Source organism: Capricornis sumatraensis, chromosome 1 (assembly GCF_032405125.1).
Source record: "Capricornis sumatraensis isolate serow.1 chromosome 1, serow.2, whole genome shotgun sequence".
Lineage (NCBI taxonomy): Eukaryota > Metazoa > Chordata > Mammalia > Artiodactyla > Bovidae > Capricornis > Capricornis sumatraensis.
In genome coordinates this window covers 2,470,164-2,591,628 of record NC_091069.1, presented here as the reverse complement: position 1 = coordinate 2,591,628, position 121,465 = coordinate 2,470,164, and the positions used below count along the sequence as shown (strand labels likewise).

The 121,465-nt window shown below is 61.5% G+C and overlaps 4 protein-coding genes across 4 annotated transcripts; 2 read left to right on the top strand and 2 right to left on the bottom strand.

The window, feature by feature from the left end:
- Window positions 1-650: 650 nt before the first annotated feature.
- On the bottom strand, window positions 651-13,891 carry MYMK (myomaker, myoblast fusion factor). The gene is made up of 9 exons (XM_068966123.1): window positions 13,779-13,891; window positions 11,095-11,337; window positions 10,790-10,874; window positions 10,250-10,657; window positions 9,245-9,727; window positions 5,596-5,710; window positions 5,246-5,394; window positions 2,683-2,799; window positions 651-2,089 (listed from the first exon to the last, which is right to left on the bottom strand). The coding sequence occupies exons 5-9, from the start codon at window positions 9,533-9,535 to the stop codon at window positions 1,940-1,942; spliced, it is 822 nt and encodes a 273-aa protein (XP_068822224.1). The 5' UTR covers window positions 9,536-9,727; window positions 10,250-10,657; window positions 10,790-10,874; window positions 11,095-11,337; window positions 13,779-13,891; the 3' UTR covers window positions 651-1,939.
- Window positions 13,892-17,790: 3,899 nt separating this feature from the next.
- ADAMTSL2 (ADAMTS like 2) lies at window positions 17,791-52,211 on the top strand. The gene is made up of 19 exons (XM_068961655.1): window positions 17,791-17,978; window positions 19,968-20,058; window positions 20,622-20,764; window positions 21,658-21,733; window positions 22,838-22,940; window positions 23,445-23,590; window positions 23,725-23,848; window positions 27,732-27,812; window positions 30,043-30,218; window positions 34,815-35,163; window positions 36,398-36,770; window positions 41,501-41,598; window positions 45,867-45,993; window positions 47,079-47,292; window positions 47,546-47,701; window positions 48,075-48,245; window positions 48,942-49,118; window positions 50,821-50,965; window positions 51,651-52,211. Exons 2-19 carry the CDS (start codon window positions 19,969-19,971, stop codon window positions 51,767-51,769), a joined length of 2,868 nt encoding a protein of 955 aa, XP_068817756.1. The 5' UTR covers window positions 17,791-17,978; window position 19,968; the 3' UTR covers window positions 51,770-52,211.
- A 3,285-nt stretch (window positions 52,212-55,496) lies between these two features.
- Window positions 55,497-56,823, bottom strand: FAM163B (family with sequence similarity 163 member B). The gene is made up of 2 exons (XM_068988714.1): window positions 56,718-56,823; window positions 55,497-55,892 (listed from the first exon to the last, which is right to left on the bottom strand). Exons 1-2 carry the CDS (start codon window positions 56,808-56,810, stop codon window positions 55,497-55,499), a joined length of 489 nt encoding a protein of 162 aa, XP_068844815.1. The 5' UTR covers window positions 56,811-56,823.
- Window positions 56,824-101,989: 45,166 nt separating this feature from the next.
- On the top strand, window positions 101,990-119,468 carry DBH (dopamine beta-hydroxylase). The gene is made up of 12 exons (XM_068978751.1): window positions 101,990-102,307; window positions 104,444-104,590; window positions 106,382-106,639; window positions 107,465-107,641; window positions 108,123-108,225; window positions 111,662-111,828; window positions 114,727-114,870; window positions 115,106-115,144; window positions 115,686-115,745; window positions 116,527-116,654; window positions 117,101-117,260; window positions 119,337-119,468. Exons 1-12 carry the CDS (start codon window positions 101,990-101,992, stop codon window positions 119,466-119,468), a joined length of 1,833 nt encoding a protein of 610 aa, XP_068834852.1.
- The last annotated feature ends 1,997 nt before the right edge of the window (window positions 119,469-121,465 follow it).

The following is a 121,465-nucleotide window of genomic DNA, read 5'->3' as shown; positions in this document are numbered from 1 at the left end:
AGGCCTGGAGCGCGCCTCCTAATTGTCCATAACTTACAGACTTGGCCAGGCTCCCAGACGGCCTCATAAATCAGGGCAGCCGCAGTGAGCAGCCTGTGGGTGCAGCCTCTATGCGCCTGGCAGGCCCCTGCCTCCTCCCTGCTCGGGAGCAGGCTGCGGCCTCCAACTTTCCAGGCGCTGTGCTGCCGCGGGGCTGGGAGCCGGGGCGTGCTCGCTGGGGGGGCCCGGGGGGGCTGGGCGGGAGGTGATGGGTTGGGGGGATGGTCGGGGGATGGCAGGAGGCAGTGGGCAGAGGCCAGCCACCTTGCAGATTTATGGAGTGATGCTGCCTGGCTCCCCCGACCCGCGCGGCCCCCAGAGCCTGTCCTTACCACCTGGTGCTGAGCCGTGAATCTCCCCCTGTAGAACTGGGAGATGGGACCAGAGGGGCAGACCTGAAGTCTCTTCAGGTGTGTGTGCATGTCTGTGTGTGCACACGTGTGCTCACACCCCCACAGCAAGCCCGAAGCCGATCAAGGCGTCACCTGCCCGCCCCTGGGCCCACCTGTGGGGCCGCGTCTGGCTGATGGCCCTGGAGCTGTGACGAGCCAGCTCTCGCCCCACGAGGCTTGGCGAGGACCCTGAGTGCAGGCGGGCCACTTTGTCGCTAGCGAAAGGGGTGGGGCGAGGGCTGGGTTGCGGGTGTCCAGGCCCCCCAGGATGCGGGACCCCTGGGCAGTCAAGGGGGCCCACGGACACACGGAGGCTGGGCTGTGGGGTCTGCCTGGTCCCCCGCCCTCGGGGCCAGCTCTCTCCTGGCCCCTGAAGCGTGGCCGGGGTGACTTGAGGACACGCCAGGGGCTGCCCCCCATGGTGGGCACAGACGTGGGTAGCTGCATGTCTGGAAACACAAACAGGCCCCAGACAGGTGTAGGTAACTTCCTGCCTGATGGATGTGCCCAGATCATTCGGGAAGCTGGGAGCCTCGGCTTTGTGAGGTGATGTCTGGGCGGCCAGCTCCCGCCCCCACCGCTGGGCGGTGCCAGCGGGCCCTGAATGGGAGCGGGCTGACCTCTGCACATGGCGGCAAGCCCTGCCCTGTGGGGCCAAACTGGGGGCCTGGCAGTCTCGCTAGGGGTTCTGAACCCAGGCCCACCCTGGGTGGGATCTCAAAAGCCCTGAGGGCACTCCAGAGTGAGGTGCCCGAAGTGGTGCCAGGCCCGGTGACTGCGGGCTGAGGTCAGTGCTGCTGTCTCGAGCTCTGGGCCAGAAGAATCCCATGGACAGAGGAGCCGGGCAGGCTACAGTCCATGGGGTCTCGGAGTTGGACGTGACTGAGCGACTTTCATACTATAATCTCAACCCTACATCACTTTCCAACCTTCTCTCCCCATCAAAGCAGGGCACCTCTGTGCCTTGAACTTGCCATCTACTCAGACTTGCTTTGATGACTGGATGAAATGATGAGGGTGGACAGGACATGGAGATGGCTTGATTCAGGGCCCTGGCGGGAAGGGCAGCAAGTGCCAGAGTGGCCTGGCTGACCCTGGCAAGCTGAGCCTAAGGGCACAGCTCAGGAGTGGGGAGACCGGTTGCCAAGAGAAAGCAGGTGGCAGGTGACGTGGGGAGCACACGGCCGGGGGTGGCGGGCAGGCCCCTTGTCGCTGGGACTGGGCGGGTTGCGGGGGGACAGACGCTGGCTCCGGGGCTCTGCAGACACTCCCATCTGCCAGGACCTTGGCCTAGGAGAAGGGAGAAAGTTCTTTTCTTTCCAGAGTGGTGCTTAGCACCCAGTACAAACCAAATGAGTGGATTCTCAAGAAGCGCCCGGCCTGTGCTTCCCGAAGCCCTGGAGAGGCCTCAGGCTCCGAGGAGGGATGTTCCTCCAGGTCGGGCAGGACGGGGCGCTCTTGGCAGGCCGGGGACAGGGCAGGGCGGGGCTCAGAGCCAGAATGCACGGTCAGATGCAGGCACAGCAGAGGGTGGAGCAGTCCAGCTTGGCGGGGGCCCCTGCACTTCCGGCCTTCTTGTTGACCTTGGGCAGCAGCAGGGTGAAGGACATGGCCAGGGCGCAGTGGTAGAAGCTGTGGACGTAGGTGTAGTCCCAGTCCTGCGGGGGCGAAGCGGGACCCGTCTGCGGCCTCAGCCCCCGCCCCGAGGCCCGTCTTCCTCCACCCATCACACCGCCGCCCCCAACCCCCGCCCTGGGCTTCAGGCCTGGTGAGACCTGGCATTTGCTGGGGTCAGCGGGCCCCTCCCCAACCACCCAGCTCATCCCTGGGAGTCTGGCCAAGTATCCCCCCGAAGGGGCTTCCTGTCACTGTCCAGCGCATGGTGGTCTTGCCCTCCACGCCTAGACCACCGAAGGTCTGTGCTGACTCACCAGGGCTTTGCCGGTGGGGTGGGGCTCCTCCCCCCGGCACATCTTCCCCCCACTTCCCCCTCTTCCCCCCTCCTCCAGGTGTGGCTCCTTCAGGGCTGTGCACCAACCAGGTGCAAGCTGTCTGTACCCCCCGCCCCGGAGATGCTGGTGGTGCCGGGGAAGGACCAGGCTGTGACTGAACGGGGGTGCTGGTGTCAGCAGGAGTGGGGTGCTGCTGGAGCCTCCTGGAGGGGTGCGGCCTCACCCAGCCTCAGGCCAAGCAGGCTGGGGCTGGCCAGGGCCTTTGTGGGGGGCTCCTTCCCCACCCCCTCCCAGAATACCTCAAAGAAGAAGCGCAACATGAGGGCCAGGGCCCCGAAGCAGAGGCCGGGGCCTATCTGCTGGGTGTACACGCTCTTGTCCGGAAACAGGCGCCGCGTCTCCTTCATCTGCTGCAGCTGCGGGGACGGGGGCCAAAGGGAGAGCCTCAGGCCCCAGCCGCGGGCACTCGCACCCCGGGCACCCTCGGGGGGGCGGGGAGCAGGGCTCGGGGAGGGGCCCAGGCGCATCGGGCTCCATGGCTGCAGGACCCACGGGAGACCCTGCCTGGGTGGGGAGACTGCGGCTGCCCTCAGCCCCTTGACCCCAGAAAGACCCCCTGCCCCATCTGCCTCTTGGAGAAACCCTTCAAATTTCCAGCCCAAGGAGACCAGTTGCGTGGTGTTCTCCAGCCAAACGGTGATGGCGGTGTGGGACCCTCCCTCCAGCACGACCGCAGGAGAGAGTGGGGTGCGTGTGGCCGACCCCGCGAGACCTCTGGCCACTTTCAAAGTGGACCGACTCATCATAGCATTTCTTAGACAAACCTGCCCGGCACGTGAGACGGCTGTGCCTCAGCTGGGCTGCCTAGAGTAAGACTCAAGTAGAAATTAGAGTCGTGGGTTCACATTCGCTAAACAGACGAGGAAGAAGCAGGTCCGCGTCCCGAGAACCCGAACCGCGAGTGCTACAGCCGGCAGGGCGTTTCGGATTCCAGCAAGGGAACCTGCTGTCACACACGCTCTGGGTGGCAGACACCCCACCTCCAGCGGCTCACAGAGACTGTGAGTAGCTTCCTGCTGGGTCAGGGCCAGTTTTGCTGCGAAATAAATCCCGCACCGATATCTGGGGTTCAGTTTTCTGGAATTTTCCACCACTGGTGAGGACTCAGGACCTGCAAAGTCGCAGGTGGTGTGTGGGCACGGCTAGACAGTGTGACTCTGAGCGCAGGTGCCCGGGGACCCAGGAGGCCTCCTTCAGCCCACTCAGCACCTTGGGACTCGAGGCCCCTGCCCCAGGGGGCGCCCGGCCTGGCCCCTCCCCCAGCTCTGGTCACCCATCTCTCTGCCTTCCTCTCCCTGACCGTTGCTCAAGAAGGGACGAGGCTCCGGGAGAAAAATGCACCCTCATTCCAGGAAACAACCGCCCTGGAAAAGCCAAAATTAGCTGCACATTCAATGGGCTAGAAAACACAATCTGAGCCCCAGATGGAGGGAGGCAGGCAGCCTGGGTCCCCGTGGGGCTTCACGGTGGCACAGGCAAGGGACTGCTCTCCCGGCTAATTAGAATCCAGCCCAGAGCCAGACTGGTCAAGATTCTGGAGGAGGGACAGCCCTTCGGGGCAGAACAAGGAGCCTTTATCCCACTTCCTGCCAGGGAGGGAGTGAATTATCAGTGAGGGGAGCTCTCTGTGTTTATGCATTCCAGAATGTTAATTAACGTGGCCCTTCCTCAGGCCCAGACAAGTCAGACCCCAGCGCGCTGCCTGCCCTCGCCTCTCCGAGGGCCTCCCGGGTCAGCGTGGGGCCAGCTTGGCTTGCCCGAGATGTGAGGAGTCACAGCCTGGCCTTGCTTGTCCTGCCATGACTTCTTGTCAAGTCGCTGACCTCCCAGCCTTGCTTTCTTCACTAACCAGACGGCAAACTAAATGCTCCACTCTCTGGGCACAGGGAGGAGGGCGGCGTTTGGAAAGCTCACCCCCAGGACTTCATTTTCCCTCCCCAGACTGCACAGTGGGTCAGTGGGCACCTTCTCATCCTCTGCCCAGCCCCACCTCTTTCCCAGGTCTATGTCTGGTCCCCTCAAGGCGCAGTTCCTTAACCCTGCCCTGGGGGCCCAGGAAGTACCCTGGGTCTACTCTGCCAAACACCTTCTTTCACTTGGACTAGTTTGCGTGGGTTTCAGTCCTTGCAGCCAGGAGGGCCCTCGGATGGGCGAGGCCTGGGGACCGTATGTAAAAGGCCTTGTGAGTGTTAGATTCCTGTGTGCCCAGCGAAGGGCCATCGGTGTTGGAAACTCCGGCTCAGGCTGCTTGCGTGCTCACGAGTGATCCCGTCTTCCTGTCGACCTCACACTACATCCTCCCTTTTCATTGGAACCAGGCTCAAGGCTCACCTCCTCCAGGAAGTCTTCCCAGATTAACCCAGGCCACTGCCAATTGACGCTGCATCTCTAAACCAGCCATTCTCTTCAATAATAATAACGCTAGCGATGACTATAATAGCAGCTCCTATTTGCTGAGCATATTAGAAGCCAGGTTCCATGCCAGTCCTTGGAGTGCTTTATATCAGTTAATCTTTGAACCGACCCCTGTGAAGCAGGTACTGAACTGTAACACCCATTTCACAGATACGGAAAATGTGGCAGAGAGATTAAGTAACTTGGGTTAGATCCACGCTGGTGAGTCCAGACATAATACAAACTGGGTCTGCAAGGCGGGGGCAGCCGACAGTCACTTCCTGTGCGTTAGCTGAGGCCGTGTGTCCAGCCTGCTGACCCATGAGATGGGAGGTGGGTTGAGACCCCGAGAGGGAAGAGTCTCCGCCAGGGGAGGCGGCCCGAGTGTTGAGGCTCGCACATACGCACCCACTTGGCCGCGATGATGAGGATGGCCGAGCCGATGGGGCCAGAGTACACCCCGTAGCCCCAGCGGTCGTGGTAGATCCGCACGGCGATGGTCAGGACGCCAAACATCACGAAAGTCGACCGCTTGGGCTCATCGAAGTCGGCCAGCGCTGTGGGGGAGAGAGCGGGGTGAGGTGAGGGGCCTTTTCTAGACGCATGGTTTCAAATGGTTATGAAAAATGGGAGGCGAGGCACTTTCTCACAGGGGAGCGGAGGGGTGGGCTGTCAGCAGGCCGGCCTGGGTGGACGGCGGGCGGTGGGGCATCCTGACCCCCTTGTGCAGGGCTGGGCTGTGGGCGGCGGCCACTCACCCATCAGTGAGACCCACATGCTGAGGGCCGTCCCGTAGATGCTGAAGTACTCCAGGATGTCGTGGCGCAGGAGGCAGAGCAGCGAGAGGCCAGGCCCGGCACAGGCGTGGTGGAGCTGCGGGGGCCACGACGGGGGGTCAGCAGGGAGGCGAGAGCGCCGGGGCCCCAGGCCCTGCGAGCCGGCACCTCGGGCGGGCCGCTGAACGGTCCCAGGCCTCTGTCTCCCCATCTGAAAAATGGGGGCGCTCTGAACCGCTCTCCCATAGGGTCCTCCAAAGCCCCACTGAGGTGGGGGCCCTCCCACACGCTCTACACGTTCCCTCAGCATCTGCTCAGCTGAGGCCAGAGCCTTTTCCCTTGGGTTCCAGTCTGCTCTCCCCTGGTCAGAGTGGGGACACCTCCTCTCCGACAAGTGACCCTTCTGACCGCTGAGCCTCTGGAGCCCTGGGAGGGGGGCTGGTGAAGACGCAGGCGCAGACCTGGCCTGCGAGTTGCCCTGTCCGCAGGTCAGGGTGGAGGTTGGAGGCTTGCTTTCTTAAGAAGCTCCCAGGCTGGTCTCAGGGTGCTGCCAGAAGGAAACCCATTTTGAGAACGACCATCTGGCGACTCTCAGGTTCTGTCTGAGTGAGGGCAGATGGCAGAGACGCACCCCCTCACCAATCCCACACACACCCGTGTGCAGGCGCTGAACTCGGCGCCTCGTCTCAGCCCCTGGTCTGACTCCTACGGTCGTCTCTCCACATAGACTTTGAAAGCAAAGGGCCAGTATTCTCAAAGCCGTCCACTTATTTCTGGATAACTCTCTCCTTTGGCGCACGCGTTTCGTCATTTTCAGCAATATTTAATTATGTGATGTAATTATTTTGACAAGCTCAAGGGCATAAACAGTCTTGGGGACCAGCACAATGGACTCTTGGTTAACCGGGCTCAGCAGGATGGAGAGGCGTGCAGGAGGGCAGTCCACGTCTGGAGATGCCAGGGGCACTGCGGTGGGGGATGGGGTGGGGTCGGAGGGAGCCTTGGGTCGCCTGGTGCCTCGAGCCAAGGTGAGGGCAGCTGAGAGCTTCCGCTGGCTGCAGCTGTATGCGACCTAAAGCTGCGGGCACCGAGGCGGCATGAACAGAGACATAGTGTCCAGAGCAGGGGAGGAGAGAGTGCCGCTCCTGTCGGCCTGGTCAGCCCTAACGGGACCATGCTGAGCTTTGGGAGCCACGCCCTTTGAAGAGACACAGGGAAAGAAAAGGTGAAGGGGGGACCCAGGTGGTGGATATGACTGGCGCAGGAAAGAGCAGAAGCTTCAGGTGGGGCCTGGTTAGGGCGCTCACCCCCCCAGGGTAGAGGAAAGAGAACGCTTGCCCCCCCGCACGGCTCTGGCCGGCAGGGCCAGACTCTGAGAGTGACGCGGGTCCCCTTCTCCCCCAGCCCCAGCCCAGGCCCATCGTCCGCTGCCTCTCATGTATTCAAAGCCCCCGTAATACACGGGTCGCTGTGTGGGACGGAAGGCCTCATCGCTCTGAAATCCTGGATGCGGTCTGTGCCCTCGATCCCGACGGCCTTGTCCCAGCCATGACCCCAGCTCGCAGCAGAGCTGGCTTGCCCTCGGCCAAAGGCTTGCCTGTGAACTCGGATTCAAGGAGGCGGGGTTTGGAGCGGTTTGGAGGAGAGCTGGCCCAGGAAGGGACCTGCCCCCGGGCCCATGGTTCACGGCTGCGGGACAGGTGGGGCAGCTCAGCTTCAAGGAGCGACCACGTGCCCAGGAGCAGGGAGGCGCGGCAGCAGGCACTCGGCCTCTGCGTCTGCCAGGACGTGGCTCCGTGTGGCACTGGCAGGGTGGGGGTGGGGCGTGGGGCTGGGGGCCTGGCAGGGAATGCATGGCCTCAGGTCCTGGCCTCGAGCTCGGAGGGGCAGCTGACGGCCCCTGGGGCCAGGGGGGGCTTCTGTCACGTGGTGACCAGAGCCCCTGGCCCATGGGGTGGCGTGGGCCAGGGAGTTCCACGCGACTGAGCACACAGCGGGGCGTCCAGCCGGGTCACACCTTCTGGTCGGGACACAGAAGATGCCACGTGGGAGGCAGAAGCAGGGATGGTATCGGCTGTATACCAACACAAAATTCAAAGGGAAGCGATGGTGCCTCCGGGGGCTCCGGAGAAAGGGGCTGAGTGAGTCTTTGTGGCCAGAGGACATTTGTCACGGAGGCAGCTGGCCCTGTCCCTCTGGCGGGGCAGGGCGGGGCTGGTGGGGTGGGTAGAGCGGGCCTCTGAAGCCAGCCTCGGAGGCAGCTGCGGGGCCAGCTCACCCCGGCAGGGAGGGGGAGCCCAGCAGTGACCGTGGTTTCCTGGGCCGGGTCTATCTTGGGCTCTTGGAGGAGGAGACCTCGGCTCCTCTGCCCGGCCGCAGGCCCTCGTCCCTGCGAAAAAGCCCCCTGGCTGCCTGGCCCCAGTCTCCCACCTGCTGGGCAGACCTCCCGGCCCTCACCCAAGCCGGGGTCCTGAAGGGGGGAGGGAAGATGCCGCGAATGAGCAGGGAGGGGCGGGTGCTGGGGAAGCGAGCTGCCCAGGGCAGGGGGCAGGCCACCTCCCACACAGAGCTCAGGGTCACTGACCTCCCCCTGAGCATGCCGCCCCGGGGAGGCGGGCTTCAGTCAAGGCTGGGACTGATGGAGTGCGCTGGGGAGTCAGCGGGGCCACTCAGGGGGGTCCACTGGGGAGGTGGTGGAAGGAGCTTCAGAGGGACAGGGGTAAGGGGGCAGGACGGCACTAAGGCATAGAGAGATGACGGGTGGGTGGGAGGATGGCTGGACAGGCAGGTAGAGAGGCGACTGGTAGCATACATGTATGGATGACTGATCACAGAGAGAGTGCGTATGTAGGGAGGTGGACAGACAGCTAGACAGAAGCCAGCGGGATGGATCCATAGAGCCAGGGAGACGCATGGAGGCTGAGGGGGACGAGGCCAGGGAGGGAGGGGCCCGGAGACGCAGAAAGAGAGTCCGTTCCATGGGCGTGCATGTCCAGAAATCGAGAGGGAGCCAGACACAGACGGAGAAACAAAGAGAAGCAGGCCGAGAGGGAGTCAGTAAGAGAATCAGAGGGAGACCCAAGGGGAGGTGGGGGCGGGGGCAGGGAGCAGGGGCCAGGAGCCAGCAGCCAGAAGCATTAATAGAGCGAGAGGGGCCCAGAGAGAAGCGCAGGCCCCACGAAGGGGAGACACGCGCACGTGAGCAGGCCGTCCGGAGCCGAGGCCTGCTGCCGCGTCCCGGAGGCAGATTCCTTGACTCCTCATGCTCTCCGGGCCCTGCTAGCCCCCCCTGTGGGGCCCAGGGTACCAGGGGGCAGGGCGGGGAGCCGGAGCCAGGAGCCACCTGGGGGGGATCGGCCAGTGACAGGAGAAGGGGAACCTTGGAGGGGCCGGGCCTGGACCGACTATCCCTGGCCCCTGTGGGCTTGGTCTCACTCACACCAACCCTGGAGGAAAACTGGGGTCCAGGGAGGTGAAGGGGTCCCCAGCCCTCCCTCCTGGGCTTTTTCTTTCACCCCCCATCACTTTTCTTCACAACCCAACACAGGGGAGTGGTGAGAAGGCAGCCCCTGGCCCCTGTCCCTGGGAAGGTGCGCTGGGTGGCCGGGGGGGTCCTCTCCCCGAGACTTACCGCCAGAAAGAACGTGGTGAAGAGGTACACCATGGCCTCCATGTGGAACCGCCTTTTGGCAGCGATGCTGGCCGTGGGGAGGAAGGCCAGGCTGCTGATCGTGGGCAGGAGCAGTTTGGCCATGAGCGTCCCCATGGGCTGGGGAGGAGGGGCGGGGTGCCGGCCGCCGGGGTCCCCAGGGCAGGGAGAGAGGGAGACGGACTGCTCCTTCCAGTGGGGGCCCCGGTGGCAGCTGCGGCTTAAATGCCTTGAAGGAGGCAGGGATGGGAGCGCACATGTCGAGAACCTCATGGGGAGGGTCCAACAGCTGACGGGCCATGTGACCAGCACTTGTCTCTGTTTTTTTTGGGGATAGGTCAGAGTTGTTGATTCAGGGAGACCATACCTCTCTCCTCTGAGGCAGCAGCAGCTCTGGAGAAAACTCCCCCGTGAGCACAGTCCCCAACGTCCAGCCACGTGCCACCCTGGCCCCTCCTCAGGGCGCTGGGGAGCCCAGAACGAGGAAGAACAGACGCTGTTACTTGAGTCACACAGGGGGGCAAGAGGTGGGAGAACCCAGGGGTTAGCCAGTTCCCCTGGAGAAGGAAACGGCCGCACACTCCAGTACTCTTGCCTGGGAAATCCCACGGATAGAGGAACCTGGCGGGCTACGGTCCACGGGGTTGTAAGAACTGGACACAGCGCAGTGGCCAGACCACACCACCAATCACTACAAGGGCCCTGCAGCTAAGTCTCATGTTTAACCAGCCGCTGTCCACGTCTTGCTCGCCTGCTCTCGCCCCAGACAGGTTTCCTTGGTAACTAAGTGAATGAAGCGAACCTTCCTTTCTGTTTGGTTACATTGACTCAAGCCTGAAGGCACGGACCAGGAACTTCTCTATCAGGGTCCCTGAGGCAAGGCCGCCGCCAGCCCTCTCGATGTTCCTTCGGGAGATACTCTTCCCTTTTTGAAGAGGCCTGGGGGGAGCTGCCTGGCAGAGGGCCCCCTTCCTCTGGCCAAGTTACCTCTGGGTGACTCTGTGTGAGTTCCCCAGGCTGACTCTTTCCCTGGAAGGACTGCTGGGTTGATTTATTTGTTGTCAGCAAAAGGACCGCTTTCGTTACACGTTCTGAGTTTCACCATGGTGTAAGGATGTCACTTGCAGCAGGACGCACAGACTCGTAATGTGCAGCCTGGTGGGATTTGCCAAGGACATGTGACGGCTCCGCGCCCCGTTCACTGCGGCGCCGTCCTGGAGTCCCCAGCAGAGGCAGCCTCTGCTCTGGCTCCTGGAGACGCCTGTCTCGGCCTGTATAAACGGACGCACGCCGGGCGCATTCTTTCACAGCCCCGGAACGGCCCTGAGAGTCGCCCACGCGTGTCACATGGCGTGTTCCTGTGGTCACTGGGTGGCTGCTCTGGAGTTTGTTCTCCTGGGAATTGGAATTTGGAGAATGGGAAAAGGGGGGGGAGGGGCAAGGCTGAGGGGTGCCCACGCTCTCCAGTTGGTGCCTCAAGCAGAGGCTGCCGGCTTGTTCCTGGCCTTCGGGGTGCACTTGACCCACCTTTCCTTCCACCTGGGAGCTCCCTCACACCTTTCCAGAAAACTCTCTGTTTCGTTGTACGCTGGCTGGAGCCTCTTTCTGCTGCCTGCAATGAAAAGTCCTACTTGGGACATGTGGTCGCATCTTTTTCTGCTCACGTGCCTTCTTCCTAGGCACCCACACCCTCAGTGTGAAGTCCAGGGTCTCCAGGAGAACTCAGGCCATCCCTGCCCAGCTATCTCCCCTCAGCACCCCCAGCCACCCTTGTGCGCCCAGAACCTCCTCCTGGCCTCCCTGCCTTCCTGGAAAGAGCACCCTTCCTCCACCTCTGCGTCTGGGGGGAAGGCTCGCCACCCGGCACAGGTAAGCCGACGTGCTCTGCACTGGGCCCCAACACGCTGCTCTCTCCCATCCGAGCATCTGCGCCTCTGTACGGAGCTGCTTGGGTTGTGTGTGGGGAGCTGCCTGGGTTGTGTGCCCGGGGCTCGGTTGGCCAGTTCCCCCCCCAAGCCCCGGGCAGAGGCTGGCACGTGGTGGGTGGTCAGCAGACACTGGCTGGATGAATGATTCTGTGAAAAGAATGAATCAAAGTCGGGAGAGGTGGGCGGCAGCGTGCTTCAGCCTGGCACTTAGTAGCCCCGTGCCACTCCAAATGGGAAAACCAGGCCCTGCCATGCATGCGTGTGTGCGGCTCTGGGTAAGAGGCAGGTGGCTCCCGGTGAGCTGGTCACCACCTCTGCCCCCCAGCCCCGGCTTCCAGGAGGAGCAGAAATCGTGCGGTGAGGACATGGATTGTACGTCAGGTGCTAGGACAGAGCTCTCTGGGGCCACAACCCCCCACTCGGAAGTGGGAAAACATCCCACAGTTGGTTTTGTGCATGAGTGTGTGTGTGTGTGTGTGTGTGTGTGTGTGTTTGCAGCTGTGAACTCCAGGGCCAGGGCTGAGAGCTTGGGGAAGGGAAAAAGAGAAGGGGGAGGGGCCGGGGGTGCAGGGGAGCTGCACGTGTGTTGTAGCGATTAAAGAGGAAGGGGGCTGAGGAGGGGCCCGCCCTGAAGAAGGGAGACAGGTGGCCAGGCTGGGGCGAGGGGCTGCGGCAGAGGACCACCCCCTCACTGCCTCTAAGGAGGGGGGTGGAGCACAGAACGGAGGTCAGGGTGCAGCCTGCGTGTGCTCCCGGCCGAGACCTGGTGGCCTGGAGACAGACCAGCTGGCCTGGGGGAACGCTCTGAACAGGACTGGAGTGACCCTCCGTTCTCACTGGTGCCAGGGCAGCGATCCGCCTGGGGAGCTGGGAGGGGGCGCAGAGCAGAAGAAGCAGGCTGGTTGCTTGGGGGTGGCACTGCCCCTGAAGGCGCAGGGCAAGGAGCCGGGCTGGGAGCCCAGCTCAGCCTGGGCAGGCTTGGAGCCAGCAGAGACGTGAGCTGGCATCCCGTCCGCCCCGCTGCCTGGGGCTCTGCCTGCCAGTTGGCCTCTGATACGCCCCCCACCACCCCACCGTCAGCTGCTCTTGCTGGGGTCACCGTAGACCCCACAGGAAACACGCCTGGATCCTCCTGCCAGGGTGTCTGCCCCCGGGGGTTGCCTCTGAATTCACAGTGTAGCTCTCTGTCCTGCCTGACCCCTGGAGATGGGGCGGGGAGCGCTCACATTTTCAGCCCTGCTGCCCCGTGTATCTTGAAAACCATTTACACACACAGACATTCATTCAGTGCTGGCGCTTGCCAAGCTCTCTTCCTATTTTGTCCCTCTGGGCTGTGTCAGTGGCTGGATGTCTCTTTCTCTCCCCACTTTACAGAGGAGAAGACTGAGGCTCAGAGAGGCAGGGAGGCTGGCATTGCTCCTGGCCGAGGCACCCAACCCTTACCGCAGGCAGCATGCCCCCTGTCCCCAGCAGATGGTGCCGGTGCCAGTGAGACCCAGCAGGGTCTGGGTGGGGTGGGCCGCCTGACCGGGCAGCCCAGCCTGGGGAGCAGGGAGGGGAAGCCGACCCGCCCTCCCCTCCCCTCAGGTTTTATAGAGGTGCTGAAATGCCCGGAATGCCACACGGCTCCCGCCTCCCGGACAGCTGCCTGTCTGCCCGGCTGGGCCTGCAGAGCAGGGCCAGCTGCTGCACTCGCATTCTCCATGTTTTGAAGCCCCAGCCTGGAGCTCCGGTCACCCCCAAGCACCGCAGGCCTTGGCTCTGGGTGCAGGGATCCCCTGAGGGGCCTCCGGCCCCATTCCTGGGCACTGATGCTCCTGAGCCCTTTGTTGGGGCCCCCAGGCTGGTGTGCCAGCCCAGATCTCCACAACCGGCGCTGTGTCCGGCTAATGGCCGGACGCGAGCAGCTCACGCTGCCCCCAGCTCCTGCACAGCTGCCAGGTGAGCCAGGTGAGGGCTCTGCCCTCTTCGCTCCGCAGCCTTGCTGTGCCCTCTGCTCCCAGAGCCTCGGTCTCCTCACAGATGCAAGGGACACCCGCCGCTGTCCCACAGGGTCTCTGTGATCCCGGGCAGGTGCACTGGCTCTGGGAGCAGCTGGCCCAGGAAGCGCTGTGTGTCTGTTCCTGAGAAGCAGCGAAGAGCCGATGTGGGTCATTACAGGGGATCCTCTTCTGAAAGGTGGGCCTTAGCATCCATGCACGGGGACAGCTGTCCAAGGGACCTGGGGGCCGGGAGCAGGGCCGGGACGGGGACACAAGCTTGTCGTCCCCTGCGCCCCACCCCCCACTGTGGCAGCACACTGGGCCTGCCTCTCTGTGCAGAGGGGAGAGTGAGGCTGAGACGGGACGGAGCTCCTGGGCACCTGGCCTTCCTGGGGGACTTCTACATATCAGGGCGGGCTGTGTAATTCAGGAGCCCAAGGACGCAGGTCCCGCCCACCCCCCTGGCCTGGCGGTGGGCTGTCCCTGCAGCTGCAGTGGCGAGCTCACGTCCCAGTTGTGCCAGGGCCCCCCAGGGCCCCATCCTTCCTCCAGATCTGGGGACAAGGGCTCCTCTTTCTTGTGTATTTTAAGAGCGAGGAGGCCTACACGTAGAGGTCCCCGCTTGAATGTCAGGACGTGGCCTAATGGAAAACGGCAGTGCTGGGAAGGAGGGAGGAGGAGAGCTCTGGTCCAGCCTGCTGGTCCCCGGGGCTCCCTGGTGGCTCAGATGGCAAAGAATCCGCCTGCAAGGTGGGAGACCCGGGTTCGATCCCTGGGTGGGGGCAGACCCTCTGGAGGAGGGCACGGCAACCCACTCCAGTATCCTTGCCTGGAGAACCCTACAGACAGAGGAGCCTGTAGGGATAGAGTCCGTGGGGTCGCGAAGAGTCAGGCGTGACGGAGTGATGGACGCGTGCACTGCTGGCCGCAGTGGTCTGTGGAGGAGGGGCCTCCCGGAGGGGGGAGAGCAGAGAAAGCTGCGCCTGCCTTGGGCTGGGCGGGGAGCTCTGGGGGTGGGGTTGGCCACTGGGGCCTCTGCTGGGGCCTGGGCCTCTTTCGGTCCTGGCCCACCCCTTCCAAACTGGCCGCAGCGGCCCTCGGTGGCTCAGCCCCCATTGGGAAGAAGGGCTCCGCTGTCAGAAGTGGCCCAGGGTGCTCCAGGCTCTGGGTGGGCAGCAGGACGTGGCCGGGGAGGGTGGGGGTCCCGGCTCTCCCGGCCGTGTTGGCGGGCCTCTGGGTACCAGAGTTGAGGACCCCCTCGCAGGATCTCTGGCCCTGGTCCCCCACCTTCCGAGCTCTGTTTTAGATACTCGGCTGTACAGGACAGGGCCCAGCTCCCAGCGTGACTGTCCAGCCACCAGGACTGCCAAGCCGGTCACCCCTGGCCCACTGTGCCCCTCTCCCTCCCTGACCTGTCCCCTCCCTGAGCAGGCTCCTCTCCTTCCGCCTTGCCCCACGCTTCACCTCACCTTCCCGCAGAAATGTGCGCATTCTCCTGTTTCCAAGCTCTTCAGAAATCCAGGTCTGGCAAAATATCTCTGAAAAAAAACAGGTGTTCACAGCATCTCCAGGCCGGGCTGCACAGAAAGTGGTAGGGACACCTCCCCCTCACCCCAAACGACAGGGTCTGCTAGACAAATCCCCCTTCCACGCGCTGAGCACTTTCTATATGCTGGGCCCTGGTAGGTGCCAGGGATGCAGTGTGAGTCCCAGCCATGGGTCGGGAAGCCAGATCAAAGTGCTGGGCTGCTGCCTGGTGGGCTTCCTGGAGGGGGTGTGCTCAGGAGATCATCTGGAGGGCCAGGAACATCCAGATGGGTGTGAACAAGGGCTTCAGGGAGGGGCTGGCAGGAACCAAGATGGGGGCTCCGAGCCACTTCTTTCTGTGACACCCCAGGGAGCCTGGGCATTGTCAGGGCTGGGAAACAGCAATTCGGAGGGCCCCCAGGTGAGCTGAGAGTGAGCAGAGGGTGATCTGGGGCTCAGTGCAAAACGGGCAGCCCCTCATTCACCAACAGGTCAAAGCTTCCTCTTTCTTCCAGGGCTGCTCCCTCTTAACGTTGCGCTCCGCTGGGCCCGGGGAGGTCGTGGTGTGAGCGCTTGGGATTCCACCAGAGACTCCGCCTGATCCTGGCTCCCCAGGGGGCACGAGGCAGACCTGAGAGGTACAGGGGGTGGTCTGTCCCACAGCAGAGGCTCCATCGCCCCATGCGATGTCACCCCCACAACACAAACTCTAAGATGATGCGATTAAACCTTCGGCAACGGTGATGGCAGAGCGTGGACCCCAGGCGTGGCCTCTTCTGAGCCGGGCTGCTGTTCTGGTCGCTGACACTTAGGTCCTCTGGATCTGCCGTCCAGGTCTGGCTGCAGCCCCACAAAGTGGGCCCAGAGGGCACGTGAGGACCAGGAAGCCCGGCCTGACCGGTTCTGCGGAACTGACGGCAGCTCTGCACTGGGCACACGACAAGGCCTTTGGTTGTGCTTCCTGGCTGTGCTTGATTCTTTATCACCAACCACCCCCCGCAATTCTTAGGGTCTTCAGGGCCCCGGGCCTTCCCCCAGACCACCAGTGGACAAAGCCGTGGTCAGAGCTCCCTGTGGGTCTGGAGTTTGGGGGAAGGCTGGTGTCCCTTCGGGAAGGGGAGCCCCAGCCAGCTCCTGGAGGTAGAGGGTGGTGTGGGGGTGGATGGGGGGCTGGCCCAGGTCACACGCCTGCTGGAGGTCCCAGAGCCAGGGTGGCAGCCTGCCTCCCGGCGCTGTCCCACTGGGCTAAGAGAAGGCGCTGGGGCGTTTGCGCCGGCTGGCTGTAGGGTCCCTCCCACGGGAAACCATTAGTCACTCTGGCTCTGGCTGGACGTGGATCCAGCTATGTCCGGAGAGCTAGGACTCTGACTGGGGACACAGAGCCCTGGTGCTCGGCTGGAGGGGCGGGGTGGGGCGGGCAGAGGCCCCAGCATTCGAGAGTGATCAGCAGGGTGTCTGTGAGGGGGTCGGTGAGTGTGTGCTCCTGTATGTGTGTGTGCACGCATGGGTGTACACACATGTGCACGCACGTGTATGTGTGCACACGTGTACATGTGTGTACATGTGTGTGCACGTGTGTGCGTGTGCATGCTCACCAGTGCTGTGTGACAGGTCCCATCGTGTCCGTGACCCAGTGTGCCAACAGGGGGCAGCGTGGGCCTGGGTTCCACCGAACATCACAGGGGCCCCAGGGGAAGAAAAGCAGAGATGGATGAGACGTGCCTCCCCAGAGTCTGGAGAGGATGAACGCGATCCAAGAGCCTGCTGTGGCGGGGATGTGCTCACCAGGGGGCTGGGCTGTGCTGCGTACCAGACGTGCGAGCCTGGGCGTCCCTGGGCAGTCTTGGAGCCTCAGTTTCTCCGTCTGTAAAATGGGGATCTCCTAGCTCTCTGCAGGCAGGAAGGACTCACGCAGGAGGGACAACGGTGGCAGGGCGGCGGGTGAGGTTGCTGGCTCTCCTCCCTCGCCGCTCCCGCTGGTGGCAGAGCTTCCCAGGGTGGAATGGTTCTCGGCCTGGAGGAGCTCCGCAGTTCCTTCCGGCAGGCAGGATGCAGGAGGGGGAGGGCTCTCCAGGCGCCGCTGTGAGCCGTCTGCAGCGCAGAGGCCGGGGATGGCTGCAGTGGCCCGGGGTCGCCCCCTTCCACGCCCACCGTGTGTGGAGGTGCCCCTGTGTGCCGGGCTCCAGAGGGTCTGGTGTGTGGGGTGGGGGCCTGGCCTGCTTCCGGGGCTACTTGCAGTGTCTGGGGTGCCCCCTGGGTGCCGGGGAGGGAGGGGGGGTGCGGCTGGAGTGCATGCTGCTGGCTCCGTGCTCTGCTCCACGCTCTGACTCAGCAGGAATGCAGGCTGGAGCCCCACGCCGGCCTGCCAGGGGCTGCCCAGCTGGCGCGCGCCCAGCCAGGCCGTGTGCCCTGCCAAGCTGGTGTGAACATCTGCGAAGCTCCGCGCTCCTCCCCGCCGCTGGCTCCGGCTGTGCGAGCTGTCTGGTCCGCGGGCCGCGGGCCCTCCTGTCCCGTCCCCGGACCCTTGGCTGGGGCCTGCGCTGGGTCTCGGTCAGTCCCTCCGCTGCTCAGGAGAGAGGTCTCCAAGCCTGGCTGGGTGACCTCAGAGCCCAGTGTCCCCCCCCCCCCCGACCCCAGCCTCACCATCTGTAAGCACCAGCCATCAGATGGCCGCCTCACACACCTAGGATCCATTCTGGGGAGGGGCAGAGACGGCACCCCCACACACACCCCGCCCCCCGAGGGAGGCAGGCATCCAACGGCCTGGGGCTCAGTTCTGCTCCCCCACCCTCCCCACCGAGCTCCCCTGTGACCCCGGGCCAGCGGCCACTCTGTCTGGTTACCCAGACACGCGGTCCCGCGTGGTGGCCCCGGGCCGGCGGCCTCTCCACTCACGGCGGCGGCAGGCAGCTGGGCCGGCCTGGCCGTGCTCCAGAGGCGCGGAGCGGGTTAAAGTGTGCGCCGGGCCGGCCGGCGGGGCGGCGGGCGGGGGAGCAGCCTGGTGGGAAGTGTGAGTTCCTCCCCGTCTGCCTGACAGCTATAAAGGCCGCCGCGCCCGCCCGCCCGGCCGCCGCTGGGCTGCGCCTCCCTGGGAACCCCCTCTCGTGGGTGCGCTTTGAAGTGGAGGAGGGAGGCGGCCAGGGGGCGGGGGAGCAGACAGAGAGAGGCACAGCCCGCGGCCCTCGGCGTCCCAGCCTCCCCCTGCACCGCGCACCTGGCTAGCCTGCCCGCGACCGCGGCCCCTTCCCCCGCGAGGACACCCTGCCGAGCCCCGGCCAGGTAGGCCACCTCCCCCCGCCGTCTCGCTTCCCTTCCCACGGCTGCCCTCCCAGGACGAAGGTGCGGCCCCCAGTGCCTGCAGGTCAGCCCCGGCCCCTTGGGGAGCCGTTATATAACAGGACCAGGGACTCCTGGGGAGGGTCCAGACCCTCTGAGCCCGGTCCGGGCAGTGGGAGTGGGGGTCCCTCAGTTCCTAGCCTCCCCGAGCCCAAAGCCCTCACTTGCAGGGCAAGCCTCTCCCGCTGGCCGGTGGTGGCTGTTTTTGGACCCCAGGGAGGGCTGGATCCCGCGTGAGCCGGGCCTGGCCTGCAGCCACGGCTGTCTGGGAGCCTTAATGAAAACCAAGTGTGCGGCCGGCTCAGCACCTGTCTTCAGCCTGCAGGCAGGAGCCGGGGCCACAGACGAGCCAATGGGACTGCCGACGGGGGGTCCGTGCTTGCAGAGGGGGCCGGTGGGGGTGCAAGTGGGGGCCTGCGGGGGAGGGGCAGCCCCCGGGTGGTGGGCGGGCAGGCAGCGGTTGGGGAGTTGCGGATCTTAAGGTCTCAGCTCCAGATTTCAGGGTGGACTGCTGCCGCGTCTGGGGCAGGGAGACATTCTTGGGGTGCGAGGCTGGCATTGGCGTAGCTCCTGGAAATTTGCAGGTGCTTGAGCCCACGAGGAGGTGAGGGTTTCGTGGAGGAGGAGGGGGGCAGATGAGGAGCAGTTTTCAGGCCTGGCAGGTATTGGGCGGCGGGTGCTTTTTACCTTCTTTCACTGGAGTTTATCTCTGTTTGCCCTGGGGTCTGGGGGCTAGTTGGCCACATAGATGGCTGTGTGGCTTTGGGCAAACTGGCTCCCCTCTCTGGTTCTGGGCTAGAGGAGGATGGGCTTGGGGGTTTCTGAAACTCCTCCAACCCACTGGCAAGTGACACTCAGGACCTGAGACAGACCCTGGCCAGAGGTCACTGCAGGCCCCCAGCTGGTACTCCTATCTCAGGGGCAGATAAGGGAGGCTGAGGGCCCAGGAGGCTGGAGGCAGCCCTTGATTTGAACCCTGGCAGGGAGGACAAGTATGGGCTTACCTGGTGGTTCAGTGGTAAAGGATCCTTCTGCCAGTGCAGGAGACGCGGGTTCGATCCTGGGTCCGGGAAGATCCCCTGGGGAAGGAAATGACAACCCACGCCAGGATTCTTGCCTGGGAAATCCCATGGACAGAGGAGCCTGGCGGGCTACAGTCGATGGGGTTGCAAGGAGTCGGACACGACTGAGTGACTAAACGGTAGCAGGGAGGTCAAGTCGTGTTTTGGGCTGGGGGTGCTGGACTTCTTGGGAAGGAAACAGCCCCAGGGTGGCCCTGGGTCACCCTCAGGCCAAGGCCCCGGAGGTGCAAGCTGAGTGTCTTTTTTTGGGAGGGAGGGGACAGAGGTGCCTGGGCTCTGCAGAGTCTGGGGTCCCTCCAAGGCAGGGAGCTGCTGTGGCCAGGGAGGGCCTGGCAGAGTCTGCACGTCCACACCCTCTCCAGCAGCTCCACATGGCTGGTGGGAAGGATCACTCTCCCATGTAGGTCAGCAAATGCTGAGCAGACAAAAATCCCAGGGTGCTCTTGCTTGGGCCAGGTCCAGCGGCCGAGGTAATAGACTGATCCTTAGCTCCTTCATCCAGGGGGAGAAGCCTGGGCCTATTTGTGCCCCTGGGTTTCTCCCCAGACATCCTCCAAGGAGCTCAGGTATTCCGAGGCAAAGCTTGGCCCGTGTCCCCAAACGCCCTCAGATCCGGTGGACCGGGCTTAGCATGCACACCACCATCCTAGGGTCTCAAGCCCACGGCAGACATCTCCAATCACTCACGGAGCCCACCCAACAGGGCTGGCAGGCAGCCACTACCAACAGATCCCAGATAATCTCAGGCCTCACTGGGTGGGCCCCAGGGGGTTTTTCACCAAAGCAGACTCTGGCCGCCTGCAAGGGGAGCTGGGCCTGGCCTGGCAGTGACTGTGGCCTTGCTTCCTAGGATGGAGGGCAGATGGCAGCCTTCACGATGGGCCCGGGCCCTGCTGGCTGTGGCCCTAGTGACTGGGAGTGCGTCGTCCACGGGGACCACGGTGAGTGGGGAGCACAGGCCCTCACCCAGATGGGCTGATGCTGAGAGCCACGTGGCAAGATGCAGGGCAGGGGCCCAGGGCACCCTCCACTCCCAGGAGCACGCCTTACACGCCGGTCAGGCCAGCCCCTGGGTGGGTGGGGGGGGGGGGCTCAGGCCACTCCAGCGTCCTTGCCGGTTTGGCAGGCCGGGGGCTGCGGGGACTGGGTGCTCCCCTTCAGTGCAAAGACCTGGGGTGTAGCGTGTGGACAGGTGGGTTTGGGTCCTGCAGAACCCAGGCTGGCCAGCACCTTCCCGCAGGCCACTTGGGAGCGAAGGAGGATGGTTAGGTTTGGCGTTACGATCCCACCAAGCCCCCAGAAGGTTCCAGATCTCAAGATCAGGCAGCACCTGAGGTGCTCAGCTCTCTGGGAGGTCCCTCGGAGACCCCCCTGGAGGTCTGAGCCGGGGCTTCGAGCAACCCACCCAGGGGGCTGTGTCCTCCCGTCCAGGGCACGGGGTCGGCGGGCCCATCTGGCCAGGTGCTCCAGCCTCCTTTTAACCGTCGTGGGGCCTCTCACCCAGGACAACAGCCCAACGTCCAACAGCCTGGAGGTGGGCCCTGATGCCACCGCCTACTGGTGGGGAGAGTGGACCAAATGGACGGCGTGTTCCCGCAGCTGCGGGGTCGGGGTGACGTCCCAGGAGCGGCACTGCCTACAGCAGAGGTGCTGGTGTGAGAGCGGGGCCCGTGGGGCTGGCCGCCCGGACTGCAGAGGGGGGTGGGGAGGTGGGCAGCAGCTGCTGGGTGGGGGGCTCGGGCTGAACGCAGCCTTCAGGTTGAGGCTGCACAGGCCAGCTGAGCCAGTCAGTCTTTTCACTGGCCTCCCTTGGGGACGCGGCTTCTGTCGGGTCCCAGGCAAGGGTGTCCTGCGGTTCATCCCTCTCTGGGGCACTGGGAAAAGAAGACCCTGCCTAGGGCTCTTTCAAGGAGTGGTCAGGTCCGCCTTGGCCTTCTCTCTCCTGAAGACCCAAGTTGAATAAACATGGGGTAAGCCTACAGTGCAGCGGTTACTGCTGGCCAGACCTGCGTTCACATCTTGCCTCTGCAGCTTCCTAGCTGTGTGACCTTGGGGAAGTCACTTAACCTCTCTGAGTATCAGTTTCCTCTTTGTGGATCGGAGATTATGCTCGAGCCCACCTGATGTTTCTGAGGATGCGAGACTGTATGTGCGTGTGTGTGCGTGCATGCGTGTGCGTGTGCGTGCATGTGTGTGTGTGTGTGTGTGCAGAGGGCTGGGCCCGTGGTGAATGCTGTTCTGCCATCACTAATTCTGTGGCCTAAGACTTTGCACTGTGTGCTGAGGACTCAGACATGAACGGGACCTCACCCCTCCCCCGGGAAGAGGCTGAGAAGAACCCTGAAACTATGGGGGTGCCTGTGACAGGAGCAGGCTCTGCTGGAGCAGCGGAGATGGAGTGGGGCAGAAGGAGGCCTTGGTCAGAGGAGCCCGAGGAGGCTTGGGGCTGGGGCACGCTGTCCAGAGGAGGGCTGGGAGCAGGGTCAGGATGGCAGCCGGCCACTCCTGACCTGAGCTCACAGCCCGGGTCCTCCCTCTAGGAAGACGTCTGTCACGGGCGCCGGGAACCGGACCTGCACGGGCACGTCCAAGAGGTACCAGCTGTGCAGAGTGCAGGTGAGGCCCGCCCGGCTGGACCACCACCACCCTCCAACCCCTCCCAGGCGGGACTCCAGGAGGCTTCCCTGTGGCCCCAGCCCTGTGGACACTCTGTCCTGGGCCTGGCCCCTGCATCCCAGTGAACAGAAGTGGGGGTGGGGGCCCCAGGCTCAGAACCCCTCTCCCTGCCTCAAGGCAAGCCCCTGGTGCCCACCACGGGCTGCGGGCACCTGAGTGGCAAGGGCCCGCTTCTGCTGGCAGGGCTCTCACATGACCTCAGGGCTGGAGGCCTCTGGCCCCCTGAGCCCCCTGCACCCAGGGTGAACCATGTTCCCGGGGAGGCTTAACGTCACAGGTGGCCCCGTTCCAGCTGCAGCTCCCGCGTACCCGCTCCGTGCCCACGCACTCAGCCCCTGAGCCTTCTCTGTAGCAAGGTGGCCGGGCCGGGCTGGCTGGAGGCAGCCACTCTGGCTTGGCCTCCAGACATTTCACAATGATGGGGCCCGAGCCAGTCTGAACCCCACCCCCAGGGCGGGGTGGGGGGCAGAGAGATGACCGTGTGTGTCTTTGTGTCTGTGTGCACAAGGGGGGGTTCAGGGGTCAGCGGAAGTGAGCAGCCTGGCTTCTGGGTCGGCCTCGTGGGTCAGCTGCCCTCCAGATTCGAGTTCAGGAGGGACACTCGGCCAGTTGGGCTTCTGGCCCCCTTGGGCTCCTCTTCCACGAAGTCAAGCCCATTTAGTCAATGCCCATGTCCCAGGCCCCGTGGCTGTGGCTGCAGACACGCAGATGGGCCCCTTTCCCCAGAAGGCAGAGTGAGCACAGGCCAGGCTGGTGTCCCCCCAGCTCCATGGGCAGCGGGGGAGATGGCCAGGGTGGCGGGGGGTGATGGGGTCCAGCCTGCAGCAGCGGGAGGGCCCGCACACAGGGGCCTGGAGGCCTGGTGCCCCCGCCCTCCTTCCAGAGAGCCTGACAGATTGAGAGCGGGGAGGAGAGGCCACCCCGCGGGCCTCGGCCCTGGCACGGCTGTGCCGGCTGCAGCCACTTCCTGCTCAGCCTGGACAAAAATGCCTTTGTCGGGCCGAGTTCCTCCCAGAGCCTCCCTCCCTGTCTCTTGCTTCCCAGGAGTGTCCGCCGGACGGGAGGAGCTTCCGCGAGGAGCAGTGTGTCTCCTTCAACTCCCGCGTGTACAACGGGCGCACGCACCAGTGGAAGCCTCTCTATCCGGGTACCGCGGCCCTGGGCCGGGCAGCAGGGCCCGCTCCACAAGGCTCTGTCCCTTGTGGCTGCCCCCTGGGGACCACGGGAGGGAGCACCCTTGTCCAGCGGGTGGGCAGGTGGGGAAATAGGCCTGGGGGGGGTCTTGTCGAAGGTCCCCAGTAGTTCAGGCAACAGTGTACAGGACTTGGGTTCTCCTGCTCACGGAGGAGGTGCAGGGTCCCCAGGACTGGCAGCCTGGGGCCACCAAGTCGGCTCAGACTTCCTGCAGAGGGGACGCTGCCCACTACTCACAGCGCAGCAGAGGCTGGTCTCTGAGAGCCTATCTGGGCCAGATTGTGTGCACCTCAGTCCCCATTCCTACCGCTGAGGCCCTGGGCAACGTCCCTTCCACTGTCCAGGTGTCATTGTCTCCACCTGTGCCATGGACAGAGGGCTGTCTCCGTCGGGCGGGGGGCGAGAGGTGTCCCCGACTCCGGCTCTGCAGCGCCCTGAGACCCCCGTCTCCCCACAGACGACTACGTGCACATCTCCAGCAAGCCGTGTGACCTGCACTGCACCACTGTGGACGGCCAGCGGCAGCTCATGGTGCCCGCCCGCGACGGCACGTCCTGCAAGCTCGCCGACCTGCGAGGGGTCTGCGTGTCTGGAAAATGTGAGGTTGTTCAACACTGTAGCACAAGCACCCACTGGTCCCCTCGCGCCCGCCGCCCACCCCGTCCCCCCAGGCGGTGGCGGCCCCGGGGTCTCGCCTCGGCGCCCTCCCAGCAGCCTCTCCGCCTCCCTTTCTGCAGCCCATCGGCTGTGACGGGGTGCTCTTCTCCACCCACACGCTGGACAAGTGCGGCGTCTGCCAGGGCGACGGGAGCAGCTGCACCCACGTGACGGGCAACTACCGCAAAGGGAACACCCACCTGGGTAAGAGCCTCGGGCGTCCGGGGTCCAGGGCCTGGGGCAGCCTGCCTCCGGCCGCCGAGTGACTGCGCAGGGTCCTTCCCCTCCTGGCCTCCTCGATCCTCTGCCCAGGCCCAGTGGGGCTGGCCCAGCAGCTCTGGAAGGACCCATTGGGGACAGGACTGAGAGCAGCTCTGTGTTCGCACCCCTAGATCCCAGGTGCCCTGGTGTGCATGGGTCTGGGGTACCACCTGCAACTCAGCACAGCCGACAGGGAAGTATTAGCCCTGCTTGTAGCAGGGGGAAACTGAGGCACATGGTCGGTCCTCGCTGCTGACCTGAGGGTGGGGCCTGGACACGTGCACGTGGAGCTCTCAGACCCAGGTCCCCAGGGCTGAAGGGACGCGCTGGGTCCCACCGGCCCCGGCCGACCCAGCGCAGAGCCGGCCCCTCTCTTTCCCGGGCCGTGGCTTGTCAGTGGCCTCACAGGAGCATCCACCTCTGGGGGCTGGGCCGACAGGGCATCTGTGCATGTGCTGGGACTTGACGATTTTGGAGAGATGTTACTTATAATACTCGGGGTTAAATGGGAGGCATTCTTGGGTCTCGATTAATGCAGTGGGATTGAACTGGGTTATCACAGCCGCTGGACTGGGAGAAGCAGGGCAGCTCGAAACCCATTTAGCAGATGAGGAAACTGAGGCGCAGGGTGGGAATTGCCTACTTGAAGTCCCCCATGGAGGCCAGGCATGTCTGGATGGAACCAACCCTGGAGAGCACCCGAGGACTTGGCTGTTGGAACCGCACTGCTCCTGGAGGTGGAGCAGAGGGATAATTTTGGAGTTAGTGTTAGAGCCTGGACGTGGGACCCAGGGATGAACACGCCGACTGAGGAGGGTCAGGGTAAGAAAAGGAGGAGTGTCTTAGCGGAGGCCCAGCTGGACAGGGCTCTGAATAACGCTTGACAGGCACAGTGGGCAGAGGCAACTTCATTTGCAGGGCTCACTTCGGAAGGAGTGTGGGCAAAGACACTGTGTGCTTCCTGCCTTCCTTGCACACACCTGCCTTCAGGACCTTCTGCCAGGTCCCGGGGTGTGGACACAGCGGAGGGAGCGTTCAGGCAGTGCGTCTCTTTCTGAGCACCGCCTGTGTGCCAGGAGCTACAGGGTACGGGGGCCCATGCCTGCACGGAGCTCTCAGCTTAGGGGCCTGGGGGCTGACACGGAACCAGTCCCACCCAGTTTTACCGAGTGCCTTCTGTGCACAGAGCCACACGCAGCAAGCTTAGCCTGCTCCCGCCTCACGGCGTCTCCTCTGGACAGGGCCTATTGCTGCCATCGTGTTACAGACGTGGAAACAGAGAGGTTAAGAAACTAGGTTAAGGTCACACAGCCAAAAGAGGCAGAGCTGGGTCTGAACCCAGAGAGCCTGATCCCGGGTCTGAGGTCCTAACCACTGACCCACGTGGTCCCCTGGTTGACCTGTGCATGGTAACCATGGTAACCATGGTGAAGAAGCTTGTGAGCTGGTTGCTAATTAAAAAATGAGTATACGTAAACTAAGATCATGGCGTCCAGTCCCTTCATGGCAAATAGCTGGGGAGGCAGTGGAAACAGTGTCAGACTTTATTTTTCTGGGCTCCAAAGTCACTGCAGATGGTGACTGCAGCCATGAAATTAAAAGACACTCCTTGGAAGAAAAGTTATGACCAACCTAGATAGTATATTCAAAAGCAGAGACATTACTTTGCCAACAAAGGTCCATCTAGTCAAGGGTATGGTTTTTCCAGTGGTCATGTATGGATGTGAGAGCTAGACTATAGAGAAGGCTGAGTGCCGAAGAATTGATGCTTTTGAACTGTGGTGTTGGAGAAGACTCTTGAGAGTCCCTTGGACTGCAAGGAGATCCAACCCGTCCATCCTAAAGGAGATCAGTCCTGAATAATAATTGGAAGGACTGATGATGAAGCTGAAACTCCAATACTTTGGCCACCTCATGCAAAGAGCTGACTCATTGGAAAAGACTGATGCTGGGAAAGACTGAAGGCAGGAGGGGAAGGGGACGACAGAGGATGAGATGGTTGGATGGCCTCACTGACTCAATGGACATGAGTCTGAGTAAACTCTGGGAGCTGGTGATGGACAGGGAGGCCTGGCCTGCTGCAGTCCATGTGGTCACAAAGAGTCAGACATGACTGAGTGACTGAACTGACTGAACTGATATGTGAACCTTCAATGGGCCACCCACTCCAGTACTCTTGCCTGGAGAATCCCATGGACAGAGGAGCCTGGTGGGGTACAGTCCACGGGGTCGCAAAGAGTCAGACACAACTAAGCAACTGTGCACAAACCTTCATTTAAATAAGTGATATCTAAGCAAAGTCAACCAGTTAATCCTAAAGAAAATCATCCCTAAGTATTCACTGAAGGACGGGTGCTGTAGCTGAAGCTCTAATACGCTGGCCTCCTGATGCAAAAAGCCAACTCATTGGAAAAGGACCCTGATGCTGGGAAAGACTGAGGGTCGGGGAAAAGGCAACAGCAGAGGATGAGATGGTTGGATGGTGTCACTGACTCAGTGGGCGTGAATTTAAGCAAACTCCAGGAGATGGTGAAGGACAGGGAAGCCTGGTGCGCTGCGGTCCATGGGGTTGCAAAGAGTCAGACACAGCCGAGCTACTGAACAGCAACAAGCACGGTCCTCACTTCCCAATCATCTAACCTCTAGAATTATTGTTGCGTCTGTCAGCTGGAAATACTAGGGCAGAAGATAGACGACTGTGTCCCTTTTCCCAACCCTGTACCCAGCGACACCGGTTGGCAGTTTGAAATGGGCCACTGTGACAGGAAGTGTTTGCAGCCTGGAAATAAGCCAGTACTGCAGGTCACGGCACCCGCCCTCCCACCAAGGGAGCTGGTGGGTAAGCATTTAGGGGCACCCTGCTGGCTGGAAGGACAAGCTCAGGGTCTTCAGATGCCTGCAAAGGGGAGCAGCCTGTAGAAGTGTCTCATCTGCCAGGTGGGCCCACATGTTCCTCAGGTGACCTGAGGGTCGGCTCCAGCAAACCTGATTCTAGAACCTTCTCACCATCTTCTCCTGGAAGGCTTTTCATTTTTAAGACTTTAAAAATCTCCCCTCCTTCTCCCCAGCGAACCCTCTACCACCTTCCAGCAGCACCGTCCCTTCCTCAGACCCTGCCCCCAAGACCCTTGGTCCCTTTGCAGGGGGCTCTGCGAGAATCTCCGTGGCTGCCTCCTCACCTGCTGGGGCCTTTGATGACAGGCCCCGACCTGGGGCCGTGTACTTCCTCACCTACGTTTGTGATGTAGCAAGCCTGTAAAATAAATGCGATGTTATAACAGTGTGGGTTTTTAAAATAATAATAATGAGAGCATCCTCAGGGCCAGACTCTGAGCTACCCAGAATCTCCTCCATCACCAAGCGTGGGGGCCGTCATCCCTGTGTGTGGATGAGAACACGGAGGCCCGAGGCTCCAGCAGCTTGCCAAGGGCCACCTTGGTGACAGTGGCAGAGCAGGACCAAGGACGTTTGACTCTGGCCGATCTATGACCCTCGTGGCCTGTGGCGTCCCTCGGGAGGAGCAGGGCAGGTACTCGGGAGCGGCACCCACGGCCTCAACAGGAAAGTGTCTTGGAATCTGGCACCGCACAGGGCATGCCGGGGCAGCCAGTCAGCTTTCCAGACTCACGGGTAGTTCCTGCAGCGCCGTGCGCTCGCCCCTTGGGGGCCTGGGTGCAGCTATCGGGTGGGGACAGGGCTGCCCTGAGACACTGCCTCTCGCCTTCCAGGAGCACAAGAGGGTAGTGACCGCCATCCAGAGCTGCCTTTCCTCTCGAGAGGCGCCGGTCACAGCCGACCCGCCGCTCACCACTGTCCCCTCCCCCAGGTTACTCTCTGGTGACCCACATCCCGGCTGGCGCCCGAGACATCCAGATCGTGGAGCGGAAGAAGTCTGCGGACGTGCTGGGTGTGTATGTGGGGCCCGGGTGGCTCGCGGGGCTGCGGATTTACACGGGGTGAGATGTACGGGCTGTGGGTGAATGGGGAGCGCCTGGCCTTGCAGGTCGGGTGGTCCTGGAAGCCACAGCTCTGCCTGGGTGTGAGTGCCTGTGCATGGGGTGGGGGTGAGGGGGCCATCGGGAGGCTGACCTCATCCCAGGTGTGGAAAGACCTCACACTCGGGGCATCTTGACACAAGAGGGGGCTGTGACTCAGGTAGTGAGCACCCCATCCCTGGGGGGCCAGGCACGGAGAAGACTGGAGGTGCTGGAGGCGGCATCCCTGACCCCCCGTCCTGCCCCAGCGTCTGAGGACTGACTGTCGGGGGTGAGAAGGTTGAGGCAGAGCAAGATGGAAGTGGGTAGCCAGTCGGAAACCAAGGGTGACGAGCAGCAGGGGTGGGGTGCAAGCTCCCATCTGGGGCCCAGAGGTGATGTTCTGGCCACTGGCCATTCTGGTGGGAAGCCGGGTTCAGCTGGAGTCTCTGACCTGAGGACTCTGGAGTGCATTGCGTGGTGGCTGAGGCAGTGAGGCCCACCTGGGGGACGGTGTCAGGAAGGCCTCCCTGTGCGGCTGGAGGTTGGTGGGGCCATACACCTTGTCTGTACCCCTGGGGAGCCCCTTCTGGCCGAGGAGGACAGGTATTGACAACTGGGAGCTGACCTCTGCCAGGCAGGCCCGCTGTCCCTGAAGCCTGAGGCACCTCCCTGCCTCTCAAGGCATCTTCTTGGGGGCCAGGGCTGGCGGGGTGCAGCCACCCTTCCTGGGGGGTGCTGGTGTGGGGGTGGGGTGTTTGCTAAAGGTCCCCGGCTTGAACCCTGCACAGGCTGTCAGCCCCAGCGTCTGGGCCCCTGAGCACCAGCTGCTGACCCGGCAGGTCTGCAGGCTCCAGTCCCCAGCCCCGGACCCGAGCGGGAGCCTGGCCTCTGCCAGGCCGGTTGCTCTGTGGCCTGCGGGGGAGGGCGGTGAGGCCAGGAAACACCGTGTTCCCAGAGCTGGCTGCAAAGACATCGTTCTTGAAACAGACGCGTGGAAATACCGAGGGCGGCCCAGAGCGCCGGGGAAGCCGCAGGAAGGAAGGTCATCACTGTCAGGAAGCGGGTTTTGGACGCAGGCCGGGGATCTAGCCCCATGCGCGAGCCCGGCCCCTCGGGTCCCCTCGCCCGGCCCATGCTCTTGTCCCCGTTATTTTCGACGGTGCTGCACGGAGGGTGCTCTTCCAGCGGGCGGAGGCTGCTCGCTGTGTCTGTCTGATAATAAATTAACTGCCGGGCTCCGCCGTGCGAGTTGCATCAGGACCTTTGGAAGCTAAGCTCTTCCCTGCCTTCAGGCCAGTTCCTGGAATGGGCTCTAAGGACACCCTTTGGAAGGGATGCTGTCCCCGAGGTGGAGCCCCCCACCCCTGCCAGCCCTGAGGCCCCTGGGGAGGGCCAGCCGCCGGCTCTGGGCAGATGTTCCAGCCTGTTGCCAGGGGTGTTTGGGGGGGGGGGTTCCAGTTCCGGGAGCAGACGTCCTTCCAAGGTCCTCGGTTCCAAGTGTCCACCACACCCTGCCTCAGAGAGAGGCTGACTGGGAGCCCTGCCCGGGAGAAGGGGCAGCCAGGTCTCCCAGCCTGGCAGAGTGTCATGCTCCCAGCAAGAGCACCAGGCCGGTCAGCTTGGGGTGGTCTGGTAGGGCCTGCGGGGGACGCTGGGACAGGGCTGCAGTGTCTCTCAGCTTGGACCCCATCGGGGCGGGAAGCTGAGAGTGGCGAGTCCCCTGAACTCACGGGGAATCTCTAGCAGAGCCGGGTGGCCTGGTCCCAACCTGGGTGACTCCTGTGGGCTAGCGCGTGTCTAGGCCTGGCCGCTCGGTCCTGACGCTCCTCATCGCCCTGCAGCCTGGGCCCTTCCGAGGCCACTAGAATGGCAGGGCCAAGCGGGCCGCGGGCCACCCTTGGGCCATCTAGACAAGCCCTTGTTTATTTTAGGCTGGTTAGGAATGAGGACTCACGTCTGCCCGGCCAGGGCCACATGCTCTGGCAGACGGAGCCTGCCACTCCCACACCACATGAAGGTTCCCGGCTTTGAGGGTTTGGGGAGGGTCACAGGGCCAGGCTAACCAGAGAGCCTGAGCGTGGGGTCCCACTCCTCCCGGCCCTTCAGCCCCCTCCCCTCCCCGACCCCGGCACACGTGACTGGGCAGCTGTGGCCTTTCAGCTCTTGCAGATGAAGCCGGCTACTTCTTCTTCAACGGCAACTTCAAGGTGGACAGCCCCAAGAACTTCAACATCGCCGGCACCGTGGTCAAGTACCGGCGGCCCATGGACGTGTACGAGACGGGCATCGAGTACATCGTGGCCCAGGGGCCCACCAACCAGGGCCTGAATGTCATGGTGCGTGGGCCGCCGCAGGCGGGCACTCCTAGGCCTCCGCCCCCACGCACCTGGCGTGGTTCCTTCACTCCCCGGTCACTTGCTGATCCACGCCCTCATCCCAGCCCTCACTCAGATTTGAGTTCCTTCTCTGGCCTCCCAGTGACTCATGAGTTCGTTGGCTGTTCGCTCGCTCACCCTCTCACCTGTGTGGTCCTCCCTCCCCTCCCCGCCTCCTCCTTCCCTGGTTCTAGGTTAGCTCCCCTGGAGGGTGCACACAGCAGGAGCCCCCAGGACCTGCTTGGGGGGCTGAGGGCAGAAGGCTGATGGGGTGCAGGGGTGCAGGACCCCACTCCACTCCACAGTTGGGGATTGGAGCCCCCCATGGAGTTCCCTACTCCCGACTGCATGGACCCTCAGTGCCGAGAACGTGGCAGAGCTTGTCACGGCCATCCCCGGATGCCGGCCCCAGGATGCTCACGGCTCCTGGGGGTGGGGTGGGGGCCCGAGCAGAGGGCAGGAGGGTGCAGCCTTTAGGCCCAGCTTGCCAGGACTCTCCCCAGGGCTCCCGTCAGGAAATGCAGGTCACTGCCGCCTCGTGCCCAGCTCTGGAAGCGTAGCAGAACTGTCAGTGAGATCAGGGGCTGCTCAGAGGCAGTTCTGAGGCTCTCGGAGGCCTGCCAGCCTTCGCGGACACCGAGGGAGATGCTGGGAATGGAGCCCGCCCGCCTGGCTGATGCCAGAGGCTGGCCCGTGTCAGCCGGCAAACCCCTTCTGTCTCTTGCCTGGTTGCTTTCGGCCCTCCCGGGGCGGGGGCTGCACGGAGGAGACTAACAGATGAACCAGAGACCCTCTTCCCTGAACCCACCCGCGCGCCTTCTCTAGACCACCTCCTCCCCGATCTTAAAATCTTTTCCATCCAGGCGCCTGACCAACCAGCCAGGCCAATTGCACTGTCCATGAGTCAGCATTTATTCTTACCCAGGGCCACCCTGCCTTCCTTACAAACCGGGTGACAGCCTTACATGTACTGCCTGAAGCTTGCTGGGAGGGTTTTCTTTCACAGCAACTTTTCAGGGTCACTCCGGAGCAGAGCTCATTTTCAGCTTGCACCCCCAGACCAAGCTGACCTGATTTTGCGTCAAGTTTGGCCATTGCCCTCCTCTCTGACTTCATCAGAAGGGCACCCTACGCGGCCACAGCCGTGAGCTAAGAGAGGGTGCTGGCGCAAGAGTCGTGGATGATGGCAGCTGGGTCGCCTGCTGACCAGCTTTCTGTCCCTCTAGCCCTGGACTGCTGCTGGGCCCTCCCAAGCCCGGAACTTAACAGAGCTGAGGGGCCTCGTGTTACGTTGTCCAGCTCTGGTCACTTGATGGCCTATGGTCAAAGGGCCTCGGAGCCTGCCAGGAGCTTTTCCCAAAGCACATCTGTTTCTTTTAGGTGGTATGGCCTTTCTCTAGAACGCTAGGGTCTGCATTACCATTTTCTCAGCTGAGCTCGGCAGGAACTCCGCAGTCCGTCTTTCTCCACTAGACTCCTCCGTTACTGTAAGGGGCTGCTGGGTACCATGGCCCAGGTGGCAGGATGTATGTGCCACCACCTGGACCTCCTGCAGAGCCTGTTCCCCTCAGGACCCCACTCAAAGCAGATCCTCAGTGTATGGATTGGACCGGTACTCCCACACGTGGAATACGTTGTGTCCAAAATTCTTCATGATAGGGGAGCGTGAGAAAGTGATCATTTTCCTTTTATGTTCAAGGAGAGGTCCTTTCCTGCCCTTGATGACTGGACCCGGAGATTTTCACTCCCTGGGGCCGGTCTTCCCAGGGGTTAATCTCCGAGCAGCTGGAGTACCTGTGTCTTACCAAGGCCTCCAGCGCCCCTTCCCGCTCGTCTGATAAGCAGGATGTCGTTAGTCTAGAGGACGGAGGCCACGTAGAGTGGGAGGGTTCAGGCCCCTTTGTCCTGTGTCGTGACAGGGAGTAGGTGAGTCAGGGTGGCCCTGGGGCAGAGCCACCAACACCTGGGACAGCTCTCTTCTGCTCCTCCTTCCCGAAGGGGCAGGCGAGAATGTGCCAGACGGACGGGCCACACGGTCAGCTAGAGGGCACATTAATCTGCTCTAGAAGAGGTGCCATGTCGGCCCCAGAGCGGCAGCTGAGGCTATTGCTGGGCTGTCCTCCGTCACCCTCCTGGCTCTGTCTTGCTTCTGTTGGGGTCAAACTGTTGAATTAAATGGGGGCTATGATGGGGTCAGCACCCACGCATCCTTGAGGTCTTTGAGCAGCACCGATCTCTCTGTTTTCCCCAAGGATGCAATGTGGTTTCTGATTTACCGTCTTGGAGGAGGTTGGGACTCAGGTTCACAGGCTTCCCAACTATGGTATAGCTACTCCCTCCCAGGTCAGGGAGCCAACATGAGAGTTCTGCCAGCTCCCAATTATGCATCTGGGGGCTGAGTGAGCCTTGGATACAGCGGACGGACTCTGGATCAGACCAGGGTCATCTTGGGGCCATTACCTGTCGCCCACGTGTTCTCACAGTAACGGGAGGTAATAATGATGCTTTGGGTCCCTGGTCAATGAGGACCATGTGGACCCAGGTCCCACGGTGTCTACCTGTTTCTCCACTGAGCAGTTCACCACGTGAATAGCTGTGAGTTTTTGTGGGGAAGAACTGGGGGAGCCTTCTTCCTGGGGACTTGGCTGTTCCATCCTTCAGTGGATTCTGGGTCTAAAAAGTGGTCCAGGAAATAGGGCAGGGACGGGTGCTTGCGTGCGGCAGCTGCCTCTGCCTCAAGCGCATCCACCCTCGGTTTCTTCTGGTTGGATGGATGGAGAAGCGCCTTTCTGGGCCCATGCATGTGTCCCCAGGGCGTTCTTTGTTCTGTCATCTGTATCCACATGTGTCCCTGGCTACGGCGTCAACCTTCCGGCTCATCATGGTACTTGAGCCCCCTTGTTGTGACTGTCCTGGAGAGCGGACGTAACAGCACCTCTCGCCACCAGCCCTGGCCCACGAGGACCCCCAACACCAGCCCTCCGGGTGTCCCTCTGAGTGGCGCTGGTGGCTCCTCGCCGTCACACTTCCTTTCACCGCGGCGGACGGCGTGTCCTCCAGGCGACCCTACAGAAAATGGTTGCCCGGCGCCCACTCTTCTGCCGTCTGCTGCGATGGTCCCAGTGTGGATCGCTCCGTCAGTGTTGGCCTCGCCTCCTCCTGGGGTTTTCTTGCCTATGTGGCTCCTCCCTCATCCTGAACGAGGGCTCCCCTGGGAGACTCCTCCTAAGGCCTCACGCAGCCTCAGCTTCTGCTGCCCCCCGCGGCTGGTCCCAAAGGCCTGTCACGGATTGCCCCTTCTCCCCTGAGCAGCCCCATGGCTGCCCTGAGCAGGTGAAAAGGGGTCTGAGCACGAGCCCCCAGCTGGGTGGTCCAGGGAGGAGGCGGGCATGGCCCTGGGGGAGGCTGGCGGGGTTTTGAAGGCAGAGACCTCTGTGCCATCTTCTGACGAGGGCCAGGGGCTGGCTGTCACGGGGGTGGAATGACCACTTTCCAGGCCCCAAGATTCAGGGGAATCTGAGATTTCAAAATTTTCAAGCAGATTCACTCAGATCCCCAGGCTCCAAGTCTTCCCCGGGTCGGGCTCTTGGTGAGGTGGAGAAGCCAGCCTGGTTCTCTGGCCTCTGGGACACTTTCTAGTCCTGCCGGGGGAAGTGCGCGTCTCCGTGCGACACCGCGGAGGCCCTCTGGCTCGGCCTTAGGTTGCAGGTTAGGTGGTGATGTCACCCTAGCCTTCCACTGTCTTTCTCCATAGGCCCTCATCTTTTCTCCAGCCAGCTCCCAACACTTGAGACATGGCACCCAAAGCCCGCTATCTGGGGGGTATCCTCCCCAGCCTGCCATGTGGGGGGTATCTCAGGGGTCTGTGCACCGCCAGGGAATCACCCCTGCTGACAGGGAACCCCACACTAAACTCCTATTTGAGAGCCCACTTCCTGGGGCTTCTGACACCAGCTGACTTAGACCAGGAGAGCCCTTGGGGGGGTGGGGACGGGAGCTGGATAGGCCGGGGAGACGCTGGCGATGATGTGGTCTCAACGGGAGCCTCAGCACATCCCCCACCGGCTGTGATGCTGGGGGGCCCTCAGGGGCCTGGGCCTTGGCCCTTCACGCACGGCCAGGGTGGAGGTGGTGGGGACGGTCCAGTCTTACTGCTTAGGACTGCCGGCACGTGGTGATGGTAAAACGCAGGCTGGGTTTTCACTGGCTTTATTGCCTCTCAAGCACTCTCTGCTGCCCGAGCGCCCTTGACTTCTCGTGTCTGGGCTTCGTCTGCTGGTCCCGGGCTGTGTTCACGGGTCTTTGGACACGGGCTGCCCGTGGCGCTAAGTATAGCCTTGGGCGGGTGAGGCAGCTTCCTCCAGGCAAGGAGGAGTCCCCGGGAAGGACTCAGCTGTGGGCCTGTGTGTGGCAGGGAACCCTCCCGTGGCTCTGGGACCAGAGTCTCCTGTCCTCAAGGGGCTCATGCTTGGCGGCCTGAGCAGCCGCTCCAGGCTGATGGGGAAGGGGCAGGGGTGGGGAGGGGCCAGGGTCCCACTTCTTCTCCTGCCCCCCTAGGTGTGGAATCAGAATGGCAAGAGCCCCTCCATCACCTTCGAGTACACGCTGCTGCAGCCGCCGCACGCCCACCGCCTCCAGCCCATCTACTACAGCTTCTCGGATCCCGCCTCCGACAGCGCCGAGAGCCAGGAGCTGGACGGGGCGGGGCTGGCGGGCTTCCTGCAGCACAACGCCTCCCTCTTCGGCCAGGCCTCCTCGGAGCGGCTGGGCCTGGACAACCGCCTGTTTGGCCACCGGGGCCCGGGGATCGAGCTGGGTCTGAGCAGAGGCCAGGAGACCAACGAGGTGTGCGCGCAGGCCAGCGGCAGGGCCTGCGAGGGGCCCCCCAGGGGCAAGGGCTTCCGAGGTAACCAGGAGGAGGGGCGGGGCGGGGGGTGCTCCTAGGGAGAGGGCCCTCGGGCGGAGGGTCTTCAGAGCCTGCGGCCCGCAGAAGAGGGTGGCGGTGGCGCCAGTCACGTGTGGGCTGCGGGGCAGCTGTGTCCCCTCCACACACCTTCTTCGAGGTGGGTAAGGCTATCTCCACTTGACGGAAGGGGGCACTGAGTCCTAGGGAGGGGTCTTGCCCAAGTCACGCTGTCCCCATCTGCTGGGGGCAAATCCCAGAGGATCTGACCCTATAGCCTGTGCTCTTGACCACTCGGTGGAGACAGACAGACAGACAGACAATGCAGCAAGGTGTGGCGAGAGCTCTGGAAGGGAGTGATGGGCAGCTGAGGGGTACAGGGAGGACCTCGAGCTCTTGGCAGGGGGGACCCCTGAAATGAGGGCCCAGGAGTGAATTAAGGGTGAGCCGGGGAGGGCTTGGGGCAGGCAGGGGACCTGCATGGGGCGCTCTCCAGGGGAAGTGGCAGGAGGCACAGGGGGAGACATGGGGGATGGACAGGGGTCCCTGAGCCCCAGGCTGGCAGCTGGGCTGTGCTTCTGAGGGTGCAGGGGGCTGGCCATGACCTTCACTCCTGCCGAGGGCGGAGGGTGGATCAAGCTTGAGAAGAATGCACTTGTTAACTTGGGGGCACGTTTCCGAGACCCTCGGAGTCCTCAGGTAGAAAACACTTCGGAGGCTGTTAGTCCCCTGGGGCTGCGGTGGCAGCCGACCGCAAGCTGGGGCCGTAAAGCCACAGAAGCGCACAGACTCTTCAGCCGGCTTCCCCTCTGTGTCCGTGTGTCTCCCTGTGTTCTCCTAAGGACGGGGCATTGCAGTCAGAACCCACTCTAAGCCTCTAGCAATCTGCTCTGGAGCTGTGTAGTCTGTGGAGACCTCATTTCCACAGAAGCTCACATTCTGTGGCTGCAGGGCAGGCATGCATTTGGGGAGGCCCTATTTGACGCCCCTGCTGAGCTCAGGCAGGTTCCCCAAAGAGAGCTTGTCTGGATTGGCTTGCGGGCCTTTGCAGGACGATCTGCGTCCTCTTACTGGGTGGAAACCTGCCTCTGGGTGCTTCCTGGATTGGGTCTTTGAGGCAGCCCTGCCCCCCACCCCCCCAGGTCTGTACTACCCATGCCCCCCCTCCCCCACCACCAGGGCAACCCTTGCCCCACACGAGGAGTCACGGGAGGTTGAGCACTCATCTCCCCTGCAGACGGTAACGCCACCTGGACGGCTCTGGTGGGAGACCCAGACGACCGAGAGGCCGACACCCGTTTCGCCTCCCAGGAGCTGCTCTCGGCCAATGCCATCTCCGATCAGCTGCTGGGCGCAGGCTCCGACTCCAGGGAGCTCCCCCTCAATGAGACCGTCAACAGCATCTTCTCCCAGGGCACCCCGAGGGGCTCCCCGGCCGAGAGCCTCTATCTGGACTACGAGGAAAGCGAGGGGGCCGGGGCTTACCTGCTCAACGGGTCCTACCTGGAGCTGAGCAGCGACAGGCTGGCCAACACCTCCTCCGAGGCCCCCTTCCCCAACGCCAGCGCCAGCTTCCCCGCCTTGGCCGGGAACCGGACGCAGAAGGCCAGGTAGGCGGCCTCCCCGGCCCTGTCTGGCCAGGGCTGGTTAAGGTAGGGGGGCCTGGGCAGAGGTAAGGGGGAAGGGGCCGCCCCTGCCTGGCCCCTCGGGGAGCCAGAGGCCTGGGTTTTAGCGTCTTTCCCACAAGTTAGTACCATGGGTTGAAGTTACTGCTCTGCAGTGGGGCTGGGAAGTGGGGAGGCAGACAGTTCCGTGCACATGGGGCTGAGCATCGCCCGTACAGAGGAGGGCTATCGTCCCAGCCCCCTGTCTTTAGGGACTGGTAGGGCTGAGAGGTAGGTGAGTGACGCCTTTGGGGCTCAGAGCCTGGAGGCTTGGGGTCCTGTGGTTCCTTGTCTGGACGGTCATTGCACAATGGCCATCACACACGAGGTGGAGGTTCCCTGAAGGTAGAGTGGCTCAGGACAGCCTTCCCTGCTGGCCGAGGAGCAGACCGGGGCTTGGTCCAGTGGGGCCCCCAGCCAGGGGCCAGTCCCCAGGGTCAGGCACTGGGAGCAAGGCCTTCTGCTGTGTTGGCTGGAGCTGCTTCTGGGTTTGGGATGTGGGAGGGTCCAGTGGTGAGGATACACTGCAGACACCCGAAAAGTCACAGCTGGGGACGCCTGGACGGCCACAGCTGGGGACCCCTGGACGGCCATTGCTGGGGACGCCTGGATGGTCACAGCTGGGGACGCCTGGACGGCCACAGCTGGGGACCACTGGACGGCCATTGCTGGGGACCCCTGGACGGCCACAGCTGGGGACCCCTGGACGGTCACAGCTGGGGACGCCTGGACGGCCATTGCTGGGGATGCCTGGATGGCCATTGCTGGGGATGCCTGGACGGTCACAGGACGGCCAGGAGGAGTCTGAGGCCAGGAGCCTCCGGGGTTGGGGCCAGCTGGGAGCAGGGCGGCTCCAGGCCTGCTGCCATCACTGTCCCTACAAGAGGACAGTCCTGGTGACCAGGCCCCTGTCGTCCAGAGGCTCGCAGGGCAGCGAGGCTGTTTAAACAGACGGAGGAGGCCAGCAGACCCCAGTGCGGGCGGGGCCTGGAGGCAGAACAAGACCACCGGGTTTTGTTTCGTCCTGTTTTCTGTGGATCCACCTAAACCTCTTGGCTTTAGCCACGAAGCCATGGGACCCTAGCCAGGGCTGGGGGTGCAGAGGTGGGCATCCTTAGGGAACTGAGTTTGGTGGGATATTTGGGGTTCACTCTCAAGGTGGCACAGTTGGAGGTGACTCATCCCCAGAGGACAAGAGCAGGGGCGCTGGGCCCCCGAGCCCACAGGAAGTGCCCCTCTGGCCCCATTCTCAAGGTGTTTTTTTCTGGGGCGCCGTGAGACTCCCCGGCACATCCTGGCCCTTCTGAGGGGAGACTTTGCAAATGTGGACAGAGTGGGAGGTCCGGAGGCCCTGAGGCTGTGCTTCCTCTCCCAGGGCCCGTGGAGGCCATCTGCTGGCCCGACATGGGTCCAGAAGCTCGCAGAGTGGGCCTCAGGGGTGTGGGGGACCCAGCGGCTGGAGGGGGACAGGCTCTGAGTCTGAGAGCGGGATTCAGAATCAGTTGCACTTGCCTGTGTAACCTGGGGCCAGTTAGTTATTCTGTGAGCCTGGGGGGCTCTTCTCAGCCTCAGGGGTGTCCAGAGGACTGAATTCTATCCAGGGCACCTAGCCAGAAACCAGGAAAGAGGAAGGGTCACGAATGCACTCAGCCTCCAGGGCTGGGGGACGGGCCCTCCTGGGAGCATGGGTGTGAGGATGGCCAGCTCTCCGATGGTCGGTCCCTGCCTGAATGGGTTTACAGAGGTGGCATACAGGCTGCTGTTTAATGTGGCTAGAGGCCCGGAAAGTGCAGTGGAGATCCGGGTCACCATCCTAGTTCAGCCCCCCTACACACGCGTGTGCGGTGATCCTCAGTGCCCTGTCCCTGAGTGAGGGGCTTGTCGAGGGGCTCGTCAGGGCCGTCAGCTCAGGCGTCCCAGGATCCCCAGGCCGGGTCCCCGTAGCAGCTCTCGTATCCTTAAGTCACATTTTAAAGAGTCTCTCCCCTCTGGTCCCGTGGGTTCCGCCCCCACCCCTGGGCCCTTAGGGGAATGTCTGGGATGCAGGAACCAATACAATGACCATCAGGGCTCAGAAAGCCCCGAGGGGGTGAGATGGGGCCACTGCCCGCCAGCGGCTTCAAAGGACACCGTTGATGGAGACCAAAGATGGTCTTTGGAGATAAAGGGCTGAGGTGGCTGCGGGGGAAACTGCCAGGCCAAAATAGCCCTGTCGCGGCGAGTTGTCCAAACACAGGATGTCGCGTCTGCTCAGGGAGGGCACAATCCAGGCGTGGTCCAGAGAGCAAGGTTATTTTCACCTTCTCGGAACCGCCTCGAACAACCAGGGGAGGCCTGACTCCAGACACCAGGGCTGGGACGCAGACCTGGGGTCTCTCTCGCAGCCTGGGTGGGGGCGGGGAAGCAAAGCTCTTTCCGAGTCTCTTAGGAACCATCTAGGCCATCCAGGGAAAGTTCCAGATGAAGGACTTGGCGCATCCCTGCGCGATGCCCGACCCAGCCTGGCAATCAGCGGGCGCTAGCTTCTCTCCAGACGGAGGTGGTGAAGGGCTATTGGTCCAGAGATTTCCTGGGTGCTCTTCTCCCCAGAGAGCAGAGCGTTTTAGGCGTTGCATTGCTGTGCAAAGATGCGTTTTGAGCAGGAGGGCCCCCCCCTGCGCTGCACTGGGGCGAGCTGGGGCGGGTAGCCCCACCAGAAAGACCTTTGGTGCTGAAAACCCAGAGGGTTATTTTGAACGGCTTGCTGTCTCTCCACCATGAGTCACGCTGCCTGCTGGCCCAGGAGTGTGTAATTAGATAAAGATGGCGCGGCTCCTCCACGGGTGGGGTGGCGGGGTGGGGGCTGAAGCCCTTGGTCCTTGTTTGTTCTTGGGGAGATTTGGAAGCTGTTGACAGGAGGGCGGGGGTCACTGTGCTGTGTGGGGCATCCGGCTCTCCTTCCTCGAGGAGGCACCGCGGGCCCTTTGTTCAGAGATGCCTGGTCTTGGATGGGTGGGGGGCCCATCTGAAAGGGCCCCCTCACTTTTCAGGAGAATAGGGGAGGGCCTTCTGATTTCCCCCATACGTGTGGCAAGGCCGGGGCAGGCTCGGACGGGGGGCGGGTGAGGCCACCCGGTGAGGAGTCTCGGCGGCCGTGACCCAGCGACGGAGTGCCATAGGCTTTCCGCGCCGTCGCCTTGCCTCCTTCCTGGGCTCATGGAACCACATCAGTGAATTCATGACTTCATGTCCGTCTGTGGGTAGATTATTTCCTGGTTCTCAGAGCAGGACGTGCCTTCAAGGCCACAAGTGCAATGTAAGAGCCGTTCCTGTGAAATTCCAGGAGTCGGAAGGCAAACAGTAAACTCCCAGTCGAATCCAAACTGAGGTCTCTGTCACAGAATTGACTGGAAAGCCTTCTATTCATTTGTTTGGCTTTAAAGGTTTTTATTTATTTATTTTTGCTTGTTAGTGTTGTTGCTGTTGCCGCTCTGGACCATTTTTTGAAAGTGTTTACTGAATTTGTTACAACATTGGTTCTGTTTTTAATGGATTTTTGGTATTTTGGCCATGAAGCACGTGGAATCTTAGCTCCCCGACCAGGGATCAAACCCTTAACCTCTGCATTGGAAGGCGAAGTGTAACTGCTGGACCACCGTGGAAGTCCCCGGAAAGCCTTTAAGAATGTGTGCCCTGCAAACCCTCCTTGAAGCCTGACCTCCGGGCTGACAGAAGGTCCCAAGAAAGGACCTGTGGGTGTGCCCGTGCAAGGGTCTCGGCTTCAGGTGGTGTTCCGTCAGCCCCTCTGGATGGGAAGCGAAGCAGGGCTGGGCGATAGGCCCATCGTCCCACGCCCCCTGGCTGGCTCCGGGGGCGGCTGCCTCTCAGGGCAGATGCTGGGCTCAGGGAGATGTCTCCGCCACCTCCCTCAGCTCCTGCCGGGTCCACAACGAGCGGGCACATTGGATCCCGAGGTTGGGCCTAGCACACCGACTGGTTCAAAGAAGCAAACAGTCCTAACAATAGTTGGCCGGGCCGCCTGAGTTCCGGCCAAGAATCCCAGCCCGTTCCTGGCGGGGACCCAGCCCGGCGTTCCCTTGCTCAGCAGCCCTCCCAGACCTGGGCAGAGGCGTCTGCAGGGGGCGCGGCCCTCCCCCGTCTGCCCCCAGGGCTGGTCTGTTTTGATCCCTGGAGGCCCGGTGGCCAGGGGCCCCCCATTCAGTCAGAGTCCCAGATGGGGAAGTCTGCAGGAGAGGACCCCGGTGCTGTCTGCGCACACCGGGCGCCTCTGAGGTCGCTTCCCAGGGGTGAGGGAGGAGCTGTCAGTGCTCCTGTGGGGTCGGGGGGACGGTGAGAGGCCTGTGGGTATGGAAGGGGCAACTATGACGGCAGGGAGCCCCAAGTTCTTCACCCACCCTGCCCAGAGCCCCCGAAAGGGCCCCGACAGCTGCAGGGCCGTGTGCTCAGCCAGCTGTTGAGATGGAAAATGCCAGCTCCCCCTCCCTCCTAGCCCTGCCTCCCCAGGGGCGCTCCTTCTAGACAGTGGGCACTGGGGCCCCCGGAAGGGCAGCAAGACTCTGCCCTTCTGCCCGGAGGAGGGGCTCAGGACAGGTACACACAACTGCGTCCCCCGCCCCAGTGATGAGAACATGTGCTTCCACGGAACTCAGCCCCTTCTCTGCTTCACCTGCTTTCAGGACCAGGCCCAAGTCCCGCAAGCAAGGCGTGAGCCCCGCGGACATGTACCGGTGGAAGCTCTCGTCGCATGAGCCCTGCAGCTCCACCTGCACCACAGGTACCCGAGACGGCCTGGAGGGCGCCCGCCGAGCCCACCGCCACGGCGGGCGCGAGTCTGGGCCTCGGGGCCCGTCCGCGTGCTTGTAGCCTTGAACTGCCCTGTGAGCTCGTCTAGCGGTTTCCTGGCCCACGGGATGCGGTGGGACGCGGTGGCAGTCTGGGTGTCCTCATGCTGGATCACATAAGGGTCCAGCCGGGTGGAGGTCCGTCAGCAGCCCCCAGGCTCCCTCGTCCATCTTTCTGCATTTAGTACATTGTTAGGAAAAGCCTCCTCTTGGTTAAAACGTAGGAAAGCTCAGGCGGTGAGGAGAAGGGGAAGGTAGACCAGTGTGGACGGGGACAGAGGAGACTCCAGATTCCAGGGCCTCGTCTGGGGAGGAAACAGCGGGGCTGTCGGAGGCCCTGGGGTTGCCTGGACAGACACACGGGGTCAGTAGGTGTCAGGCCAGGGCTTGAGCCGATGTCTGTCTGCTCGCCTGGCCGGCCACTGCTGCCCCAAGACGCTGGCTTGCAGCCCAGAGGCTGGGACGCCCCCTGCCGCCAGCCATGGTCCCCTCCCTGTGAGTCTGGACGTCAGGCCCAGGTGCCGGCCTGCGGCAAACGCAGGGAGACCCCGGGTGCTGGCTTGTCTGTACCTGGGACTTGGTGTTTGGGCAAGACTGGGCTTGCTGCTGCCCAAAACGTGCGAGGCCCCTGCCCCTGCCCTCCCACCGCAGCTGGCCAGAGCTCTGGGAGCCCCTGCACGCTCTGGCCAGTGGCAGAAGAAGCAAGCAGCTGGCCGGGTCCTGGGCAGCTGGGGGTCTGGGGGTGCAGCATCTCAGGAGATGTGGCTGGGGAAGAAGCTGGGGAGGTGGCTCTGTGGGGCTCTGGGGGGCCACCGGCTCTCTGTCTTGGGTGGGAAGTCGGGCCTGTTCCCGGTATGCCGTCCTTCCTCCCCTGAGCAGGGCAGGTGACAGGCTGAGATTGCCCCCTGATATTCTGGAGGGTTCGAGGAGGGCTTCGTGGGGGTGTGGTGAGCTCTTGGGATGAACTATCTGGTCGTCCACATCCCATGCTCTTAATTTCTGAGTCTCTCCTCTCTACCTGTAAGTGGGATGTCCACCTATCCAAACGTGGTTATAGGGGTAGACAGGAAAGGGGAAAGAAGCAATCGGGGTCAAAGCTTGACAGCGGGGCGCCATCAGCAGGACTGCTGCTGCTGCTGCGTGCCACCAACGGGGCCTGGAGCGGCCACAGCGCTGGTCTGGGGAGTGAAGTCGGGGCTGAGTGTCGGGGCGGGGGTGTTGGAGGAGCCCGCTTTGAGAGCCTGCTCCCGAAGGGCAGGGTCCCATCTGAATCAGGAGCCCCGACGTTATCTGTCGGACTCCACGTGTGCCGAGGAGGCCGCAGCACACGTGGTGGGGAGCGTCTGCTGTTCCCCTTGGACACGTCCCTGCCCGGGAAGTGACAAGGCTTGAGATCCCTCCTGGACGAAGCCGCCTCGGTGGCGAGCGGCTGAGCCTGGCTGGCCCTGGGCAGAAGGCGGTCCCCAGGGAAGTAACCGCACCGTGTCTCGACGCCCACAGAGTGCTGGGCAGGGGATGGGCTGGCCCGCCCTGGGCAGCCTGAGGTGCAAAGTAGGATGCAAGGAGAAAGGAAGTGAGGAAGACAGGTTCTGGCTCTGCTGAAAGGACGCGCTCTCCTTCAGACGAGCCCGTCTGGGACTGGAGTGAGCGGCCCCGACTCAGAGTGGGTTCCCCGTCGCTGCGGAGGCACCAAATGGGGTCTAGGCAGCACTCCACAGAAGTGGTGAGCCGGGGTCCCTGCAGGATGGCTCACCTTTGCACATGCTGTGGTGGGCTTCTCTTGAAATCCCACTTGTTGGGGCGCTGACCCCAGGCCAGCTCTGGGAGGCAGGGGGGAGGGTGGTGGTTTAGAAACCTTCTGTGGCCTCTGGGGCCTGTGCAAACGTCACTGGTGATCAGCAAGTCTCCTGTGTCCTGAGCCCCGGCCATAGCAGCAAGCATTCTTTCTCCTCCTTAAAGATGCTCTTGAGAGTGGGAGAAAGGCAGGTGGATCGGTTTGGACCCTTCGCTTGAGTCACACGGGATGATTCCCGATGATTCTCGACAACCCCCTGGCCCAGAGCGAGGGGAGTGGAGTGGACGGGCTCTGAGACCCCCGGCCTTGCGGGCAGAAGAGGCCCACCCAGTCCGGCACTGGGGCTTCCTGCTTCTTTCCTTTAGAGGAAGGGCTCGGTAAGAAGGTTTGAGAAGCCCCGCACTCAGGACTGATGCCGCGAGGTGGGTGTCCAGAAGAGCGGAGCTGTGCCTCCCGTCCCATGTGAGGGGTTCCCGGGAGAGGGTGAGTGGCAAGCGGAGGCCTGGAGAGTCTGACCGCCCTCACATCACCCCTAGCCGGCGACGGCGCTGGGACCAGCAGCCCCGTCCCTCCTAATCAGGGCCTGCTGTTTCCCTGATGACGAGGCGAGAACAAGCAGACAGTTGCTGAGGGGCTGCTGGGACCTCGCTGGGCCCCAGAACTGGCGTCTCCGGAACATTCTGAGCAGGCCTGGCCAGGAAGCCAGCCCCCCGCTCAGCGACGGCTAAAGACGACACAGCCCGGCGCTGGCAGAGGGGAAGCCGCTATTGCAACCTGGCTCATCCCTCACGGAAAAAAGAAAAAAAACCCCGTGTGGGCCGCCTCCCAGGCTGTTTTCATTCCATCCAAGGCTGGGGCTTGGAGAGGCAGGAGCTGCCGGCTCTCAGACACGCGCCCCGGGGCAGGGAGTGCGAGTCGGCAGGCGCTCTTGGTTTATGGGGCAGGGCAACCCCCAGGGGAGGTCATCCGGCAAGGCTCCCCTCGGCACACATGCGCCGGTAATAACGACAACCCCAGCCCCTGACCCCACCCGTGCTCACACTCCCCCGAGTCGCCCTGGCTCCGCGGCAGGGAGGGAACCCCGCATTGTGGGGCGGGTTCGGCCCCTGGGTCAGCCTGGTGCCTGGCATGGGGGCACAGGGCAGGAAGAGCAGAGAAGCAGAGGGTGGAGGTGGTGGCCAAGGAATGAATAATTTTAGTTGAGGGCTGGCCCTTTACATACGGACCCCCACGGGATTTATAGAGTGAAGTGAAGTGAAAGTCGCTCAGCTGTGTCTGACTCTTTGCGACCCCCATGGACTTAGTCCATGGAATTCTCCAGGCCAGAATACTGGCATGGGTAGCCTTTCCCTTCTCCAGGGGATCCTCCCAACCCAGGAACTGAACAGGGGTCTCCCGCATTGCAGCCGGAATCTTTACCAACTGAGCTATCGGGGAGCCCGAGATTTATAGAGTAGCAGATATTTAATCACAAAAATGATAAAAGAAAGTTGAGAGGGAGCTCAATAAGGACTAGGGCATGCCATGGGAGGGCACGGAGGACCTGAAGGTCGAATGTAATATCTGAGGAAGGGCTGGAATGGTTAAATTATGCATCCACGCGTCCACCACCCATCCGTACTTCCCCATCTATCCACCAACCTACCCATCCATCCATCCACTCGTCTATCCGTCCATCCATCCATCCACTCATCAGCCTACCCGTCCATCCACCCATCCATCCGTCCATCCACCCATCCATCCGTCCACCACCAACCTGCCCATCCACTCATCCATCCCTCCATCTACCCACCCACAATAGTCACTGAGTGAATGAAGATGAGTGGCACCTGGCTGTGTTTGCCTCTGCGCCTCTGTGAGGGCCGTTCTGAGTTTACCAAAAGCCCGGTGACTGTGACTTCTTGGCTTCCCGTGTGGCTCAGATGGTAAAGAATCTGCCTGCAATACTAAAGCCCTGTGTTCAATCCTTGGATCAGGAAGATCCCCTGGAGAAGGGACTGGTTACCCACTCCCAAGTGTTCTTGCCTGGAGAATCCCATGGGCAGAGGAGCCTGGCGGGCTACCGTCCATGGGGTCGCAGAGCTGGACACACCCGAAGCAGCCAGCACATCACCTCCTCGTTTCAGCTCAGGGTTTGTGATGCAGCACTGAGTGCCCGGCCTGGGCAGGGTAGGCTGTGCAGAGAGGAGCTGAGGCGCTTGGGCCCAGGCGGGGAGGGAGCTCAGATGCATAGACCCGGCCTTGCTGGGACCCGCCCACAGTCCGGTCAGCTTAACTGTCGCTGTTCTGGACTGAAACCAGGAAGTGCCGAGAGGCCGGGTGACTCGCCCACGGCCCCGGGGCCCGCCTGCCAGCCTCCCGGAGCTCACAGTGGGCTCAGGCGCCCTTCCCTTGTCCTGAACCCAGGGGTCCTGTCCACCTACGCCATGTGTGTCCGCTATGACGGCATCGAGGTGGATGACAGCTATTGCGACGCCCTGACCCGGCCCGAGCCCGTCCAGGAGTTCTGCGCAGGCAGGGAGTGCCAGCCCAGGTACCTGCCACCCAGGCCCCGGGCAGGGTGTGTGCTGGGGGCGGGTGAGCTGGGGCTCTGCCAGGCTGTGCCCAGGGGACTGCTCCGTCCTGGGGTCTCTGCTGTGTCCGGGGATCTCTGCTCCGTCGTGGGGTCTCTGCTTTGTCCCGGGATCTCTGCTCCGTCGTGGGGTCTCTGCTCCGTCCTGGGGTCTCTGCTTTGTCCCGGGATCTCTGCTCCGTCCTGGGGTCTCTGCTTTGTCCCGGGATCTCTGCTCCGTCGTGGGGTCTCTGCTGTGTCCCGGGATCTCTGCTCCGTCGTGGGGTCTCTGCTCCGTCGTGGGGTCTCTGCTCCATCCTGGAGTCTTTGCTCCGTCCCAGAGTCTCTGCTCCATCCCGGGGTCTCTGCTCCATCCTGGGGTCTCTGCTGTGTCTCGGAGTCTCTGCTCCATCCTGGGGTCCCTGCTCCATCCTGGGGTCTCTGCTCTGTCCTGGGGTCGCTGCTTGGTTCTGGGGTCTCTGCTCCATCCTGGGGTCTCTGCTCGATCCTGGGGTCTCTGCTCCGTCCTGGGGTCTCTGCTCCATCCTGGGGTCTCTGCTCCGTCCTGGGGTCTCTGCTCCATCCTGGGGTCTTTTCTCTGTCCTGGGGTCTCTTGTCCGTCCTGGGGTCTCTGCTCCGTCCTGGGGTCTCTTCTCCATCCTGGGGCCTCTGCTCTGTCCTGGGGTCTCTGCTCCGTCCAGGCCTCTGCTCCGTCCTGGGGTCTCTTCTCTGTCCTGGGGCCTCTGCTCCGTCCTGGGGTCTCTTCTCCGTCCTGGGGCCTCTGCTCCGTCCTGGGGTCTCTGCTCCGTCTTGGGGTCTCTGTTCCATCCTGGGGTCTCTGCTCTATCCTGGGGTCTCTGCTCCGTCCTGGGGTCTCTTCTCCATATGTGTCTGCTCCTTTCTGAGAAGCTGGGTGTGCAGTCATGGGGGTCCCCTCTTCCCTTCAGTGGGGCTGGGCGCCTCAGGACACTGAGGCAGGACCCCAAGGTGGAGCTGGCAGGAGCAGAAGGCGCTCTGGCTGGAGGGAGCGGGTGGGGGTCGCTGACGGCCGCGCCCTCCCGAGGCAGGTGGGAGACCAGCAGCTGGAGCGAGTGCTCGCGCACCTGCGGCGAGGGCTTCCAGTTCCGCGTCGTGCGCTGCTGGAAGATGCTCTCGCCCGGCTTCGACAGCTCCGTCTATAGCGACCTCTGCGAGGCCGCCGAGGCCGTGCGGCCCGAGGAGCGCAAGACCTGCCGGGGCCCGGCCTGCGGGCCGCAGTGGGAGATGTCCCAGTGGTCTGAGGTGGGTGCCGAGCGGGCCAGGCGGGCGCTGTGGGCCGGTGGGAGCCGGGCCGCGGTGGGCGATGTCCAGGTGGTCCGAGGTGCACGCAGGCTGAGTGGGCCGGGTGGGCGCCCGGGCGGGTGGGGGCTCTGGGCTGGCTGGGGGCTGTGGGCTGTGGGCTGGGTGGGGGCCAAGCGAGCCGAGTGGGAGCCGGGCCGGGGTCTGCTTGCAGCTAGGGCAGCCATGAGCCCGCCCTTCCGCCGTCTCCCCACAGTGCACGGCCAAGTGTGGGGAGCGAAGCGTGGTGACCCGGGACATCCGCTGTTCGGAGGATGAGAAGCTGTGCGACCCCAGCACCAGGCCTGTGGGGGAGAAGGACTGCACGGGGCCCCCTTGCGACCGCCAGTGGACCGTCTCCGACTGGGGGCCGGTGAGGGCCCGGTGCTCAGGGGGCTGACCCGTGTGATTACGGGGGATCAGAACCTTGAACCAACACAAGCGGTCCCATTGCCGTGCCCTCGTTCTAAGCTCCCTGCCTGCCTCTCTCTTCTCCCACTTGGGTGAGACGCTCAGATGCCCACTGGGCTCCCCTCTGAGTGCTGGGTGCGCAGGGGACTCTTCTGGGGTTTTAGGTGTGTTTTTAATCGAGCTTGCCATCTTTCTGTAATTAGAACAGAATGTGGTATTTAAAACACAGTTACCGTGGCAACCCTTCCCCTCCCCCCCCCAGCTCTTCTCTCTGGGGAAGGAGGTCGGGGGCCCTGGGAGGAGCTCTGCCTCTGACCCCGGCTGTGCCCCTGTAGTGCAGCGGCAGCTGTGGGCAAGGCCGCATGATCAGACACGTGTACTGCAAGACCAGCGACGGACGGGTCGTGCCCGAGTCTCAGTGCCAGATGGAGACCAAGCCCCTGGCCATCCACCCCTGTGGGGACAAGAACTGCCCTGCCCACTGGCTGGCCCAGGACTGGGAGCGGGTGAGTGCCCCCCACCCGGCGAGCAGGGCCCCATCGTCTGGGAGAGGCTTTAACTGGCTGAGAGCCAGGTGGCCAGAATGACAGGTTGCCAAATGAGGAATTAATTGGAAATTATGATGCCGCAATCCAGTGAACATTAACTTGAAATAGAAAAAAAAACAAGGAAGGTAAGAAAACCTTAAAACTTCCCAGATCTAAGGAGCGAATGTTCGGTGAGGCGTGCGGGGCCGACCTGTTTCCCACAACTCCGTGCTCCCGAGGCGGAAGCCCAGGGTTGGGGGTTCTTGGGCCGTACTCACCCTTGGGCCGTGGGCCCTGTGCACCCGCTTGTTCTCGTGACCTCTGGTGACTCGTCAAGGTCACCAGCTTGCCGTTTCCAGCCGCATGGTTCCCAACCACATGGCTTTCAACCGCTTGGCTCAGGCAGATTGCTATCAGCTAATTCATCACCAGGCAAATGGCCACTGACCATTTTGTTTCACAACAGATGGCTTTTCTGTTAAACTGTTTCTGATCAAATCTGTTGGGGCCATGTGGTTATCGACCAGCAGGTTCCCAGCCAGTGTGTCATTGATCTTAGCTGTTACTCACTTGCTGTTGACCGAGCCATTTTCACGGGCATGGCTGGGGGCCCCGTGTTCTGGTCTTCCTGACCTCTGGCCCCTGACCCCTAACCTGTCTGCCCTTCCACCCCAGTGCAATACCACCTGTGGCAGAGGCGTGAAGAAGAGGCTGGTCCTGTGCATGGAGCTGGCCAACGGGAAGCCGCAGACGCGCAGCGGCCCCGAGTGTGGCCTGGCCAAGAAGCCCCCTGAGGAGAGCACTTGCTTCGAGAGGCCCTGCTTCAAGTGGTACACCAGCCCCTGGTCGGAGGTGAGCGCTCCACTGGCCCTCCTGAGGCCAGGCCTGATCTCTGGTCCTGCTGAAGGACCTCCTCTCCCACGCTGAGTGCCCTCACATGCCCCGGCTCAGCCTCCATCAGGGCTTTCCCTCCCTGGAGAGACTGTCAGCGCTTCCACATTGGCGAGCACGAGGGCTGCCTCCTCCAAGAAGTCCTCCAGGATCTCACCCCTGGGATCCCTGCCACACTCATCCGGGGCCCTTTTTTTTGGCCCAGGTCACTTCTGGCCTTGCCTTTGGAAGCCTTTCAGTCACGTGCTTGAAAGCCCGTGTGCCTGACACCCACCATGGGGCAGACAGATCCCAGTGGGCACCGGGAGGGTGGGGAGAGTCAGAGTTAAGGCAGGGACACAGAATCAGAGAGGCAGAGGGGACGGGAGGACGGTGCGCCCCGGGCAGAGTGGGGCCAGGAGCAGCGGCAGCCGCCGGCCTGACTCTGGCCTACGGGCTCCTTCCTCCAGCTCTGGTTGGAGGGTGCCGTGGAGCACGGCCTCTCCACTCTACAGCCCAGGGGCGCGTCTCGGTTGCGGTTTTTACTGGTTCCCACGCACCCCTCTCTCTCCTGGGCTGCATCACCGGCCCCCACCCCGAGGCCCCCCTCCACCTGGGGATGCACAGCTTCCGAGGACGGGGGGGGGCCAGATGGGGAGGCACAGACGGGTCTTCGCCCAGGAGCCTGGGCCCGGTGGGGAGGGCACCCATCACCCTGATGATGGTGGGTGGGCGAGGGGTGGCCAGACCATGGGCAGGAGGCCCTCTGTGTCCTTGTCCCTGGCTGGGGTGGGGTCTTTTCCCCCTATGGCCGCCTCTGCCTGGGTCAGGGGCTTAGTAAGAGTGCGTCTTCTGAGCTGTCCACCAAGGGTGGAGGAGTGGGCGCCAGGGAAGGCCAGATGTTGCGTCCTCTCTGGGGGGTGGGGGATGGCTGCAGGCGCCCTGGGGCATCCCCCTCAAAGGCTGACTGTTGTCTGGCTCGGTCCCCCAGGCTGGGCTGACTCCCTCAGGCTGGGTGCAGGCATCGGGGTGGAAGCCCTCCCTGTGCCTCTACAAATAGAACTGTGGGCGGCGGAGGGGGTGGTCAGGACCGGAACCCCGCACCCCAACCTCTGCAGACCAAGGGCGCAGGTCCCAGCGGAGCCTGGGTGATACAGGGTCACCCACAGCAGGGGGAGCCAGAGGGGGCCACCGCCTTCAGGATCTCAGCGGGAGGACAGCAGGGTAACTGGGGTCAGCAGATGGCCCTGGCGTTCTGGGCAGCTCGGCGGGGTTTTCCGAGGGGAACATCTGGACGGGGAGCCGCGGTGGGGGTGCTGGCTCTGGAAGATGCAGCTGACTGGCCCCCAGCTCTTAACTGGAGCGGGAAGGCAGCCTCTCCCAGGGCTGTGGCCCCCTGTGTCCTGAGCCTCCCGCAGCATAGGACGCTGGAGAGCTGGAACCAAAGGACCTGCCTGGGGGGAGAGATGGGGGGTCCATGCCCTCACTGGGAAGCTGAGTAGTACACGGCGGTGGTGGTGGTGGGGGCAGCAGCATCTCCTGGTTGCCGAGCCCCTGAGCATCCGTGTGTCCCGCGTCCACGGAGACTCAGCAACCTGGCGAGAGGAGGGGAGTCCCACGTCTCCCCTGGCTGGGCCCCCTGCACTGCCGGGGGGCCGTGGTCACGCCGTCTCTCCCCGCTCAGTGCACCAAGACGTGCGGGGTGGGCGTGCGGATGCGCGACGTGAAGTGCTACCAGGGCACCGACATCGTCCGGGGCTGCGACCCGCTGGTGAAGCCTGTTGGCAGACAGGCCTGCGATCTGCAGCCTTGCCCCACGGAGCCCCCAGGTGAGGAGGCCGACGCTGAGGCCGCGGCGGGGCCCGAAGCGCAGGCACTCGCCCGGGAGCGCCTCTTGGCTCCAGAGACCAAGGCAGGGCGGGGAGCGAAGTCTCTCTCCAGGAGGGGCCAAGTCCAGCTGGGAGCTGCGGGTGGGAAGGGCGGCAGGTGAGATCTGACTGGAGCCTGGGCCCCCCAGGAGCCAGGCCGAGACCCACCCTTTTGCAAAGAGCATCTGGCTTCAGAAGATGGGAAGGCGGCGGTGGGGCAGGGGGCCAGGGCCTGGGCAAACTCATCCAGAGCACCTTCGAGCTGGCCACGCAGGGACAGGGCGGCAAGGGCCTGAAGCAGGCTCTCTGGCTCGGGCACCTGGAAGATGGAGGCGTGTCCTAGGCTCTGGGGGGCACCAGGGCCCAGTGATGAGCTCTATTTTGGACCCACTGAGTGGAGGGAGCGGTGCGCCTCCTGGGGATGTTCAGACCTCTGGGGTGAGGTCACGGCCTCCTCCAAATCCTGTCCCTGGGTATCCACCTTCCCTGTGAGCGCTTCACATCACCGGTGGGGTCCTGACGTCACTGGCGAGGGGTACGAGGGAGAGCTCCAGGAAAGGAGGCAGACGGGGCGGGGCGGGGGTCCTGCCGCGTCGTCCCCCCCACAGCCCCACCGCCCCCTGATGCACTGTGGTCCCTTCCCCAGATGACAGCTGCCAGGACCAGCCGGGCACCAACTGCGCCCTGGCCATCAAGGTGAACCTCTGCGGCCACTGGTACTACAGCAAGGCCTGCTGCCGCTCCTGCCGGCCGCCCCACTCCTAGGCCCGGCGGCCGCCCCTCAGAGGCCGAGCACAGCGTCCCTGGGGCCACGGCAGCCCCTCCACGGATACCCTTCCCACAGGGCGCCCAGCTGTGAAGACGTGACACTGAGCCCCTGCTCTTCCTGAGCAGGAGAGCCCCCCACCCCCGGCGCGCCCGCCGGCCCCCTCGCCCCGGGACAGAGCAGCAAGGATGGCTCCCTGCCCCCCCAGAGGCCCGGGAGTGCCCTGTCTCCCTGCGGGGCTGCAGGCCCAGGGGACAGGCAGGGGCCGCAGGGGGCGCCTCAGGCCCCGACCCTCCCTGCGGGGCACTCGTAATCTCACAATTTAGCATCGCTCGCCTCCCCATCCGAAGCTCCTGGCACGGAAGGACCCACCGCACTTTACGCCGGGGAGGGGCGTCTTTCTCACGGCCCCGGGCCGTGCTGTAATCTCTGTATGTTAATAAAGTGGTTGTATTTATGGCGGCATCGTGGGCTGTCCCGGGCTCTGCAAGGAGGGGCGGGGTGTCTTCCCGGCTCACCGTCCTGGGGAGGTCTGATGCAGCCTCGGATCCAGGACCCGACTCGGGTCTGGGACCAGGGCCGGGCCTGGTTCTGAGGCCGGGACCGGGTCCGGGTCCGGGGCTGGGGCCAGGGCTGGGTCTGGGTCTGAGGCTGGGTCTGGGGCCGGGCCTGGGTCGGGGTGAGGCTGGGGTTGGGGCCGGGACCGGGTCCGGGGCCGGGCCCGGGCCCGGGTCTGGTCTGAGACTGGGTCTGGGGCCGGGACCGGGTCGGGGTCGGGCTGGGGTGGACTGCAGCGTCTCCCTGAGGAATGCCATTCGGGGAAAGCAGACAGAAGGTGACAAATGAGTGGGTGCCTGCAGGGAGGCGGCTCAGGGGGCTTTGGACTCAGGCGCTGGAGTCAGGACTGAGCGTATCTCGTGCTTCCCAACTGCTGCGGGGCCCCCAGCCTGGGGTCTGTGGGGCCCGAGGGAGAGGGAAGCTCCCCCCTCGGGGTGCGCTGGGAAGAAAACAAGGGGCGAGGCAGGCAGGGTGGGGGGCACCGTGCGGGCCCACGTGGGGGGCTCAGGAAACAGTCTTCATTACTGCTGGCGGGCCTCTTAGACGAGCCTCTTCATCTGGACGACTGGCGGGTGCTGGGACACCGGCGGGCTTCCCAGAGGAGGTGATCTTTCAGCTGGTCCAGCCTCAGGAGTGACTCTAAAGCCTCCAGGGAGAGGGGTGGGTGTTTACAATGCTCAAAGCACCTTGGTTTGGCTGCAGTGGAGGAGGGAGGGTCTGGCTCTCCACCGACTGAGGGACAGCGAGCCGGCCCTGGGCGCAGATGCCACGGGGAGGGTCTCTGTCAGGGACAGGGAGTGGGGCTGTGAGCGGCTGTCCGGCTGCTTCGCTGGGATGCAGAGCCTTCTGTTCCCAAAATGGGATCAGAGCAGGGTGGGCCGCAGTGTTTAGCACAGCTTCACAGTTGGGTGCGTGGCCGTGAGGGTGGAGGCCTGTGGGGTGGGCTCCCTCAAGGTCAGCGGGTCGGTTCCAGCGCAGATGGGATCACGGCAATCCAGGGGCGCAGGGCTCCCTGACACACCCCACCATCACGCCCAGTCACTCCCCGCCTTGCCCCTCCTCCTCTTCCGATGACTCCCCACCCCCCAGCACTTAGTGTGCACACCCCGTGGGCCAGGTTCTGTGCCCAGAGCATCACCAGCACCGCCTCTAGTCCTCCTAAGAGCCCGGTGAATCCAGGGTCATGGCCGCCCATTGTGTGGATGGTGAGACCGAGGCCCACAGAGGCCAGTCACTCGCCCCAGGGGCCACAGCACCTCACCCCCTACCCACTCTCCAGGAGCTCAGGGTTTCTAGGCCGGTGGTTTCCAATCTTGGAAGACCGATACAACCACCCCAGGAAAGTCAAAAAACCCAATGCGGCTGCAACCAGGACCAGCCCCTCTGGGCAGAGCCTTGACCCCCTGGGGCTGGATGGGAAGGGAAGGCCCACTCTGTCTGGGTTGGGCTGGACGTGGCCCCTCCCAGGAAGCTCAGGAGAGAGGTCTGGGTCGGCCTGGAGTCCCAGGCGGACCAAAGACAGCACGCGAGGTGTCGGAGAGGAGTTTTATTGGCTCTCGATTGTGTCGGGGAGCGGGCAGCTCCCCCGGTCTCCACGGCGGAGCTGAGGGAGAGCTTGGACGGGTGTGTGCGGGGTGATGCTGTCAGATGGATCTAGGAATCTATGCAGAGGCCAGAGACAAGAAAAGGAAACAGGAGACCGAACAGAACAGCCACGGGAAGTGCCACCTCCGGACCCTTCCCCCCCCCAACCCCCCCCAACACCCCCCCCGACCCCCAGCCAATACATCAGAAACCCGTGGGGTGTGACAAAGGAACGGGAAGCTTGGGCGTGAATCCATTAGCGAGTCCAAACTGAGGCAGGAGGCAAAGGGAAGAAGAGGGGAAAAAAATATCGAGAATGCCCAAAATAGTAAGTCTTCCTAACTCTGCTCACGTCCAGAATCACAGCTCTGCAGCGCTTTCGAGAGAGAGCGAGAGATGTGCCCACAACGGGGGGAAGCCGCTGGCCCCAGAGCTTGTCTTCTGGGAAGCCCGCTTGGCTGGGGAGCTTGGTCCATCTTCTTGGGCAGATGGGGGCTGCCCTACGGGGGTGCTGGGGGGCACTCCATGGCGGGGCCCGGAGGCAGAGAGAGAGAGCGTGCGAGAGCGGGCCCAGGAGAGGAGGGGGGGTTCCGGGGACCAGGCTGCAAAGGAGACAGGGCCTCTGAATGGGGGGCTGTGTCCCTCACGGCAGGTACCCCTGGGCTTGGGGCAGCTTTCTCACTGGGTGGGGGGAGGAGCTGCTAGGCCTGAGGGGGCCTGATGGGGGCTGAGCTCAGCTGTCCTCACTCGGGGGCCGGCGCAGGGAAGGGCAGCCTGAGGCCTTGGTCCCAGGCCCTCCTGAGACCCACCAGGTGGGAGGGTATGGGCCTGTCCCCCTGGGGACTTGAGGGCGTCCCAGGTCCCATGGGGCGTCAGTGGGTCTTTCTGCCTCTGCCTGGCTTTCTCTGCCCGACCACGTCAGGGCTGAGGAGTGGGCTGCGTGTTTTACTTCTGAAGCGGGAGGGTTGGCATGGGGCCTCTTCCCTACTCCATTTTCACCAAAAAGCCAGTTGGGGCTGCACCTCCCGAGAAACCCCCCTTTTCTCCGGGCATTGGTGGGGAGGTGGGCTCAAGCAGGATCTCAGATGCACTGGAAGCTGGGCTGTCTGGGGGTTGGGGGAGACAGGAGACTTGGCCCCCAAGGCTTAAGCTGCAAGACCCCAAGCCTGGCAGCCAACACCTCATCCTTAGACACATGGGTAGACCGAGACCCAGGGATGGAGGGGAGCGGCCAGGCCGAGCGGCAGAGGCGGCTGCGACGGAGGCCCTGGCCCCCAGCCCCTTGCTGATGGCAGCCCAGGCATCCACAGTCCGGTGTCCGCGCCCCAGAGCCCCGCCTCACTCTGCAGCTGGGGCACCTGGAGGCTCCATCCGCGCCCGCATCACACCTGCCTCCCTGCAGACCCAGGCCCCGGTGGCTGCTGCCCAGGGTGGCCCCACCAGCCTTCACTGGGTCTGACCCTTGCAGGGAGCCCTGGAGTGCCTGTGATGACAGGCACGCGAGGATCGCTGGGTTTGGGGCCCCGGGGCCAGGCGGGGACCTCCCACCATGGTCTCAGGCCCTGCTGGGGGCAGGGGGCATGCTCAGACGTCGGTGCTGACGCTGCGGCTGCGGGAGAAGGCCTCTCGCATGGCCGACAGGCGGTTGGGGTTGAGCGCCTGCAGCCCCCCAAAGCCCCCGGGCGGCGGCCCCACGTCCTCCTGGCTGACGCTCCTGTAGGCCACGCGCTCCCCCCCGTTGCTGACGCCCTCGTCCTCCGGCTCCTGCAGGAAGAAGGCGGGCGGCTCGGAGCGGGAGCAGCTGCGGCAGAGGGCGCGGGCTGGTGGGGACCTCTGGCTGAAGGCGGCGGCTGGGCAGAGCGCCGGCCCGTTGCTCAGCACCAGGTTCCGGTTGGAGTGTAGCGGCGGCAGGCTCGAGTGCACGGCGAAGTCCGGCTCCTCCTCGTCCTCCTCCGACTCGTCCTTCTTACAGCAGTAGTACTACGGGCAGAGGCCACCGTGACCCCCGGCTCCCCACCCACCCCGGCCCCCGCGCAGGCCCGGGAGGGCGCCCGGACGCCCCCGAGTCATACACCCACGTCCCCATCTCGACCATGGAGGGGAAGCGCCCTGGACTCCTGGCGTCCCTAAAGGAGGGGTTCTCTCATTTCAGCCCTTCTCTGGTGGCTCAGCTGCTAAAGAATCCACCTGCCACGCAGGAGACCTGGGTTGGGGCGATCCTCTGGAGAAGGAAAAGGCCACCCACTCGAGTATTCTGGCCTGGAGAACCCCAGGGACTGTCCAGAGTCGGACACAACTGAGTGACTTTCACTCACTTTCACTCACTTTGCCCCACAGCAGCTATGTGGCAGGGGCAGGGACCAAGTCCCGTCTGCAGGTGGGGACGCTGAGGCCCAGGGGCCAGGGTTCAGGCAGCCTGCAGGCGGCAGAGCCGGCCCCAGTCTAGCTCAAGAGGGCCGAGCTGCACCCTTGCCCTGCACACATGGCTTCTCCTCTCGTGAAGACACGGGGCCCAGGACAGCCGTCGAGGGCGGGCAGGTCAGGGAGGCACGGCCCGAAGGCTCACCACTGGGCCCGCCTGGTAGCTGTGTGACGTTGACTAAGGCCCTCACCCTCTCCAAACCTCTGGAGCCTCGCCTTGCAGGGGGTCTGGGAAGCTGCCGCTGAGCCCTCACCCGCGGAGGCTGGGCAGGGCTGGCTGCCTTGCACCTTCTTGGAGGCCTGGCCCTGGTGGGGGCCCCCGCCCTCTGCAGGGTCCCGCTCTGGGCTCCCCTCCCGACCTCCCCCCGCCACGCCCCCGAGTACCTGGAGCCGGCAGTAGCAGAGAACCGCAATAATGCAGAGCAGAATCACAGTCGCCAAGATGCCCCCGGTGATGACCACCGTCCCGGCTGTCATTCGCCCCCTTCTCCATCAACAGCCTGCAACACATGCCACCACCTTCAGCCAGCTCATCACAGGAGCCCGTCCCAGCTTAGGACGCTAACCAACCACTCTAAAAGGGAAAACAAACACCCCAGGGCCGGCAGGAGGAAGGGGCTGGGGCGCGGCGGGGGGGAACCCCTGCCCCTGCCAGCATTTCCCACGTCTGCAGGAGGGGAGGCCAGCAGCATACACCCTCGTTCTCGGGGTGCTGCGAAGTTTTCGTGAGCCTCTGCGTGAGCGCCTAGCCTAGCACACTTGCAGCTTGGGCGGATAGCTCATGCACGTGTGCGTGCGTGCCCAGTCGCTTCAGTCCTGTCCAGCTCTTTGTGACCCCACGGGCTCTGGCCCGCCAGGCTCCTCTGTCCATGGGGTTCTCCAGGCAAGAACACTGGAATGGGTTGCCCTGCCCTCCTCCAGGGCATCTTCCCAATCCAGGGATCGAACTGGCGTCGCTGACATCTCCTGCATTGGGAGGCAGGTTCTTTACCACTAGCGACACCTGGGAAGCCTAGGCGACCAGCTCATGCGTTTAAAAATTGACCCCAATGCAGTCGGGCTGAGCATACAGTTTTGTAACCTCCTTTATCACCTCACCAGCTCACCCTTATTTTGCTTTATTGTTAAATTTTCTTCTGCAACATAATTTTGAACCATATTCCATTTTATAACACAAACAATCCCTTTCCTTTAAAATATCAAATTACAAGTCACATAAAACTCACCATCTTCACCGTTTTTAAATGTCCAGGTCAGTGGTGCTAAGTGTATTCAAACGGTCTGCAGCTGATTTTCAAAAGCTTTTCATCTTTCAAAACTTAAAAACAACTCCCTTTTATATTTAGGCTGTTGGCATTAAAAAATTCTTAAAGGACTTCCCTGGTGTCCCAGTGGTTAAGACTCCGCACTGCCAGGGCAGGGGAATTAAGGGCTTCCCTGGCAGCTCAGTAGATAAAGACTCTGCCAGAGATTCTGGCTTCAATTCCTGGGTCGAGAAGAAGCTCTGGAGAAGGACATGGCAACCCACATCAGTATCCTTGCCTGGAGAATCCCCAAGGACGAGAAGCCTCGCGGGCTACAGTCCACGAGGTGGCAAAGAGTCGGACACGACTGAAGCAGCTTAACATGCATGTCGTGTAAATATCCCCACTGTGGCCCATTCCAGGTTACTAAGGTTTAACAAGCAGCTTTGCTGAGTACACCCTGTCTCAACCTCCCAATCCCTTCCATTCCCCTCAACCCCAGTGAATAGCATGGCAGGGCAACTGAGTTCATTAAAGGAAATCCCAGAGCATATCCGTTTATTTATAGACACTTCAGTGCAGAATCTGACAGGTGAGGACCTTTAAAAAGCCTCCGCTCATCTCCAAAATGCTTTCCCACGGTCGGCTTGCTCACATCCAGATCCAGCTGTGTTTGGCCCTTTTGACTGTGGTCCCCTTCATTCCCGCTCCCTGCAGGTTGTTTACGGAAGAAACTGGGTCATTTATCTCACAGAATTTTCCATGTAGGAGAACGGGCTCGCAGTTCCTCCAGCGGCATTTCACGTGTCCCTCTGTCACGGTTCTGCCCTCTAAATTGGCTTCCCTCCACACCACCCTCAGGGCCCCAGGACCGCCGTTCCTCTCATCGTGATGTTGGGATGAGCCCGGGCGTTCAGCTGCCGTTGGCCCAGGCCTGCCCGCCAGCGCCCCCTCACTCTTTCAGCGGTGGCTGGGAATCCCTGCCGGGATCCGCTGTCTCTTTAGGAGTTGCAGACAGAGACGGTTCGAATCCTGTCTCTTGTTCTGCGTGTATCAGCTCCGACTCTTCTCTACAGAATTTTCCCTATTACGTAGCCGGTAATATCAAAAGACTGTCTGCAGAGGAAAAGCATAGATGCTCAGCTTGTAAATCTTTCAATTTTCAGAACAAGTCGGCACCCATGAGGGCTGTGCTTGTTTCACAGTGCCATCTTATTCTCACTGATTTACACACATTTGATGGGTTTCAATCCACCGCAGTCATCATTCTTTCTGGTGTTTAGATGATCTTGCTGGGACCACGGGCTTGGCCCCCACGTTGGCTCCAGGGTCATTCTGATGGTGGTAGTTTAGCCGCCGAGTCGTGTCCGACTCTTTGCAACCCCATGGACTGTAGCCTGCCAGGCTCCTCTGTCCATGGAATTCTCTAGGCAAGAATACTAGAGTGGGTTGCCGTTTCCTTCTCCATGGGTTCTTCCCCACTCAGGAAGCAAACCTGGGTCTCCTGCATTGTAGGCGGATTCTTTACCAACTGAGGCACCAGGAAGCCCCAAAGTTAGTTTAACGGGACCCCGCTAGTCCTTCACGGCATGCTGCTTTTAGGCATAAGAGCTCCCAGTTCTTCTCGCTGCAGTCCTGGGACGCTTGGCTCTCTTGCTGGCGGAAGTGCTTCTAGAGACAACAGTCTGGAGCCTAGAGGTGCAGTTGCTCCTGGCTTTGCAATGGTTCTGGGCTTTTTCAGTGGCCAGATCTAGGACTTTTTTTTTTAAGGGAGAGAAAAATGAACATGAGTTTATACTGATATTTCCACTTAAAATTAGACATGAAAGGGGTTTTTCCATGTTAAAATGTGATGTCTATGTGACTTTTACAGTGCAAATTTTATTTCCTCATAACATACACTTCATTACTTATGTGCTTTTTCCCATTTAAAAGTATCCTCACCAATGTTTTTATTAACAAGCTTACTGAACGGAATCTGATATTTGTTTTTCTTTGTGGTTTTGTCTCCTTAGGGACGTGAAGTAAAAAGACTGTTTCGAAGTCGCCTGAAATAATTCTTAGAACGCTTTTTTTTCTCACCACCTCGATATTTAGGTTCATTTACTTCAGTTGGTTTACTGTCTTAAAAAAAATACACTGATTTAGCTTAGCTTTTTTTTTTTTTAAAAAAGTGGTTTTAGTCTTTTAAAGTCTTTACTGAATTTGTTACAATATTGCTCCTGTTGTTTTCGGTTTTTCAGCTGTGAGGCACGTGGGGTCTTAGTTCTCCGACCAGGGATGGAACTCGAACCCCCTGCTTGGAAAATGAAAATGTCAGCCACTCCATCGTCTCCGACACTTTGCCGCCCCCACGGGCTGGAGCCCGCCAGGCTCCTCTGTCCATGGGATTCTCCAGGCAAGGACACTGGAGTGGGTTGCCATTCCCTCTCCAGGGGATCTTCCCGACCCAGAGGTCAAACCCGGGTCTCCTGCACTGCAGGTGGGTTCATCGCCATCTGAGCCACCAGGGAAGCCCCCACCTGCCTTGGAAGGTGAAGTCTTAATTAAGCACTGGACCTCCAGGGAGTCGACAGTTTGCTTTTTTCACTGTAGAAAACATTTGGTTCCAAAGTCAAAAGCATAAAACCAGGTGCATTCAGAGAGGTGCTCCTTCCTCCCTGCTCTGTCCAGATCTGACAGTTTCACTGAGTTCTGGCTTGCTCTTCTGTGGCTTCTTTCCAAAAAGGTAAGCAAATATAGATTTCCGTCCCCCTCCTAAGTGAAAGTGACATTCTGTCTGCACCCTCCGCACCTTTGCTGGTTACGGAGACGTCTCTCCCCAGGTGCCCCCAGGTTCTTCTAGACGAGAGACTGTCTGCGGGGATCCCCAGAACAGGCCCCGCCGCGTGGAGGGGCCCCACTCGCTCAGCCAGGCCCTGTGGGCCAGGAGCTGCATTACTTCCCAGGTTCCTAGGAACGCGCAGTGAAGAGTTTTGTGGTGTGCACGTTTCTAAAGTTGCTGATAAGCCTTGCCAAAGACTTGCTGGAATTTGGGCTGATTTTCCTTCTTCCAGGAATGTGCGAGAACTGACAGATGGAGACTCGGGGTCTGGCGGGCGGAGGGTCAGGAGTGAGGGGACCTGAGCCCCGCGTGGCGAGGCTGGAGGCTCAGCGGTTTCCCGCGGGCTCGTCTGCAGGGTCAGGTAGCCTGGCAGGAAGCAGCTGGGCAGGGGCGCCACGGACCCCAGTCCACAGACGGAGGAGGATGTGGACGTGTCCCTGGGGTCGGGCCCAGCCAGCACTGTGTGTCAGAGGCCACACGGGCAGGGGACCCCAGACCCCAAGCAGACAGACAGAGGGACGGAAAGCTAGATCCAGACAGGCCCAGAGCTGCAAGACAACAAGACCCAGACTGAGCGACAGCTCCAAATTCAGACAGACAGGAGTGTAGACAGGCAGGTCCAGACAGCTGGGCCCACGGGGCCGGGTCAGGAAGACACAGTGCAGGCCACAGACGGGGCAGCAGCCCCAGGGACCCCTGCGTTCCTGGGCGCCCTGCCGGGCAGCTCCGACCTCCCTCGGCCCCCAGGGTGGCCGAGGCCAGCTGGCCCGCCAGCCCTGCCAAGGGTGCAGGCTGACCGAGGCCTGATCCAGGGAGCTGGGTGTGCAGAGGCGGCAGCCAGCGGGGATGGGGCCAGGGGCCAGGCCTGCTGTCCACGTGCGCTGCACGCCCTTCATGGAGGTGAGGCAAAGCAAAGCGGGCAGCTGCCGGCGAAGCGCCAGGCCCCACATGCCCACACACTGCCCTCCAGGGACTCACAGGGCACGGCTCATCTCAGCCTGACCCTGGGGTAGCCAGAGAGTGGGCAGTGGAAGGGGCCCCAGCGGCCCTCCCTGGCCTCCCGGGGGGCCGTGGGGGGCAGCACAGGCACTGGGACCCCGAATTTGCAGATGAAGAGACAGGTTCAGAGCTGGCCAAAGTCAGTCCCGCTGGCTGAGCCAAAGCCCAGCCTCCATCAGTTCACACAAGTGGAGCACGTGTGTCATTTCCAGTGAATGGGCCCATCACAGCTGAAGGCCACGGGGGACCCACTGCCTGCCGCAGGGAACGCAGTGTCTTCCAGGACCGGAGGGTCCCACAGCCTCATGCCCACTGCTGAAGCCCCTCTGGACACCACTTGCCAGGCACGGGGTAGAAAGGACTCCCCCCACCCCAGCTGGGCCAGCCCTCTTCTCTCTACCAGGAAACGGAACCGGGGCCTGGAGACTGGCCAGTCCCTACTCCCTTGGCCCTGGGTAGAGACACAGGTGCCCAGGCTGCAGCAGGGCGGCCTGAGTGTGGAGCCAGAGGAACCGGTCCACGGGAAAACAGGACGGAGAGCCGGCTGTAGGCCCAGTGTACAGGGTCCCGACCCTCCCTGGGGTCCACGGGGTGACTCGCTGTGAATACGCCGCCTTGCCTGTGTCTCTGCTACTTGCATCCCAGAAAGCTCGTCATGGTCCTGCCTCATGGACAGGGGGCCTCGCTGGGCGGGAGAGAGGTCTGGGAGGCAGGACGGGAGTGAAACCAGAGCCGTCCCGGCATGTAAGCTGCCCCCGCGTGGCCCCATCTCCTGCCAGTTGCAAGAACAGGGCTCCAAATGCCCCCTTCCTCTGGGCCTCAGTCTCCTCCTCTGCAGAATGGGAGCGCACGGAGGATTCTGCCAGACGGCAGGTGTGCTGTGCTCAGACGCACCTCCCCTCCGCATCAAAACCTTCCACCGGGTTCCCAAGGGCGTGGCCACACAGCCCCCTCCCAGGTCTGAGACACAGATGGCCCCTTGGTCTTCCTGGCTCTGGTTAGGGGGCCCCCAGCGGCGGGCAGCCTGGTGGAGTGATGGGAGGGTGCTGGCACAGGCCAGGTGACCAGGGCTGTCAGTAGCCGTGGCTCTGACACCCCCGCCCCGTCCAGCTGGAGCGCCTCAGCCTCACTCTGCAGACACGGGCAGGCCGAGGAGCAGCAATGCCCGAGCTGGGAGCTGGTCCCAGGACCAGGCCCGGCAGCAGGTGCCCACGCGCACCCCTGGCAGCTTCGCTTACGCCCCAGCCTGACATCAGCCCCTGAGAGTGATGTGGCTTCCTCACCCCCGCCCTCCAGCCGCCCCTCTGCCCTCACCCGGCCCCACCCCAAGCGTGCTTTTTCCTCTGCCTCTGCAGGCTTTGCCCTGCCATCACTGCCCAGAACACGCCTCCTCCTCCAGGAAGCCTTCCTGGACTTGTCAAAGCAACTCGCAGAACCTCGGAGTGCCAGTACTGCAACCATGTCCCACACCTCCGCTTAACGGGTGTGGTAGGAGGAGACTGAGGCCAGCGCAGGGGTAGCGACGGGGTGGGGGGGCACACTCGTGGCCTCACACAGCAAGTCAGCGGAAGAACAGCAGCCCGAGGCCCTTTCCCCCAGGCCCGGGCCTTGCTGAGCTGTCGCTCCCCCACTCTCCTTCCTGTGCCAGGGACTCTCCCAGCGGGACACCGAGCAGTCTGAGGGGCCCTTGTCCTGCCCACGAGGGCGGGCGGCCAGGTTGGGGAGCACCCTGCTATAAGCTCACTGGGAACCTGGGTCACAGGCCGCCCCCTGGGCCTCAGAGTCCTCCGTAGTCTCTGCAGTATGGGTACAGAAGGAGGCAGACAACTGACTCCGGTCAGCTCTGGACTTCAAGAATCTAGGCGTGCGTCCTTAACCAGCCCTGCCTGCGAGGGGCCCAGATAACTGGGATGCATGACCATGTTTCAGGACCATGAGTGTGAAAATCTGGAGCTGCTCATCCAAGCAATACCTCGGGATGTGAACCCCTGCAGGGCTGCGAACGCTGGGCACACTTGCCTGGGAGCTCAGAGGGAAACTGGGCTGACACAGCGTCCCCTTGACACTTGCGTCCTGAGAATGGCTGAGTGCCCCAGAGACCAGCAGACGGCTTTGGGGCTCAGGGGGTGCTATTGTGTCGGGGAACCATGGGGGGCTTCCTGGAGGAGGAGGCTTCTGAGCCATCCTGGAAGGATGGCTATCTGATGGGCCGGGCTGGGAGAGGAAGGTGAGGGACAGCGAGGGGCCACGGGTCCAGCGACAGCTTGGGAGAGCCGCCCGCCACCAGCGCGCCTCCTCCAGCCCCCGCCCCCACCCCAAGTCTCCGCACACCGCCTGCCTGCCCGCCAAGACGATTTGGCCAGGATTGTGCTGAATTGTTAATCTGCCCCTTGGGACCATAAACGGTTTTAAAGCTTTATAAACGGTTTTGCTTCCCGGTCCCATCCCCGGCTTTTACAGGGACAAGCTGAGAGAGGGGGGCCCCCTCTGGGCACCCCCAGCCCCGGAGTCTGTGGAGGGGGGCTGGGCGGGCCACGTCCCCCTCCCCACAGCCTGTCTCCGGGGAGCCGCCGCTGTGCGGGCTCTGGTTGTCTCCTGCGGGCGTGAGGACAGAGTGGAGGTGGGAGCAGGAAACGCCTGGCGGCAGAGCCAGACGCCCCCACCTGCCTCCCGCCCGCCCCAGAGCCCCTCCCCTGGCAGAAGACCCCCGCACAGCCGCCATCCAGACCACATGGCCCGCCCCGTTTCAGACCCTCCAATTCTTCTCTGTTCCCCCAGCTCCATCCCACCCCTCCCTGCCTTGAAGATCAAGGACCGAGCCTCCTCAGTCTGTCCTGTAGGCAGCCCCCCTCTCCCCGCCGCCAGGCCCTGCCTGCTTCAGGCACGCAGCAGTGCCTCCTGAAGGCTCCGTCTGCCGCTTTTAGGAGCCAAGGAGAAGCCCAGCCCTGCCCCCTCTGCACTGGCCGGGCCCCCAGCTCAACCCATCCAGCCACTTCTGGGACCAGACCCTGGGCAGCCTGCAGAGGCCCAGGCCTCAGTGGGTCTAAGTGGGGCCCTGGAATCCGCCTTTTCGCTAGCAGCACCTTAGACCAAGCAGCGATGGTGTTGCTCCTTTCAGGACCGGGAGCCAAGGCTGGGGCGGCGGGCAGAGGGCAGAGCATGGCTGGGGACCTGGGTCGGCTGCCCCCCGCCAGCCTCTCCCCGCCCTGGTGTCTGGTCCAGGGCTTTCCCTCTGCAGCATCTGTCTGGTTCCTGGGAGCCCAGGGGCCCCGTCGTCCCGCGAGCGGGAGCGGTCGGAGTTCCTGTCTAGACCTCCCCAACATTTGGTCCTAATTTCACGCTCCGCGGGCTCCCAGACTCCTGCGTTTGGTAATAAATAGACGGCGAAGCGCTCCGCATCGCTGCGGCCGGTCTTGGAGATCTTACCCAGAGCCTGGCTGGGGGTGGGGGTGGGTGGTGGGAGCAGTGTGGAGCCTGGAGAGGCTGTGCCCAACCGCACCTGGAGCAGCCCCCCGCGCCCCACCCCCACCCTCAAGCTCCATCCTCAAGCTCCATCCTCAGCCAGATCAGCCCAGCCCAGAGAGCACCCAGGCCACCTGGGCACCGGGACCTAGTGAGCCGGGCCTGTGCCCACCCTGGGTCCCAAGGCCGGAGGATGCCTGCAGCAGTGGGCCTTGGTACTGCCAGGTGGGTTGGGGCCGGGTTACCGGTGTCCAGAAAATACCGTGGATGCCTCGGGCTGGTCGGCTTTGTGGTCTGGACTCCTCCAGGGCCCCCAGAGCACAGGGGCTGTCCCATTTTGCCAGCCGTTTCTGGGGTTCACGAATGTCCAGAAGCTCTGCTCGTAGCCCTGCTGAAGAGCCCCTTGGGGTGAGCAACGCAAGAGCAGGGCCCTGCCCGTGGCCCATGGCTCTGCTGCCCAGCCCAGAGCAGGGTGCCCGGCAGGGACACAGGGGCACCGATGTGAATGAAAGACCTGCCAGGGTCCTCGAGCTTCTGAAGGAGGAACCAGAATTTCCTAGTGGGAGCCTGGCAGAGCTCCGGAGTGGGCTGGGGAGGGAGACACTTCTCCGGGCCTCAGCTCAGCATCGTCAGGGCTCAGGAGGACATCAGTGGCCACTGCACCCGCGCGTTGATCTCATCTCACCCCGCGGCTCCCCCAGGGTGGACCGCGGGACACACCCCACTTCTGGGCCATGTGGGAAGCAGGGCTCAGATGGGTCTCTCTGCACAATCACCCCACTCATGTTTCCCTGGGGTCCACTGAGGCTGGAGGACCGAGTCGACCCACCATGAAAGAGGAAAACCCAACCAGACGGACACCCCGTTTTTGTGGCTCTGCCCGCCCCGCTGGGGATACAGCTGGAGTTGAGGAGAGAAGCCGGTGGCTCTGCGGTCCGGGAGGAGAGCCTTCAGGGCAGACCCTAGGGCCTGGTGGCTGGGGATCTGTGGGGAGCAGGGGTTTGCCACACCTGAGTGGGCCGAGTGGCCTGGCTTCCCCACTGCCTGGGCACCCCCAGCTGGGTGGCCTTCCTGCCCCCTCTGGCATGGTCCCCGTGTGGGTGCTGTCCCCAGGGAGCAGCAGGAGGAGCCCCTCTTGGCCTCTGTAAAGGAGCTGCGCCAACGCTGCTCAGAGTCTCCCTGGTCCTTTGGGACAGTGGGCAGTGCCAGGGCGGGCCTGGTCGTCCTGGTGGGAGGCCTGGCCTAGAGGGTCCTCTTGGGAGGCCGGCATTCAGAATCCACTGTAAAATTAAAGCCTGAGTTGTGATCGCTGCTGTCCAGCCCAGAGCCCCTGCCTCCCCCCACTGCCTGGCTTGTCCAGAGGAGCAGAAATTTGGGGTGCATGCGCTGAGGACTGCGGTCAGAGAAGCTGGAGCCCTGGCTCCCTGGGGGCCGGCCTGAGGGTGCAAAAGGCTGTGAACACACCACCGCCTGCTCACCGTGGCGACGGGTGGCTGTGCCCCCAGAGGGGGAGCCTGGCTCAGGGTCACCCTAATGTCTGCACAGAGGGAAGGCCACAGGCCAGCGACCCTAAACTGTGTCTCTGGGCCCCCAGGTGGCGGCAGGAATCAGGCGGGGGGTTTGGGGGGAGGAGAGCGAGGCCCCCAGCTGCTGGACGTTGAGCTCAGTAGCGCCTAGACATCACCGGCCTGCCCTTCTCTGAGTCTGCATGCTATGGAGACGCTCACAGTTTAGGCCCATCTCTCTGGTGGGCCCCCAGCTGTTGATGTCAGTGACACCAACACAGCAGAGAGGCTGAGGGGGCATCCCAGGACCTGGCATTCCTGCCCATGCTGCCCCCCTGGGCCTCCTGAACCTAAGTCTGGGCAGGTCCTGGCCTCCCTCTAAAACCCTGGGGGCTCCACCGGGCCTCCCAATAGCAATAAGCACAGGGTCCTGTCCTGAACACCTCCTCTGTGCCAGGCAGGGCACTACACCCTTGACCAGCATCCTGAATCCCTAGGAGGGTCTGAGCAGGGTCGCCATGGTCCCCTTTGGCCAAGGAAACAGCCAGACACAACTCACATGATTAGAGGTGGGGAGCAGGGGCTGAGCCTGGGTGCGCCACCCCAGGTCAGCATCTTGTCTGGTCCCCCCTTCGCCCAGTCCACCCCTGCTTGCCTGCAGGTGGCAGGGCACACGTGTCTCCCGGTCCCCCACCAAATGGAAGCCCCTTGAAGGCAGGGACCTGGGGGGCCTCGGGTCTGCAGTCCATCTGCCCCCGGGGGGCCAGGGCCTCCCAAGGACACAGCAATGGCCCCATGCGGCAGGCAGACTGAATTATCAGGGTCCGTTTGGCACGGCCTGGCTGAGCAGGCCCTGAATGTGGGCAAGTGAGGGATGGGGTCTCGGCCCTGTGGCCCCCAGCTCTGGCACGGCCGCCCCCAGCATGTCCTGGGCAGGTGGAGGGGACGGTAGACATGGTGGGCGCTGCAGGCCAGGTCAGGGCGTGGAGGGCGGGGTCCTGGGCAGGGGAAAGGCAGTGGGGTGCCCCATTCAGGGGCTTTCTGGGAAGGTGGTTTGAGACCCCCGAGGGAACCCCAGCTCAGCAGCAGGCTTTTCCTCTCCCTTAAAATAACCATGTGCAGAAGCTGGGTTTGCAAAACCCCTTTCTGCTGCTAGACAACTTGGTTTCTTTCTACTTTCCTCGTCTAAGACCTGGGCACAGTCCCTGGAACCAGCTCAGGGCTGGGGGGCTGTACAGGTGGGCGCCCCGGCCAGGGCTCCTGGGACCGCCAGAGCTCTGATCACCAAGCACGTACGAAATCTAGGTGCTGGGCAAGGGCTCTGCCTGCTGTGTTTCACTTCACCCTCACAGGAGCTCTCAGCACGGGCAAGGAACAGACGCGGCGTATCCAGGTCGGCTCGGGGCACAGGCAGGACCCGATTCGGCCCTGGCCCAGGACCGCAGCTCAGCCCTGGGATCCATGAAACCCTACCAGCATTTGCTAAAACCCTCGTGACTCAGCCAGACCCCGTGGGGCAAACAGAGGCTCGGAGACTCAGCAGGGAGGCACCTGTCCCCGGTGACCCAGGACTGCCCACCCGTGGCAGGCTGGGCTCCCGACCCCGCGGCTGCATGGCTGTCCCGGGCACCGCAGGGCAGTCTTTCGGGGCCAGGGGTGACCGTGGGCCCAAGGTTGGGGGGCCTGCCTGCTGGGGGTCCTTCCCATGTCCACAGAGCTGGCCACTGCCCAGGCCTGAGGGGGCCACAGTGACATGACCCCCCACCGCCACCAGATTGCTAAGGCATCCAAGTGAACTGGCCACCCCCACCTGCACGAGTCTCCCACCCACACCACAGCCGGTCCTAGCCACTTGCCTGAGTTCCCTTTGACACATCTGCCCTCTCTGTGAGGGGCCCATGGGTGCCCAAGGGTCAGCAGAGCAGTACCACTGTGGCTTGGGGAGCACCCCCCAACCCAGGCCTAACCTCGGGGCACTGTCTGCCTGGGTGAGTCGGAGGTAGGAATGGCCCTGAGACAATACCAGGCTTCAGCGCTCCATCCTACCCCCTTCCCTCCTGCCTCCTGGACCCTGGGCCGACTGGCTCCCCAGCCAGTGCCTGCCACCTTGAGGGCTCCCCTCAAATTGGAGATTCTCACTTTAGGCCGCACCGGCCTCCCCTGGGGGTGCTGTGGGCTGCAGGGATTCCTCTGGAAGCTTGTGCTCAGAGGTCCAGGTGGGCTGAGCATGTCCAGGGGCTGCTGATGCTGCTGGACCAGGGAGCTCGCTTGGAGGACTGCTGTCCTGAAGGGTGGGCCCCAGAGCAAGGCTGGACTCACAGTGGGGCTAGGACTTCCCTAGGGCTAGTCCGGATCCCCTGCCTCTGTGCTGTGGGGGCACAGGCCTGTCCTTGCCCCAGGGTCCCTCCGCTTGGGGCGCCCCTGGGACCGCTGCCTGCTTCCCTCTAGGCGGCCGATTCCTTCTGATCCTGTGGTGGATGCCCAGGTCTCCCCGTCTGCAGGAAGCCTGCACCCTCCTCTGTGCACCCAGCTGTCCTCTGCATACCCTGTGCTTTCGTTCTGAGCCGCCGCCCTCCTGCCAGCACCCGCGAGGCCCCGGGAGCCCCCGCACTGTCAGCCTGCCCTTGATGCACAGGCTCCGGTAAACAGCAGGCGCTCTCTGTGCCCCCGTGCACGGAGTCACTGGCCACAGCAGAGCCCCTGGCAGCTAAGCCCTGGAGGAGACTTTGGAGCCGTTGATGCATTTCCGGGAAGAGGATCAAGCCGGCTGTGAAGGGCTCATGCCAGAGGGGTGAGCGGAGGAGGGAGACTGAGGCTGCTGAGCCCAGGAGACCCTGGCCACATCTGCTTCCGCTCCTGGCCTGCTCTATGGCATCAGGAAAGCCTCACTGCCCCCAGAGCCTCGGTTTACCATCTGCGGAAGCACACGGGGACAGCGCCTGCGCTGCTGGTGCTCCAGGGAGACAGCGCAGGTCACATCCTTTAAGCCTCACCATCATCCTCGGCTCCCCGGTGGCTCAGCGGGAAAGAATCTGCCTGCGGAGCAGGAGACGCAGAGGACGCAGGTTCAATCCCTGGGTCTGGAAGATCCCCTGGAGGAGGGCATGGCAACCCACGCCAGTATTCTTGCCGGGAAAATCTCGTGGACAGAGGAGTCTGGTAGGATACAGTCCATGGGGTCACAAAGAGCTGGCCACAACCCAAGCGACTGAGCGCACACACACGTTGTCCCTGGAGTCAGAGTAATTGACTCCATTTTACAGATGAGGAAACTGAGGCTCAAGGAGAGAATGGCACTCGCCCAAGGTCAGTGACAGGCAGAACTCGGGGCCAGGCTGGAGGAACAGGAGACGCCTACAGAGACGCCGGCCGCCTCTGGCATCGCACAGTGATTGAACAAACAGCCCAGCACCGATGGCCAGTCCCCGTGCCCTGACTCCAGGACTGGAGGGGCTGCCCCGTGGTCTGGGGAATGGAGGCGCGTGGGGGTGAGTGCAAGACGGTTCAGGGCAGAGGTCATGGTCAGCGCGGACTTTGGGGGAGGCGGCAGCGCTGGTCTGTCTGGGAGTCAGACAAACCTGGGGGTGAATCCAGGCTCTCGCCCTTGTCCCAGGGCGACCACGGGCATTGTGTCCTCATCTTCAGAACAAGATGTTCATGCCAGTCTCCACGAGCATCTGTGGGGTGTGGGCAGTGTGCCAGCCTGTGCTGTGCGGAGGTCACAGCAGGGAACAGGGCTGGGGTGCCAGCCTCCTCCTGGTCCTCAGGGAGCAGGACTCCCGGGCAGCCCCGAGCCTGGCCTGAGATGCGGGCGCCTTGGAGCCCTGCTGGCCGCGTCCCCTCTGTGTTTTGAGTGTTTTTTTGCTGCATCCCTGGGGCCCCTCCTCCCCACCCACCCCTCTGGGACCAACTCCTCTGCTCGCCTGCTCCGTCTCATGCCAGGCCCATGGCGGCCACGGGGCCTCTGCACGCTGCCCTCTCTGCCTGCGACGCCCTGCTCTCACAGGCTGTGTGGCTCTTCCCCTCGTTGCACGCAGGTCTCTGCTCAAATGTCTCCTCCTGAGAGACCTTCTGGGACCATCTGTCCAAAATAACCTCCCTCCCCGCCATGGCTGCCCCACACCCCGAGGGGCTCATCCTTCCAGCCCTCACCCCCTTACACATCATACATTCGTTCACTGTCCATCTCTCCTCCCAGGAATCTGAGTCGCCGAGGACAGGGGCTCTGTTCTGCTTCTTGCTGCATCCTGGTGCCTGGAAGAGTGGCTCGTGTTACCTCAGTTAAGTGATGAATGAATGAATGAATGAATGAATCCAGCGGGAAGGCTCGGGAGGGTGTTGACAAGGACAGTCACCAGGTCAGTTCTGTTTTTTAAAAACTGTGGCTGTAGGGTGGGTGGCGGGGCACAGAGGCAGGGCGGGAGGGGCCATCTGGAGGCTACCACAGGCTTCAGGTGACAAGAGAGGGTGGAGATAGAGAGAAGGGGGTGACTGGGAGGCAGGATGGGGGCGGGGGTGGGGAGGGGTCCTGGGGACCCCGAAGCTTCAGGCCTGGGTGTCTGCGTGATGGGGAACCACTGAGTCTGCGGTGCTCCTGTCTGTGAGAGGCAGCACACAGTGACCCAGGACTTGCCTCCAGGCTCGGCATCGCCCTGGGTAAGTTGCTTGACTCCTCTGCGTGTCGGTGCGCTCACTGACCAAGTAGGGGTGATGCTGGGACTCCTCTCATGATTGGGAGGACTAACCTACGTCCTGAGGAGCAGCCTTGGCTAATCAGGGTCCTGGCCAAGATGGAGGAACTGGGCTGAGATTTACCCTATGGCCTGAAGCGACTAAGCATCCAGGACAAAATCTATGAAACAATGGTTCCCAAGACACTGGCATCAGGTGATGAAGAAGCATCCTCAAGAGATGGGCAAGGAATGAGGGGCGTCCAGACTGACCAGGCTCCCCACCTGGTGAGAGTCTCCAGGTTCCCCACCTGGTGAGAATCTCCAGGCCCCCCACCTGGTGAGAGTCTCCAGGCTCCCCTCCTGGTGAGAGTCTCCAGGCTCCCCACCTGGTGAGAGTCTCCAGGCTCCCCATCTGGTGGCTGCAGGGCAGGGGAATCCAGGTGGGGCCTGGTGATCCCCCTGAGTTGGGGAGAGAGAGCTAAGTCCAAGGAAGCTGAGTGATGCTACTGCACATGGCAGGGTCCTAGGCAGGAGGAGCTACGTGGCAGTATGAATCTGTGCGGAGGGTCCCGTTTATTACTCAGCTACATACCGGCCAGCACAGCTATGTGGGTGAAACTCCCTGAGGTCAGAGAAAAAAACTTTTTTTTTTTTTTTTAAGAGAAAGAACCATTTGAAAGGATTCTAGGGAACAATACTGGAAGCTCACATAGATCCAGGAACAGTTCCTGCTCCTATCAGAGAGGAAAACTTTGTAATTCCTGGAGCATTGGTTAGAAAATTCAGAGGGTTTAGACTAAATGTACTTTGCTCCTGCCTCCCAAAGCATAACAGCTAGGGCTGAAACCAGCTGTTTTCAAGTAACAACCAACCCCCAGAACAAAGCTCACAAATATATACAGGGGTCTAACACCCGACAAAGTAAAATACACAAGGTTAGCATCCAGTAAAAAAATTACTTGGCATGCAGACAAAAACAAAACAGAATCCACACTGAAGAGAAAAATCAACCGGAACTAACCCAGAAATGGCACAGATGATAGAATCAGGAGATGAGAACATTAAAATAGTTATCGTAACTGTCGCCCACATGTTGAAACACTAGAGAAAAAATTGGACACATTAAGTAGAAACATAGAAAATGTTAAAAAGAACAAAATCAAATTTCTAGAGATAAAAAAAGATACAATGTCTAAGATGAAAAACACACTGGCCGGGGTTAACACTAATTTACATAGTGCAGAAGAAAAGATCAGTGAACTTAGAGACAGCAATAGCAACTATCCAGAATGAATACGGAGAGAGAAAAGACAAAATGTAAGGAAGTAAGCAGCCTCGGGAAACTTCAAGTGACCTCACAGATGTGTAACTGGAAATCCTAAAGGAAGGAGGAAGCCGAAAAAAATGGTTAGAAGTAGTCCTGGATGAAAAACGTCCAAAGTGGGTGAAACACTACGGACCCACAGGTCCAAACACTCGGAAAGACAGACACAAGAAGCACAGAGAGAACAGCACCAAGGAACACGTCGAACTCCTGAAAAGCAGGGATAAAGACAGACTCCTGGAGCAAAGGGCACAGGCCGCGCAGAGGTGTGACGGTAAGAAGGACGGCCAACTTTGCACTGGGAGTGATGAGAGCCAGGAGACAGTGGGTCGCACCTTCAGAGAAGGCACACCAACCTGGAATGCTCTACCCAGCGGAACACCTTCTGACGTTAGGGGGAAATAAAGGACAATCTGAGCACTGTCTCCTCCTCTTGGCTAGAAAGCCCTGCAGGCCAGGGCCCACCGCTCAGCTCCTTGCCAGGGGGTGCTCGCTGTCTGGACCTACCACTGCAGGAGCCTCATGTTCTCACTGGGTTTGGGTTCCCAGTGACCCTACCTGAGCAGGGGGTGGGGCGGCCACGTGGGAAGTTCCCTGCCTTTGGGGAGGCTAGGTGGAGTGTGGCTTGTCTTGGGGGAGGCCCAGGCGGAAGGGGCAGTGGCCCTTCAGGGGCTCACCCCACTGGGGACCCTGACTTCTGGGATCTGGGCCCTGCCAAGTGAGCAAGGAGGAGGGGGTTGGAGGCACGCTGGCATGACGACCTCGTGCTCTGTATTCCCCTCACTTATCCCCACAGGAGTGTGAAAGCGTAAAGGAAATCTGCATAATGTTTTTAAAAACAACCAACCAAAAAATATATAAATTTTAGCTGTTCACAAGGTTACAGGCAGTTTCCATGGCTACTGTTGCAAGCGGCAGGCACTGAGGTGAGGAGGTGGGGCTCCCCTTAACCCAGTAGATAAGGGCACTTGCACAATTAATTTTGGCCCAGGAACCAGGCACCAGGCTGCTGGGCTGGAGGGAGGGAGGGGGGCAGAGAGCAAGCCAGGATGTCCCTGTCCCTCCCCCATGCCCCCCGTGCCTCCCTCCCCCACCACCCCCCGCACCGGCCAGCATGGTTTCTGGTGGCTAATTAGAACAGCACCCGTGACTTCACAGCTCTCTCCGGTGTAAGTTGGCTTTTCAGGCAGGGAATCCCCGAAGCACCAGCAGCCTTGTGGGCTCGGAAGACAGCATGCCATCCTCCCCACACATGGGCACTGAGGACCGGGGACCAGGGCCACCCAGGAAACCACAGTCAGTGAGATGAAGGCCTGGGCTGCTGGCGCACTTGTGAACTCCCGCCCGGCACACCCGGGGTGGCCCTGAAGTTCCCACCCCCGCTGGAGACCACCCAGAGCAGACGGAGGGGCCAGGGCCAGCCCTTCCTGCTGAACCCAGGCAGGGCCACCTGCCCCGGAGCTGCGCGTGTGTGTGTGTGGGTGGGGCGGGCACATGTGTGTGTGTTTGCACCTGTGTGTGCACGTGTGTATCTCTGTGTATGCCATAACGTGTGTGTATGTTTCGTGTGCACATCTGTGTAGGTCTGTGTGTCTGTGTGTGTGCAGTGCTGATGGTGATTGAAGAGCAAATGAGCGGAGGCAAAGGAAAATCAAGCCACCGGCTTTTTCCAAAGACAGGCAGGACCGTCCAGCACTGGGGGCGGCGTGGCCACCACTCTCTCTGGATACACCCGTTAAGTTCAGGGGACCTGGCACCTGCCACGGAGAGCCCCCTGCACCCCGGCCCTTGTCTCTGACCAGGGCAGCTCAGCATCCGCCTTGTGGCTTCCGGGAGGGTCTGCAGTGGGTGTGGGGAAGAGGACGCGGGGGCCAGAGGGTGAAGGGTGGGTGGGCAGCCAGGGGCCTGTGGAGCGGGTGCAAAGAGGCTGTTCTGAGGTGATGGAACCAGAGACTCCTGGGACCCAAGCACCCACGTCCTGCAGTCTTAGAAAATCAGAACGCCTGAGCCACAGATGTCTAGAAACGGAATCCCCCCAGTCTCCTAGGTTCAGAAGGGCCTTTGGACATTGCCAGGGCTAATCACCTGCTCTGTGAACAGTAAGGGAACTTTTCTCCTCTTGAAATCACAATTCATCCAAGGTGGTCAGCCCGAGAGGTTAGATCTCCAGTTCTCCCTAGCGGGGCACAGGAGGGAAGTACCACCTCTGACGCTCATCAAATGCTAAGCTTTCTGCTCCTCCTTGGAGTCACCGCTGTTTCTCTCCAAGTACAAGCCAGGAGGGCCGCTGAAGAAGGTCCCCCCCCCCCCGGCCTGTGCACCCCCACCCAGGGGACAGAGGCCTCAAAGGGCAGCAGTCAGCCCCCGGTCCATCCTCACCCCGTGCCCACTCACATGCCTCTTCATTCGTCTGAGGGTTTATGAAGCTCCACTGCCCACTGGGCCTGCCGGCACCATGGCTGCAAACTTGCCGCGAGCCCTGTTCCACCCTCGGCCACCGCGGCCAATTCAGCAACCCCCTTTCCCACTTCTAGGGGCCACTCAGCTGCCCTGGGCAGTCTTCCCTGGCCCAGGCACCAGCGAAGACTCTGTTCGAAGCGATCTGTTTACATCCATTTTTCCTTAAAAAAAAAAAAAAAAAAAATTGGGCTCAGCCATTTTTAAGTGAGCGTAGGCGTGTTGTTGAAAGGGCCCGTCTTGCAGATTAAATGATTTTTTTTTTTCAAAACCAGGAGTCGCTGTCAGTGAAAAGTGGCATTAACCCCCAAGGCCTGGCCAGGAGCCGAGGCCCCATCTAGTGAGGCCACGAGTTCGGAGCCGTCAAGCAGCACCTCGTCTGATGATGACGCTTCCGCTGCTGGAGGGCGGTGGGCGCTGCTTGGAACAGACTCTGCTGATGGCCGGACCCCGGGAGCTGGCCGACCTCCCGTCTCTGGGGCGCTCTGAAGCCTTGCTTCCCCGGACAGGTTTGGGTGATGGTGCTTCTGACTCGAGATGTCGTGGGGAGGGGGTGGTCCTCAGTCCACGGAAAGTCGGCAGAGGCCAGTGCTCCCTCCTTGTTCCCAGCAGATGCGGCTGACCTTGACCTTGAGAATGACACAGAAACATCCAGCCACTCGACAAAACCTGTAAGTGCCCCGACTCGGGTGCCAGCTCTGGGCTCCCTGATGAGCCAGGCCAACAAGTGCCATCCTTGATGGGCTCCTGGGCCGTAGACAGAAGGAGGCCAGGGGGCTCAAGCCACAGAGCCGGGTGCTGACTGGCTGAGAGCGTGTCCTGGACTCGACCTCCTCGGGAGGTGGCGTGAGGTCAGGTTCGCTTCCCTGAAAGGCAGGCCTATGCCAACCGTCAGGGATCTTTCAGGCAGGGAGGCGAGGAGGCAGCAGGACCCCCTAGGGATGAGGGTCTCGAACGTTCCAGAATGGAAGTAAGTGCGGCAGGGGAGGTCCGTGATGAGGCTGCGGAGTGGGGGCTGGCAGGGTCTGTCCCCTGCAGGGCCTCTGGACTGTACCAGGTGTCTGGGAGCTGGCCTCAGCAAGGATGGCTTTCAAGGCGGCGAAGTGGTAAAGAATCTGCCTGCCAATGCCGGAGACACAGGAGACGCGATTTCAATCCCTGGGTCGGGAAGATCCCCTGGAGAAGGAAGTGGCAACCCGCTCCAGTGTTCTTGCCTGGAGAATCCTGGACAGAGGAGCCTGGGGGGCTCCAGTCCCGGAGGTCACAAACAGTCAGAGGCGAGCGAACACAAGCATGAGCGCCAACCACACGCGAGCACAGCAAGCCTGAACTCCAGCACGAGGGCCACTGCACAGCCCCGCCCACCACAGCCAGAGGCCCCAGAATCCAGCACCAGGCTGCAGCTGGCACGCTCCTGTGGCGTGCGGGGTCTTAGGTGGGTGATGACGAGCCCTCACTGTGAGAGGCAGATGACCGCCCCTGTCTGTATGGAGCAGAGAAGTTCAGGCACACACCTGAGGTCGCCAGCGGGAGGCGCGCGGGCCGGGTCCCAAGCCCCAGGCCTGTTCTGAGCTTCCTGCTGCATCTGCAGCCCTGCCGGTCCCCGTCCACCCCCACCCCACACCCTCCTCCTTGCTTCACCTTCCCTCATCCTGACGTCTAAACGCACCAGACAGCAAAACCCAGACACAGCCCAGCGGTGGTAAAGTGTTAGTCGCTCAGTCGCATCTGCTCGGTCCCCATGGACGATGTAGCCACCCAGGCCCCTCTGTCCAGGATTCTCCAGGCAAGAACACTGGAGTGGGTGGCCATTCCCTCCTCCAGGGGATCTTCCCGACCCAGGGATCGAACCTGGGTCTCCTGCCTTGCAGGCAGATTCTTTACCAGGGAAGTCAAAGCCACTGCGAAAATGATTATTCAAGACACAGTGTCATAAACCAAAATATTTTTGGGGAAGAGAAATCTGTTTAGTAATTAGGGGGAACTCTCTCGTGTGGGAAGTTCCATGAGGTACAATTAAAGTTGACTATGGTTTTCATTTTGTAAATGGGTTTGCACTGAGCCAGGAGCCTTCTGCATAATGAGTGCTTTAACCAAACAAACCCTAAACACAGGTAAATACCAGACGCTCACAACGTGGCGAAAGAGTGGCTGCCGTTGTTGAAACGGCCTCTTTTCACCGTCTTCCTTCAAACCAGGACTGAGTCATCGCATCTTGGGGTCAGCCCTCTCAAAGCCGTGGTTGGTTTTGCGGTGTTTCGAGGGGAGCCCCCGGCAGGAAAAGACACGTGGTTTCTGGATCTACACGCGGGTGCTTCTTTAAGCCAGTGGCTCTGCTGGGCTCTGGGAGCAGCGGCTGGTGCAGGGGGAGGGCCCCCTGCAGAGAAAGGATCCAGGGGTCGCCTTGGAACCAGAAAAGTAAGCATTTTAATTTTGTCTGAAGAGAGTCCCTGAATGGACAGAGTGTGCGCACATTTGCCAAAGCCAAGTGGAAGAATTTGGAAAACAGGACGTAAATATGACCTTTCCACCTGCAAGGTGAGGCCTGGGACAGCGTTCTGGATAAACTAATGATGCTTCCCGGCCACCCCGCTCCTCCACTGGGCCAAACACACCCCCAAGGTCCCCGCTGCAGCCCCAGGCTTTCCTGCCGCCTCCCACACTTGGCAAAACAACAGGCGCTAACACGAGGGGTGCGTCAGCAGCAACTGCAAACCCAGCTGCCACAGCTGGGCCGGGGGTGGGGGCTCTGCAGCGGGTCCTTCATTTACTGCAACAGAATGCCCTCAGCACAGGGGGCAGGGTGTGTGTGTGTGTGTGTGTGTGCGCGTGCGTGCGTGTGCCTTTTCAAGCCCGGCAGAGAGACCGGAGGATGAGCAAGGAGGCCGTGGGTGGGGAAACCAACTTCAATCACAGCACATTCTCAAGTGCTTCAAGCCAGGGAGACCCCCCAGGAAGGAGCCCAGGTGGTTCTCAAGGGAAGCAGAGCAGTGAGGAAACCCGGAGCATCTTCAGTGGGTCCCCCGTTACCAGCCAAAACCAACAGACGTGCCTCCACATCCCAGGGATGGCAGAAACGTGCCATCTCTCCAGCGTGCATGCTCCTGTCCACCCCATGCTCATCTCTCAGGGCTTAGCTCGAATTCCACCTCCAGGAAGCCTTCCCTGACTGCCCCAGCTCGCAGGGTGCCTTCCTCTGAACCCGGGCAGCGCACGCCCAGGTTACGATCCACCGGGAACTGCCCTTGCCCTGTCGGATATTCCATGCATGCACATCCCTCCCCCGGGGCCCTGCCTCCCTCCCGCCCCAAGCCTCTCCCTGTGGGCATTACGGAACCAGTCTGCACAAACTACACCACAGAGGCGAAACCCTGCCAACTGACAGGCGCCCAGGTAACTCGACGAGAGAACGGGGTGCTGGCGTGGGAAGGCGCTCCAGACCAGCCGATAAAAGGACAAGGAGGGCAGAAGAGCCCCCGGCGACGCCCAGTGTGGCTGCAGCAGCGCTGATGGCCAAGCTCAGGGGCTTGGGCTGCAGCGGGAACCGCGCCTTTAGTTTGTCACAAAGCTGGCTGGCTTGATTTTTTTTTTTAACAGCAGGTGTGCATTTATTCCATTTAAAAAACTCTTTAATGTAGATTACAACGAATATACGTTCATGAAAACCGTGAGGAGCATAGGGCAGACCATCACCTACAAGAGCTCTCTGCAGGCACAGCCCTTCTCTGTTCTGCTGCAGAGTATGTTTTCCACAACGGTGTGTCTCAAACCTCACTGAGCACCAGAGTTCTATAGCAGGTCTGGAGGGGGCCTGAGGAGCTGACTTCCCAACCACCAACCAGCCCCCAGGGATGCTGAAGCTGCCGGTCTGCGGAGGACCACTGCTCCGGGCTGATGCCTGGGCGGTTGCTGTTGTTGTTGCTTAGTTACTAGGTCTTCCTAGAGAAGGGATCTTCCCAAGCCAGGGATCGAACCCGGGTCTCCTGCGTCTCCTGCTTGGCAGTTGGACTCCTCACCTCTGAGCCACCCGGGAAGCCCGTGCTTGTGGATGGTATGTGCAGCTAAACACAGCGAATAGTGGTAATAACAGTCACAGAGAGAAGAGTTTCCCAGGGACCCAGGGCCCACACAGAGGCCCAGCTGCCAGACAGAGCCAGCCTGGGAGTGCCCCCAGGGCTACCTCTGCCATAACTGCTGCCTGCAGAGACGGTGCACCTGGTCGGGTAGCATCAGGACGCGGGTGACAGTCAGGGAGCCGTGTGGTCCCAGTATGGGGTCTGCCCGCTTCTCAGCCACGAGGCCAGCCTGTGGCCAAGCCCGGACGTGACCGCCAGCAGCAGCCGCCCCGGGGTAGACCCGGCTGGGAAGAGAGGTTCTTGCTAGCTTGCAGCAGTGTATGGACTCGACGTTATTATCGCCATTTCGTGAATGAAGAGCCTGGGGTCCAGAGAGGCTAAGCAACTTCACCGAGGACACACAGCTTGGACACAAACACAGTCCCAGTCAGCCCCGAAGGCTGTGCTCATGCTTACTGGGCCACACTGCCCACCTGTCCTCAGTGGCTGGGGGGCGTGGCAGGCCAGGCTGCAGCTCCGAGAGCCTGGCTTGAGCTGGGGCCACTGCCCAGGCCCCTGATCAGCCCCACTTGGGCCTCCGGGCTGGTCCAGCCCTCTCTCACCTGTGCCATCTGGGAAAGCTGAGCCTGGCACCTGCCTGCCTTTCACACTCCTGGTCCAGGCTTCTGCTGCTTTCCTTCTGGCTGAATGCCACAGTTTCCTCCCAAGCCTCCCTGCCTCCAGCCTCACCCCCTCCTGGGAATCCTGCGCACTGCAGCCTCACCCTCTCCTGGGTCCCCTCCAGCCTCACCCCCTCCTGGGAATCCTGCACACGGCAGCCTCACCCTCTCCTGGGAATCCTGCACACAGCAGCCTCACCCTCTCCTGGGTCCCCTCCAGCCTCACCCCCTCCTGGGAATCCTGCACATGGCAGCCTCACCCTCTCCTGGGAATCCTCCACACTGCAGCCTCACCCTCTCCTGGGTCCCCTCCAGCCTCACCCCTGCCTGGGAATCCTGCACACTGCAGCCTCACCCTCTCCTGGGTCCCCTCCAGCCTCACCCCTGCCTGGGAATCCTGCACACTGCAGCCTCACCCTCTCCTGGGTCCCCTCCAGCCTCACCCCTGCCTGGGAATCCTGCACACGGCAGCCTCACCCTCTCCTGGGAATCCTGCACACGGCAGCCTCACCCTCTCCTGGGTCCCCTCCAGCCTCACCCTCTCCTGGGAATCCTCCACACTGCACCCTGAGAGCCAGACCTGCCTGGGGTCCTCCCAAGACTCTTCCCACCTGTGGTTCCTGGAGGCCTCAGAGAAAGCCCACCCACAGAGCTGGGCTCACAAGCCTTGCCTGATCTGACCCCTACCTGCTCCCCACTTCCAATCCCAGGGCTCTCACCAGGACTGTTTATTTAATCCTCCAAGGCCCGCAGGGAATTAGGGGCCACAGTCCCCACTTCACAACCGGGACGCAGCAGCGCTGGGCCTAGAACCCACACCTTGGCCTGAGTCTGGGGCTCTTGTTCACCCTCTGCCCAAGGCAGGCTGGCCAGCCCACCCAGGTTTCCTCCTGCAGTCCCTCCACCCACCCACCCACCCCACCCTCGGACACCCCCAGGGAGCAGGTGGGGGAGGTTCACCACCGTGAGCCTCTGCGGGGACGGGACCTGATTCTCAAAGGAACAAACAGGTTTGCAAAGACAAACACGCGCAAGCTGGGCACCCAGGAGCCTCTCCGCTACACAGTGCAAGAAGAGAAGCTGGCAAACCGAAGATGCTGGGCTTGTCAAATCCCCTCTGGAGCAAATCTGAAGGGACTGACACACCGCAGAGAAAGCCAGCGCCGAGGAGGGCAGCAGAGCCAGGCGGAGAAGCCCCGCAGCGTGGCCTCGGCGGGACCGACCCTGGACTAGGCTCCGGGCACCGGTGACGCGTCTGGGACTCTCAGTCACCCACCGTGTGCCGGGGTGGGGGCGGAGGCAGAAGCGCCCCCTTTTTTGCACGTGAGGAGGCTGAGTGATCTGCCCAGAGCAGCCTGGAATCCACTCTCCCTGCCATGGGAACTGCCTTTCCCCTGACGCACAGATGTGGGCCTGCTGCTCCAGGGAGACAGGCAGGCTGGGGCTGCCGTGGAGGACCGGACAAGGGCCGGCTGCCACTCTGCCTTGCCTCCTCCCGGCAAGCCTCGAGTCAGAGATGATTTACTGAGATGTAATGAATCTCTCCCGCAGCCCCGTCTGCCCCGCCTCCCGCTGAAATCACTCCTCTGGGCTCCCGCTGCCATCACGCCGTAGAGCCAGCCTGCGTGGCCGGAGCCCAGAGGCTTGTCTGCGGGAATGGGTCCCAGGGCTCCGTAGCCTCCCGGCCGGACACACTGCCTGGCTTGCCCAGAATCAGCGCCGGGAGTCGGCGACTTTGAACCAGCCCCCAGACACGCAAGACTGGGGTCCTCACTTGAGAGGGAAGTGGCGTTGGTGGGATTGGCCCCAGGCCAGCCCTAAGATTTCAAAACCCCGCTGAACTCTAAGACTGTGACTCCTCCCAGCCTTACCTGCTCCATTTGGGGCTGTGATGAATAGACTCGCAATGGCCCACTGGGGATGTGACGTGATTCACCCCATCATTTCACAGATGGGAAACCGAGGTCTGGAGAGAGACCGACTTGTCCAAGGTCACCCAGAAAGGTGGACAGAACTGGGCAGAGAAGCCCGGCTCCTCCAGCCGCGGCTGCCTTTCCCCGCCCAGCACCCTCATTCACGTTGGACTGTCGTGCTGACGTGTCGTGGTGTCTGGGGGCTCAAAGCCTTGGAGGCTGGACGGGAGCTCTGGGGTGGGCGTGCTCTCCCCTCCCCATGCTGGAGAGGCGAAGGTGGAGCGGCAGCAGCCCTTCTGTGGGCAAGAGCCTGGAGCAGAGCTCCCGCTCGCTCCAGAGAGGCCGGCAGGGCTCCCCGGCACTCCCCACCCCTACTCCTGCGCATCCTGGAGCTCCAAGGCTGGGAGAGCCTGGAGGTCCTTTTCAGACCCCAAACCCTCCAGGAAACCATCTCCAAGCTTTCCCAGTGAATCCCGGGGATCCAGCCCCTTTGGAAATGCAGTCCACGGGGAGACGGGAGCTCAGCAGGGTCCAGGGCGTGGCGATGTCTCTGTCCTTCTCACCTTGTTCTCCAGGTGCCTAGCCGGCCGCTACCACATAAAAGAGCGAATGGGGAAAGCCCCACACTGCCTGAGCCCTGGCTTCAGGAGCAAGACGGATTTTTCAGAAGCCCCTAGCGCACAAGCTCTTTAGAAAGCTAGTGGTCAGCACGCAAGGGGTTAAACAAACTCTCCCAGCCCAGGAGGCACCCACACCCACCTGCTTAGATAAGAAGAGCCCTGGTCACCGAGACCCAATGCCCCCCGAGGAGGAGGAGGAGGGTGGGAAGATGGGCACTGCGTTTTCCTGGCAAGCCCGAACTTTGGGGGTTGGAAGTTCTCATTGCTGCTGGAAGCCCCCCCTCAAAAGCCTGGCCTGGCCTGGTTGGAGAGCGTCCAGGGGTCCCTCCTTGTCTCCCATGCCAGCTTCTTGGGGGCATGCGAGGGGGCACGCTGGGGCCATGGCCTCCAGAATGCCCCCTCATTTTCCAGATGGGTCCTTGAACTCGACCCTCAAGATCCTAGTCTCAGAGCTGCAGGGGGCTGCCCACTGGCAGGATTCCTCATGCCCACGTGGCCCTTGGCCTTGGGAGTATGGGATGTGGAGTGAGTTGAAATGGCAGAGCTGGGAGGGTGGACAGGATTTTTGGTGTTTGCAGAGTCTTTCCATCCGGGACTGGAAAAACCCAAACACCAGACTGGTGCTCCCCTCCCCCACTTCAGCTGAGATTTCGGACAGACAAAGGTGGGAGTGAGGCGGGCAGCAGGCTGTGTGTCTGAGGCCAGCTCTACCCCTTACTGGCCGTGTGACCTTGGGGAAGTGGCTGAACTTCCCTGGGCCTCGGTCTCCTCATCTGTCAAGGAGGGCCAATGCCCCTCTTCTCCTGGGTGTTGAGCGCCTTGAATGCGTGACACCGCAGGTCTGGCCCCAGCAGGGTGTCTCGCAGGAGGCGGATCTTGGTAAAGAAAGGGCTCAGCCCCTGGCGGCAGAGAGAACAGGGGCCAGGCTCCGCTGGGAAAGTTTCAGTCTCCAGCATCCCTCATCCCCCCGCCGGGAGGGAGACGAGGCATCCCTTGGCACGGTGGGTGCCCCCGCCTGTTCCTCAGGCCCTCGCTGCCCCCCTCCGGTTCTGTCCACAGCCTCCTCGACAGGCGCGTACTTTGAGGGCAGCTAGGGGTGGGACGGGTGTCAGTGGCCCCGCAGCTGCCCGGGACAGGAGCCTGGCGCAAGGCAGCCCGGGGCAGGCTGCGGGGGGCACTCCAGATCAAGTAGGCACTGCTCCTGGGCTTCCTCGCCTGCCTTCTCTGCCCACGCGCCCCGTGACCCGCGCGCCCGCTCGGCCCTTACCTTGAACCATGGGAACGGCGCGGCCCCGGCGGGCCGAGGACTTGGGCGCACGTGACGGGGCGGTCCGGCGTCCGTCCCAGGCCAGGCGCAGCTAGTAGCGGCCGCTCATGCCCAGGCCACGGATGCGGCCCCTGCTGGGGCCCGGCGGGCGAGGCGGGCGCGGGAGAGGCCCCGGAGGACCGCGGCAGGCGGCTGCGTGCCCAGGCGGCAGCCCCTCGCCAGCGCCGGCTGCGCCGCGGCTCCGGACGCCAGGCTGGCTCCCGGCGAGCGGCACGCGCGCTGCTCCGGCCGCGTCCCGGGAGCGGGGCGCGCGCGCAGGCGGGGAGGGCGCGCGCCCGAGCTGGGCGAGAAGCGCGCCGCCGGCCCCGCGCGCGGCGTCGTCGGGGGCTGCGGGGAGCGGCCTGGGAGCTGTCCCTGGTGCTGACGGCGGGTGCGCTCCGGGCCGGGGGCTCGCGACCTCCCGCCGGCCTGGGGGTGACCCCCACCCTCTCACCGCGCTTTGCGGGGCTCACTGGCTCTTCGCCTGCTTTCCTTGCGTTTCCACCGCGCTGAGAATCGGACCGGACCGAAGTTGCTTGTTTACCAAGAGTGCACCCTTGGGGCAAGTCCCTTACTGGGGTGCCCCTCTGGCTCTCATCTTCAGAATGGGACTAGGAGCAGTGCCTGGAAGGTCGGTCTGAGAATGAAATTCAACCTCGTCCAGGCGCCTGGCGCACAATGAATGCGTAGTAAATGGTTGCCTTTATCACGATTCCTCCGCCCCCACCCCCACCTTTTTCTTGGTGAGCAGACACAGAGCAAGTGAGAGAACGGGGCAGTGCTGGTCCTGAACGGGGCTGGCCGGTGTTGGGGGCCTGATAGCACCTCTCAGAGCATTCATAGGGGAAGGGAGTGGACTTCTTCCTCGGGACCTCAAAACACAGACTCAGGACCAACGGTCGGAAGTTAAAGTGAGGCAGCTTTGGGCTGGGTACCAGAGAAAACTCTCTGATGGAAGGTCCTTGACCTGAACGGAATATTCTGGGACCTCTGTCCCCATGGACACTCCAGAGGAGGCTGCAACCACAGAGACCCTGAACTGAGAAAGTTCTGGAATTTAAAAGGCTTTGAGTTAGAATGTGTAAGCACGGAAAACCATGTCAGGCTCACTGAAAGCACTGTTTGCTTGTCTGCTTGATTGACTTTTGCGTGTGTTCTAATCTAAGTTGCTTCGGTCGTGTCTGACTCCCTGCGACCCCATGGACTGTAGCCCACCAGGCTCCTCTGTCCATGGGATTCTACAGGCCAGAATGCTGGAGTGGGTTGCCATTCCCTTCTGCAGGGGATCTTCCCGACCCAGGGATCAAACCCACACATCTTATGTCTCCTGCATCGGCAGACAGGTTCTTTACCCCTAGCACCACCTGGGAAGCCCTTATTGACCCTCAGAGAGAGAGAGTGAAAGTCGCTCAGTCGTGTCCAACTCTTTGCAACCCCATGGACTATACAAGTCCATGGAATTCTCCAGAATACTGGAGTGGGTAGCCATGCCCTCCTCCAGGGGAACTTCTCAACCCAGGGACTGAACCTAGGTCTCCCTCATGGCAGGCAGATTCTTCACAGCTGAGCTACCAGGGAAGCCCCTTATTGACCCTACTCTTCTGTATAAGAAGCTATACCCTGGTAGGAAGAGCATGTAACTTCGGCCCGTTCTCGAGATGAGAATACCGAAAACAGAGGAGGTAAAACGACCTCCAGGGAGCCCGTTCCCACCCTACAGATAGGCTGAGGACAGAAGGGTATGCAGCTTGCTCAGAGCCACACGACAGGGCCGAGAGGTGAGTGCTTGCAAACCAAGCGTCAGACTCCACTGCAGCCTGCCCCTGCCGCTCCTCTGGCAGGGGTGCCTGTCTGATCTTCCAGAGTTATTCAAGCAATTTTGACTCTGGAGGGCTTCCCTATAACAAGCCAGGAAAGTAGCTCGTTCCTCTTGAGTAACGAGAAGAGCTGGAGCCTGCCCTGCGAGTATCTCTGTCCCTTCATAGCAGGGTAATTAAATGTCACCTGCCTCATTTCCCAGGGGGCCGGTGGCCGTGTTTAATTCATTAATTGACTGTGAGCCGTGCCTGCGTCCACCAGGCACTTATCTCATGATAAACATCATTACGTGCTCAACCTGCTCTAGACACAAGGCTGAACACTCACCCTGCAATATTGCGTTTACTCCGCTCAACAGCCCAGTGAGGTGGATACTGTTGGTGCCTAAGTCTGCAGCTGAGGATTGAGGCTTTTAAAAGCAGCAGGCTGGAGTTGGGTCGGACCAGTTGTCAAGCATAGGCTCCTAACAGTGTCCTTTCAGATTTTCCACGTTGTCCCCAAACTAGGAAAATAGGTGGAAATATGAATAGAAATTCCATATAAGGAGTTAGAAAAAGAGAGAGAAAGAGGAAACCAGGAGAGAGATGCAAAGTAGCCAGCCATTCGGCGCCCTAGCAGTCGGCATAGGAATCCTTTAACTCAACATTTCCAGTCAAAATCCTCGTTTTGACAGCTGAGCAACTTTTTCTTTTTTTTTTTTCAAGATTTCTTGGATCCTAGCAACTGTGTGCCAGGAATTTTAAAAGGAGCGTCACTGCCAAACCCTCCTTACCAACCCGTTCACAGGCCCTTCCACTTCTCCGCAGGCCTGCTTTTCATTCACTCTACGGAATTTCACAGCCGTGGGTCTGGGCAGCTGCAAATTTCGGAGGCTGATTCAGGCTCTGGAGCTCTTGACCTGCTGAAGCACTGGTTTCTTCCCAGGCTGTGCAGAGAGGTGGACTCCCGGTGCTGGTGACACTGCGGTCTAAGCCCATTTTATGAAAACCATCCTGAATATCCCCCCTGACATGTAAGGCAGGCACCTTATTCTCAGTCTATAGATGGTAGCAGAGGGTGAGGTGGGTTACCCACGGTCACACGACTGGCCAGGAGGTGGCTGCACTGAATGGATTTTATTTAGATAACCATGCCTGTGATCACCACCAAACTGGTTCTTTGTGTGACCAACGTGTGGCTTCATTTTAAGCAAAAACCTCATTTCCAAAAATAAAAATGGGGGAAAATGAGGATTCATTGGTCTGGCTTTATAGAAACAATTCATCTTCAGATTTCCTTAAATAGTAATTTCTCCCGTGCAGGGAAAAAAAAAAGGATTTGAGCTACACACAGTTCTCTCAGGTTGGCCAAAAACAGGCCCAGGGGTGGGAGGAAGGCACGGCGCCACCCCGCTGGCATTCTTTCCACTACAGTCTGCTCTTCGGTTGCACGGCAACTCCAGTCTACGGCAGCTACTATGTCCCCGACTCCAGCATCTTTCCGCGACGCAGAGCTACATGGATAGAACTCAAATCCAACAGATGGCCAAGTTGGTCAAAAAAAAATCCCAGCACGTTGGATCACGCATGGCAATTCACAAAGGTGCGTTTCCCACTAAGAGCAAATGGGGCTCTTGGAAGTTGAGGCTGACACAATAAAGCCAGGACCTTGATGGCCACATGCTTCTTGGGTGCAAGTGTGGGCAGCCTGCAGGGGAGGGACCTTGACTTCACCGTGGGGACTCAGCCTGCTACTCACAGCCATGTCGCACACACAGCCACACGCAAGTTTGGGTGGACTGAATTAAGCTCTTGGGAGCCGAGGGTATTTGCCCAGCTGCCATCTCTGGCCTGAATTTGGTCCTGCAGAGGAGCAGAGCGCTCGAGGAGTGACTAATGGCCCAAAACCTTTCCAACTCTTTGGAAATCTTCAGGAGGGGTGAGTTTGCCATCTCCAGAAGTGTCCGAGCAGCGGCTGGCCATCACTTACAGCCGGGACAGGCTGGCTGACCTGGCCCTGGGGACGCTTCCAGCCTTGGAAGCCCATGAGTTTTCAGAAGGGGGATCCCACTTCCCTCAGCCTCTGTTTCGGCTGATGGTGAATCTTGAGCACCAGGAAGGGCCCCCTGTTGACTTTTCCAAGGTTATGGGCCCTGGGCCAAATGACCGAAGTGCTTATGGACGCCGTCCATACCTTCTGGCAGGTGCCACATTAACTTCTGTTTGCGCACTGAATCGTTTGGTTCTCTCGGTCTGCGCTCCTGAAGGATTCTGCCTGATTGATGGGCTGGTGGCAGGTCCACTGACATCACTACATGTAGGCTGCAGGTCAAGCCCATTCAGAGAACAGATAATTTACATTTTTTTTTTCTGCGATGGGCAATGCTGTGACACTGGGATTATCTTGTGATGTGGGCTAGCAGAGTGCACTCACACCCTAGATCAAGGCCTTTGTATTGGATGCTGTCTGGATGTGACCAGGAGAATAACGAGGCATCAAAGTGTGAGAGAGCGAGAAGGCTAGGCGACCAGGCGTGCAGGGGGTCGGGAGTGGGCGGGGTGCTGTGTGCGTGCCAGCGTTCCCCACACGTGGTGAGTGGGGTGATCCCAGTTGCCCTGGTTGGAACAGACAGCCTCGTCTGTTTGAACAGATATGACTGGTGGTTTTTAATCACCGCAATGTTTTAAAACGTTGTGACAGCAAGCTTGATCGCTCACTCTTTAGAAGTCTTCCAGGCTGCTGAACGAGGAAGCCTGGGGACGGAGTGAAGTGCTCCGACGAGGGTCCCTCAGGTCTCCTTAACTGGGTCTCAGGACAAGTCCTCCCAAGGGTGGGGGCCGAGGCGGGGCCCCGGAGGCGTCTTGTTTCCTCCATTTCAGACATTTGTTACTTGTTGGGACGCTTTAGCAAGAGCTCTTGGGATGCAATCCTGTTTCCCAATCAAACCTTTCTGCAGCAGGAGCAAACCTGAGTGATGCATCCCTCCATCCATCGATCCATCGATCCATCGATCCACGTGCCCTGGGGAAGGTGAGGCAGAGACAGAGCCAAAGCCCCCAGTATCTCGGAACTCAGAGCTGGGTGAGGTTTCCAACAAGACCAAGCTCCTCACGCTGGATGGAGCTGGACCCAGGACTGTGCTACAAAGAGCTACCACGTATGGGGTCTTCTTATCGCTGAGCCCTCCCAACAGTCCTGGGAGGCGAGAACCCTTGCTTCACGTGACTCACTTGGCAGCAGAGGGCCTGAGACGGGACGGGGTGCCCGCCGGGCTGTGCGGGGACTGGGACCGTGCCGGCTCCCTGCACACACTAAGCAGGCCCCGCGCTTCTGAGCGGCCCCCTCTATGCTGCTTTGAAAAAAGGACAGAAGAACAGAGATGCCCCGTTAGGACGACGTGCGCCTGCCTAGAAGCAAGGACCTCGCCTGTCACCCGTCAGCTTCTATCAGTGCAGGCTCTGGTGAGGGCCGAACGCTGCTCATGCCAGCAGATGCAGCTGGCGGCCCCTCCGCGACTGACACTTACATGTCAGGACGTCTGAGCATGGTTGGAGGCCTTTCATCGTCACAGCAAGCGAGCCATTCCTCCCCTGCCAGGACAGTCTCCACGCTGCCGCTGCCGGGGGAGCTCCGCCACCCAGGCCCTTGGCAATCACCTCCGCCAGGCACAGAGACCAAAAGCAGGGACTGGCCTGCCTGCTTGTCGGGACCCATCACGGCCACCCGCTTCCCACCACCCAGTGGCAGACCTGAAAGGGGGGCACAAACCAGGGGAGGTGTCAGAGGCGAGGGGACCAGCAGGGTTCCACGTGGGGAAGCAGAGCTGAGCACGGTGTCGGGGTCTCTGAGTGCAGGGGTGAGGGGTGGGCTGTGCCAACCAAAGGCTCCCTCCTGCCCTGCACTTGCTCCCGCACTGCCCCCCCTCACCTGGGTGGCCTGGGGTAACCTGAAGAGCCTCGGCCACGGTTCTGTGCGGAAAGACACTGCTTCCGAGCCAGTGTCTGCATGGGAAAAAAAATATGTGTGGTTTTTTGAACTCCACTAAAGAAGCCTGGTGGCACATTGGTTAAGAATCGGCCTGCCGATGCCGGAGATGGGGGTTCAAACCCAGAATTGGGGAGATCCCCTGGAGAGGGAAATGGCAACCCACTCCAGTATTCTTGCCTGGGAAATCCCGTGAACAGGGGAGCCTGGCAGGTTATAGTCCAATGTTGCAAAGAGTTGAACACGACTGAGCATGCGCACGCGCACACACACACACACACACACACATGGGCGCACACACGCGTGCACACACACGCACACACGTGTGTGCACACACACACGCACACACGGGCGTGCACACACAAGCGCGCACACGCACACAGGGGCACATTCCGCCCTCAGCAGCGCCCCCTCCCCTGCCCCACCCTGGCCCTTCTCTGCCGACACCTGCTACCTTTCTGAGTGGACCTGATTCTCGGGCGCCGTCTCACCTGCGGCTCCTTCAGGCTCTGCTGCTCTGCACACGATGGAAGGTCTGTGAGGGCTGTGCTCTCTCTCTCCGTCTTGGGATCCCAGCACCAGCCGCAGCGACTGTTTGTTGAATGAAAGAAAGACCTTTGTGTGAGAATGCAGAGCCTCCCTCTGCCCTCGACGTCCCACTGAGACCGCTGCCCATGGTGAGCCTTCCTGTGGGACTGATGAGGAAACTGAGGCGGCGAGGGGCAAGACTGGCCGGATACGGAGCTGAGGCACAGCCCAGGGAACTCCTGGCCCAGAGCACTTTCCCAGGCCAGGCTCCACAGGGAGGAAAGGCAGAGCCCATCTCACCATCTGCCCTGGGCTCACTGTACCTGGAGCCTCCCTCACCGCAGGAACCCACATAGGCCAGAGCCCCTCCCCAGCAGGAACCCCTGGCTGCGTCCAGTGGCCGTATGGATGGAGTGCAACCTGGGGGGGGCGGCCAAGTGCTGGCCCTGGATTGGCAGTTCCCAAGGCCACACCCCACTGCCATCGCCCTTGCTGGTGCTTCTGCCAGAGAGGCCCTATCTACCCAGCACCATCACACCAACTCCTATGCGCCCTACAAAGCCCAGCTTGAATGTTGCCACCTCCGGGATACCAGGAGGGTCATATAACACTTTAATCAAAATCCCAACAACACCTTTTCTGCAGTCGTTTAATCTATTTGAGCATGAGTGTTCATGCCGTCAGACCAGCTCCCCTATTGAGCACTTACTGTGTGCAGGCAGGGGGATGGTGCTGGGAGGGAGGTGAACAGGACAGGCCCAGGCTCGTCCTCTCAGAATCGACCCCTGGGTCAGGCTCGCCGTCTGGGCGGGTCCAACATTTGGGCCTGGACGTGGAGCTCTGGCCACAGTGCCCTGGGGAAGCCCAGGAGAAGGGCAGGGGCTTGGACCTCGGCCCCTACTTCCTGAGTGGGCGAGCGTGAGCCCCAAGCCCAGCCTCTCCGAGCTCGGTTTCCCCATGTGGGGCTCTGAGCCACGCGGGTCTGCTCATCTCCCGGGTGAGGGGGAGGCCGCCTGCTGGCGCGGCTGCTCCGTGAGGAGGAGCTGCAGGGGAGGCCGTGGCCATTCCGGCAGCAAGGGCTGCGATTGGCAGAAACCCCGCCCTTCCTCCCAGTGGTCCCCCCGGGCCCTGGGTGCTGGTCTCCAGAGCCTCAGCCCTGCCAGTTTCACCCATCCTGGAGGGAGGTGGGGCTGGGCAGCTTCCTTGCCTCTGACAGAGTCTGGAGGGGCCGGTATTCCACCCTTGGCTCCAAGCAGGGCCAGTGGACAAGCCGACCGGACCCGCGGTGGGGGCGGCAAGGGCCACCTCGGGTATGCCTCCTCGCAGCCCCATTGTCACCCCGAAACGGGGTCGGTCTGGGGTCCGAGTCCCAGCTCACCCTCCATGCCCCCTTCTCAGAGCCGGGATGCAGTGTGGGTCCCACGTGGGGAGGGGAGGGCCCCGGTCCTCATGATGAGACTGGAATCGCCAGGCAGACCTTCCCGACCCCGGCCGCCTCTCCTGCCTCATTCTTCTCACCTGCTTTGCTCTCTCTGTTCTGATGAGAAGTTCGGGGTGGGAGGGTGCCCTGGCGTGCTCCAAGACCCCGCAGACTTTATGGAGTGTGCGTCTCCCCTCGGAGGAGCCGGGGATGCACTCTGCTGCCAGCGAGCCTGCCCTCCCTTGGGGGCTGTCACCCCAGCACGGGGGGCTCGGGCCAGAGCTGGCTCCACTCGGCCTGAATGTTAGGTCCTTCCCTTGTATGGGTGGCAGCGGTGTGAGGCTCACAAGGGCAGGTAGGATGCGGACATGTCTGTTGCCTGTGTAGACGCCAGCCACAGGCACCTTCCAGTCTCCCCAGGTGTGGCCGAGGCAGAAGGGGAGAGGGCTGGGGGTCTTCACGCCCCGGGCCATCCCCCCTGCCGCCAGGTTCCTCTCTCCACATCACGTCCCAGGTCCTGGGACCCAGATGTCTCCCTCTGGGGCCTCATCTCTTCATCCCAGCAGTGGGAATAAGAGTTCATCACTGCCCTTCACCTGGGCCCCTCACTGGACCCAGGTCTTCATAAAATCCCCGCTATTAAACCCTCTCTGAGCTCCTTTATCTGAGTGACCCGTCGTTTTCCCTCCAGGACCCTGCCTGATGCCTTTCTCCCAGACACACTGGGACCCATATTGGATATGATTAAACGGGGTGATTTCTTCTGATTTCTTGGTGTTAAACTGTATCTCATTGGTTGATTATGCCTTGGGCTGCCAGCTGGCAAGGCTGGGAATCCTTTCTTACACTTGCTCATTTCCTTGGCCCGTTTTTTTCTGTTCCAGAATGTTTGTGTCTTCATATTGATCTAGGGATGCTCTTTACATATTCAGGATATGAATCCTGGATCTGTTTTTATTTCCTCCCAGACTGGGGTCCATCTTCGCCTCTTTTTAGCATCCATCATCATGTTGAGGCTGATAGCTTTCGAGGATAGATCTGTCAGGCTTTTTCTTAAAGCTTCTGGGAGGCTGGTCAAAGTAGACAGTATTTTCCCTACTACTGGTGCAATTTTATACTTTTATGATTAGATTTTAGCCCACTTAAGATTTTCGCAAATGTGGGCTAGAGGTTTGCTTGTTTTTATTTCTATTTTGTTTCCACACATGAATAGCCAAGGGTGACCTGTTCTTTATCGAAGTGGAACTCGCATCCATTGGTAATCTCACTCCATACATGCAAGGGTTTCTGGACCCTTTGCTGTCCTGCTTGCCCCTCCCTTGCCCAGCATGTGACGGATAGAACTTTTACAGCTTGGGGAACCATTGTTATCGAGAAGCGTGGAATGCCTGCCAACGTTCCTTTATCTGGCTGTCAAAATTTTCTTGAGTTTTCTTCTCTTTTGAATGGTCTGTATAGTCAGCTTGTGAGACTGGGAATCCTTTGGGGACTCTATGTAAGATCAGTCACAGTTTAATTTGAAGAAACTCGACAGGAGAGGAGGACAGTGGCAGAGCCCTAGGGCCAGACAGCGTGGGTTCAAATCCCAGTTGTGTTCCTCCCCAGCAGCGTGCCCTCGGATAAGGTGCCCTCTGTGCCTCAGCTCCTTCATCTGTGAAATGGGGTAATAATCACACCAATCTTGCTGGAAGCATTAGTGAGGAAAAATAAAAGGGCTGCGATAAGTGGAGCATGTAGGAAATCAGACGTCATCTGATTTAAGCTGAGTCACGACTGACTTTCTCACTAGGAAGGAAAAACCTGCCAGTCAAGCGGTGATAAGCCCTGAACTGTAAAGAATATCTCAGTTTCAGAGATGTGCAGAGGTGGGAAATGTGTTCATCAGAATCAATACAGGAGAGCATGTCTCCACAGCTTTACAGTATCCTCCCATCAAGGAACTAGGTCCTTATCCTTAAATATTTACCGAGGTTTTCTTTTTCTATCCCTCAGTAAAATTTTATAACAGTCTTCATATGAGTTCTTTAGGGTCTTTGATCATTTTTAGGAGAGTAAAGGGTTCCAGAAGCCCCAAAGTTTGAGAACCATAGTTCTGCATTAAAAGAAAGGCAGGAAGACTTTAGGAGTATCTTAACAGATGCTGACAAAGCAGCTGATCCCAGTCAGCACCTATTGCTATTTGAAAAGAAATGGAGAGAAGCTTGCTGCCCAGGAGAGGATGTTTCATGCCAGTCTATGGCAAGCATCCTGCCCTGGGGCAGACACGCCACGTGCTGACAGGAACAAGCTGAGCTGTGCGCCCTCGTGCTCTGGGCGGGGGATGCCCGGCAGGTCTGAGAGATAGAAATGGAAATAAAAGACACAAATATTGAACCAGAAGACGCTGGACTGTGAATGCTCAGTGACGCTGGAAAATTCCACGAATCCAAGCAAACCCAATGAAGATTTATTACAACAATTACAAGTTTAGCAAGTCAGCCAGCAACAAAATAAACAGTTAAAAATCAATAGTTTTGTACCCAGCTAAGGAGATCCATCCAGTCCATTCTGAAGGAGATCAGTTCTGGGATTTCTTTGGAAGGAATGATGCTAAAGCTGAAACTCCAGTACTGTGGCCACCTCATGTGAAGAGTTGACTCATTGGAAAAGACTCTGATGCTAGGAGGGATTGGGGGCAGGAGGAGAAGGGGACGACCGAGGATGAGATGTCTGGGTGGCATCACTGACTTGATGGACGTGAGCCTGAGTGAACTCTGGGAGTTGGTGATGGACAGGGAGGCCTGGCGTGCTGTGATGCACGGGGTCGCAAAGAGTCGGACACGACTGAGCGACTGCACTGCACTGAGGGCAAGAGGAGAAGGGGGCAACAGAGGGTGAGATGGTTGGCTGGCGTCAGCGACTCCACGCACATGAGTGTGAGGAAACTCTGGGAGATGGTGAAGGACAGGGAGGCCTGGCGTGCTGCAGTCCATGGGGTCGCAAAGAGTCAGACACGATTGAGCGACAACCACCATAACCCAAGGAGAAATGCAATGAAACACCATTTCAGTTTGAGGAGAGGAACAGGGCTGGCTTAACTGACTTGTGATGCTTACTTGTGCTGTGAAACTGAAGCCAACACAGCGTAATAAACACAGAGAAGATCTGAGTGGTGAGCGCATGAATATCTCTAACACCGTTCTCCTCTCTTTCCTTGCGTTGGAAATATTTCAGAATACAACGACGATGATGGAGCCCGGCCCTGGCAACAACAGAATGGCCCAGACTTCACGCTCTGCTGACTTTTCTTTTCCCGTGATGCTGTCTGTCCCCTTTCCTCTTCTTTCTTAAGATTGTTTTTCATGAGAACATCACCCTTGAATAATTCTTTCAGAGAGGAGGGTAGTGGCAAAACATGAGTCCTTGTGTGCCTGAATATTATTAATTCTGCCCCCAAACCAGAATGCTGGGTTTGGAATTGTTGCTGTCCAGTCGCTCAGTCATATCCAACCCTTTGTGACCCCATGGACTGCAGCACCCAGGCCTCCCTGTCCCTCACCATCTCCTGGAATTTGCTCAAATTCATGTCCCGTGAGTCATGGTGATGCTGTCCAACCATCTCATCCTCTGTCGTCCCCTTTTCCCCCTGCCTTCAATCTTTCCCGGCATCAGGGTCTTTCCCAATGAGTCGGCTCTTCCCAGCATGTGGCCAAAGTATTGGAGCTTCGGCTTCAGCCTCAGCCTCAGAGTGGTGGACTCTGCAGGAGCTATCATTTTCTGCTGCTCTTAGGGAAGCTGGCAGTGCCCCATAGATTCCTCCTCAGGTAAGCATTCTCTGCCCGCTCCCCTCTGCCTCTTTTTCTTGGTTTTGCTCTCCAATGGACATCCTCTCTCTCTCTGTCTCTCTCTCTCTCTCTCTCTCACTGTCTCTCTGTCTGGGAGCATCTTTCCTTTGCTTCCGGTGCTCTTTCTGGCCACCCCGTGTCTGTGCGCCTGGGCTCACTGGCTCCGGGTCTGAAGATGGATGTCTTTGCTGTTTCCTCCCTTCTGCCCTTGCTACCGTTGGCTGAGGGGCATTGCAGCTGTCCCACAAGTCCCCATATTTCCTTCCTGTTTTCCAGCCCTCTGCACTTGAAGACGAATTCCTCGACCGGCGCCGGGCCTGGTCTTCCAGCTCACCAGGCTCCTCTCAGATGTCTCCTTTCCACTCTCAGCTCATCTATTTTAAATTTCCAAGATCCCTAATTAGTTCTTTTATATCAAAGCCCATTCTCGCTTCATGACTACGATAACCTCTCTTATTTCTCTAAAGATACTAATTATACTTATTTTCAAGTCTCTCTGCTGACTCCATCCATGCCTCTTCCCTGGGTGCTGGAGTTTCTGTTTCTGAGCTGCAGGCTCTTTGATGGGGTAGCTTTTCCTCAATACGCCTGGTCTGGCGGGCCCTTTGCCTGGTTTTGCTTTCGATCCCCAGTGCGGCTGCCTGCGGCTGCTGTGTCTATTCTGAGCCGCTGACCAGAATGGGGAGGAATGTGCATCCTGGCAGGGTGGGTGGGGAATTGCTCGCTTGGACTGCGGGTCCCTGCATTTCGCCGGGGACTGTAATTCCCTGCTCAGTGTCGTGCAGTGGTGACCGCTCTGTGCCTTAATCTGGAGACTCGGGGGCTCTCTGCTGCCTGCCTCGTGGGTGAGGGACGATCAGTCACATGGCTGGTGCCCGTGAAGCTGCTGGAGGAGCCCAGCTGACCATCCTCACCCTCCCAGTGTCTGGTCCCCAGGGCTCCGGGTCTGGCTCCAGGCGCTTCTAGCTGTCCTCTCCCAGCATTTGGGGTGTGGTTCCCGCTAACTTTGTTTCTTTGCCTCTTTCTATGATTCCTGCAGAATTCTTATCCCCTGAAAAGACTTCATTAAAAAAAAAAAAAACCCAAACAATTCTGTTGTGAATTTTCTCTTTCAGAAACATCTTTCTGACAAGGGGTAGGATTTTGGTGGGGAGGAGGTGTTTGTCTGAAGCCTCGGGTGTGTTATTAAACACGCCCGAGGAGCGTGTTTGCCCTGGGTATCTAGTGGCCCCCCTCCAGGGCCGGGGAGGCACCAACCGCCCCTGGGTTCCAAGGAGCAGCCATCAGGATGCAGCCGCATCCCTTGGTTTTGGGTGATGCTTCTGGTTTGAGACTAAAGTTTGGTTTTGCTTGGCCTTACCCTACAACAGAAGATAAAATGCTGAAGCTGCACTTTAGGGAGCTTCTCTGGACTGGAGGTGGTGATATGTGCTCCCCAGCAGAGACGCCAGCTCACCTCTTTGCCCTCGAAGTGCTGTTCTGACACTTCCGTTTGTCCAGATGGAAGGAAGGCGGTTGGTGTTTTGGTTTTAAAAGACGCCCCTCTGTGTTGAGATGGTGTCGTGGCAACAGAGGATCTTAGCCAGGGGGCGGCAGCATCGACCAGCCTGGACAAGGATGTTCCATCGGATGAGTTCCTGACAGGCTCTGGAAGGCACCTGGGGCCCTCGGCAGCAATGGCACAGTGAGCCCGGCACTCCCACCACGCGGGGACTGTCAGTCCCGACCCGTCGTCCAGGGGTGGCGATGCCCTGGCCCTACTGAGACATCCTGTCGCGCCAGATATTGACCAGGTGTCCACCGGAAAGATGTCCCTGCCTGCACCCCCCGGCTCCTCAGCTACGTGCAGCACCGCCTCTGTCCGGACATTCAATTCACCTTGTCCCCTGGCCGCTAGTGGGCAAATCGCTCCGTAACTCGATCAGCCAAGGGACAATTGAATCAGAGAGCGCTTATCCGCTGGTCCCTCTCACCGCGTGAATGTCAGAGGCCCCCCGGGCGCAGAGACCTGCTCTTTCCAAAGTCTCAGCTTTGAAAAGCAGATGGCGAGGCTCGGGCTTTATTGAATTTGCGTTTCTGTATGTGATGCATTTGACTGTAGCCCGAGGGCAGCTGTCCAGCCCAATAGCGGGTTTGGCCCATCAATAAGGCTGAAACCTACTTACCTGTAAGAAGCTATCTGTTCCAGGCAAGGGGTTTTTGCATCTGCTGGGTGGCACATGGCCAGCAGCAGCCTCTCCTCCTGGATGAAGGCCTTCGGGCCTCAGGACGTGGTGGCGTCCGAGAGGAAGCCACGCTGCCTTTGGCCCCGTGGTTTTGGTCCTGGGGGTGGCCCTGTAGAAGCAGGGGCACCAGTGTGTGAGGATGGATGGCGTGGCCACTGGCTGCTTCTTGTCACTACTGGTTTAGGTGAACACGCAGACAGCCCAAACACTGACCGAGAGGGACTGGGCTCCGTAAGCTAGCGCGCAGTCCCACGAGGCTGTGTCGAGAGTTATGGAAGGGAGAGAGGCCGTGTGCCCAGCACCCTCGCAGGCAGACGCGGCTGCTTCGTGTAGCCCGTGTCCTCAGTGGGACCGCGGGTGTCACCGGGCACTCTGGCCAGGTGAGAGATCCATTGGGCTGGCCAGGTGCAGCCCTGCAGGCCTCTCTCAGATCTGACCTCCAAACCCACCCTGCCTCAAAGCGGGTGGGAGCTGGGGTGGGCTGGGGCCCTCTGACCTTCAGGCTGGGGTCACCGTTCCTTGGCTGTGGCTTAGGGAGCAGGGCAAATCAGGGGGTCCTGGGCTGGGTGACACCCTCTGACCTGCGGCTGGTGTGTCAGCTGAGCCGCTGGCATCCCGGCGTCCCGAGCTTCAGGGCCTGGGACCTTTGGGGTGTGGCCTCTGCCCTCTGAGCCAGGGTAGAGAGGCTTGTCATCCAATTGTCTTGACTGCTGCCTGCTGGCTTGCTGGTCAAGACTGTCTTGTGGGTGGGAGGGGCCTGCATGCAGCCCTGGGGGGTGGGGTGGGTCTCAGCTTGCAACAGCCCCCATTAGCCCTTCTCAGCCCGCTTTCCACACTGCCATCAGCTGGACTGCTGGAGTTTCCGGGGGCGGAGGGTGGTGGACACTGCCTGCAGCCGCCTTGGGGTGACTGGGGAGTGTCCTGGCCTGGCCCGTCTGGCTGAAGCCCTCCTCTGGCCTCTGTGGCCCCACGGGCTCTAACCTGGTTGTTGGGGAGCTGGCCTCACGTGGCAGAAGCCGTGGGGGATTATAGTTCCTAGGGTGACAGCGTTAGAGAGAAGCAGGAAGGCAAGGGGCTTATTAAAACGCTGAAGTCAATTCTAAATGAGGTCAGCCGTCAAAGCGCTTTGGAGGAGAGCCAGGCGCTGAGTGGTGAACTGGCGTTTATTTCCTGACAGGGTGGCAGAGACACCCCGGGGTGCCACCCCACCCCACCCCCACTTCTGGAGGGCAAACTGCACCTGATCGCCAGAGCAGAGCCAGGTGAGGGGGACAGGAGTGGAAGCAGGGGGCAGCATGAGCCCCAACCCCACCCCGAGAACGCATGGAGAGGGAGCCTGCGATGTGTCGCGGGGGGCGGGGGGCGCTGTCCAGAGGACGCCTGGGGCGAGCAGGCATCTCACCTACGTGGCCGGGGCAGGAGCGCTGAGCGCTGCTTCCTTATTCCGGGTCAGATTGCTTGTTTTTTTAAAATCCATTAATGCAAGGAGCGGCACATCGTGGAGGAGGCCGCCGGATTGGACCAGCTCCCTCCCACCCCTACCGGCCCAGAGCCGCCTCAGCCTTTCTCCCTGCTTGCATTTCTGCCCTCAGCATCCCTTCCTCCCCAGTGGAATTTCCCTGACCTTGGCTACCTCAAGTGCAGCCCCCCTGGCCAAGAGTGCGCTCGGGACACCAGGCAGACCCTGCCCCCGGCGGGGGGCCCCCCCTCTCCTGAGCGTCATCTTCTGTCCGAGGACAGTCGCAGACCTGCGCCCATGGCTGGTGGGGCTGAAACGAAGTGAGCAGGTGAAGGGACGGCTGTGAACACGATTTCCAGCTCTGGTTAATTACTAGGAGGGCAGTTCTCATTTCTGAAGTCAGCCGAACCCTTTTTATCAAATGCAACTGGAAGGTCAGCATGCCAGCCTGGCTCTGAACAGAGACAGAGAACGTCTTCCGAATCCTGTTAAAAATAAACACGCGGGCACAGCACTCTGCTGCGTACTGAGAGCCGCTTGGACCTCGCTTCCTCAGCTCTTTGAGCAACTGTTGCTCTCACCTGCAGCCAGAGAGGAGAGGCGTCTGCCCGGGCCTCTCCCCGCAGGGCTCCTGACCCCTATCCTGGGCTCTGGCTCCCAGGCCTCACACCTCTCAGTCCTCTGGAACCTCTGGGTGGAAGAGGGGCGGAGGGATAAACTACTGATATCTGCATCCGGGCGCGGGTCTGGGTGGGAAAGCGCTTCGGTGTGAAGGTCCAGCTGGGACTCGGCAGGGGTGCGGCGGGCTTGAGACCAGAGCCCCCAGCCCTGGGTATGAGTCCTTGGGGGTTCTGCTACTCCAGGTGGTTGGGGGTGGGTGGGGGTGGTACCCACTCTTTCTCTTGTCACCAGAGCCAGGTGGGTGGCCAGGACACTCACCCAGAGCCAGGACTGCTGTGGAGCCTGGTCGCCCTCGCTTCGCACCTGCTGGCTTTGTCCCTGTGCCCACCGGGGGCATGGCGCCCGCCCCAGCAGCCTGTCTCACCCCCTCACCGCAGCTGTTCCCTAGCTGGGGGAGGAGGTGGCTAGTAGATGTCCCGAGAGTGGGTGTCTCAGAGATCTCAGAGGCTCCACGCCTGCCCACCCAGCACAGATGAGGGCGTTTTGGCAGAATTTTAAAGAATGAGGCAGTGCCCCGAGGGGTGGGGCCTCCGGAGCCTGTGCTGTGGCCTCTCCCGGCCTGCACCCTCCTGTCTTCCATGCAGGGACCGTTACCTTAAGGCCTTTGCGGTTGATCCTGTAGCCAGGCACACCTGGGGCCACCCCAACCGTGGGAACCCCGTCCTCCCAGGCTCTGAGTCCCTGCCCTGCTCCCAGAAGCCCACCCGCCGCCCCAGGCTGCAGCCCTCCCTGGGCTCTGTCTTGTCACTGGAGCCAAGGGTCTGTGGCTTGGCTCCGGGGCCCAGGGGGCCAGCTCTCGTGGCCCATTATCCGTCCGCATCTTTCCACAGGCCCAGGACGCAGGCCCGCGGCATCGTCTCGCCCGGTCGAGAGTCGGCTCGCGCGTTCGCGGACTCACTCACCCTGTGTCTTGCTCTGACGCTGTGCCGCCTCGGGGAGCGGCCCCAAGAACAGCCATGCGGTGACACGCCGTGAGCAGCGCGCCCTGAAGCACCCCACCCGTGTACAGTCAGGGAGGGGTCCCGGGCCGTCTCGTAGCAGCTTTCTCCTTCTGCTCTGTTTGCAGGGCAGCCCCGGCTGCCGGGAGGAGAGCCCACCACCCACCAGGTCCTGGGAGGGGGGGAGTTTGCTCCAGATTTCGCCTTCAGGCAGATACAGTCACCCCTTCTTGAGGAGCAGAGCTCAGAGCAAAAGCAGGGCCAAACTCTGCAAGCTCTAGGCTGGCCTTTGTCGACCTTTGAGGACTGTGGGTACTTGCGGGCAATATTGTGGATATTGAGGATATTGCTCAGGTTCTTGGTTTTCCCAGAGAGAGGAGTAACTGGAGAAGGAAGAGAGAAGAGAGTCAGGTTCCTGGAAGGAGGCAGCCAAGTTCAGAGCAGAAGGCAATCAGGGAGAATTTCCCAGTGGTGGGAACACATGCCCACCCCACTCTGCGTGGAGAAAGCCTGGGTGAGCTGGTCTGCAGAGAGACTGACACCTGAGCTCAATGGGCTGTGAGTCCCACCGGGTCTGTGCAAAGGCCCTGTGGTGTGTGCGGGTGAGACACTGTCAAGACTGGCTGCCCTGGGAGGCTTCGAATTCAGCCTGGGTCCCCTCCAGGCTGAACGACACTGCAGGTGCTGGAGCTTTGGAGGAAGCAGGCCTGTTGCTCACACCCCTTTCTGCAGTCTGCGGTCTACCCCTCCGCAAGGCGCTGTCAAGGAGTCTGCTCCCCAGCAATGTGCCGTGCTGCCCGGGCTCCTCAGAAACCCACCTGCAGTCTGCCCCCCTCCAGGGCCAGCATACCGCTGGGCCATCTGCCCCTGCCCCCAGCAGCACGCCCACTCCTTCGGGAGCAGCTGTGGCGCCAGCTGGAGCCTGTGGGGAGAAGAGAGCAGACAAAAGCGGCAGCAGCAGGCCCGGAGAGAGTGTCTAAACACAGGGACTATTTGGGGGTCATCTCTTATTTTCAGTTTGAAGTTGGTCCACCCTCCTGGGCTGTAGACATGGTTCCCTGGGCCTGCAGCAGTGAGGCCTCCTTTCCCACTGGTCGCTTTAGAAATAGGCGTTTCCCTGGTGGCTCAGCGGTAGAGAACCTGCCTCCCACTGCAGGAGAGGCAGTTCGCGCCCTAGGCCAGGAAGATCCCCTGGAGCAGGAAACGGCAACCCACTCCAGGATTCTTGCCTAAGAAACCCCACGGACGGAGGAGCCTGGTGGGCTTAGAGTCCATGGGGTCACAAAGGAGTCAGACGCGACTTTGCAACTAAGCCACCACCACCACAACAACCTTGGAAATAACCCCGTGGAGCCTCAGTCTGCCCATCCACAGATGGGGCGGCACGGGCCCCGCCTGCCAGCCGTGTGGGGACAGGCCCTGGTTGTCTGCCCGGTGCCCAGCTGGAGGGCGCCCGCAGGGAGCAGCCCTTCCCGGATGGCTCTCAGGGACCGTTTGGAGGGAATGAAGTCAGCCCGTCTGCTTCGATTCCCGCTGATGATGGCCATGTGTCATTAGTGCCAATTAGGAGAAACGAGGGCAGAAAAGCTTTTGGCCCGGGGGCCCGGGCTGGTGGGAGGGTCGCTGGGACAATTGAATTCCCCACCAGACAAATGTGATTACCGCTGCAGCCTGGGCCCACCTCCCCGGGGGCCCCGGGACATAAATGGCCAGGCGGGGCGGCCGCGCTCGCCCAGCCATGAAGGTCCCCAGCCCCAGCGCGCGCGAGGCGGCCTCCGTGTACGGCACCGCAGTGGCTGTCTTCCTGGTCATCCTCGTGGCTGCGCTGCAGGGGTCGGCCCCCGCCGAGAGCCCCTTCCCCTTCCACATCCCCCTGGACCCCGAGGGGACCCTGGAGCTGTCCTGGAACGTCAGCTACACGCAGGAGACCGTCTACTTCCAACTCCTGGTGCGGGAGCTCAAGGCCGGCGTCCTGTTCGGGATGTCGGACCGAGGGGAGCTGGAGAACGCCGATCTGGTCGTGCTCTGGACTGACAGGGACGGCGCCTACTTCGGGGTGAGTCCTCCCCAACCCCAGCGCCCCCGACCCTCCCCTTGTCTGCACTCACCCTCCCAAACCGGGTAAAGGGACTCTCCCTCGCCTCTCCGGTCCCCTGTATTTGAGCATCCCTGTGTCCCAAGCTTGGGCGTCTTGGATGCCAGTGTGAGGCCAAGAGGGGAAACAGGTGGCTCCCCTGACCACCTGGCATGCCCAAGGGGTGCAGCCCGAGACGGCGGGCACGCTGACCACATAAAGCACAGCCTCTCCACACCTCCCCGTCGCCTCGGGAGGGTGGCCCCCACGCCACCACCTGCACAAAAAACGCGCAGAGCTCACATGCACCCAAGCGAGGGGCCTGGCCTGCACCGCCTGGGAGGTGGTGCTTGCACTCGTGGGTGACCTGAGCACCCGGCCTGGAAGGGACCATCCGCACTGAGGCACACCCCTCACTCCACACCCCAAATTCACCCTCAATTCTTGCTGGAAAGGGCGGAGGAGCAGGGGGATTGCCCTCAGAGGAGAGGGGCTTGTGGGGCCCTGGACAGATTGCAGAGGGCCCCCCAGGTGGGGAGAGCCCAGCCATCCTGCCCTGAGCACCGCCCCAGCTTCCTCTACCCCGGCCTCTCTGCGGGCCAAACCCGCTCTCTCAGGGACACAGACCCAGGAGGGCTAACACCCTCCTGCAAGTCAGCAGGCACTTGATCTGTGGGCAAAGGGGCTCTTACTTCCTGAAGAGTGGGAATCCGGCCAGACCGGCGAGCCAGGCTCAGGAGGAGCCTCCCAGCCTCATGTTCCCCATCTGCAGAGTGGGTACAATTCTGCCTCTCCACTTTCTCGGGATGAGGGGGTTCACACGAGGTGATGCCCTTGGCTGATCTTTCTGGAACCCCGGGGGTGCTCCGTCCAACCCCTACCACAACTCTGCAGGCAGGAAGGAGCTTCGCCCATTTTCCGGGGAGGTGGGAGGCTGGGCGAGTCTGACCACCAGCTGGATGGAATGAGGGCCACTGGCTCTGGGCCGCCCCGCCTCCCCTGCACGAGGCAGCTCAGTGGCTCCGGGTCACGGCCCAGGGAGACCGGGGCAGCGCGGCTCCAAGCTGGTCCCAGAGGAGCAGCGAGCCCTGGGCCCAGCTTCCCCAGCTGCCGAGAGAGCTGGGGTGACTTTCGCACCCTCCCGCACAGGCAAGATTAATTTGCACAACAAATTCCTATGCAAACAAATGTCAGGCTTGTTTTTCCTCCTTTAGCAATTATGTTCAACAAATACAGTCTCGAGTCCCAGCTGAAGGCTCACAGGCTAAGTTTCTGCTTCTGTTTGAACCGAGTCCTGTAGATCCCCGGCGGCCCCCGGCAGGAGCTTCGTCATGGTGCCTTTCTCCAGGGGAGAGATTTGGCAAAATCTTTCATGGGTTTCTTTTTTTAATTTTTTTCCTCAAGGAAATGAAGAAAACGTGCTGCCACCCTGAATGCAGGGTTTGAAAGCATTCTGAGGCCGAGGACCGCTGGCCCGTGTTGCTCCTCACCTGCTGGTCGGGGCAGGGCCTCCCCCGCAGCCGCCTGGCCCAGGGGCTGTCTTTGGTGCCCTGGCCTGGAGCCCCTGGGTGGCTGGGCCTTAGAGCTGGCTGCTGGGAAGCAGCTGGGGGGAGAGGAGGGGCAGGGCTGGCCAGAGCCGCAGCCCTGGGACATCCTGGGGAAAGGCAATGGGGCTGTGTGCTCCGGGGCCTCAGTTTACCTTCTCCAGGCAAAGCTGGGACTCGGCTGAGGCGGGCAGGTGCAGGGCTTCAGTCTCTCAGGGGCGTGTGAGTGCGGGCTGGTGCCCAGACCCCGCCGCCAGCATCTCTCCTGCCCCCGTTCTCCACGTCTCCCCTCTCCAAGGCTGCCTGTGCTGTCAGGCCGCTGCCCCCCAGACCAAGAGGGGTTCTTTGTCTAGGACCCCATGTTCCCAGTCGTGGCACCTCCTGAGTAATACAGGTTCTGGGTCCCACCCAGAGGTCTGGGAACCTGCATGGCCAAGCAGCGCCGGCTGGCATTTGAGGTCACCTGTCAAGGCCGGGAACCCCAGGGCGGGGTGTGTCCCGGGGCTGTGCTGTGGGTGACCGCCCGGCCCCTCGGCCTGGCCACTTGCGCTCAAGCCTGACCCTGTCTCTGCAGGATGCCTGGAGTGACCAGAAGGGGCAGGTCCACCTGGACTCCCAGCAGGACTACCAGCTTCTGCGGGCACAGAGGACGCCAGAAGGCCTGTGTCTCCTCTTCAAGAGGCCCTTTGGCACCTGTGACCCCAACGACTACCTCATCGAGGTGGGAGGCGGCCCGCTTGCCGTGGGCGGAGTGGAGCTGTCTTAACGTCCTGGGGCAGCATCCCGGGCCCCTCGCCCGCACAGAGAGGGGCTCCCAGGGGCAGCCGGGCAGGGACAAGGCAGCTTGGGAGAAGCCAGCTCTGCTATCAGCCTCTAATCCTATGAATAAGCAGCTCTTGGTTGACACATAGCTGACATGTTTCTAGACGTGGGCCTCGCCCCGAGTGACCGTGCCCTGGACCCGCTCTCTCCTCTGGGTCCAGCATCTTCAGTGGAATTCTGGAGAAGACTCTCCAGGAGACTTTGGTCCCCCGACCTGGCCCTGGTTGGCCAATGGGCTGTGAGGCTCAGGGCAAGCCCCGCCTCCACTGGGCCTCAGTTTACGTGTCTGCAAAGGGAGAAAGGGACCCAGAAGTAAGGCTCAACCTGCTCTGTCCAGGAATTCACGGCCTCAGTGGACCCGAGACCCTTAGGGAAAAACAACCCGGTTCTCTCTTGAAGACAAAATCCATGTAACTTTTCAGCGCATGTTGACACCCACGGTCTTGCGTTATCTGTGCGTCATAGCAGTGACACAGGCTGGCCCGGTGCAACATGAGGAAACTGAGGCCAGACCGGGGAGGACGGGTCTGGGGACCCATGTCACGGTGGGGACAGAGCTGGGGCCAGGATAAGTCCTGAAACAGATGGGTAGTGTTCCGGGGGCTCTGAAGAGCACCAGTCCTGTCTGTCTCAGTACAGAAAGAATCCAGCCAGAGGCAGAGGGCTCGAGAAGAAGGGGTTTATGAGAACAGGACACTTGGGAGGCTGCACCCCAAGAACTTAGTGGGCTACAGTTTTATAGCCAAAGGAGAAGCAGGGTGGGGAGAAGGCCGTCTTTGTCTTTCTTGAGTAAACATCAAGCTTCCGTCGTCAGCTCCTCCCCCTGGTCGGGCAGGGGAGTTTTCCTGTCCCTACCTGGTCAAGCCAGGTCCACAAAGTATTCCTTTTCCTGTGTGCAGAGAGCACGCCCTAACTCACTGAGCTCACTGGGCAGGGCTGTGGGCCTCGCGCCACCATTGTTTCCTTATTTGAGGGCCGCTTCTCTTGCTTCTGCTGCACGATTTTGTTGCTAAGCAAGCCTGCTCGGTTCTGCGGTTGAGTAAACGCTTCTCAAGTAATCGTCAACATTCAGGGGTCTCTCGTATTTTTTCCTACTTAGAATCCGCTAGTGGGATTAACTGTTTAATCCCCCGCTTTGTCCCTGTCTCACTTCCAGAAGGTCACCCGAGTCCTCACCCTCCTGCTCGCTCACCCATGGTGGAGGCAAGGGCGGGCAGAGCACCCTCTCCCCGAACTTTGCAGGGTGTCTGATGCCCACGTGTGCTCAGCTCAGAGCTTCTAGTCTGGTGCGGGGCAGCCTCCCGCCTGGAGCTCTGAGACACCCGTGCAGAGAACAGCCCTGTTCCCAGGGACCCGGGGGAGGCAGAGGGAACTAGGGTCCCAGATGAGCCAGCCTGGTTCACAGCGACCCAGCAATGGTTAGTTGAATGGACACTAAGCAAATGTAGGCTGAGGGCATTTAGGAAGACAATGTATCAATGCTGGGTGCAAACCGTGGGCTCTGGGCGTGGGCGGCCTTGGATTTAATCCCAGCCCAGTTCACACAGAGCCTGAAGGTTTCCGTCCTTCACAGAGACGAGAACCAAGCATGTCACCTGCCAGGCGGGGGTGGGGAGGGACCTGGCAGCCTCTCCGCTCACCAGGAGCCAGGCTCGGGACTTTGAGTGACGAGGCCCCGTCTCACCTGCAGGACGGCACTGTCCACCTGGTGTACGGACTCCTGGAGGAGCCGCTCCGGTCCCTGGAGGCCATCAACACCTCCGGCTTGCGTACGGGGCTGCAGAGGGTGCAGCTGCTGAAGCCCAGCATTCCGCAGCCGGCGCTGCCCGCGGACACGCGCACCATGGAGATCCGCGCCCCCGACGTCCTCATCCCCGGCCAGCAGACCACGTACTGGTGCTACATCGCCGAGCTCCCAGATGGCTTCCCCCGGCACCACATCGTCATGGTAGGCGGGCCCGCGTGTGCCCACCCCTGGAGAGCTGTCCGGGGCCCAGCCCCACGCGTGCTGTGCCCCCCATCGCCCTGCTCACTCCCCACCCGCCCCCTGAGGGCTGCTGCACCCTGGCTCCCCAGCCTGGACCAACTGATGTCTTGATTTTTGCATCTTCCGCTGGGATGGGAATGGCTGGCTATCTATCTGTCTGTCTGTCAGGCTACCCTCCCCCTTGAAATAACCGCTCAGCTCAGAGCTCAGTTGCCCTGAACACCCACCCGGAGACACAGCAATAGTGACAACTGCTGCTGAATTACTCTTTGTCTGGCTCCAGGGGAAGGGAAAGTGGTTTACCCACTCCATCGCCCCAGCACTACGCACACAGCCCTGCAGAACACCATCCTTATTTCCAGTCGAGGGTGTATGGCCCAGAGAGGCTGTGTGAGCCCCCAACTCACACAGCAGGAAGCGACGGGCCAGACTCACAGCTGCACCTGTCCCCTAGGCTCAGGCTTAGCCTCGGGCAACCTCTGTGTCTCTGTCCAGCCCCTGCTGCTTTCATGCAAGGACTGCTGACTACCTGTCCCCCCCAACCAAGAAATGACTTGCCGGGGACCCCTTCCCTCTGCTTCAGCTCTCACCGTGACCTTCTGGCAGATCCTGACTGGTTCCCAGGTGGTGGCTTAGCTCCCCAAACCCTGGACTCGAGGCTCCCCAGAAATCACCGGGTGCAGCCCTCCCATTTTACAGATGGGCAAGCAGAGGCCCAGTCGGGAGGGGAGCTTCAGTGGGGGTGAGCGTGTGGGGGTGGGGTCTCAGCGGGCGCCCACCCCGCAGTACGAGCCCATCGTCACCGAGGGCAACGAGGCACTGGTGCACCACATGGAGGTCTTCCAGTGCGCCGCCGAGTTCGAGAGCGTCCCCCACTTCAGCGGGCCCTGCGACTCCAAGATGAAGCCGCAGCGGCTCGACTACTGCCGCCACGTGCTGGCCGCCTGGGCCCTGGGCGCCAAGGTGCGTGCCCCTCCCACGTCTCCCGGGGGGGGCCCTTCGCTGCTGGAGTCCCATGGCTCTTTGGAGCCACAGATGCCTCCTCCAGCCCCTGTTCCTTCCCTCGTGGGCGTCGTTCTCGCTCCCCGTCAAGTTCCGCTGGATTTGGAGGGGACTGTGCACAGGGTGGTCCTGGGGCTGCCCTGGCTCCATCCAGGGTCTTCCAGAAGCTTCGTCCAGCAGCTCAGTGGTGGGCTCGCGCGGTGGGCTCGCCTGGGGTTAAGAGCCCGCACCCCCTGATCTCAAGTCTAACAGGAGCACTGCGTGGGCTGGTAACGAGCTGCCTGTCAGGGGCGAGCACCATTCCAGCCTGGCTGCCCGCCAGCGCCTGCCCCGCCCTCGCAGCTCAGGCTCCGGCGGGTGGGTTTGCCCGGACCCCGCAGGGCCTCCCCTCGTGCCTGCCCCGTCTGTCTTCTGGGCTGAGCCCTCCCTTCGCCCCCTGCAGGCCTTTTACTACCCAGAGGAAGCTGGCCTGGCCTTCGGGGGGCCCGGCTCCTCCAGATTTCTCCGCCTGGAAGTTCACTACCACAACCCGCTGGTGATAAAAGGTGAGGAGATCCCAGACACTCTGCCCTTCTCGCCTGCCTCCGACCCGCCCTCGGGAGCCCGTGGGCTCACCATGTCCCAGCAGGGTAGCCGGGCTGGCAGGGCTCAGGCTGCGCCCTCTCCCCCGAGTCCAGCCTGCCTGTCGCCTGACCCACTGTGGCCTGTGGCCCTCTCAGCCTCCTCTCTGCCCGTCTCCTGTGGCTGCGGTGGGCTCTCAAAGGCGCACACCCACACAGGAAGGGCCCAGCACCTCACCCCTCCCCCTCCACAAACACCAGCTGCCGCTGCCCTGGCATTGCCCCGGGAACCACCTGGGAAAGGCAGCTTGAGGTTTCTTGTGTGGCCATTTTGCAGATGAGGAAATTGAGGCCAGGGTTAGACACAGCTCACTCCTTCTCCTCACACCATTTCCTTGCTGGCACCTGCCAGAGCAGACGGCTAGTATCAGGGTGTGCCGACCAATGGGGACGCAGAGAGTGGAGAGAAGGTGTCAGCTGGAGGGGGTTGCATACGCCATATCCCCTGGAAGTCTAACTTCTGTGAGGCTGCTAAGACCCAGAGACGCCCCCTACCCCAAGGAGGGGTGCTCCCATCTTCTTCTGTCCCCAGAACAGCATGGGCCGGTACAAGGTACCTGGCTGGATAGCAGGAAGCAGGCTCCCCTGAGCCAACATCATCCCTGCCCCAGAACCCAGCCTCGATGGCTTGACCACCAGGAGGCACGGCCCCAGACTGTCTTCAGGGCAAGGGGCGTGCTGGGCTCAACAGGGGCATTTCTGGCCATGGACCTCCCTCCTGCTTCTCTCGATGGAGCAAATGTGTGCCTGGAGTGTGCGGGTGACAATGGGGCTTTGTTTCCATGTGTTCTGAGTCAGGGCAGCAAACAGGTCCTGCTAGCTTGGCTCTCCTCTGAGTGACCCTCGGTGACGGCACCTGGAAAGGCATCTGGGGTTGATTGGAGATGTCTGCCCTGGGTGCTGGAGGGGGGGCCCCTGCTTCCTGCTGTTGAGTTCACGCTCAGCAGACAGAAACCCACGAGACACCCCCGTGTGGGAAGCAGAGTGTGATCTCGTTCCCCGATCGACCACAGGAGGGAGTCGCAAGCAGGGGGTGAGGGGGTGTGAAAGGAGCAGTCTCAGTGGCCCGGGCGGCATGGCGGCCTCGGAGGACGAGGAGCCTTTTCACGAGGGAAGCCGACACGTGCTGCGTTCCAGATGGAGGGACAGGCTGTGCCTAGACATGGAGGTGGGCAAGGCCAGCATGTTCTGGAAAGCACAGGTGGTCCGGCCTGGAGGCAGCATAGGGGCTGGGAAAGCGAGGTGGGGGCCAGAGAGCAGGACGGCTGGGTCGCTCTGCACCCGAAGGTGGGCACAGGGTCAGTCTTCAGGAGGGTGATGCCAGCTGACACTACCCCGGAAACTGAGAGCGTTTTCCTCTGTTTCACCGGCGTCTCCCATCATATATAGCCACACAGGCTTCTTCTCACTCACTTTTTTTAAATGACATTTTTCATTTGTGTAAGTGAAGGGCAGAAACAGTCTGATAAGAAGCTGAGCTCCAGGCTGGGCCCAGCCCATCTCTCCCTGGGGGTGTGACCGGGCGTGGGGCACCCTCCCCCTGCCCGTGCTCAGTTGCTGGCTCGGCCGCTCTGGGGCTGTGAAGGCTCAGGACACAGCGCTCCCAACGGGGTGCAGGCTCCGCGGGTGTGCTTGACCGGTAGCCGCCAGCGATTTCTTCCCGGCCGCATAATTAATACCTTCTGCCACTGCTAGAATTATCTGCCGCGTGCACAGAGAGGACCATAAGTCAGCTTGGGCCTTAGCGTGGTACGGGATTTACAGCTCATTTAAAACCCGAAAGCAAATGGATTTTCAAAAACTCCTTAAACGTCAAGGAAGTCTGTCTCTTCCTGATTTTATCTGCTTGTATTTATGGATCCTCTGCCAAATATAAGGATGCTCCTGTCGCTTCGCAAAATCTGGAGATGGGTCTCTTTTCTATAAATATCAAAATTCCACAATTATTTCATTATTTAATCCCTGTCTGAATTTTAACCAATTGCATCTCCCTTTTTATTATTATCCTCTGATGTAATCAGCCCAGAGACACAGAGGCTGAGTTTGGACACTGCGGTGGTGGTGGTTGGGGTGGGGGGGTGGCTGGTGCAAGGGGGTGGGAGGCAGAGGGGGTGTTCTTGGTTCCACCTCAGAGCAGCTGAGCAGGGAGACAGCCCAGCCCCAAAGGTGCCGTGGGCTGCGTCCCAGCTCGGCTACTTCCCAGCCCTGCGGTTCTTGAGCAGGGACTTCAGCTCAGGCTCCAAGCCTCAGTTTCCCCATCTATAACGTGGGACAATGATTCTCCAGCTCCATGGGCTCCCTGCCCGGCTCCCAGCTCTCCTGCATATTCCGAGGGGGTGGGCCATGTCCAGCCTCCACTCCTCCCCGATGGGGCCAGCCCTGAACTGCTCAGGGCCTCGCTGAGCGACTCCAGGCAGGGAGAGGGCAGGAAGGAGCTGCTAGAGGCCTGTGGGTGCCAGCATCCCTGGACCTCCGGCCATCAGCTTCACATGACCACTGGGAGGCTGCCCAGGAAGATTTTGGGCTCGCCAATCAGCCGACGGCAAGAAGAGCTGGCAGGTGTGGCTGGACCGTGATGGGCAGAAGCGATGATTCTTCTTCGGATGAGGCCTTTGACTTCGAGCCCAGAGGGGGACAGCAACTTGTCGGAGATCACACAGCACACTGTAGCAAACAGAGCCCAGCACAGTGTGTGAGCCGGGGGAGCTCCAGGACCTCGCCCCAGGAGCCCACCCTCCTTCTCAGCTTTCTCCTGGGACGTCCTCCCACGAGATGCAAGCCCTGGGTCAGCCCTGCAGGACAGGAATCAATGGAGGGAGCCCCAGAAGGACGTGCCTTAAATACTTCCTGCTGACCTCACCACCCAGACCCCCGCTCACCTGCCCTGGGGCAGAGGCCCCTCTGTGAGACAGGCCGTGCCCTCCTCTCCGCCCAAACTGAGCAGTTCGCGCTGCGGGTAGATTCCAGCTCAGGGCCCTGTGAACTCATGGGAAGAACATCAAAGCGCCTGCCCAGCCCTCGGAGGGACTGGCCAGCTTCCCAAACCCACGCAGGCGTCTCGCCCCGCCCAGTTCAACAGCACCGTTTTGGGTTTTCGTTTGCTGCCTTAGTTAAGTCTTCCAGAGCACTCACCTCATTTTCGCAGAAACAATAGCTCTTTCTTTCCCTACGGGAACTGCGCGGGATGCGTGAATTGGCCTTCCGGTAACCATGGCGTCTGCCTGGAGTAAACGGGTGTGGGGACAAAGGCAGGGGGCAGCAGGCGCGGGTGCCCTGTGCCTCCTGGCTGAGGGCAGCTAGGGGTCACTTTGCGGGGCTGGGGGCCAGGGCCTCTGCTCACCTCCATCCCTCCTCCCCCCAGGCCGGCGCGACTCCTCGGGCATCCGCCTGTACTACACGGCCACGCTGCGGCGCTTCGATGCGGGCATCATGGAGCTGGGCCTGGTGTACACGCCCGTGATGGCCATTCCCCCACAGGAGACGGCCTTCGTCCTCACCGGCTACTGCACAGACAAGTGTACCCAGCTGGTGAGTGGCCGGACCCGGGGTGGGGCCGGGCACCGCCCGCTCCCCCTGCTGAGGCCCGAGGGTGGGCACCAAGGGCGGCAGCTGTGACCTCGTTCCCCCCCACCCTGAAGCTTCCGCAGCTTCCCCCAGCCCCTCGCCGCCAAGGAGCCTTCCTGCGGCCGCGAGCTCTGTACCACCCTCTCTAGCGACAACTGTGGGCCCCCATTTAGTGGTGGGGCTGGTTGTAAAGGACCCGCCAGCCAATGCAGGAAGCGTAAGAGACTTGGGTTCAATCCCTGGATCAGGAAGATCCCCTGGAGGAGGGCGTGGCAACCCACTCCAATACTTTGCCTGGAGAATCCCATGGACAGAGGAGCCCGGCAAGCTACAGTCCAAAGGGTCACAAAGAGTCGGACACGACTGAAGCAACTTAGCACGCAAGCACTCAGTCCACACCCCAGCCAGCATTTAAAATACGAGTCCAGCCATGAGTGAGACAGGCAAGCATTCACCGCGGAAAAGCACACGCGGTGCAGCCAACCACCAAGGCCCCTCAGCACAGCGTCCTCCCCTCCCCTGGCTGCCAGTTCCTGGGTCTTTTGTGTCCTTCTGCTTGTTGCTACAAGCCCGTTCACGTGCATGCTTCAAAACAGATTGAACAGTTCGTCCGTGACTTGCCCTTTAACCGACACGCGGCACGGATGAAGTGGGAACCTCATCACCTGAGTCAGCCAGGCACCCAGGGCAGAGCGCATGAGCAAGCACTGGTGCCCAGGGCTGCGGGGGGCAGGTGGGCACAGGTAACGTCAGTCTCCCGAGCAGAGGGAGGGCCGGCGCTTCTGGAGGAGTGAAAGGGGCTCCCCAGATTCTGGGTCCTCCGTGCCCCCTGCCTCCCCCAGTTCCGGCCAGGGCTGACCTGTCCCCTCATCACCACCATCCAGGCTGCCTTAATTTCCCACTGATGAGAAGAAACCCTCCAGGGAATTTCTGGGCACTCGGGAAACGTGTGCCAGGTGGACTCTAGAGGTGCAGCTTCCGTGCACGGGGATGTAAGCTTTCACTGGGTTAACTCTGGCAAAACGGCCCCCAGAAAGCCCACTCGGTGCTTCCTTCCCCCACAGAACTGGGGTGTGCCCGGGGCCCCAGACTCACCCACCCACCATGTTATCAGTGTCTTAGTGTGTCAATCACTGGGAGAAAAACGCCCCTGCTGTTCCATTTGAATTCCCAGTTATAGAAGTAGGCTTCCCTGGTAGCTCACCTGGTAAAGAATCCGCCTGCAATGCAGGAGACCCTGGTTTGATTTCTGGGTTAGGAAGTTTCCCTGGAGAAGGGATAAGCTACCCACTCCAGTATTCTTGCCTGGAGAATCCCATGGACAGAGGAGCCTGGCGGGCTACAGTCCCTGGGGTGGCAAAGAGTCAGACACGACTGAGCGACTGACCTCAGGACACATTTATAAAGCTGAGGACCTTGGCACCGACCTCTAGGCCACTTGCCCTTCTTTTCTGTGAATATCTGCTTGTAACTTTGCCCAGTGTTTCCGGTGGGCTCTCTGTCTTACTCTGGTGGTTTCTATTTGGCGGATGTTACTTCTCAGTCCATATGAATGCTGCGAACACCCTCTCCCGCGTGGCCCCTTCGCTCTCACAGTGCCAGGTGTTAGCATCTCCAGCCAACAGATGAGGAGCCTGGGGCCCGCGGGGGCCATGGTGCCTGCCGTTGCAGAGCGAGAAGTCAGATGCAGCCTGCTCTGCGGTGAGGTTTAGAGCAGATTTGTCTTCCCATGAGCGGATCCCCTGGGATTTGTCCCTCGTGGTGGGGGGACTCCTCGAAGCATTAGGCAAGCAAGGTGCCCTTGAGACAGAGCCGGTGGGCTCATGGGCTTCGTCAGCGTCCACGGAGGATCAGCTCCATCCGAGACGAGGCTGAGGAACTGTAACCACAGCCGCGTCTGACCACGTCCCGCGTCCCCAGAACACGGTGACTTCTGGCCGTATGAAGGGCCCAGGCCTCCTGTGCCGGCAGGACCCGGGGCGTGTTGACCCGCTGACCTTGGCACACCTCTCGCCAGCCTGGAAACGAGGGCCTGCGTGCCTTCTCTCTGCAGAGTCTCTAAGTACAAAACAAAGAGAGCTCCGTGTTCTTGTTCCCCTTCAAATAGTACGTTCTTTGGGAAAATCGCATTTCTGTGGACACTCATGGAAGGGCTTCTGGAAGAGTGGGCTTCTCGTCTCCATTGGCAGACCCCCGAGGGGCTCAGCTTCCACAGTCAGAAGTCTGTCCTGGTCTAGACAACCCGGCCGAAGACAAGCCCAGAAGAAGCACCGTGTTTTCGACCACAGGCCCCAAGATGGCAATCCCCCTGAAGCTGTCACACATCTGGACTCTGGGGACTGGAGGGGAGAGACCCAGGGTCCCACCCGTCGTCGGGGGCTCCCAGTTGTCACACACGTGGCCATAAGGTCTCCCAGCCCTCCATCACTGCGAGGGGGCCAGAGCATACCCGTAATGACCGAGGGCAGGGGTGGTGGCTGGCGGAGAGCAAGCTGGAGGCACGGAGGGGGAGTCGGGTGACCCGCAGAGGCGCAGCCTCTGGTCACTGCCTGTGGTCACTCGGTGACGGAGCTGCCGACCGTGCGCACGGCACGGCGGTGCGAGGTCAGGGAGATGACGTGTGGTGGAGAAATCGCTCGGTGAATCTAATCGTTTTAGGACGCTTTCCGTCTAAACCGCGTGAGCGTCACGTCGGGGGAACATCTGGGACGTCGTCTTCTGCCCTGGGGGTGATGTGAGGGCTGGCCCGTCTCCCCGGTGCTGCCCGGCCACGGCTGGGATGGTCGGGGCCGGGAAGGGCCAGAGCCGCCCAGGCACAAGGCCGCCCGTGGGTGCCAGGCCCTGACCCCGCCCGCCCCGCAGGCCCTGCCCCCCTCGGGGATCCACATCTTCGCCTCGCAGCTCCACACGCACCTGACGGGCCGGAAGGTGGTCACGGTGCTGGCCAGGGACGGCCGGGAGACGGAGGTCGTGAACAGGGACAGCCACTACAGCCCGCACTTCCAGGTGGGGACCCCCAGCCCCGCCTCCCTGCCCCGCCAGGCCCGCCTCTCCTCCGACACCCCCATCCCGCGCTCAGCTTCTACCCCTAATGGCCTCCCGGCCGGAGGCCTCACTTAGCCATCCCGGCGTCCCCCAGAAGGTCGTGGGGCGGCGGGAGGCGGGCGGGCACTGGGCCTGCAGGACTCTGAGGTCTTGCCTCGTCCTTGCCCCTCCCCACCCTCTGCTCTGCCCACCCCAGGAGATCCGCATGTTGAGGAAGGTCGTGTCTGTCCACCCGGTGAGTGCCCGGTTCAGGGCAGGAGGCCGAGGTTGGGGGAGGGCAGGAAGGATGGGGAGGCAGAGGCCGTGGAAGGCCTTCCAGAACCAGGTCTGAGACTCCCCCGGGGCTGCACAGGGGGCCGTTGGAGGAGCCAGAACCAGAGGGCTCTCGGGGTCACAGGCTTCCCGCCTGATCCGCAGACCACAGACCCGAGAGTTTCAGGAGAGATGAGGGCCTGGGGCTCGCCGGGGGGTCGCTGACCAAGCAGCAGGGCACTCCTGGGCAGGGTGGGGGCTCGCCCAAACGCAGGCTGTGCCGCCCGACCAGCCCCATGCAGCCACCAGCTGGCCTGTAGCCCCAGGAGGAAGGAGCCAGAGAAGTCGACCGGTCGTCACTCCCTGGGGACACTCCAGGGTGGTCCTCATGTGTGGGGATCCTGGGGGCCACCGTCAGGTTCCTCGGGGGGGACCGGCTGCTGTGGCCACTCGTGGGTCCGGCCCAGCGCACCTGGACCCCAGGTGGGCAGGTGCTGAGGGCGTCTGTCGGCTTGGCCCTCCAGGGAGACGTGCTCATCACCTCCTGCACGTACAACACGGAAGACAGGAGGCTGGCCACCGTGGTAAGTCACCCCAATGTCCCGCCTGCCCCGTGCCGCAGGGCATGGGCACCACTCTCAGCTCCGCTCTCAGGCTGTGGGCCCTGGGCCAGCATTAACATCCCCTCTTCAGTTCAGTCATGTCCGACTCTTTGTGACCCCATGGACCACAGCACGCCAGGCCTCCCTGTCCATCACCAACTCCCGGAGCTCACCCAAACTCATGTCCATCGAGCCAGTGATGCCATCCAACCATCTCATCCTCTGTCGTCCCCTTCTCCTCCTCCTGCCCTCAAACATCACCTGGGTACTCGGTAAAAAAAACACATAAACTCATCAGTTCCTCCCCAGGCTGGGTGGTGACTCCCAGCGATGTCTGCTCTAATGAGCTACCTGGGTTATTTTGATGGCTGCCCTAGTCGGAGAGCCACTGTCAGAGACATGTGTCAGCCCCGGAGCCACGCTGGGGAGAGGCCGGGGGTGTGAGGGGGCTCCCTGCCCCCAGGGAGACACGCCAGCCACACCTGACTCCTTCGACTGCAAAGGTGGAATAAAGCTGGGGATGCGGAGGAGGCGTCGCTGCCTGAGCTGCGCGTGCCGGCTGGCTGCTTTGCTGTCTGTCTCTCCAGCAAAGGCTGAGGACTCCAGGAGGGCAGGGCCTCTGCCCACTCAGAACACGATCTGGCCTGATGAGTGGGTGCACGCGTGTGTGCGTGAAAGCATTGAACGCCCAGGGAGCCTGAACGGCAGCATCTGGGCTAACGCTGGCGCGCCGGTGCCGATGGGCGTCTTCTCCACCCTGCAGGGGGGCTTCGGGATCCTGGAGGAGATGTGTGTCAACTACGTGCACTACTACCCCCAGACGCAGCTGGAGCTCTGCAAGAGCGCCGTGGACCCCGGCTTCCTGCAGAAGTATTTCCACCTTGTGAACAGGTGACGGCTCCACGGGGAGTGTGCCCGCTGTGCCTTCCAGCCCCGAACGCTCCCCCCAACCCCAAACCCTCCCGGCCCTGGGCGAAAGCAGGGAGCCCAGGAGCAAGGTGAGCAGGAACCTGGCAATCAGGCCCCCACCCACTTTGAGGCGCCCGTGGCAGGCATCACCAATCGATCCCCATACTTGCTTCCTATCGAGTCTGGACTTGGCCCGAGGAGCCCTCCACCCAGCCCTGGAGCAGCCGTTCCCAAGTGACCCAAGATGGCACAGATGAAACCCATTAGTCGTCAGGGCGGGAGGCAGGGCCAGGGCAGTGTGCTGGAAGGCTGTGGCCTCAGGTCCGCTCTGGGGGCCCCACCCCTCTGCAGGGAGGCATCACCTGTGCCTTGCTGGGCTCCCCTCTGCTCCCCCAAACCCCACTCTGGGCGGCTTCTTCTTGCACCAGGTTCAACAGTGAGGAAGTCTGCACCTGCCCCCAGGCGTCTGTCCCCGAGCAGTTTGCCTCCGTGCCCTGGAACTCCTTCAACCGCGCGGTGCTCGAGGCCCTGTACGGCTTCGCGCCCATCTCCATGCACTGCAACAAGTCCTCGGCCGTCCGCTTCCAGGTGCGTCTCGTGCGCGTGCATGCGTGTGTCCGGGGGGGCATCCGTTTCCAGGTGTGCCTCCCCGTGTGTGTGTGTGCGTGTGTGTGTGTGTGTGTGCACGTGCGTGCCTGTGTCTGGGGTGGGGCATCCGTTTCCAGGTGTGCCTCCCCGTGTGTGTGTGTGCGCGTGCGTGTGTGTGTGTGTGTGCGTGCGCGCGTGTGCATGTGTGCATGCGTGTGTGCGTGCGTATGTGCGTGCGCGTGCATGTGTGTGGGTATGTGTGCGTGTGCGTGTGTGCACAAGGGGTGGGGCATCCGTTTCCAGGTGTGCCTCCCCGTGCGTGTGTGTGTGTGTGTGTGTGCACGTGTGTGCGTGTGTCTGGGGTGGGCGTCCATTTCCAGGTGTGCCTCCCCATGTGTGTGTGCGCGTGCGTGTGTGTGCGCGCGTGCGTGTGTGTGTCTGGGGTGGGGCATCCGTTTCCAGGTGTGCCTCCCCGTGCGTGTGTGTGTGTGTGCGCATGTGTGTGTGCGTGTGCGTGCGTGTGTGTGTCTGGGGTGGGGCATCCGTTTCCAGGTGTGCCTCCCTGTGTGTGTGCATGCGTGCATGTGTGCGTGCCTGTGCGTGTGTGTGGATGTGTGTGCACGCGTGCGTGTGTGTGTCTGGGGTGGGGCATCCATTTCCAGGTGTGCCTCCCCGTGAGTGTGCGTGCGTGTGTGTGTGTGTGTGCACGTGTGTGCGTGTGTCTGGGGTGGGCGTCCGTTTCCAGGTGTGCCTCCCCGTGTGTGCATGCGTGTGCGTGCGTGTGTGCGTGCGTGCGTGTGTGTGCACGTGCGTGTGTCGGGGGGGCATCCGTTTCCAGGTGTGCCTCCCCGTGTGTGCACATGCGTGCGTGTGTCTGGGGTGGGCGTCCGTTTCCAGGTGTGCCTCCCTGTGTGTGTGTGCACGTGCGTGTTTGTGTGTGTGCACGTGTGTGCGTGTGTCTCGGGGGGGCATCCGTTTCCAGGTGTGCCTCCCCGTGTGTGTGCGTGCATGTGTGTGTGCGTGCACGCGTGTGTGTGTGTGCACGTGTGTGTGTGTGTGCACACGTGCGTGTGGTTTGTCTGCTGCCAGCTGTTCCTGCCCATGTTGGGGGGAGGGTGCATGTGGCTGGGCCTGGCCGGCTGCCCTTGGCCATGCCGTCACCCCTTCCGGACACCCAGCAGCAAGTTCTGAGTCTTCCCACCGCTCTGTACCCCAGAACCCCTAGAGGAGCCCAGTGGGTGACAGGGCTCCACCCCCAAGGAGCTGGCAAGAAGCACTCACACAAAGCAAGGAGCAGGTGGTGAGAGAGGGGCCCAGACAAATAGCCGACGGCCTACGGGGGGGTGCTGACCGCTGCCCCCGGAGGCGCCACCCTCTCGCCCTCTGCCGGAGATGCCGGCGCATCACGGGACCAACCTCGGTGGTGTAAGCGGGGCATCCGCAGCTGCCCCCGGAGCCTAACAACACAGTGCTCAGGGGGCGGGGGAGGTGAGAAATCAGGGTCTGAGGCTGCAGCCTGGGCTCCCTCCTCATCTGGGACCCACCGGGATCCAAAGGCAGCTTGCTCACCCCCTGTGAGCTCCTTGCAGGGCCCAGGGCCTGGGCTGGGGCTGAGTTAGGTGGAGAAGGCTCCGCGACCTGCGACTCTGCGAGGCAGCTTCCCTGGAAGCACTGGGAGCTGGACTAATCGCTAATCGAACGTTCCCAGCCCCAAGGGAGGGCCAACACTGGATCACCAAAGAGCAGCTTGGGGCCGACGTCTGAGGTGGTTGAAGTGGGGCGTTTGACGCAGCCGTGTGTATGAGTCGGGGGGTGGGGAGAGTGGCTGAAAACTCAGGCTGCACCAGGCCTTCTGAATGCTTTCCTGAGTGAAGTGAAGGGTGGCTGAGCAGGCAGATGGGGGCAACCCTGGCTCCCAGGTGAGGACCCCCATGTAGCAATGGGCGGTTTGCTTTGGTTTGGGAGAAGGTGAGTTTAAGGGCAGGAACCCACGGGGTCACTGGAAGAAGTGCCGGGGGAGGTGGCCCCCACTTCGCCCCTCCAGCCTCCGTTTACCTCCTCGTCCCTTCCTTGCAGGGCGAGTGGAATCGGCAGCCCCTGCCTGAGATCGTATCCAGGCTGGAAGAGCCCACCCCGCACTGCCCGGCCAGCCGAGCTCAGAGCCCCACTGGCCCCACTGTACTCAGCATCGGGGAGGGCAAAGGTTGAGCGTGGGCGGTCTCCTCGCTCCTGTCACCATGCTGTCCCTGCGGGCTCAGGCTGGCTCTGTGCACCCCATACTCTGTGAAGACCCCCATGGAACAGCCCAGCATGGAGGGCTGGACCAAGCCACCGCCTGAGACCAGGGTCCGGTCCAGCTTTCTCCCCCGGGGACCCCCTGCATGGCTGAGAGGGTCCCGTGACCACTCTTGTTGAACCACCGAGGCCCAGGTGGACCGAGACCCTTGCCCACCCTCTGACACAGCATGAGGGTAACCCCTCTTGGAGGTCTAGAGTCCAGTGCTCCGAGAGTCCACTGCCATCTCACTGGGGCGGTGGGGGGGGGCCCGTCTCCTGGGACACGAGCCACAGACTCCCGAGAGCTGCCCCGGCCCCGTGTCCCCAGCCCCCGCGGAGGGTGATCGGTGTTCGCGTGTGACGGGTACAAGCGCTGTTGTACTTAAACGTGTCCCTGCAGACTGGCTCGTGTGTCGCAGTGGGCGTCTTCCCTGCCGATGGGGGCAGGACAAACCGCTTAGCTAGTTAGAGACTTGCCTGGGAAATTGCTCCATTGCAGGGTAAATAGATATTTTCGCCTACCTAAAGGGAAACCCTAAGAACAGCTCTCACCACCACCAAAAGGATGCGACGGCAAGGATCCAGACCAGGATCTGGGTGCCAGCTTCCTGGGAGATGGGGTTGACGGCCCGGGTCACTTCTCTCTGTGGTGGGACAGGTAGTGACAGCAAGCAAGCCCTGGAATCAGACCCGCGTTAGAAGGCCGGCCCTGCCTCCCCGACCCTCGGTCTTCTCATCTGCAAGACGGGGCCAGTGTCGCGCAGGTTACTGAGACGATAAAGCTCACGCCTGCGGCCAGCACCCGGCGACAGCTAGTGCAGGGTGGCACTGCCTGGCCAGGCTCTGCCTCCTGGTCGTCTGCACCTTCCTTCCCTCTCAGCTGCCGCTCGTTTCAGGCCAAGTTCAGCTCTTTGATAGTTGCTGCCTGGAGTGACAGATTCAGTTCTGTTCAGCCAGTTCAGCAAAACGCTGTGCAGCGTCTAGGAGAGACAGGGTGATGGATGGGCCTCTGGCCCCCTTACACCCCAACAGCCGCCCGCTAAGCGCCACTCCTCCCCCTGCCAGCACTTCATTACAGGCCGGGCACTGCGCACCGGGTCTTGTAAATCACACTGCCCCTGCCATGAGTCAGGCCTCGATGCTGTGAGCTGCCAGGCCCGACAGAGGCTGCAGAGCGGCCAGCTCTCCGTCATCTTTAGAGCCTCGGGGGACAGCAGAGCGAGAGGCCCCTCCCCACAGGGCCCTGGCCTCAGGAGGGCAGCTGCAGCTCACCTAGCCGGTGGCCTTGACCGTCTGGCCCAGGAAGTCCCCTCCCTCTGAGGGGTCCCGTCAGCCCGGAGCTCTGGGAGAGGGCTTGGAGGTGACCCCTGGCCTCACTCCCACCCAGGCCCTCCTGGGCACCATCGCTTTGCTCCCCAGACCCTGGGAGGCACCAGTGGCGCCCCGCCCCAGCCTCACCCAGGGGCGAGCCCAGGTCCACAGGAGAGAAAGTCGCCCCCCACCGTCAGGGTCCCAGGAGGATTAGTGGCAACCAGGAATCGCTCCCAGTTCAGAACCTTCTGCCGCCCCCACCGACACGCCCTCCCCTGCACTCACTGTGATCCTTGGGCTGGTCGCTCTCTCCCTTGCGGGTGGAGTGTGGTTCGTCCCATGTACAGGCCCCTGCCGCCCCCTGCCCCACCCAGAGCATCCCACCTGGGTCATCTGTAAGAACATGTACCCTGGTTCTGCATTAACTCACCCACGAGCCCAGGACACTCTGTCTCTCCTCCCACTGACAGATGGGGGAACTCAGACACCTATAGCCAGGTGCCAGGGTCACCCAGCGTGTGTGGGGGGCCTGGAGGTGACCCTGGGCCTGTGTGATGACAGACCCCAGGCTTTCAGCCGCCAGCCTTCCCTGAGGACCCAGGCAGCACCCCCGCGCC

What these genes read in the sequence shown, in the direction of transcription:
- MYMK (XM_068966123.1), bottom strand. Translation starts at nt 9,535, where the DNA reads ATGAGGTTCTCGACATGTGCGCTCCCATCCCTGCCTCCTTCAAGGCAT. An exon ending in CATGTGGGTCTCACTGATGG is followed by an intron (nt 5,395 to 5,595) that starts GTGAGTGGCCGC and finishes TCTCCCCCACAG; the next exon opens with CGCTGGCCGACTTCGATGAG. An exon ending in TGTTGCGCTTCTTCTTTGAG is followed by an intron (nt 2,090 to 2,682) that starts GTATTCTGGGAG and finishes TCGCCCCCGCAG; the next exon opens with GACTGGGACTACACCTACGT.
- ADAMTSL2 (XM_068961655.1), top strand. Translation starts at nt 19,969, where the DNA reads ATGGAGGGCAGATGGCAGCCTTCACGATGGGCCCGGGCCCTGCTGGCT. An exon ending in GCGTGTCTGGAAAATGTGAG is followed by an intron (nt 23,591 to 23,724) that starts GTTGTTCAACAC and finishes CCCTTTCTGCAG; the next exon opens with CCCATCGGCTGTGACGGGGT. An exon ending in ACCAGGGCCTGAATGTCATG is followed by an intron (nt 30,219 to 34,814) that starts GTGCGTGGGCCG and finishes CTGCCCCCCTAG; the next exon opens with GTGTGGAATCAGAATGGCAA.
- FAM163B (XM_068988714.1), bottom strand. Translation starts at nt 56,810, where the DNA reads ATGACAGCCGGGACGGTGGTCATCACCGGGGGCATCTTGGCGACTGTG. An exon ending in TCTGCTACTGCCGGCTCCAG is followed by an intron (nt 55,893 to 56,717) that starts GTACTCGGGGGC and finishes CTCTGCCCGTAG; the next exon opens with TACTACTGCTGTAAGAAGGA.
- DBH (XM_068978751.1), top strand. Translation starts at nt 101,990, where the DNA reads ATGAAGGTCCCCAGCCCCAGCGCGCGCGAGGCGGCCTCCGTGTACGGC. An exon ending in CCTGGGCCCTGGGCGCCAAG is followed by an intron (nt 107,642 to 108,122) that starts GTGCGTGCCCCT and finishes CGCCCCCTGCAG; the next exon opens with GCCTTTTACTACCCAGAGGA. An exon ending in ACAGGAGGCTGGCCACCGTG is followed by an intron (nt 115,746 to 116,526) that starts GTAAGTCACCCC and finishes TCCACCCTGCAG; the next exon opens with GGGGGCTTCGGGATCCTGGA.